Below are 144,179 nucleotides of genomic sequence, written 5' to 3' on the forward strand. Positions count from 1 at the left end.
TAATTTCTACAGTTTCATTGCACTGTGATCAGAGATAATGCTAGATATTACTTCAATTTCTTCGAATATTTTAAGACTTGTTTTGTAGCCTAACATATGATCTACTGTAGAGAAAGTGCCATGGACTGAGGAAAAAAATGTGTGTTCTTCAGCTGTTGGATAAAATGTTTCTGTAAATATCTGTTAACTCCTTTTAATCTAGTGTAGTTAACTCTGATGTTGTTGTTGTATACCCTCCCTTTCTCCTTTCTTTCTTCCCTCCCTCTTTCTTTCTTTCTTTCTCTCTTTCATTCATTCTTTCTTCTTTTTCTTTTCCTCTCTCTCTCTCTCTCTCTCTCTCTCTCTCTCTCTCTCTCTCTCTCTGTCCAGTGCTGGGGATCAAACCCAGAGATGTTCTATCCTCTCCCTTTTTAATTTTTTTAATTTTGAGATATAGTTTAATTAAGTTGCAAGGCTGATCTTGAACATGTGATTATCCTGCTTCAGCCTCCTTAGTAGGTGGGATTATAGAGAGGCACCACTATCACTGGTTTCTGATGTTTCTTTACTGATTTGGTGGAGGGGATTTGTTCTATATGATATATCCATTGATGAGAGTGTGGTATTAAAATTACTCTCTAATATTGTATCAGATTCTCTCTCTTTAACTCTAATAGTATTTGTTTTATAAAATGGATTGCTCTGGCATTCAATGGGTGTAGATTTATAATTATTACATATTCTTGATGAAGTTATCTCTTTATCATTATAGTAGCATTCTTTGTCTCTTGATAATATGTTTGTCTTAAAGTATATTTGTCACATAGGTATAGCTATTCTTGTCTGCTTTCAGATTCTAATACCTGGGAATATCTTTTTTATCACTTCACTTTCAACTCTATATGTGTCTTTGCTAAGGAGCTGAGTTTCTTATAAGCAGCATATTGCTAGTTTTTGTTTTAATCTGTTTAGCCAGTCAGTATCTTTTAACTGGAAAATAAGACCATTTACATTCAGAGTTATTATTGAAAAGTATGGACTTTTGCCTGTTATTATATTTATTTTTTCTAGTTGTTTTTAATATTCTATATTCATTTCTTCCTCTCATTTACCTTGTGATTTGAAGATTTATTGTATTAATAATATTTGATTCTCTTCCTTCATTTGTTTTGTTCTACTCTTCTAGTGGGATTTACTTTCACAAGGGTAGTTATCTTTCTTCCACTTCTGAGTGTACCACTCCTTTAAGCATCTTTTGTAACAATTGTCTGGTGGTCATTGATCTTTTAGTTAGAAAGTCTTCACTTCTCCTTCAATTCTTGTTAGTTGTAGTAAATTTGGTTGGCAGTTATTTTCAGGACATATGTTTTCATGCTCTCCTGGCCTGTAGTACTACTAAGAAATTTGTTATTAATGTAATAGAGTTGCCCTTAAATGTGATGACACTTTTTTTGCTCATATTTTAAATATTTATTTTTCTTGTAATTTTGACAGTTTATTATAATAGATCATGTTAAAGATCTTTTTGATCACTCAGTTTTTTTGCAGGCCACCTGTACTTGGATGTTTATGTCTTTCCAATGTCTAGGAAATTTTTTATCCTTTCTTTTCCCCTTTGTGGATGGTCCTGATGAAGATATTTTATGGTTAATAGTGTCTGAAGGATTTTGTATTTTGTCTTTATTCTTATTTTGTCTACATTTCTATCTGAATGTGCTACTGCAAAAAATTTATGGTAAGGCTCTAATGTGCTTTCTTTCACTTTATCCAGTCTATTTTTAAGTCTTTCAACAGATTTTATCTGATTTACAGACCTCTTTATTTCCAAGATTTCACATTGGTCTTTTCAAAATCTTTCCAGCTGAATTCCTCATTCATACCATGCTTTGCCTTCTCTTTTTATCCATTGAATTTATTGGTAAACTTTAGGTATAAACTACAGTTACATTCATCAGTGGGATCTTGTACCTTTACATGATACATCTTGGTTCTTATTTTTTTCCCCATTCCCCTCCCCTCCCTTCACCCCTTCCACCCTTCCCTATTTACAAAGACTTTGTTTCTATGTTATTCCTTTTTGCATATTTTAATTTCATTTAATTGTTTACCTATATTCTCTTGGGTCATTGAGCTTTCCTAAAAAATCACATTTTTTTGCTTAAATTCTTTTATTGGTACATTTTAGGTATACAATATGTTTACATTTATCAATGGGTGCTTGTACTTGTACATGATGTAGCTTGGTACTCATTTTTTCCCATTACCTGTGAACTCATCCCCCTTCCAACCTTCCCTGTATACAAAGACTTTGTTTCCATTTTACCTTTTCTCATAATTTTTCCATTCCCTTCTTTCCTTTTCCCTTCCGCTCCCACTTCCCCTACTCCTTTGGACCTTTTCTTCCTATTTCAAATTATCAATTATTCATTTCTATCATTTTAATCCTTATTTACACTTTCAGTTTCTCACACCAGAGAAACTATTCAGTATTTACACATGTGTGTCCTATTTATTTAACATGAGTATGTCCTCAATATGCATCCATTTAGCTAGAAATGACTCTACTTTCTCAATCTTTATGGCTGAGTAGTGCTCCATTTTATTAAAAAAAAACAACAACAAAAAAACCCCACATCTTTATCCAGTTTCCAGTCGATGAGCACTTGGACTGTTTCCAAGCTTTAGCTATTACAAACTGTGCTGTTATAAACATGGGAGCACATATATCATTATGGTGTGATTTTTAAAAATTCTTTTGTGAAGATACCCAGCAGGGGAATAACTGGGTCAAATGGGACCTCTAGTCCTAGTTCTTTGAGGTATCTCCATACTGATTTCCACAGTGGTTGCACCAGTCTGCACTCCCACCAACAAATGAGAGGGGTTCCTTTCTCTCCATACCCCTGCCAGCATTTGTTATTGGTTGATTTCTTGATAGCAGCCACTATTTCTGGGGTGAGGTGGAATCTCAGTGTTGTTTTCATCTGCATCTCTCAAATAACCAGTGATGTTGAACATTTTTTTCATATATTTATTTGCTGCTTTTACTTGCTTGTCTGAGAAATGTCTGTTGATTTCAGATGCCCATTTTTGAATTGGGTCTTTGAAATTGAAGGGTCTGATGTTTTTCAGTTCTTTATAAATTCTAGATAGTAGTCCTTTATCTAAGGTACAGCTGCTAAAATTTTTCCCCCACATTGTAGGTTGTCTCTTAGCTCTGTTGGTGGTTTCTCTTGCAGTGCAGAAGCTTTTTAATAAGATGAGATCCCACTTGTTGATTCTGTGTGCTAGTTCCAATGCTACTGAGATTTTGTTCATAAAGTCTTTTCCTATGCCAATGTCTTCAAGAGTTCTACCAAACTTATCTTCTAGCAAGTTTAGTGTTTCTGTCTTAATATTTAGATCTTTAATCCACTTAGATCTTAGCTTAGTGCATGGTGATAAGTATGGGTCTAATTTTAATCTTTGGGAGGTTGAAATCCAGTTTTTTCAACATCCATTTATTAAGTAAGCTATCTTTCTTCCAGTGAGGGTGGTGGGCTCCTTTTGCAAAAGATGAGGTGGCTGAATATGTCTAGAGTTATTTCTACATCTTCTAATCTATTCCAATGATCCTTGGGTCTGTTTCTTTGCCAGTACCATGCTGTTTTTATCATAGTAGGTTTGTAGTATTGTTTTAAGTTGGGGATTGTGATACCCTGTGTCAGGTCTCTGTTGCCTAGAATTCCATTTGCTATTCTAGTTCTGTTCTGGTTCCAAATGAATTTTTGGACAGTTTTATCTATTTCTGTAAAATATATTGTTGTAATTTCAATCAGCATTCCATTAAACCTATGTAATAGTTTTGGAAGTATGGCCATTTTCACTATACTGGTTCTTCCTACTCAGGAACAAGGGATGTCTTTCCATTTTCTTATATCCTCTTTGATCTTTTTCAGAGTGCTGTTGTTTTCAGTGTAGAGGTCTTTTACTTCCTTTGTTAGATTGATTCCTGGATATTTTTTTTTTCTGGATGCTATTGTGAAAGGAATTGTTACCCTAATTTTTCTTCAGCGAGTCTGTTATTTGTGTACTAGAAGGCTACTGTTTTTTGAGTGTTGATTTTGTATCCTGCTACTCTACTGAATCTGTCAATTAAGTCTAGAAGTCTTTTGGCAGAATTTTTTGGGTCTTCTATGTAAAGTATCATATCGTCAGCAAATAATGACAGCCAGCTTCTTCCTTTCCTATCTTTATTCCTTTTATTTCTTTCTCTTGTCTAATTGCTATGGCTAATGTTTCCAAAACTATATTGAACAGGAGTGAGGATAGTGGGCATCCTTGTTTTGTTCCTGATTTTAGCATGAAAGTTTTCAGTTTTTGACCATTTAGTATGATGATGGCTGTTAGTTTTTCATAGCCTTAATCAGATTGAGATAGAGAACTTCTATTCCAATTTTCTGTAGGGTTTTTTTTATCATAAATGGGTGTTGGATTTTGTCAAATGATTTTTCAGCATCTAATCAGATGATCATATGGTTTTAATCCTTGGCTCTGTTAATATAGTGTATTGCATTTATTGATTTATGTTGAACCATCCTTGCATCCCTGGGATAAATCCAACTTGGTCAGGGTGTATGATCTTCTTGGTGACCCTCTGTATGCTGTTTGCTAGTATCTTGTTGAGGTTTTTCTTTTTTGGTACTGGGGATTGAGCTTGGGTCCTTTTGCTTGCACAGCAGGCAGTGAAACCACTGAGCTAAATCCTTGGCCCCAGAGGATTTTTGTATCTATGTTCATTAGGGAGATTAGCCTGTAGTTGTCTTTTTGGGTTGGGTCTTCACCTGGTTTTGGAATAAAGTAACAGTTGCTTCCAGGAATGAATTTGGAAGTATTGCTTCCCTTTTGATTTCCTTGATGAGTTTACAGAGTAATGGTGATAGTTCTTCTTTAAGTGTCTTGTAGAATTTGTCAGTGAAGCCATCAGGACCTGGGCTTTTCTTTGTTTGTAAATTTTGTATTACATTTTCAATTTCACTCATTGTAATTGGGGTGTTTAGAATTTCTGTATCTTCTTCATTTAACTTTGGCAATTCATATGTATCTGGGAATCTGTCCATTTCTTCTGTGTTTTCCATTTTATTAGAGTACAGGTCCTCAAAGTAGGTACAGATGATCCTCTAGATTTCTGCTGGATCTGTTGTGATTTCATGTTTTTCATTCCTAATTGCATGGATTTGATCCTTTCCTTTTCTTTTTTTTTGATGAGGTTGGCTAAAGGTTTATCCATTTTATTTATTCTTTCAAAAAACACCTCTTTGATTCACTGATTTTTTTTGTATCATTCTCTTAGTCTCCATTGCATTAATTTCTGCTCTGATCTTTATAATTTCCTCTGTTGTATGAGCTTTGTGTTTGTCATGCTCTTCTTTTTCTAAGAGCTTGAGGTTTAGCATTAAGTTGTTTATTTGAGCACTCTGTTTTCCTAGTATGGGCATTTATTGCTATAAATGTCCCTAGTATAACTGCTTTCATTGTGTTCCATAGATTCCTGTATGTTGTATTAACATTATCATTTACTTGTACAAACTGTCTAATTTCTTCTTTAATTTCTTCTGTGACCCATTGGTTGTTCAGGAGAGTGTTATTCAATTTCCTTGTGTTTGTGAGGGTTTTGCGGTTTCTTACGCTATTGATCTCCAATTTTATTGTACCATGGTCTGATAATATACAGGGGGTAACTTGAATTCTTTTACATTTACTTAAACATCTATGAGCTAGCATGTGGTCTGTTTTGGAGAATGATCAATGTGCAGCTGAAAAGAATGTGTATTCTGGTTTTGTGGGGTGGAACACTCTGTAAACATCCATGAAGTCCATTTGCTTAATAGCTTCTTTCAGTTCTAGAATTTTGTTGTTGACTTTTTGTCTTGATGATCTATTTGTGATAGTGGGGTATTGAGGTCCCCAACTACAGTTGTATTAGTGTTTATTTGGTTTTTCATTCCCATTAATATTTATTTTGTATAGTTGGGGTATTTGTATTTGGTTCATATATATTTATGATTGTCATCTCTTCCTCTTGGATTGTTCACTTCACAAATATGTAGTGACCATCTTTGTCTCTCAATTTGTTTTGGTTTAAAATCTACTTTGTCTGCAAATAAGATTGCTACCTCTACTTTTTTCTGGGTTCCTGTCACACGGAGACCTGTTTTCCAACCTTTTACTTTCAGTCTATGAATTTCTATTTGAGTTAGGGGTTTTTTTGTATACAGCTTATTGTTGGATTTTGCTTCTTAATCCATTCTGCCAGTCTGTTTCTTTTGATTGATGAATTGAGGCCATAAGCATTGATAGTTATAATTGATAGATATTGACTCATCCTTGTCATGATGTTTTACTATTGTTGGCTCTTTTATTTTTTAATTTTCCCCCTTTCCCTTTAGTTTCTAGCCTTGCTTGGTGGTTTCCCTCTGTTGGGCCTCATGGAATTGTGACTTTACTGTCTTTTTTCTAGGATATTGTTTAGAATTGTTTGGAGTGCTGGTTTGGTTTTCATGAAATTTCTCAAGTGTTCTTTGTTGTGGAAGTATCTAATATCCCCATTGATTTTGGAAGATAATTTTGCCAGATACAACAGTCTAGGTTTGAAGTTATTTTCTTTTAGGGCTTGAAATACTTCACTCCAGGCTCTCCTTGACTTGAAGATTTGTATTGAGAAGTCTGCTGTGATTCTGATGGACTTTCCTTTGTAGGTGATTTGTTTCTTTTCTCTCACTGCTTGTAGGATGTTGTTCTTCTGTTGAGTTTCTGGGATCTTGACTATTATAAGCCTAGTTGTAGATTTTTTTTTTTTATTGTGGCTAGTTGGAGTTCCGTATGCCTCACTTCTCTGTACGTCCAATTCTCCACCTCTGTCTGGGACATTTTCCACTATTACTTCTGTGAACAGTTTTTTTAATGTCAATTGTATTATCTCCTGTTTTTTCATGGACTCCTATCAGTTTTGTTATTCTTCTTTGCATCATCTAGCAGCTGCTGGATTGATTTCTCATAGTCCCTTACTATTTTTAAGAAATCTGTTTTCATGGTCCTTAACTGCAATCCTGTCTTCTATATCTGATATTCTATCTTCACTTTCCCTTAATCTACTGTGAATACTTTCAATGCAGTTTTTAATCTCCTGAATATCTGTTTGAATCTGTTTCATGGATTCCATTTCTTTCTTATGTTGGGTGATCATGGTTTCTATTTCTTTCTTATGCTCTGCATTCATGGCTTCCAGCATGGTTCTGAGCTCATCTATTTTTTTTTATCTGTTTCTGTTCTAGAGCCTCTAATCACATCTTTCATTCTGCTCACCACTTCTGTAGTTATCTGGGAAATTATTTCTGTTTTGAATTTTTCTAGAGCCTCATTCACCTTTTTTGTTACTTCCTGTGACATCAGTTCAGGGTGTCCAAGTGGCTGATTACCATATTTGTCCACCTCAGTTCCCCCAGAATTTGCCTTTTGTGGGGTGGAATCTGAGTTTGTGCCTTGCTGAAATGTCTTCTTATCTTTGTTTTTGGTACTGTCCTTGGTTTAATTCCTGGGTTGATACTTCAAAATTGCTTATTGTAAGTATCTTTGTTGCTTATGTTTAGAACCCTTGTGGAATGATTGCTTTTAGGAAATGTCTTCCAGATATAGCTGGTCTTTAGGTTTTGAGTCTCTAATGTCTCTGAGGATATCTCATTTTCATTATACCAGGAAGGACAACTGATTAGATCAATCACAGCACCTTAGCCCAAGTGATACAATCAGCAACACTGTAGCATCAAGCACAGCTTAGAAAATGACAATTTGTGGTAGTTATTAATCTATCACCTTTGTGTAAATTATATCAAAATTGAGGACCAGCCCAACATATGTTTATAGTGAATAAACTCTTCAATATAGCAACTTTACCCTTCAGGATGGGGACTTAGAAGGCTTGGGGTGGGAGGTATAGATAGGTAGAAGGATAGGGAAAGGTTAGCAGTGAGGCCAGAGGACACAGGAAGATCACCCAAACTCTAAGAATCTGTTGAAGAGAAGAGTAAAAGGCAGAATGAAAGAACAAAGACATGAACAGAACAACCTAACAGCAATAGGGAGGCCAAATACTGTTTTTACTTTCCTTTAAAACTAATGATAATTGAGAGAAGGAAAAAGAGAAGAAAAAAAAATAAAGAAGAATTCCAAATTAGGTCCAGAACAGGAACAAAAAGGGAGATGAAGAACAATGTGGGACAGTGAGAGAATGAGAGAGAGAGAGAGAGAGAGAGAGAGAGAGAGAGAGAGAGAGAGAGAGAGAGAGAGAGAGAGAGAGAGAGAGAGAGAGAGAGAGAGAGAGAGAGAGAGAGAGAGAGAGAGAGAGAGAGAGAGAGAGAGAGAGAGAGAGAGAGAGAGAGAGAGAGAGAGAGAGAGAGAGAGAGAGAGAGAGAGAAAAGAGAAAAGAAGGGAAAAAAAGAGAAAAATAAAAAATTGCAAAGAGTAGAAAAAAAAAGTTAAAAATTAAAAATAAGTGAAAAAATTTTTTTTCAAATAACAAAAAATATAAATGAAGGGCCTCCTTCAGGGTGTGTCTCTGCTGTCTGCTGTCACAATAGACAACGTGGGCAGCTGTGTGCATATAAGTCAATGAGTCTCAGCAAGCCAGTAGCAGGCCTGTGAGATTCAGGCAGATTTCCGGCTGCTAGTCCCAAGTTGAGTTCCCTGTCCTAATGCAGGGTTGAACTCTGCAAGGTTCTACTGCAGATTCCAGCTGCCTTTTGCCTGAAGATAGTCCAGGTTCTGATGGGAGATGATGATGCCTCCAATTTAACAAGTTCAGCAGTCTGGTGTGCCTTTACTGAAGAGATTCCCTTCACTTTTCCAGTGGGCTTCAGTTTTCATCAAGGAGCCTGAGCGAGGCCCTCTTTCTCTTGTGCACTTCTGCTCTATCTTCTGGAGCTCAGGACAAGGGCCTTTATGACCCCCTGTGCCACTGTAGTGTGGAACCAGGTAGCAACACAGCCAGGAGGCCAGAGATGGGGGAGCTAAACTGGTTATAGTAGATGGAGTGCAGGGACAGAGCAGAGGTTCCATGCCACTGGGGTCCTCCCCTAAAATCATTTTTAAAATTCTTTATCAGGCATTTCAACCACTATGGTATCTTTGGAATCAACTTCTAGAGTTGTGATATTTAGAAGGTATCATATTATCTTGTTTTTTCATATTTCTTATGTTCCTATGTTAAAATTTGTCTATTTGGTGGAATATATACCTACCACTTTTATAACTTGGCCTTGTTAGTAAGCAGCTTTCTTCTGAAGATGTATCTTGTGGTATTGGTTTGTTATACAATTGAATTTCCATCTGGGCACTTAAACTTCCTGAGATTTCTTTGACTGATATTAGCAAGTTTGAGAATACTGTACCATACTGAATTTGGAAGGAGCATTTTAGCAGTTCAGGAAGGTACGGTGTAGACAGCAGAGTGTACAGGTGCATCCCATATAGTTACTCTTATAATGAGATTGGTGGTGCTTGCCAGATGACAAAGGTGTCCTCAGGCATTCCTGATATTGACAGTTATTTGAAAAGGTCTTTTGTACCAGCTGCTCCAGTATTGGTGAGGGTGCTAAAGAACTTGCCTTCTTATTAGACACTGGTGTAGACCAGGTACTCTGAAGGGTAGGGACTGAAGTCAGAGTACACCTCTTTGACACTTACACCTGTCTTATTAGGTGATCAGACAACATGGGAGGGTAAACAATAGAAGGGAAAATATAGGTAAAATGACAGCAAAAGTTGTGTTTTTCTCTCGGCATACTCCACTCAGCAGTGAGACCTTAGACACCCTCCTAGCTATGCATGTGTGGGGATGGGCAAATGGCTAAGGAATTTACTCAACTATTATTTTTTCTGTACTCATCACTTATCCAGGAGTAGTAGGAATGGATATACAGAAATGGCTGGGACACAAAGTTCCTCTCAGTTGAGATTCTTACAGAAATGATCAAGAACAGAATGTGGCCTACACTGGATGAAGTTTCTCACCGGACCTTCTTAAACTCTGCACCTCATGGGTAGGGCAGCAGTCATCTTTGCTCAAGATAACCTCAGCATGCTTCTGGGCTGGGAAGAAGTGGAACCGTGGAATTGTTATTCAGTCTTGTTAGTTACAGGTATTTTTTGGTAGCACTTGGGAGAAGGATGAAAATAATAGGACAGATAACCACCCTTAGTCCTATAACCCATGCAAACCTCTCTTCCTTAAAATTAGGGATATTGGGTATTGTGTTCCAGTGATGAGAAAAGTGACTAAAATTTGGTGTCATTAGTGGGTTCCTTTCTGTGATTATCTGTTCATGTGGTCTAGAGCCTGTTGTAACAGAATGCAGAAGGATACTGCATAGGTTTGGAAATGCCAGCTAAAGAAGTCCTGGGATGCTATAAACTGAGCTCGATGTGAGATTCTGGCCAGAATTCAGAAGACCAGAATGCTACTAGAAATGTGAGCAATAAAGGCTTGCCTCAGGAGGTTTCAGTTGGGAACAAAAACTCCATTGGCAGTTAGACTCAAGACCATGTGTGCTCTTCTCTGGCAAAAAAGTTGTCTACATTTTCCACATGTCCTGAAGCTTTGCAGAAGATTGAGATTAAAGTTGATGAATTAATTACTATGGTGGAGGAAATTTCATGGTAGTCCAATGTTCAGGCTGTAGTATTGCTGCTTTTACTGAATTCTATAGTGAGAAGCAGGACCAAAATCCAGAGCCAAATAATACGAAGCTTGGTCAAAAGAAAGTATCAGTAAAGTCAATACATTGGAGAACTTGGTTTCTTAAAAGATCAGCATTAGAAAGTCAATTACTTTAAATCAAGACAATAGTAAAGATGCATTGAGGGTATCTTGGTAATCAACAAGACTCCACTCTTCATTGACTCAAGTGTGTCAAAGGTTAAAGGTAAACTGCTTTGAAAAGAAAACCGAGGGTCCCCTGCTCCAGAAGAACCATCTAAGGAATTTGTTCCCTGAAATTTGATTGACAATGCTCAGCCATTCCGGTATTTGGAGGCCTCTGTGGCTATAATCCAAGAGGGACTGGCTACAGCTTGACCTGGAGGCAGAGGCATCATCCAAATGGTGCAAGTTTTACAGGCATGGAGAATGCAAGAGTTGTGGAGTCAGGAGAGCTTCCATTCAGATTTCAAAGAAAGGCCTGAGAGGGCAGACAATGTGCTCTTGAGAGTGCAGTGCACTAAGCTGTGACAGTAAAGCTGAAAGTGCTGTGGACACCCCCAGACAGTTGGATATGCTAAGAACATGGATGGTCTACTGAGGAAAGCTTGAGGCAGTGAACAAAGCTAGTCTAAGAGAGAGTCCATGAGGGTTACGACTAACAATGCTGTGGGGCAGGGCCACCCAAGCCCTTTGGAGTTCACATCTCACCATCACCTTCCTTGGGTGTTGGACATGGAAGTGTGGGAATTAATTTTAGCCTTGTTGTGCTTTAGTAATTCTTTCATCTCATTCCTTTCTATCCCTCTGTTCCTCCTTTTTGAATTGGGGGTGTGGTTATCATATTCCACTGTGTACTTGCAGTGTTTAACTTTCTTATAGGGGTTCACACCCAAGAGTTTGGTTAAGTTTCACAGGAGAGTTGACTTTGGACTTGGACTTTTTAGCAATGCTGGAACTGTTAAGACTTTTCTGACTCTTAGAGATGAACTAAATGGCTTTTGCATAAAGAGATACACCTGAGTTTTGGGTATCCAGGAATGAAATGTCATGGTTTAGACAAAGAATGTTCCCCAAAAGCTGTACACACTCATAGTTGGGGCTTCTGGATGGTGATTAAATCAAAGCTGTGATACAGTTGACTTGCTGTTAGGAGTAATATTTGCACAGAATAGGTGGTCACTGGTTGCATGACTTGGAAAGGCATGTCTTTTTCCCCAGATACTCCCTTCTCTCTCTCTGCTTCCTGGCTCTATGATTTCAGGAGCTTTCTTCTATGTCCTTCTGCCATGCCATATACACTTTCAGTCAGGTGACCATGCACTTTAATTATGAGTCAGAATAAACCTCTTTTCCTTTATGTTGTGAGTGTTAGATATTGCATCTCAGTGACAAGGAAAGTGCAAGGCACACTCCCAGCACTGTCAGAGTAATTCCACCAAGCCAAATCTAGCATGTAAAACAGCTACTCACTGAGATAATGTAGGGCAGTGTACTTGGGGTCCCATGATGAGAATTTTTAGGAGTTTCTGATTCCTGGAGCAGTACAAATTCAGACAATATTCTCTGATTAAGATGACTTCTGGTTAAAGTACCCTAGGGATTTGCTGAGAAATGAATTCTTTCTCTCAATCGAGGTCTTTTACCTGTCTAGATTGTATGCCTGAAAGAGTTACAAAATGCTCCAACAGCTAGGATTGTGAATATCTTTACTGACAGAGTTTGCTGAGATTCTGTCCTTCTTTCCTCCTGAGCAGGGGAGACTCCCTATCCCTGGTGGTGGTGCTGGGGTGGCAGGTGCCAGAATATTTTGTTTCTCTTATTATGCAGCCATCTCTAAATTTTAACGTTTCTATTTTCTGGTGTTAAATTTAAGGGTTCTCCTATGGGCACTCACCTCAAGGTATTCCATACATCTGTTATTTTGATTCTTCTGTGCTCAGGACAGGTGAGTTCTTGTTGATTCTATTCAGCTGTCTTGTTGACATCCCTCTATGTGCTTAAATATGGTGCGATAAATTTGAAACTATTTGTCCTTAAACTAATGCTCAATATTTTAGCATTATATGTCTACTAAGTGGTATTCTGAATGCTTAAAATAAATAGACCAGCAATTGAAAAAAGGCAAAATTTCCAATTATTTAAATATTGACTTCCTTTATATAGTCACTTGACAATCAAATAATTTAAATTATAAGTATACCATATCAGATTTAAGAGCTTCAGTCACTTTAAGAGCAATGAAAACATACATCAAATTATCTAAAAGTTTGAAATATTTCTACTTAGCCTCATTATAAAATTATCAATACAATGGATGCAGATTTGGTTTGCATATTTATTCTTATTCTCATTCCCATTCCTAGTCACATGCTCATTCTTCATTTGCTTATCAGGCCATCTTGGGTTTATAATAACCTCCTCAGGCATATTTCCATGTATTCATAAGGTTAGAGACACATTCCAAGACATCAATGGCAGACTAGTCCCCTATTTTATATTAGTCAGCTTCTCCATCACTTTGACCAAGTACCTGACATACAAAAATTTAAAAAGGAAAGGTTTATTTTGGATATGCTTTCAGAAGTTTCAGCCCATGGATGGCTGACCCCAAGGCAAAAATAACATGGGAGAAGGGCACAACAGAGGATAGTTGTGGTCTTCACAGTAGCCAGGAAGCAGAGAAACATGGCAAGAGCAAGAAAGGCAGTGGCTAAAAACCAGACACAGCCCACAAGGTCATGCTGCATCACTCATCCAGACACACAAGCATGCTTTGTTAATCTCCTCAGTGTTTATTAAGCCAATCTGGTTGGCAATCAAGCTGACCATCACACGTTCCTACTGAAGTTGCAAGTTCTGGATGATTAAGTGATCATTCATTGGCTTATAAGTCTAATTATACTTTCAAAACTTTATCAGGAATGTTTCATGCTGGCACTTTTAATTGTTCAACTTTATTTGTTACATTTGAGAGACTTTGTGAGCCCAAGTATTTCCACTAGGTTTTAGCTTTGTAGATCCTGTTTCCTTTCTTAAAATTGTTTTAGAAGTCTTGTTTGGCCTCTACTCACTATTCTTTCCTCTTCTATTAACCCAGACAGTTGGAATAATTGAAAACAGTGGCCTATTGACATCTCATTATCAATAATTTATCCAGGAGATAATGGGTGAGTCTGCATAATCAGTTCTCCCCTTGAGAGCATTTGCCTAAGCTGTAATTTTGGAACACATTTCTTATTCCTCATGTTATTTGGTCATTCTGTGTACAATGACATATTCTTGACACAGTTCCTTTCTCAGGAGCATTTGGCTTAAACCACACTCTTACCACTTTTTCAATTATAGAGAAAGCTTCTAACTTGATGAGTGAAAATACACTGAGTAGTGGAAACAGAATACTCAATTCCCATTCTTACTGCAATCATTTGAATGTTTCTCCCCAAAAACCACATGTTGAAAACTGGGTTCTCAACTCAGTGGTACTGAAGGTAAGACTGAGTGAAAGTTAGACCACTGAGGACATGCCCCTTTGAGGAGAAATTAAGACCATGACCCTTCACTTCTGGCCACCATGAAATGAGCAACTTCCTCCAGTTTGTATTCCAACTGTGTTCCACCACAGGCCCAAAGCAACTGGGCCAAGTGACCATGGACAAACACCTCTGAAAGCATAAGCCAAAACCTCTGAAAGCATAAGCCAAAACAAAACATTATCTCAGTTTTTTGTCACAGTAAAATAAATTAAAATCAATCAATATAATTACATATTACCAGAGTTGCCACTTTTCTACATTATAAATAATTACTTAAGTGTTTTATATTTATTTCCCTCTTTTGAGTATTATTTTGGACTTATAGAGTTTCATGCATTCAATTCATGAAACTGAGGCTGAATTTTGAAATTTGACATGGATCTTTTGTCTTCTCAATGTCTCTGAAAGGCATAAAAAGATTTTTGCTTTTTTTCAAGGTAGTTAGCCTATCTTGAGTTTTCCCTACTACGAGACAGCTTTTTTCCTTTGTTCTTTCTTTTTAGAGACAATTTATGGACTGTCTCAGTTGTACCATTGGTAGCCAATTTAAGGCTGTGCCAGAGTACTAATGTACAAAATGAATGAAACATGTACAAAATGAATGAAACATGTAAAAAAGAGACTTCTTTTTAAAATCTTGAGTGTACATTGTTTCCAGTGTCATAGTGAACCTTTCTGTATCTCTTTCTTTGTCCTAGTAGAAATATTTTGATTTAATTTTGTACAAAATACCTAAATGATTATCTCCTCTTCTAAGATTTAATTTTATTGTCTTTATTTTTTATAATCCCCAAAGTTTTCATTAACAATTATGTTTCAATTGTGTTTACTGCAGAAATTCTATCTTTTATAATATTGGCTTGCTTTTACTGAGTTTCATTTTTAGATACTCTGCTGAAATAATCAAGGTTTTAATGAGATTTTTAAAAATATAGAATTATATGGTTAATTTGTCCCAAGTTGCAATGTATACTATTGATTTCACGTTTTTTCAGCAAAAGGATTGAAATGTCTTATATACTACATACATATACTTTATAGATTAAAGGACTTTTGTTCTCTATAATATATTTGATTCAGTAACTATGTATTTTTCTAAACTGGATACCTTGTAGGATTAGCAACACATTCTACATCTGTGAGTGAATGAATAAAACTTGTACCTGCTCTACACTCTAATTTATCAGAAACTTGGAACAATTTGGGATGTAAATTGTGTAATTAGTTTGGCTTTCACACAAACACGTTTTAGAACAGAGCTCACCAAGAGTAATAACCAACCCATGACTGGCCTCTCCATGGGACAGATGACATAAATCCAGTTAAGTGTCTACTTCTTGGCTTCCTGGGTATATACTCAAAAGTAGACAGAAACACAAAATCTCAGAATTATGTGGATATTGAAAATAGTAGAATAAGAAATGAGAGTGATGTTAAATCTAATTTACAAATAATTTTAAAGTATTCTCAGTGGTGTTCGTTTTGTTTTCATATTTAGAAAAAAAGTGGTTACATCTGTGAATATAACTTCCTCCAGTTGTACTGTTTGCAGCCCTTTTATTTTCAGTGTACATGTCTTTTTGAATCTGAAAACTTAGAATAAGAAAATTCCAACTTGAACCTTACTTTTTTCACTGAGAAGTGTATTTAATTTGAATTTTATTTTGGTTTGAAGTAAGATCATTTTTATCACATTCTGTACCCAAAAAGGTGACATCATGTTTTCTGTTTCCTTCCTCTCTCTTCTTCTCTCTCTTTCCTTCACATAAGAAGACCTACAAGTTGGGAGAAGCACATTCCATGCTTCCTCATTTATGATACAGGGAACTGATGATAGCTCCACTGACAACTAAGTGGTGATAAAGAGAAATTTTGCAGCCTACCCCAGGCAACTTAGTAGGAACCTCTCTCAAAATTAAAAAAGAAATCATTTTACTTTATTTTTTTCAGTTCAGACATTTATTCTTCATATTATTAGAACTGATCTTATTGTGTGCCAGCTCCTTCTCTTCCCTACTCTCTTGTCTCTCTGTGGTACTGGGGATGGAACCCAGGGCCTCTGTACTGAGATACATTCCCCAGCTCTGTTTATAATTACAAAATAAAAAAATTTAAGGGCTTGTGCCATAACCTGCACAGCATAGGGTCCAAAGCCAGGAAGTGTGGTGGGAGATGAAGAAAATTGAAGAATAACAAGAAAGAAAGATACATACCAAGATTAAGGTTGAAAGCTGGGACCAGGTAGAACCATAGCCTGATGAGTTAATGGCCACTTGAAGTCCACCACAGTCTTTATTTATAGTCTAAGACAAACAAGAGGGAAGGTGGGGCAACTCATGCTAGGTGGCCCACATGGTCCAGGCTGAACACAATGTGTTGTCTTATGATTGGGGCATGCACAGAAAAGGAACAAGGAAGAAGGATACATAGTGTAACTATCTCCTGGGGCTGTGCCATCCAGGGTCTACAATCTTTAGTGTCTGTTTAACTATCTAGTCTATGGAGAAGAAAGGAATGGATTAGACAAAAGACCATCTTCAGGTTTGGCCCACGGCAGGCTTGAGATGTAGCTTAGTACAAAGGCCACAGTTCAATATTTAGCACAGAAAAATGTTCTAAAATTGAAAAAAAAAAAAAACCCCAAATCCCAGAACAACACAGCTTCACAGCTGGCTTGGCCATTAACAATGTAAAAACTATAGATATCTCCTTATAAGCTATGTAATAAATATTGTAGTTTGTTCTATGAACATTTTAATGATTTTTCTCTTAAGAGTTACTTATGGTCATAGCAATTATATTTTATCCTATTTTTTCTTTCTCATATCTATTCAGTAAGAGCTAACAAACTAGAAGGATAAGTGACTTGTTTCAAATCAATTCATCTACACCATATAAAGAGCCATATTTTTTCCTTAGGAATAGAAAGAATCTAGTTCTTTTGGTTAGAAGCTTTTAAAAACAGTATTTTTTCTTTCAGATGTCAGTATGTTGAGTCTAAATGGAGCTGTTCCCCTGTCCTGCATGGTGCCTCTCACAGCATGGTAACTGTTCACTTTGCAGAGCTACTTATGAAAGGAAATGTGTGCCCTTTCCCATAGACTCGGAGGAGAGACTATGTGCTCCTTCAGACTTTTCATCCAATATGCAACATCTATGTTCTTTCAAGAAGTCTTAGATAAGAAGAGAGAAAAAGGAACATGTTAAGTTGTAAGGGATTTCCAGTAAACTGGGGTGATGAAATTGGTTCAAATTAACATATTCATCTGCACAGGGAGTGAGGTCCTGGTTCTCAGACTTTGCAGTGCATCAAAATCAACCAGAAAGATGTTAAAACAGACTGCTGGACACACTTTGCTTCTTTTTTCAGTAGCTCTATAGTAAAACACAATAACTTAAGGTTCTAATACAAGGTGACTCTGATGTTCCTGGTCCACTGTCCACACTTTCAGAAACACTACATTAAAAATCAGATGCTGCACGAATCCACTAGATTTGGGGGCCCAAAAGAGCAGTAACTCTCTCTTATTTCTCATCTTACTAAGCACAGTGCATGGGACATAAATTTGCAATAAATCAATATTTATTAAACATTTACTCTAGGTGTTATATATGTACATTCCCTAGATTCTTATCAAATTTCAATTTCCTCCACTTTGCCTCTAATAATGATTTACTTTTTCTACAGCATCTATCAATATAAAAATTATCTTTATTATGTGTTTACCTTTTATTATTCATCCTTACTCCCATATTTATGATATTATTTAAAATTTGACCCTATCTTGTTTAATGTTATAGCTAGTAGCTGAAAACCTCAGAAATGAATGAATGAATGGATTATTGTAAAATTATCTTGACAAAAAATAACTAATCTAACAGGTGTTGCAGCTCATGTAGTTTTTGTTTTTGTTTTTATTTTTTTATTTTTTATACTAGGGATCGAGCTCAGGTCCTTGAGCTTGCGAGGCAGGCGGTGGAAACACTGAGCTAAATCCCAGGCCCTGGCTCATGTAGTTTTGACAAGCATAATCAAGTCAATATTAAGTGAAAAAGAAAAGTAGGTAAGTAGCTCCACTGTGTTAAAAATATGCAAACAGTAGTTGTTACAGTTCAATGGGCCAAAAGTAGTCCAGGTTCTTGTGTGCAGTGAGGAAAGAATCACCAAGAAAACACTCCATAGTAAATACTAAGTAGCTAAGTTTATTGAAGATCACCAGGAAGGTAGCAGCAGGAACGGGAAAGGTAAAAGGCAAAAGAGAATAATAAACCAGGCTTTCAAAATTTAAAGCCCAGACACCTCTGACTTCAGTGTCTCCTACTGTATCTCCTACTGGCAACAGTGTTCTGCTACCTAGGTCATGGAGATCTCTAAGGCCTTTGTTATTGTATTTTGTACCTCTTTTTAAAAAATGGAAGCACAAGTAAATATTAAGGTGGCGTTTATGGTTGAATGTAGGGAAGGGAGGGACTCATTTAGCTCCTTTGTTTCTAACTGTATCATATGGCCTCCAGGGGATAGGATTATGGTAAACATGCAAATACTTATTGTAACCCTTACCCACCACCTTCCCTACTTTATATACCAGAAGAAGCATCCTGGGGCTTACTGCCCTCTATTCCTTCCCCTTCCCCTCTGCATCTACTTCCACAATTCCTAATCCCACTCCAAGTCCCTTAATTCCCCTAGGATATAAAGTAGCTAAATAAAGATTGACAAGTTTTCCTGGGACACCTGAACTTTAAAATGAGGATTCATTCATTCCTATTATAAAGTAAACACATATTCATTAAAAAAACAAAGTGTGGGGAGTCTCCCCAGAGAGGAGCCTCACAGGCATATGAGCTCCCACCTGAGGCCTGCCATTCCATCCCTAAGGGAGGTACAGATCCCAGGGACTGTGTGGCCTGGACCACCTCAGCAGTGGGTAGATCCCAGCTGGGGCTCTGCCCCAACTCCAGAGGCTCTGGAACACCCGCCCAAGTCAATGGCCCACCCAGAAAGGGGCTACATGGGCACACTGGCTTTGCCACAGCCAGGGACCTGCCTGGAGAAGAGCTGCGCAGGCACATAAGCAAGACCCTGAGGCTCAACCTGATACCATTGATAAGAATGAGGAGACCCTAGCCAAAGCCTGTTGCAGACAACAGAAACTGCAGTGCACACCCCCCAACCAAAGGCCCTCCCAACAATACCTACATAGGGGCCCCAGGTAGAGGCACACCTAGATACCACCCCAAGTGTGCTCAGGCCCCAGCCAGAAGCCTGCCCAGACAACAGGTCAGCTCAGGGATGAAAAGGCCACTACTCTGAACCCAGGAACTTGTGTACAGATAAGCAGCAAAGTAAAGGCTGCTTGGTGGCTTGCTGAGAATTCAAGACCACTGGGTGAGCAAAAGGTCACCTCAATAAAGACCCAGCACACTGCAACTGTTGAAATGAGAAGACATGTAAATAAGTCCCCAAACCAGACTTCCAGGTCACCTAAAGGTACCCCAAAGGGCAACAAGATGGAACAATCTGATGCTCAACCACCCGGACTCCCTGAACTGGCAATGAAAGGGGACCTGGAAAAAAAATGAATCAGAAATAATTTCTCAGATAACAGCAGAGATTGCACCCATAGTACAAGACATGATTAATAAATCTAGAGAGGACACAGATTAAAAAAAAGAGAGAAGTTGAGGAATATGATAGAATTCCAACATAGAAAAATGGAATCCATAAAACAGGTGCAGACAGATTTCCAAGAAATTAAAAACTCCACTGAAAGTTTACGCAGCAAAATGAGCCAATGATAGGATAGAATTTCAGATATAGAAGATAAGATTACAATTAGTGACCAGGAAAAGAAAACTTGCTTCAAAATACTAAGGGACAGTAAGGAATCAATCCAGTAGCTTCTAGATAATGAAAAGAAGAATAACACCAGAGTGATTGGAGTCAAGGAAGAAACAGGAGAGAGTGCTGATGACATAAAAAAAACTGCTCACACAAGTAATGGCAGAAAACTTCCCAAGCAGGGTAGAAGAACTTGACATGCAGATAAGTGAGGCATATAAAAATCCAGCTAGCCTTGATCAAAAAAAAAAAATCTACACATAGGCATATAATAGTTAAGATTCCAGAAACCCAGCAGAAGAACAAATTCTACAAGCAGCTAGAGAAAAGAAACAAATCACATACAATGGAAAGCCCATCAGAATCACAGCAGACTTCTCAACACAAACTCACAGACAAGAAGAGTGTGGAGTGATGTATTTTAAGCCCTAAAGGAAAACAACCTCCAATCTAGATTGATGTACCCTGAAAAACTATTTTTCAAAATTGATGGAGAAATAAAATATTTTTATGACAAAGGGCACCTTACAAATTTTGGGAATACCAATCCAGCACTCCAAGAAATTTAAAAAAATATCCTAGGAAAATACAGTGAGGATCGCAACCTCAGGAAGCACAACACAATGAACCCATCAGACATGACAAGAAATTAAATGCAAAGAGGGAGAATCCAACGAAAAGAAAAGTCATGACAATGATAAGTCAATATGTTTCAGTTATAACCATCAATGGTAATGGTCTCAATTCACCAATCAAAAGAAATAGGTTGGCAGAATGGGTCAAGAAGCAAAATCCAACAATATGCTGCATATAAGAAACACACTTAATTCAAAATGAAACTCATAGACTGAAACTTAAAGGGTGGAAAACAATACTCCATGTGACAAGAACCTGAAAAAAAGCAGGAGTAGCTATCCTGTTTGCAGATCAAGTAGATTTCAAGCCAACACTGATTAAGAGAGACAAAGAAGTACACTACATCCTTGTAAAGGGAACAATCAAACAGGAAGAGATGACAATCATAAATATCTATGGACCAAACACTAGTGTGCCCAACTATATAAAACAAATACTAAAGGACATGAAAAGTCAAATATGCACTAATACAATTGTAGTGGGGGACCTCAACACCCCACTGTCACAAATAGATAGATAAACTAGACAAAAAATGAGTAATAAAATACTAGAACTCAATCGAACTATTGAACAAATGAACTTAACAGATATTTACAGAGTGTTCCACCCCACAAAATCAGAATATACATTCTTTTCAGCTACACATGGATTGTTCTCTAAAATAGACCACATACTCACTCATAGAACATGTTTAAGTAAGTGCAAAGAATTGAAGTTATCCCCTGTGTATTATCAGACCATAGTGCAATGAAATTGGAGATAAATAGCAAAAGAAACTGCAAAAATTTCATAAACACATGGAAATTGCACAACATACTTCTGAATAACAAATGGGTCACAGAGCAAATTAAAGAAATCACAGAGTTCCTACAATTAAATGAAAATGACAATACAACATGTCAGAATCTATGGGACACAATGAAAGCAGTCTCAAGAGGGAAATTTATACCAGTGAATACTCATATTAGAAACACAGAGTGAGATCAATTGCACAACGTGATGCTGGACCTCAAGCTTCTAGAAAAAGAAGAGCAGGACAAACCCAAAGCTCATACAATGGGGGAAATTATAAAGATCAGGGCAGAAACCAATGCAATGGAGACTAAGAGAATGATTCAGAAAATCAATGAAGCCAAGAGTTGGTTCTTCACAAGAATAAACAAAACTGACAAACCCTTAGCCAACTTTATCAGAAAAGGAAAGTAAAGGCCCAAGTCTATACAATTAGGAATGAAAAGGGTGAAATTACAACAGACCCAGCAGAAATCCAGATGATCATTAATAACTACTTTGAAAATCTATACACCAATAAGATGGAAAAATGAAGAAATGGACAGATTCCTAGATACATATGAATTACCAAAGCTGAACAGAGATGACCTAAATATTCTAAACAACTCCAAAACAATCACTGAAATTGAAAATGTATTTTAAAACATACCAACTAGGAAAATCCCGGGTCCTGGTAGCTTCACAGCTGAATTCTACAAGACATTTAGAGAGGAACTACTGTCACTACTGTTTAAACTCTTCAATGAAATTGAAAGGGAAGCAATACTCCTGAATTCATTCCTGCAAGTAAACATCACCTAGATTGCCAAAGCAGAGAAAGACCCAACCAAGAAAGAGAGCTATAGGCCAATCTCACTAATGAGCGTAGATGCAAAAATCCTCAATAACATACTGGCAAATTGAATTCAGAAGATCATCAAGAAGAGCATACACCCTGAATAAGTGGGATTTATCCCAGGGATGCAGCGATGGTTCAACATATGCAAATCAATAAGAGTAATAAACTATAGTAATAGAACCAAGGACAAAAACCATATGATCATTTCAATGGTTGCAGAAAAAGCATTTGACAATATCCAACATGCATTTATGATAACAACCCTACAGAAAATTGGAATAGATGGACTCTACCTCAATCTAATAAAAGCCATCTATGAAAGACCAATAGTCAATATCATACTAAATGGTCAAAAACTGCAATCCTTCATGCTAAAATTAGGAACAAGCCAAGGATGTCCACTATCACCACTCCTGTTCAATATAATCTTGGAAACAGTAGCCACAGCAATTAGACAAGAGAAAGAAATAAAAGTAATAAAGATAGGAAATGAAGAAGTCAAATTGTCATTATTTGCAGAAGACATGATATTTTATTTTGAAGACCCCAAGAACTCCACCAAAATCTTCTAGATGTAATAACTAAATTCAGTCAAGTAGCTGGATACAAGGTCAACACATAAAAATCAATAGCTTTTCTGTACACGAACAACAGACTTACAATAGCATTGATAATATTTATATACCTAGGAATCAACCTAACAAAAAAAATCAAAGGCTGCTACTATGAAAACTATAACATTCTGAAAAAAAAAGAGATGAAGAGAATATCAGAAAATGGAAAGACATCCCTTGTTCCTGGGTAGGAAGTATCAACATAGTGAAAATGGCCATACTTCCAAAACTGCTACATAGATTCAATGCAATCCCAATTGAAATCCCAGCATAATACTTAACAGACCTGGAGAAAACAATCCAAAAATTCATTTGGAACAAGAAGAGACCCAGAATAGCAAAAGCAATTCTAACCAACAAAGATATGGCAGGGGGTATCACAACCCCCAACTTGAAACTATACTACAAAGCTACTGTGATAAAAACAGCATGGTACTGGCAAAGAAACAGACCTGAGGACCAGTGGAACAGATTAGAAGATGCAGAAACAACTCAAGACACACTCAGCCACCTCATCTTCCACAAAAGAGACAAACACACTCACTGGAGGAAAGATAGCCTCTTTAATAAATGGTACTGGAAAAATTAGGTTTCAACTTGCCAAAAATTAAAACTAGACCTATATCTCTCACCATGCACTAAACTGAAATCAAAATGGATTAAAGATCTAAATGTTAAAAGATAAGCACTAAACTGGTTGGAATAGAGGTTAGGAAGAACTCTTGAAGACATCGGTAAGGAAAAGATTTTGTGAACAAAACCTCATTTACCCATGAAGTAACACAAACAATTAACATGTGAGATCTCTTCTTACTAAAAAGCTTCTGCACAGCAAGAGAAACCACCAGCAGTGTGAAGAGACAACCAACAATTTGGGAAAAAATTTTTACCAGCTGTCTCATAGACAAAGGTCTACTATCTAGAAACTATAAAGAACTTTAAAAAATTAGACCTCCCAAATATAAAGACCCAATCCAAAAGGGGCATCTGAAATTAAGAGACATTTCTCAGAAGAAGTAAAAGCAGCAAATAAGCACATGAAAAAATGTTCAATATCACTGGTCATTTGATCGATGTAAATGAAAACAACACTGCAATTCCACCTCACCCCAGAAAGAATGGCTGTCATCATAAAATCAATCAACAACAAATGCTGGCAGGGCTGTGGCAAAAGAGGAACCCTATTCCACTGCTCGTGGAAGTGTAGACTGGTGCAACCACCGTGGAAATCAGTATGGAGACACATCAAAGAACTAGGACTGGAAGTTCCATTTGACCCAGCTATTTCCCTGCTGGATATCTTCCCCAAAGAATTAAAAGAATCATACCACAGTGATATTTGTGCACTCATGTTCATACCAGCACAATTTGTGATAGCTAAATCTTGGAAGAAACCCAATTGCTCATCAACTGGAGACTGGATAAAGAAAATGTGTTTTTTTTAATAATATGGAGTACTACTCAGCCATAAAGAACTAGAAACTAGACACATTTATAGCTAAATGGATGCACATTGAGGCAATATTCTTAAATGAAATAAATAGGACATGTGTAAAATCAAATAGATTCTCTAGTGTGAGAAACTGAAAGTGTAAATAAAGACTAAATGGTATAATAGATAATGTGAAATAGCAAGAAAAGGTGCAAAGGGGAAGGGGAAATTGGAGGGGTAGGGGAAAAGAAAGAAGGGAATGGAATTAATGTAAGAAAAATAAAAAAATGGTAACACAGTGTTTATGTATAGGGAGGAGTGGAGGGGTTAAAGGGATGGCAGGGGAATGGGGAAAAATAAGAACCAAGATGGATTATGAAAAGATGCAAATTTCCAATGATGAATGTCATTATATTATATACCTTAAATGTGCCAATATAATTAATTTAAAAAAAGAAAACAAAATGTGAAAAAATAGATTAAAATGAAGAAAAAAGTACCTATTTAATCAAAGATAATTACCATTAGCATTTTGATTATCTGTCAATTCTCCTGTTATTCATTTTTCTTCATATATATATATATATATATGAAGAAAAATTTAGAATCTTTTTTAAACTTCAGGAGCCTTGTTGAAACAAATTTTATGTACATTTACATATATCTATATCTTTGTCTATTTATCCATATAGAGCATTATACCCTTTTGCCATGTTGAAAAAAATTTTAGGTACATTTACATATATTTTTTTACATATATACATTTATGTACATTTTATGTATTTCTTCATATACACATATTTACATATATACATTTATATATATATCCCTTATTAGACCTTCAAATGGACCATAAATTCAATGATATTAATAAAATTCTGTAAAAATTTAGAAAACTATAAAGAACAGAAACGTGAACAATTTTGTCATTTAGTGCTACTTCTTTTTTTTTCCCATTAAGTTTATTGGTACATTTTTGGTATAAAATACAGTTACATTCATCATTGGGATTTTGTACCTTTACATGAGTATCTTGATTCTTATTTTTTTCCCCTTCCCTTGCCCTCCCTTCACCCCCTCCACCCTTCGCTATTTGCAAAGACCTTGTTTCCATTTTTTTCCTCTTTTCATATTTTTTCCTTTTCCTTTTTTCCCTTCCCCTACCCCTCACAATTCCCCTGCTCTTTTAGACCTTTTCTTCCTATTACACAATATAAGTTATACATTTTTTATATTATAATATTAAGATCTAGGAGACATTACCACAGATTTTACAGAATTTAAAAGGATATAGAATGCATATCACAAAAATCTTTTTTGAAATAAATTTGACATCTTCTAAGAAGTACCTTGGAAGACAAACTAATGAAACTAACTCTGGAGGAAATATAAAATTTGAATAGCACCTATTAAAGAAAATATATTCCTAGCTTGAAAACCTACCTATATGACAACAGCAGGCTCATAAACATTTTAACTGATAAATTATATCAAACAATTAAAACAGAAAAAAGAAGGAACACTTCTCCCCTCATTTTAGGAACTCAACATTGTGCTAATCCTAAATCTGGATAAAGATAATAGAAGAAAAAAGTATGAACATAGATAGAAATTTGTTTAACAAAACAAACTATTGGAAGTCAGATCTGGCAGGACGTAGAAAGTGGTGTTGTTATAGGGATTCCAGTGTTGGTTCAGCATTAGAAGATCCACCCCCATAAGTTATCATTTTAACAGAGGAAAGGAAAAAGCCATATGATCCTGTCACTAGTTGGAGAAAATGTATTGGACTAAATTCTATAGCTGTTCAGGGTAAAAGCTATCAGGAGCCTAGAAGTAGAACAGAAACTTCTCAACAGATTAAAGACATGTACTCCATACTTCCAGCAAGAATGCCTTATATAAATGGAAAAGATACAATGCTTTCTCCTTAAGGTGGGTAATAAGGGCAGATATGCTTACTCTTTATCTGTCCATTAAACTTTGAAATCTAGGCCCCACCAAAATAGTCTGGCAATAAAATGACACAACTAGGATAGGATTGGCATGGCAGAAGCAAAATCTTTATATGTAGATGAAATGATTATCTACAGAGAAAATACTAAGAAATCTCTAGGAGCCCCTAGAACTTGTACTTGATTTAGCAGGATTAGAAAACACAAGGTATATATAAAAATTCAGGTCTGTGTATGCTTGCTATAAATGAAGAATTGGATATTGAAATTTAAAAGTTATGTAGGAGTACAAAGACCTAGAAAAGTTAAAACAAAAACAAAAACAGTGTTGTAAGACTTTTAGTACCTAATTTTAAGACTTCTTCTAAAGCTACAATAATCAAGGCAGTGTTGGTGTAAGGAATGACATAGATCATTTGAATAAAACAGAGAATCTAGAAATAGAACCACACATATATGGTCCACTGAGTTTTGAAAGATTATTTAACATTAGCATTTTATAGAATATAAACTCAATTCAAGAGCTGAGGAAGAGATAGTGCTTTCAGCAAACGGCACTAGAACACCTGGTATCCATATATAAAAAATTAACCTCAACCCTTTATTTCCATACATGAAAATAACTTGAAGGCATCTATTAACCTAAATAAGAAAGCATAAAAATATAAAACTTTAAGAAGAAATTATAAGGGAAAATATTTATGAATTCAGGGTAGGCAAGAACTACCTAGGATACAAAAAACATGATGTATAAAAGAAAAAAAATTGATAAATGGGATTCCATCAAAATTTAGAACTTTAAATGACATCATTAAAATGAAAAGTAGTCCTTAAACAGACCATATTTACAATACATATAACCTATGACCAGAATATATAAAGAACTCTTACAGCTCATTAATAGACAACCCAATTAATAAGTAGACATAAGAAGATGATAAATAGCCAGTATAGCACAAGGAATGGTGTGCAAGTCTAGAATCAGAAAAATACTAATCAGTACAATAATAAGATTGAATTATACACTCATTAGGGAGATGAAGTTAAAAGTTTTAAAAGCCTTGTCATGACTTTTTCTTTTTGTTGGATTCTCCCCCTTTGCATTTAACTTGTCATGCCCAATGGATTCATTCTGCTGGGTTTCCTGGGGTTGTGCTCCTCATTGTCTTTTCCTAGGGTATTGTCTAAAATTTTTTGGAGTGCTGATTTGATATTCATGAAGTTCCTGAGGTGCTCTTTATCATGAAAGTATCTTATTTCTCCATCAATTTTGAAAGCTATTTTTGTAGGGTACATCAATCTGGGTTGGAGGCTGTTTTCCTTCAGGGCTTGAAATACATCACTCCAAGCTCTTCTTGCCTTGAGGGTTTGCATTGAGAAGTCTGCTGTGATTCTGATGGGCTTCCCTTTGTATGTGATTTGTTTCTTTTCTCTCACTGCTTGTAGAATTTTGTTCTTCTGTTGGATTTCTGGAATCCTAAATATTATATGCCTATGTGTAGATTTTTTTTGATTAAGGCTAGCTGGAGTTCTATATGCCTCACTTATCTGTATGTCAAGTTCTTTCCCCCTCCTTGGGAAGTTTTCTGCCATGACTTCTGTGAACAGTTTTTTTATGTCATCTGCACTCTCTCCTCTTTCTTCATTGACTCCAATCAGTCTTATGTTATTCTTCTTCACATCGTCTAGTAGCTGCTGAATTGATTTCTAGTGTTCCCTTACAATTTTTCTTTTCCTGTTCACTAGTTGCAATCTTATCTTCTATATGTGAAATTGTGTCCTCACATTGGTTCATTCTGATGTGCAGAATTTTTATGGAGTTTTTAATCTCTTGGAAATCTGTTTGTATCTGTTTTATGGATTCCATTTGTTTCCTATGTTGGGATTCCACCATGTTCCTCAGATCCTCTATTTTTTTATCTGTGTCCTCTCTAGATTTCTTAATCATGTCTTGCACCATAAGCAAAATCTTTGCTGTTAACTGAGTAATTATTTCTGATTTCATTTTTCCCAGATCCTCTTTTGTTGCCAGTTCAGAGAGTCCAGGTGGTTGAGTATCAGATTGTTCCATCTCATTTCCCTTTGGGGTTGCTGTAGGTGATCCAGAAGTCTGTTTTTGAGACTTGTTTATGTGTCTTCTCATTTCCATGGGAGGTGGTGCTTCTGGTGCCCTCATGGCTCACCTTTTCTGCCCTAGGAGCTTGGCATGGCAGTGGGGGAGTTTCCTTCCAGGTGCTGGGACCTGCTGAGTTTCTCTGCCCTAGGATCCTGGGATGGAGGCAGGGAGCTTCCTTCCGGGTGCTGGGACTGGCTGAACTTCTCTGTCCTAAGAGCCTGGGATGGCAGTGGGGGAGCTTACTTCTGGGTGCTGGGACCGGCTGAGATTCTCTAGTGCTACTTCTAATATTTTGACCAACTTCCTTGCAGACTTTTTATCTTTGCAAATGTTTAATTTAGCTGAAATCATTTCCTTTCAGGATTGCTAATGAAACCATTCATAGTCAATGGCATAGCCTGAGCCATAGAGAAAGGCCTTTGATGACAGTATCTGCCACAAGGTGATTTATTGGTCTTCCTCAGTTGAAATGAAAATAACTTAGTGTTTGAGGTCATTCAAAGGTAATGAAGATTATTACTTAAGTTTTTAGCAATGAAAATGGCCATTATAGAGCTCTATGAATCTCTTCTTTTGTGGAAGAATAAAATAAGAAGTTTATTTTCCCAGCACAGTATTTCAATGGCAAAAAAATGTCAACAAGTAGGGAAGTAAATAGATATAATTGTTGTTTTAATTGTCTAAGTTTGGAAAGGCATTTCAATTGAAACATAAAGTATGTTTAATGAGAAAATTAATTCTTCCTTTGCAAAAAAATTGTAAAAAAAGATAAATTGCTGATATAGGCACTCAGACATAGTTTGTCTGACTATGTCAAATATAGCTAAAAATGTATTTGAACAAGGCACCTGAAGTTCAAGAAAGAAAGTATTCTGAATTTTTTATTCATTACTTTTACTATTTTATTTAAATGAGATTGTTGTACTTTCCTGAGGTGTTACATACCTGAGAGTGTTCCTAAGCAACCTTGCCATGTGAAAGGAATTTAAACCCATGGAGAATTCTCTGAAATTACAGCTATCCTTCCAAGGTCAGTAGATAGTGTTCACAGGTGTGAGCCTCCTCTTGTTGCTGATGGAAAATGTGAGGAGAGTGGTTTAGCAGCTGACTGTTGCCAACAAAAAGGCTCCAAAGCCTTGGCAGTATACCCTGTTTTAAACTCTTGCTTTTCTACATTCTGCTTATTGATGTAATTCTTTGTTACCACTCCTGTCTCTGGCCCTCCTTATACTGTCTTGCACAGCAAGTTTATCTTCATTCTTTGGTGGCAATCTTTTCAAAAGTCTGTTTGACTCTATGAAGCCATTTCTTCATACAACTAACACTTCAAAACTGAATACTCAGATTATTTTTCAACTTTGGAAAAATCTTGTCCAACTGTATTTTTACCTACAGTTCCTATTCTAATTGTTCTGGTCTCTCATTGAGCAGGTTTCTGCTTTTGGATATGCCACAGTGCCCAAGGGAGAAAGATCTTCACTTTTGAGAGTCTAGTAATATAGCAGGGAGAGATGGTCAATCAACAGGTGAAAAACCAAAACGTGGTAAGTTTATAGGAAGTGCTGGGGGGGGAAATGGGGAAGACTCACTGATTTTAAATACAGTGTCAAGAAAGGATCTTTCTGAGGAGGTAGAGGCCTGAGAAGTATAGACTGTTCAAATAAATGAAAAACAAAACAGAACAGAACAGAACAAAACCTCAGAATGTCTGAAGCAGAGTGAATGTGGCTTACAGGGTCAGAAGCTGAGATCAAACAGGTAAAACTGAATGGTTTTACAAAGTGCAACGTTATGATTCCATTTTCATTCAAAATATTTGCCTTTGTTATTATGTCTCTAATGATTATCAAGTGGCAAAGGTAAAATCATGAAACTTAGAAATACATTAACAAAGATGCATGCAGGCTGGGAAAGAGAGTAGTTTATTCCCAGGTCATTTAACAAAGCTATGCTAGTTTCATTCATCTTTGCAAGAAATCTTTATTTTTGAGGAGTCTAACTTGTCTACCTTCTTGGCTTTTCATTTTAAGGTTAGTGGACACACATAGTCTCTAATAATTGTATCCTCATTTAGGGTTATTAACACCACAGATGTCCTTCTGGGAAAGAGGGAGTGTGGTTTATAGTAAATTTTGTTAAAAACTGCAAACTGCAAATTGTGGCCCCCGTGATTCTTATTGCAGTACAGCTTAGCATAAAAGAAATTCTGAGAAGTTTTGTTAGGAAAAAGATTTCTTTAATTTTACTTTTTCAGTCACTTTAGCACAAGATCCTATATTATGTGTTTATTTCTGTGTATTACTTAATATGTATGATAGCCATTTAGAACACAAGTACTTGGAAAAATACTGATTCAGCCAATTTCCTGTGTCCAAGTGGATTTCTTCTTTAGCATTTATGTTGGATTGAAATTAACCTTCCCTTATCCTCATTTCCTGGAATCATGAAACACTACAATGAAAAGAATACAAGTAAGAGTAATTTCAATTCTCAAAAATGCCCTACATTTAGGAACTTTCTTCATGCTGCCAAGACCACCTTGCACTACAGGTGCTGTGAGTCACATGAAGCAATATGCTGATTCCAATCTACTTCCCACCAACTTTTGACAAAATTTGTTGTTGTTGTTTAAGCATTTCTTTCTCCCAGTAGTATAGAAGATTGATAGAAGTATAAAAAGGGGGAGTCCACTGTGCTCCTTATAACAAGCAGACTTGAAGTGAAAAAATGGCTGTTCTTTCTTCTGATTTATCCAAATAAGACTTTTCAAAAGAGAGAGAAGCACAGAAGATCTTTTCAAATATTTTGAAACAATAATAGACATACAGGAATCATATTACAGATTCTTCTTATTGGGCTTTACAATACAGTTCCACTGACTGATTTTAATTTAGTAGAAAAGTTGCCATGATTTTGTGACTGAATGCATTGTCAGTCCCATTTAATGTAGGGGTCTGCTTTTATGTGTGTGTGTGTTTGTGTGTGTGTGTAATGTTCTAAACATTTCAGGGAAACATTCACAGGATCTGTGTACAAACTGTGTGGTGTGGCAAACAAGTATCAAAATTCATTTCTCACCCTTGACCTGCTTCTCAATGAGTCAACATTTTAAATTACAAAATGAAGCTCAGTGGGTAATTTTACTTTTAAGAGAAATAGAGAGGAAGTTCTAATGAGATAGGGTGACCTCAAAAGACCTGAAAACATACCACATGTGGTCACACACACACACAAACACACACCCTCTATCACAAACATATACACAAAATTATGTGACTATGTACATAAAAGGCTGGGCATGTTTGAAAAATTATTCTTTCTTCTAAAATTTTTCCTGCATCCAGAACAAATCAAGAAATAATTAAAGCATATTATGTGCATGCACAAATCTACCAAAATGAAACTCATTAATCTGTATAGCCAATATGAACTAATAAAAAATGCGAGGAAAAATTCAAAACCAAACTGTGAATGGATACTATTAAAAACTTGGAATGATCAAAAAAGCAGAGATAAGATGGAAATAATAATATAAAAGTCATGAAAAGGAAAAAGTGACAAGAAATCAATAAAAAAATTCTTTTTCACTTCTGTTAACATAATTGTCCATTTTGCAATAGAAAGACTGAACTTATCAATGACAATTCTCCCTGGAATATGAACCTGATCAATTGATTTAGCAGTATGTTAAAATAACCTGAGTTATTCCTCAATTAATCATAGGCAAGGAAACTTGTAGGAAGGATGAAAGAGGAGTAAGAGATTACTTACACATCAAGTTTTTACAGTGTTGCATGTTTACCTGATAATACCTTCAAAATTACTGTAAAACATTTTGTAAATGTCAATGACATCAAAAAATCTTTCTAATTAAATTTTGGAGTCACTGACATTTTTACAATTTTTTAAAATAAATCAAATTTTATGATAAAACAAGATCAGTAAAATATGAGAGCACTCATCCAGGAATGAAAACATAAATTAAATTTCTTAGGGCAACTGTTTTCTGTTTTTAAACCTTTTTGAAACTAACAACAGAATTATCCTGTGAGGGCTGGGTGTATCTCAGGAATCAAATACAGTGAGTGGGCATAAGGCCCCAGGTTCAGTCTCCAGCACCAAAAAAGAAGGAGGAAGGAGAGGAAGAGAAAGGATTACGTGTTTCCACTGGGGTTTTCTGAGACTTAATGAGAAAAAGCTAAGGAATTCTTTTAGTGACTGTTGAAAGTGATAGAGACTGTGTGTTGGAGGTCTCAAGCTTCCTCTGAGACATCTAGGGAGTGAAAGGGAAAGCTGAGTAAAGTGGAAGGAAATAAATAATAGCTTGGTGTTCAGGCATGGTCAGGAATATTAAAATAATTATTTACTCTTAATTATGGTAATATCAGGATATCACCTCTCTCCTCATTTACCTTCAGCTCAGTCAAGTCTCAAAGCTCAAGTGAAGGAAAAATTCTTTGCTTTTTTCAAAGACCCCTCCCCCAAATAACACCACCATAGCAATAACTTGCTTCTTCTATTCCAGCAAAATCCAGCATTTTTGCAGTGATGAGATTTTTCCAGGGAATATGAAGGGTACAGAAAACATGATGATGATCAGAAATGCTGTTGTTGTTTTTTAATATGCTTTCTTTGGTTAATAAAACTGCTATTCATTTGCCAAAATGTTCTTTGCTTAGAAAAATTTTTGGCCCTACACAAAAAAATGAAAGGAATATAGATATAGAGACATATAAAAAGTCATAACAATCTAATACTTCTTAAATATTATATCTCTCAATATGCCATATAAAAATATTTAAATGTTTGAAATATGATAGACCATATGGCCACTGCAGTAGTTCTATGAAGATTTGACCTTTGGGCCCATTGCTGTGATATGCAAGCTAATGGAAAACATTTATCATCAAGATATAAACACTGTGCAATGAACCTCATGGAGCTCTCTTATAACCTACCAATTTCATGTCAGCTTATATTTGGCCCCAATAACACCACCATTTTATCTTCCAAACTTATATAAAAACAATTATCAAACTAAAAATAGGTAACAAGTAATATTTATTATGCATTATACATGATTCTAAAAATTTTATGTAAATAAACTTTTAAAATATCAACCCAAAGAAATATGCACTATTATTTCAATGTAATAGGTAGAATTCTAAGATGGCCCCTCCAATCCTTCTCTCTGGCATCCACATGTTGGTGTAATCCCATCTCATTGGGCACAAGTAATTCATGTGACTTCTAACCAGTATGGTAAAGGTGAAAAGATTTTCAGGATTCAGTTAAAATCTCTAATCAGCTGGCTCTAAAGTAAACAAAAGGATAATTATCCTGGGTGGTACTGACCTTATCAGCACAACCCTGTCTCCAGGAGAAGAAAGTGAAGGTAGAAGAGACATTCTCACTGCCCCAGAGCAGACAGCCACTATACCCTGCCTGAGGGGATAGGCAGACTCCAGGGGCTCAAGGCATCAATCCCACAACCTCCAAACTCCAGCCCTGCCAACAACTTCAGTGAGATTCACAGAGGACTCAGCCTCAGAAGATGCTGGGCCTGGTCAACACCTTGATTTTAGTCTAATGAAGCCCAGATAGAAGATCTAGGTAAGCCATGGCCAGACTACTGACCCATGGACAGTGAAAAATGTTGAGCCAGAGGCTCAACTGGATACCAGGTCCCACCAGGGCCCTGCCCAAACACCAGTGACTTGGGCCCAACTAGAAAACTGCTACACAGGCATTCAAGCAACTGCCAGAGGCCTGCCCAGATACTATGGATAAGTGCACACAGATCCCAGCAAGAAGTTCATGTGGACCAGAGCAGCCTAGGTGCACAGGGCCCAGTCAGGGCCCCACCCAAACACCAGCAGCTTAGGTCCACTGGCTCTAAAGTCCCACCTAGAAAACAGCTGTACAGGCTTGCAGACAACAGCCAGAGGCCTACCCAGATAACATCCATAAGTGCACAAAGACCCCAGGCAGAAGCCCACTTAGAAATAAGTGGCTGGGGTGCAGAGACCCCAGCCAAAGGACCTCCCAGACAACAGCTATGCAGGTGGGTAGGATACCATACTAAGTGTGCACAGGCCCCAGCCAGAACCCTGCCTGTACAACAGCACAGTGCAGGGATCCAGAAGGCCACCATTCTGCACCCAGGAATTGACTCAGTGGAGAGCAGCAGAGGCCTTCTATGAGGCTTGAGGAGAATTGAAGCCCACTGGGCAAGCAAAAAGTTGGCTCAACAAAGGCACAGCAGGATGCATATGTTGAAATGAGAAGACATGCAAACAAGTGTTAAAACCAGACTCTCAGATCACCTAAAGCAACCCAAAGGGGCATTGAGATGGAACAATCTGATACTAAACCACCAGGACTCCCTGAACTGGCAACAAAAGAGGATCTGGAAAAAATGAAATAAATAATTTCTCAGATAATAACAGAGATTGTGTCCATAGGGAAAGATATGATTAATAACTCTAGAGCAGACACAGATTAAAAAATAGATGAGCTCAGACATATAATGGAATCCCAACATAGGAAACAAATGGAATCCATAAAACAGATGCAAACAGATATCCAGGAGATTAAAAACTCCAATGGAAGTTTACACAGAAGAATAAGCCAATGTGAGGACAGAATATCAGATATAAAAGACAGGATTGTAATTAGTGACCAGGGAAGGAAAGTTTTCTTAAAAATAGCAAGGGAACATGAGAAATCAATCCAGCAGCTTCTAGATGATGCAAAGAAGAATAACAGACTGATCAGAGTCAATGAAGAAACAGGAGATAGTGCAAATGTTGTTAAAAAGACTGTTCACAGAAGTAAGGGCAGAAAAAATCCCAAGACATGGAAAAGAATTTGACATACAGATAAGTGAGGCATGTAGGACTCCAACTAGCCATGATCAAAAAAAAAAAAACCTACACCTAGGCATAAAATAGTTAAGATTCCAGAAATCCAACAGAAGAACAAAATCCTACAAGCAGTTAGAGAAAAGAAACAAATCACATACAAAGGAGAGCCCATCAGAATCACAGCAGACTTCTCAATACAAACACTCAAGGCAAGAAGAACCTGGAGTGAAGTATTTCAAGCACTAAAAGTAAGCAAAGTCCAACCAGAATTGATGTACTATGCAAAACTATCTTTCAAAATTGATGGAGAAATGGGGCCAGGGATTTAGCTCAGCAGTTTCACAGCCTGCAGTGCAAGTGCAAGGACCCAAGTTCAATCACCAGTACCAAAAAATAAAAAAATTGAAGGAGAAATGAAATACTTTCATGACAAAGCAAACCTGAGGAATTTCATGAATACAAAACCAACACTCCAAAATTTTTAAACAGTATCCTAGGAAAAGACAATGAGGATACAACCCCAGGAAGCCCAGCAGAATGAATCCATCAGAAAAGACAAGAAATTAAATGCAAAGAGGGAGAATCCAACAAAAAGAAAATGTTATGACAAGAATAAATCTATATATATCAGTTATAACCATCAATGTTAATGGTCTCAATTCACCAATCAAAAGAAATAGACTGGCAGAATGGGTCAAGAAAGATCCAACAATATGCTGCATAGAAGAAACACACTTAATTCTAAAAGAAACTCATAGATTGAAAGTTAAAGGATGGCAAACAATATTCCATGCAACAGGAAGCTGAAAAAAAGCAGCAGTAGTTATCCTATTTGCATATCAAATGTATTTCTAACCAACATTAATTAAGAGGGACAAAGAAGGACACTACATCCTTGTAAAGGGAACAATCCAAGAGGAAGAGATGACAATCATTAATATATATGAACCAAATAAAGGGCATCCAACTATATAAAACAAATACTAATGGACATGAAAAATCATATAAGCACTAATGTGATAGAAGTGGGGGACCTTAATATCCCACTATCACAAATAAATAGATCAACTAGACAAAAAATAAACAATGATACACTAGAATTCAATCAAACTCTTCAACAAATGAACTTAACAGATGTTTACAGAGTTTTCCACCCCACAAAACCAGAATACACAATCTTTTCAGCTGCACATGGGTCATTCTCCAAAATAGATCACATACTTGCTCATAGAACATGTTTAAATAAGTGCAAAGGAATTGAAGTTATCCCCTGTATAATATCAGATCATAGTGCAATGAAATTTGAGATCAATAGCAAGAGAAACCACAAGAATTTCATAGGCACGTGGAAATTGAACAACACACTTCTGAATAACCAATGGGTCACAGAGGAAATTAAAGAAGAAATTAGACAGTTTTTAATTTTAAGTGACAATGCCAATACAACATGTAGGAATCTATGGGTCACAATGAAAGCAGTTTTACGAGGGAAATTCATAGCAGTGAATACTCATATTAGGAGAACAGAAAGAACTCAAATAAACAACCTAATGCTCAACCTCCAGATTCTAGACAAAGTAGATCAAGACAAACCCAAAGCTCATACAAGGGAGGAAATTATAAAGATCAGAGGAGAAATCAATGCAATGGAGACTAAGAGAATGATGCAAAACATCAATGAAGCAAAGAGTTGGTTCTTCACAAGAATAAACAAAATTGACAAACCCTTAGCCAAACTTATCAGAAAAAAGAAAGAAAAAACCCAAATCCATGTAATTAGGAATGAAAAGGGTGAAATTACAATGGACCCAGCAGAAATCCAGAGGATCATCAGTACCTACTTCAAGAACCCATACACCAACAAGATGGAAAATAGAAGAAATGGACAGATTTTTAGATACATATGAATTACCAAAGTTGAACAAAGAAGACCTGAAAATTGTAAACAATCCAATATCAACAAATGAAATTGAAAATGTAATTAAAATCTTACTAACTAGAAAAGCCTGAAGGCTGGCTTCACTGCTGAAATCTACGAGGCATTTAGAGAAGAACTATTGCCACTAGTGTTTAAACTCTTCAATGAAATTGAAAGGGAAACAATACTTCCAAATTCATCCCTGGAAGCAAGCATTACCTTGATCCACAAAGCAGAGAAAGACACAACTGAAAAAAAGAACCATAGGCCATTCTCACTAATGAACATAGATGCAAAAGTCCTCAATAACATACTAGCAAATAGAATGCAGAAGATCATTGAAAAGATCATACACCCTGACTAAGTGGGATTTATCCCAGGAATGCAGGGATGGTTCAACATATGCAAATCAATAAATGTAATACACTGTATTAATAGAGCCAAGGACCAAAAACCATATGATCATCTCAATAGATGCAGAAAAAGTGTTTGGCAAAATCCAATATGTATTCATGATAAAAACTCTACAAAAAATTGAAATACATGGTGTTTATCTTAATTGATAATGGCCATCTATGAAAAACCAACAACTAGTATCATACTAAATGGTCAAAAACTGAAAATCCTTCACAGTAAAATCAGGAACAAGACAAGGATGTCCACTATCACCACTCCTGTTCAATATAGTTTTGGAAACATTAGCCAGAGCAATTAGACAAGAGAGAGAAATAAAAGGAATAAAGATCAGAAAAGAAGATGTTAAATTATCATTATTTGGAAATGACAAGGTTCTCTATATAGCAGACCCCAAGAAGGCCACAAAAAGTGTTCTAGACTTAATAAGCAAATTCATTAGAGTAGCTTGAAACAAGGTCAACACACAAAATTCAATAACTTTCCTGTACACAAACAACAGACTCACAGAGAGAATTGGAGAAACAACTCCTTTCACAATAGCATCCAAAATATATATATATATATATATATATATCTAGGAATTAACCTAACAAAAGAAATTAAAGACCTCTACTCTGAAAACTATAGCACTCTGAAAAAAATAGATTGAAGAAGATATCAGAAAATGCAAAGATATCCCTTGATCCCAGATAGGAAGAACTAATATAGTGAAAATGGCCATACATGCAAAACTGTCAAATAGATTCAATGCAATCTCAATTGAAATCCCAGCAGCATACTTCACAGACTGGAGAAAACAATCCAAAAACTCATTTGGAACAAAAAGAGACAGAATTCTAGGCAACAAAGACAAGGTATCACAATCCCAACTTGAAACTATACTACAAAGCTACTGTGATAAAAATAGTATGCTATTGGCAAAGAAACAGACTCAAGGATCAGTGGAACTGATTAGAAGCTGCAGAAACAACTGCAGACACACTCAGCCACCTCATCTCCCACAAAGGAGCCAAACACCCTCACTGGAGGACAGATAGCCTCTTTAATAAATGGTGCTAGAAAAATTGGGTTTCAAATTGGCAAAGATTAAAATTAGACCTGTATCTCTCACCATGCACTAAACTAAAATCAAAATGGATTAAAGATCTAAATGTTAAAACAGAAACACTCAACTAGCTGGAAGAGAGTTTAGGTAGAACTCTTTTAAGACATTGTCATAGGACACTATTTCCTGAATAAAACCTGAGTCATACATGAACTAGCACAAAGAATCAACAAGTGGGAAAAAATCAACAGCATGAAGAGACAATGCACAATGTGGGAAAACAATTTTACCAGGTGTTCCTCAGACAAAGGTCTACTATCTAGAATATATAAAGAACTTTAAAAAAATCGGACTTTCCAAATTTAAGACCCATTCCAAAAATGGGCATCTGAGATGAACAGACATTTCTCAGACAAAGAAGTAGAAATAGTAAAGAAACATATAAAAAATGTTCAATATCACTGGTCATTTGACAGATGCCAATGAAAACAATGCTTAGATTTTACCTCACCCCAGAAAGAATGTCTGCTATCATGAAATCAACTAACAACAAATGCTGGTGGGGGTGTGGGGGAAAAGGAACCCTTTTCCACTGCTGGTGGGAGTGTCAACTGGTGCTACCACTGTGGAAATCATTATGGAGATACCTCAAAGAACTAGGACTAGAGGTCCCATTTGACCCAGCTATTCCTCTGCTGAGTATCTTCCCAAAAGTATTAAAAGAATCATACCACAGAGATATATGTTATATGTGCACCTATGTTCATAGTGGCATAATTTGTAATAGCTAAAACTTGGAAAGAGCCCAATTGCCCATCAATTGGAGAATGGACAAAGAAAATGTGTATTTTTTTTATACAATGCAGTACTACTCAGCCATAAAGAATGAGAAACTAGAGATGTTTATAGCTAAATGAATGCACATACTCTTAAGTGAAATAAATAGGACACACAATGTGTAAATACCAAATAGTTTCTGTGGTGTGAGAAACTGAAAGTGTAAATAAGGATCAAAATTATAATAGATAATGTGAAATAGGAAAAAAAAATCCAAAGGAGAAGGGGAAGTAGGAGGGGTATGGGAAAAGGAAGAAGGGATAGGAATAAATATGAGAAAAGGAAAACATGGAAACAAAATCTTTGTAAATAGGGAGGAGTGGAGGGGTTGAATGGAGGGCAGGGGAATGGGGAAAAAATAAGAACCAAGATATATTATATAAAGGTACAAATCCCCAATAATGAATGTCAGCATATTGTATACCTAAAATGTAGTAATAAAATTAATGAAAAAAAAGAAAGTGTGAAATGTTAAATGTGGGCCATTTTAAGACACTAGGTTTTGGTAGCTTGTTATATAGCAACAGATAATTAACATGCCCCCATTTTGCTGATAATCTAAAGGAATAACTTGCTTTCCATTGCAGCTAGGTCATGGTGGAAGCCAAGGTTTCCTCTCAGGCATCCTGGGTACAAACCAGCTTGGACAATTGCTTTTCTATTACTTTTTGGAAAAATGATTTAGGACTCATAAGGCAATATCAGCAGTGATATTAAATATACAACATGGAATGTATAGTGCATATTTTAAAACTGCCTCTCAATTATTAAAGCTTCTATGAAAAATTATACTGAGGCATAGAAAATCATCTAAAAACTTGATATGAACAGTAGTTTTCCTGATTGCAATTTATTAAATAGAATCTTTTGCAAATTATCTATTGCTAAGTCCCATTCTTTAGACATTCTTCTCCTCAAAATGATTTTACTTTATATATATAACTCATTTTGACAATTTTAATAAAATAATGCATGTATTTCTTAAAGATATATTTTATATAATAGAGTGAAAGTTAATTTTTAAAATAAAAATATTGTGCTAGAACCCACAAGGCTAACAGGCAAAATAGTTTCTTTAAAAGGAAAAGTGTTAACTGTCATAGAAATATTTTTAAACAGGAAAATTTTCAAAAGGAACTTGTGTCATGAGGGATTGTTCATGACATTTAGGATTCTTTCATATTTAAAAAATGAAAGGCCTATTTTTATGTCCTTTGGTACATTGCTGAAAGTGTTAAGACTAAATGGTCCATTGTAAACTGATCAGCTGTGCGCAATTTTACTTCAACTATAAATTGTATTTTTGTGAGATTTAATATCTAAATAATGTTTTGTGTAAAGCTGTTAACTAAAACAAGCCATTTTGATTTATGTCTTACAATTATGGTTAGTAAATTTTTTGTTTTTGTTTTTTCTTTTCTTTTCTTTTTTTTTTTTGGTACCAAGGATTGAACCCTGGACCTTGCTACTTGTGAGGCAGGTGGTGGCACCACTGAGCTAAATCCCTGGCCCTGATTAGTGAATTTTATTTAAAAATCAAACTAATGTTTAGGGCTTGGTCTTTATATCTAGAATACTGAGGATTAACATGCAACATGACTCCAAAATTCTGGTGCAAGGACCTTAATGAAACGTGTTTAAAGTCATGATCTAGTTTTTATCATGATCTATTTTTTATTAACTACTAACTTAGTATTCTTTTGGTAATCTACTACCTTCAGTTCCACTTGCAATAAAATTCTAATTAAACACCTGTGAAATATCTCATTACCCACACAAATGAAGTGGTCATTATGAAAAGGTCACCAAAAGTATAACAATATTAAGTCAGTAACCCAACCGCTCAGGCAATTTAATTGCAATATCTTTTGCCAAAGTATAGGGACTCAATTATATCTTTCAGATACTTGTGGGAGGGAGTAATTTGATGATAAAGAGTGCTCATCTTGGCCACCATTTTATAAAATGAATTATTAGGGGTTTTTAATATCCTTTTTCTGTATAGCACTAACCTCAGGTTCTTCTTGCACTGCCTAATTAGGTGGGTGGAAACTATATAATCTATTCTTTCCAATAGTTTATGCAAAGAAAAGTCTATCATATGTACACAAAATAAATCATTTTCTGAATTTTAGAACATTAAGAATGCTTCACATCAAGAGTTCCACTCACTTTAACTCTCTTTCCCTCATTTTATTTTCCCATCATCACTCACACATTTATCCCATTAGTAATTCATGAAAGTCCTTTTGCTACCATGATTCTAAGTTAGGTACAAGTAATAAATCTTGGAAATGAATAAATGGTTAAGAGTTTTCTCTCATACATTATGGGAGGAATCCAATGAAGACTCTTGATATGCTGATCCTAAGAGGGCTTTCTGATGCATAACTCAATAGACAACTAAATGAGCAACGGATCATTCCCCTTCTACTTTCATCCAAAGCTGTGGCAAGCCACAGGCCACTGAAATCTCTGACACACTTCACCTCATCTGTGAAGCAAGTGTATTGGTTTGATTTTATTTAAAATTCATTTCTAATGCCTTGGAGACATTGCTAAGGATGATAAGTTGGACAGTAGCCAGGTCTCTCTCATTTATTGCTTCCAGTTAATATCAGCTCTCCAAAGAAAGACGACATAATCCATTTTAAAATAAATGGAATTACCTTTACAAAATGAAATGCAAAGATAAAGTAAGAACAAGTTATATTCTTGGTAATATTGAGTGACAATAGTCTGTTCCTAGTTTCTATATATTCCTCTTCAATTAAGAAAAGGTAAAAGGCACAAGATACTCTCATTTCTGAGAAAAGGCTGTGCCAATATTCTTGGCTTCCTGAGCTCCTCAGATGTGGCGATATTTGTGTGATCAAGACATTGGGGATTACCTGAAGCTGATACTACTAAAAATTGCAAGGAGAAGGTATTATTAGGTTTGCTTTCTATCACACTGCTTTAATATGAATTTGATTGTCATTTCTGCTGTATTTAAATCAAATTATTTGGTTGAAAATGCTTGGCCATTCAAATGAATGTGTGAACTCTAATGTCTTGGTTTTGGACCAATTTATTCAGACTATTTAAAACTCTCAGTGCTCATTAGGCTATTTAAAATTGGAAAGAAGTTCCCAGAGAAGGTACAAGTAGGTAATGAAATAGCAGAAAGGCAGTGATTTTTAAACATATTTTTATACTGGACTGGGTAGAAAGCAGAGAAGTAGCAATGTTTGTGAATAACAGTAGGAACCACTAATGACAGTACCAACTGAATACCTGGATACAGCATCGGCAGGAAAGTTTAAGGTAGCCTCTACTCAATGGACCATGGATTAAAGTATATGTTTTCTGCTTGAGTGTCTACTTGTTGCCAGATGCAGTTACACAGAGGACCTACCTCTCATATTTGTAATTGAGGACCTACTTCTCACACTTTCAGCCCTGGTTGACAGTATGACTGGATCCTCAGAATTCCTGAGCCAGAATCACATAACTAATGCATTCCAGAATTTTCTATATAGAAATAGTGGGATTATATATTTGTTGTTTTAAGATGTAGAGTTTTGAGGTAATTTGTTATAGCAACTATTTGTTGCTGTTGCATCTGTGCCTAGTGGTTTCCAGAATCCACAACTTAATTTTACAACTAGTTATCTTTCAGTGTTTAACATACTGTTTTTGACACATTTTCTTCTAACCCTTTATGTATATACATATATATGTATGTATATATATATACATATGAATAGAAAAATATAATTATATATATTTACTTCCCTCTGAATTTGATGGCATTTTTCACATACTTTTACCCTCATCTTTATTTTTAATGTCCTAAAATTTCTTGAAATAATTGGAATTTTATTTCAAATGGCTGTTGATTTCATGTTTTCTGTTTTATAATTTAAAAAATAATTTTATTTATTAATATATATTTTAACTTACCTATTTACTCATAGATTTTTAACTGACACCTTTTCTCAGTTTTTATTTTCTATTTAGTGGATATTTTGTTTTTTTTATATTGTTGTCCTGAAATCCTTTCAAATTTTTTTTTCGTAAAGAACATTTGAATGATACTCTGATTTTACCCTTCTTTAATAATTTAATTAATTGGTACTCATTCTTCAGTGGTTTAATTCAATTGTTTTAATATAACATTTTTGAATCATAGGTCTTGTCTCTCAATAACAGGTAGGAATTTTAATATTATTTGCTACTAATGGCTTATAGGTAATAATCTAATTTTAGTCTCTTGCTTGTTGTTAACTTGTTTATTCTCTACGGAAACTACAGAATATTTGTTATTTTCCCAAATTTAAGAAAATTTATCAGATTTTTCTTAAGAGCACATCTTCTTTCCTGAGTATATTTCTTTACTAATTTTGCCCTCTGACAATGTGAAAACTGGACCCATTCACTCTAAAGAAAATGCTTCTTTGTTTTCTTCTTTTTTTATGATTGCCTCTACTTCTTTTATATTTTCTTCTTTGGATTTGCAACTTTAAAATATTATGTCCCTTGGTTCATACCTGCATATCACATTTTCACCTACTGCACTTTATCATTTGCATTACATGCAGAAGGAATTCATTGATTTAGTCTTTGAGACATTAATTAGTTCAGCAGACTTTCTATTTTGATTTTGTCTATTAAGGATTAAATTTTGGCAAGCATAATAATTTGTAATATTTTTGTTCTTTGATCCTCTCTCTTCCCAACATATTTTGCTTATTTCATAAATGAAATTTCTTCTCCAATCTTCCTATGGGTATCAAATAGGAAAAATATAAGTAATCCTTTTCTCTGTTTTTTTCATTTTCTTGGATAGAAAGTATGTAAATACTTTTTTATTTTCTCAACATGTTGCTCTTCTTTTATGATGCTGACTTTCCTCATATGGCATTGTCTGTATTTTTCACCAACATGATTTAATATAGGAATAAAGTAATCAGTATTAATTATTGAAAATGGTTATGGGCATCCCAAAAAATTATGTGAGTAATTTTTAAATGACTTCCGGGTGGTGTACATACACTTTGAAATTTATGAAACAATAATTTAATATACTTGTCTACAAAACATAGTGCCTAGCAACACACTCAGTTATTGTGAGAGATGCAAACTTGGGAGTCTCATAATAGACCTGAATATGAATTCAGAAGCTTGGGTGGAGCCCAGTGATTCATGTTTTAATATACCCTCCTGGTGATTGTAAACCATCCACAAGTGTGAAAACCATCAAGCTAAAGGACTGTCTGGCGATTGGCTGTGAATTTTCTGGCACTATATTCAGCTGGGCAACAAGTCATCAGATTAGAGGATTTTAGACTATCTGTTCCCTCATCACTACTTTCATCTGTTGCCATGGAAATTAAACACAGATTTTTCTTCTAGGTCTGCTTGATTTTATCTTCATCCTTATAGTTATCCTGTGTTAGGTGGAGCCAAAGACCCCATTCCTTTTTTTCTGGCTTTGAACTGCACTTTTCAAAAGACATGTTCAAGTTCTATACACATAGTACCTGTGGAAAATTAGTTTATTTGGAAATAGTCTTTTAACATATGTTAAGAAGAAGTCAGATTGAGGTGGCCCCTAAATCCAGCAACTTGTGGGACCCACACAAAAGGAGACACATGAGGAAGAAAGCCAGTAACCACCAAGGGTGGAGATCAGAGTGTTGCAGCTACAAGCCAAGGAACAGGAAATGTTGCTAGAAGCCACCAGAAACTAGAAGAGTCATGTAAGAATTCTTCCTCAGAATATCAGTAGAAAGGCAGCCTTGCCAGTATTTTAATTCTTTTTCATTTTTAAATTTATAACCACTGGAAATGGGAATGAATAAACTCCATGTTTTATAAGCTTTGGAGTTGGTGATACTTTGTCATGGCAACCCTAGAAACCTGATACAGTTCATGATATCCATGTAAGGCCTGCCTGGCCACTTCCTCTTCACCCAAACATAGATAAATAGGATGGCGGTAGAAATTCTGGTGTAGTAGCTGAGGTCTAGTTAGTTCATCAAAAACAAAGCTTTTAGGGTATTTCTTGAAGCAATTTTTCAAATTGGCAGATATTGTATCCCCATTCCCTGTAAAAATAACTCTTCTTTTCTCAGTGCTCAGAACTTTTGATTCCTCCCATTTACTGGTCTCCCTTTTTCCACTACTCTCCTCCCATTTCTGGTGAAATTCCCCTGCTGGAGGTTTTCACCTCATATGCTCTTTAGAAGGACAAATCCTAAAGCTTCTGAAACAACCATGATTTTTTGGCTGTTCTGTGCAATGCAAGAAGAAGTGAAGTTCTTTAGAGTCTGGAGGGCAGATAGGATGAAGGCCAAAGAGTTCAGCTACTCTCTGGTGGATCCCTGACTTTGTTCCAGAAGTACACTGAATATTTTTATTTAAAAAGGTAAGACGTCCCACACTTTAGAGTTTACTATAAGGAAGTGTACTTTCTTCCTCCCAATGAGAGAGGGTATATTATAACGTCCATGGGTCACAGGTGAAGGGACATAGTCTTTAAAAATATTAATCTTCAATATGTGTGTGAATATGTTGGTCATGCTTCTATATTTTCTTTTTTTCTGGTGCTGGGGATCAAACCTAGGGCATCATGCATGCTAGGTAACTGTTCTACCACTGAGCTACACCTCCAATCCAGTCATGGAGCTCTTAATGTGGATTACAGCAGATGATAAGAGCCATCACTGACTAGAATGAGTAAGTGAATGCTATGGATGAATAATGGCTGAGTCTTACCAATCTACCTTATAATACCTGTCAATCTATCTGAAAACTAATCAACTATTGCTATATTGTTTTCATAGTCATTTGTTTTCCTTATTGATCAGATGCCAACTTTACATTTATTCCTACATATCCTAACAAATGGCTTTCTGAACTAATAAGATTGTAATTTTAAATAAGTAACTTACTAAGTTATTTACTTTTTTTGTCTTTAATATGTCATACGGGAGAATCTTCCCTTCAGGAACTGTGTAGTTTCTCTATTTTAACTCTTGTAAGTAAGAATTTTATATCATTGATTTCTTCATTACATCTTTGCATTCTTTTCCATAATTCCTTTTCCTTACTTTCCCTTTTCCTTTTGTACTGGGAATTGAACCCAGGGCCTTTGCACTGAGGCATGCTTTCCACCTTTTAAATATACTATACTGGCCCACATCCAGTGCTCTTCTCCACGGGTCAGCCAAGGAGCATGAAGCTCCTTGGCTGCATCTCGGTTCCTGCCCATGCCACAATGAGGTCCCAGGAGTGGCTTGGAGCCCTGCCCCCATCTGGTGCTCCTCTCCATGGGTCAGCCAAGCAGTATGAAGCTTCTTGGCTGCCTCCTGGTTCCTGCCCATGCCATGGTGAGGTTCCAGGAGTGGCTTGGAGGCCCGACATCATTCGGCACTCTGCTTAGCCACGCCGGTGCCTGCAAGGCCCAGTTCCACTCCCCCACCTGCCTTCCGGCTCTTCTGCTACATGGTCCCACACTACAGAGGCACAGGGGATTATACTTCACATAGTTAAATGTGATATATAAATAACTACCACAAATTGTCATTTTCTAAGTTGTGCTTGATGCTATGGTATTGCTGACTATATCATTTGGGCTAACATGTTGTGATTGATCTAATTAGTTTTCCTTCCTGGTATAAGGAAAATAAAATAGCCTCAGAGTCATTAAAGCCTCAAAATCTAAACACAAGCCATATCTGGAAGACACATCTGAAAAGCAATCATTGCATGAGGGTTTTAAACACAAGCAACAAAGGTACTTACACTAAGCAATTTTGAAATATCAACCCAGGAATTAAACCAAGGACAGTACCAAAAACAAAAATGAGAAGACATTTAATCAAGGCACATATGCAGGCTTCCATGCCACAAAGGGCAAATTCTGGGGGGAATGAGGTGGAAAAGTCTGATAAGCTACCACCTGGACACCCTGAACAGATAGCACAGGAAGTAACAAAGCAGATGCATGAGGCTCTAGAAAAATTCAAAGCAGAAATAATCTCCCAGATAAATACAGAGATGGTGAGTAGAGTGAAAGACATGATTAGAGGCTCTAGAGCAGAAACAGATAAGAAAATAGATGAGATCAGAAACATTCTGGAAGCCATGAATGACCAACATAAGAAAGAAATGGAATCCATGAAACAGATTCAAACAGATATTCAAGAGATTAAAAACTCCATTGAAAGCATGCAGAGAGGACTGAGAGAAGCTGAAGACAGAATGTCAGATATAGAAGACAGGATCATGGTTAAAGACCATGAAAACAGAGATTTTTTAAAGACAGTAAGGGACCAAGAGAAATCAATCCAACAGCTGCCAGACAATGCAAAGAAGAATAACATAAGACTGATAGGAGTCCACAAAAAAACAAGAGAAAGTACAATAGACATAAAAAACTATTCACAGAAGTAATAATAGAAAACTTCCCAGACAGAGGTAGAGAATTGGACACAGATAAGTGAGGCATATGGAAATCCACCCAGACACAATCAAAAAAAATCTACACTTAGACATATAATAGTCAAGATCCCAGAAAGCCAACAGAAGAACAAAATCCTACAGGCAGTTAGAGAAAAAAAACAAATCACTGACAAAGGAAAGCCCATCAGAATCACAGCAGATTTCTCAACACAAACCCTCAAATCAAGGAGAGCCTGGAGTGAAGTATTTCAAGCAATAAAAACAATAACTTCCAAGCTAGACTGTTGTATCCAGCAAAATTATCTTTCAAAATTGATGTGGAAATCGGATACTTTCAAGACAAAGAACACCTGAGAAATTTCATGAACACCAAACCAGCACTCCAAACAATTTTATGCAATATCCTAGAAAAAGACAATGAAGGTCACAACTCCATGAAGGCCAACAGAGAGAAGACACCATGCAAGGTAAGGCACTGAAGGGAAAGGGGGCAGAATAAGAATTAAAAGAGCCAACAGCAATAAAACATCATGGCAAGAATGAGTCAATATCTCTCAATTATAACTATCAATGTTAATGGCCTCAATTCACCAATCAAAAGAAATAGCCTGACAGAACGGATTAAGAAGCAAAACACAGCAATATCTGTATACAAGAAACACACCTAACTCAAAAAGAAACTCATAGACTGAAAGTAAAAGGATGGAAAACAGTTCTCCATGCAACAGGAACCCAGAAAAAAGCAGGAGTAGCAATCTTATTTGCTGACAAAGTGGATTTCAAACCAAAACTAATTAAGAGAGACAAAGATGGTCACTACATCCTTGTGAAGGGAACAATCCAAGAGGAAGAGATGACAGTCCTAAATATTTATGCACCAAATACAAATGCCCCCATCTCTACAAAGCAAATATTAATGGACACGAAAAGCCAAATAAACAATAACATAATTGTAGTGAGAGACCTCAACACCCCTCTATCACAAATAGATAGATCATCTAGGAAAAAAACCATGAAATTCTAGAAGTGAACCAAGCTATTGAACAAATGGACTTAATAGATGTTTACAGAGTGTTCTACCCCACAAAATCAGAATACACATTCTTTTGAGCCACACATATGTCATTCTCCAAAATAGACCACATTCTAGCCCATAGGGAAAATCTAAGTAAATGTAAAAGAATTGAAATTACACCCTGTATATTATCAGGCCATTGTGCAATAAAATTTGAGATCAATAACATAAGAAACTGCAAAAGTCCCACAAATATAAGGAAATTGAACAACACCCTCCTGAACAAGCAATGGGTGACAGAGGAAATTAAAGAAGAAATTAGACAATTTCTACAAGTAAATGATAATGCCAGTACAACATACAGGAATCTGTGGGACACAATGAAAACAGTTCTATGTGGGAAATTCATAGCAGTGAATGCCTATATTAGGACAACAGAGAGAACTCAGTTAAATAACCTAATGCAGAACCTCAAGCTCCAAGAAAAAGAAGAGTATAACAAACCCAAAGCTCATACAAGAAAGGGATTTATAAAGATCCAAGCAGAGATCAATGCAATGGAGACTAAGAGAATGATACAAAAAAATCAATGAAGTGAAGAGCTCATTTTATGAAAGAATAAATAAAATGGGTAAACCTTTAGCCAACCTTATCAAAAAAAGGAAAGAAAAGACTCAAATCCATGCAATTAAGAATGAAAAAGATGAAGCCACAACAGATCCAGCAGAAATTCAGAGGATCAACAATACCTACTTTGAGAATCTGTACTCTAATAAAATGAAAAACACAGAAGAAATGGACAGATTCCTAGATACATATGAATTGCCAAAATTAAATGAAGAAGATATAGAAATTTTAAACACCCCAATAACAATGAGTGAAATTGAAAATGTAATAAAATATTTACCAACAAAGAAAAGCCCAGGTCCTGATGGGTTCACTGCTGAATTCTACAAGACATTTAAAGAAGAACTATCACCATTACTCTTTAAACTCATCAAGGAAATTGAAAGGGAAGCAAGACTTCAAAATTCATTCCTGGAAGCAAGTGTTACTTTGATTCCAAAACCAGGGAAAGACCCAACCCAAAAAGTGAACTACACATCAATCTCCCTTATGAACACAGATGCAAAAATCCTCAACAAGACACTGGTAAACAGAATACAGAGTGTCATCAAGAAGATCATACACCCTGACCAAGTCGGATTTATCCCAGGGATGCAAGGATGGTTCAACATCCATAAATCAATAAATGTAATACACTATAGTAACAGAGTCAAGGACAAAAACCATAAGATCATCTCAATAGATGCAAAAAAGGCATTTGACAAAATCCAGCACCCATTCATGATAAAAACCCTCCAGAAAATTGGAATAGAAGGTCTTTACCTCAACCTGATTAAGGCTATCTATGAAAAACCAACAGCCAACATCATACTAAATGGTCAAAAACTGAAAACTTTCACACTAAAATCAGGAACAAAACAAGGATGCCCACTATCATCATTCCTGTTTAACATTGTTCTAGAAACATTAGCCATAGCAAGTAGAAAAGAGAAAGAAATAAAAGGAATAAAGATAAGAAAGGAAGAAGTGAAACTGTCCTTATTTGATGATGATATGATACTTTACATAGAAGACCCAAAAACCTTGGTCAAAAGTCTTCTAGACCTAATTGACAGATTCAGTAGAGTAGCTGGATATAAGGTCAACACTCAAAAAGCAACAACAACTACAAAAAAAAAAAAAACCAAACAAAAAAACTCAAAAAACAAAAACAAAACAACAACAATTAAAAAAAATCGCCTTCATATATGCAAATAGCAGACTCATTGAGAGAGAAATTCGGGAAATAATTCCTTCTAAAATAGCATCTAAAAAAATGAAATATCTAGGAATCAACCTAACAAAGGAAGCAAAAGACCTCTACAGTGAAAAGTACAGAACTCTGAAAAAGGAGATTGAAGAGGATATAAGAAAATGGAAAGATATCCCTTGTTCCTGGGTAGGAAGAATCAATATAGTGAAAATGGCCATACTTCCAAAACTAATGTATAGATTTAATGCAATCCCAATTGAAATTCCAACAATATACTTCAGAGAACTAGAGAAAACAATCCAAAAATTCATTGGGAAGCAGAAGAAACCTAGAATAGCTAAAGGAATTCTAGGCAACAGAGACATGGCTGGGAGTATCACAATCCCCAACTTGAAACTATACTATGAAGCTACTGTGATAAAAACAGCACAGTACTGGCAAAAAAAACAGACCCAAGGATCAGTGGAATAGATTAGAAGATGCAGAAACAACTCCAGATATACTCAGCCACCTTATCTTTGACAAAGGAGCCAACCACCCTCATTGGAGAAAAGATAGCCTGTTCAATAAATGGTGTTGGAAAAACTGGATTTCAACCTGCCAAAGATTAAAACTAGACCCATACCTATCACCATGCACTGAACTAAGATTGAAGTGGATTAAAGAGCTAAATATCAAGACAGAAACAGTAAACTTTCTGGAAGATAACTTAGGTAGAACTCTTGATGATATTGGCATAGGAAAAGACTTTATGAACAAATCTTCAGTAGCACGGGAGCTAACATAAAGAATCAACACCTGGGATCTCATCTTATTAAAAAGCTTCTGCACTGCAAGAGAAACTACCAACAGAGCTAAGAGACAACCTACAATTTGGGAAGAAATTTTTAGCAGCTGTACCTCAGACAAAGGTCTACTATCTAGAATATATAAAGAATTGAAAAAAATCAGACCCCCCAAATTCAAAGACCCAATTCAAAAATGGGCACCTGAAATGAACAGGCATTTCTCTGACAAAGAATTAAAAACAATTAAATATATGAAAAAATGTTCAACATCACTTGTCATTCGAGAGATGCAGATGAAGACAACACTGAGATTCCACCTCACCCCACAAAGAATAGCTGCTATCAAGAAACCAACCAATAACAAATGTTGGCGGGGGTGTGGAGAGAAAGGAACTCTTCTCCATTGTTGGTTGGAGTGCAGGCTGGTGCAACCACTGTGGAAATCCGTATGGAGACACCTCAAAGAACTAGGACTAGAGGTCCCATTTGACCCAGCTATTCCCCTACTGGGAATCTTCCCCAAAGAATTAAAAGAATCATACCACAGTGATATATGTGCACCTATGTTTATAGCGGCACAGTTTGTAATAGCTAAAGTTTGGAAACAGCCCAAATGCCCATCAACTGGAAACTGGATAAAGAAGATGTGGATTTTTTTAATAAATTGGAGTACTACTCAGCCATAAAGAATGAGAAACTAGAGTCATTTATAGCTAAATGGATGCATATTGAGGCCATACTCTCAAGTGAAATAAATAGAACACACATGTGTAAATACCAAATAGTTTCTCTAGTGTGAGAAACTGAAAGTATAAATAAGGATAAAAATGATTAAAATGAATAATTGATAATTTGAAATAGGAAAAGGTCCAAAGAGGCAGGGGTGGTTGGCCGGGAAGGGGAAAGGGAAGAAGGGAAAGGAAATATTATGAGAAAGAAAAACAAAATGGAAACAAAGTCTATGTAAACAGGGAAGGGTGGTGGGGGTGAAGGGTGCATAGGTAATGTGGGGAAAAATAAGAACTAAGATACATCATGTTCAGGTACAAACATCCAATGATAAATGTAAATGTATTGTATACCTAAAATGAACCAATTAATATATAATTTAAAAATATTTATATATACTATAGTGTATACTAATATATACTAGTGGTATATATAGCATATACTAGTATATACTATACTATGGTACTATACTATAGTACTATACTATATACTTGTATATACTACTAGTATAGCATTAGTATACTAGTATATACTACTATATTAATACTATACTACTATACTATATATGATACTAATACTATATACTAATTTACATATATATAATAACTATAATATATGTAATAACTAGCTGTAATCAAGGAAACAAAAGGACAGTAAATATTATATTGTAGGCCATAACTATTTTTTTTTTTTGATACTGGGTCTCACTATGTAGTCCAGGCTGGCCTTGAACTCACTATACAGCCTAAGCTGGCCTCTAACTTGTAACAGTCTTCCTGGTTCAGGATCCTGGTTGCTGGGATTACGGGCATGTGCCACCACACTTGACCTGACATAGCCATTTTTAAACCCTCCTAAGTTTTGAATATTTATTTTATTCCTAGTTACTTTGTTAACTACTTACCAACTCTAATAGTTTTTGTATTTCTTCTGTGACATTTTGTAGATATAAAATAACATGGACTACCTAATATCATTTCATTTTCTCTATTAATGTCATTTGTTTTTTAACCTTTATTGCACTGTCATCAAGAATGATAATAAACAGACATAATTCTCTGAGAAATGTCTGCATCAATGCTACACTCCTAAATTCAAAATTTAGATTTCTAAACTGTTTGTTTTGTAAATATATAGTGAATTTCTAAGTAGTTTTTTAATAAAATGTTTTTGACCTCTGTCAGCTCAAGCTTATATTTAACAATTTTACTCTATGATACTTTTGATAGTCAACAGTTTTCCCTTGAACTGGCTCATTATTTAGAAAGGAATGATTAAACATCTATGGCGATATTGCAGTAAGGATTAGTTTTAAATCCCCCTCTTAAGGCCTTGAAATTGTTAGAAACACAAATCCTACAATTATTTTGGCTCTTATTCTTTGGGTAACACCACATAGCTGTTGGATTTTCATGCTTTATATGATGTTCACTCACAATCATTCATAAAGTCATTCAACTCCAGTAAGCCAGGAATTATTCAAGGTACTGGAGGTAGAGCAGTGGATAAGAACACCCCCACAACTCGTAGTGCTTACATCCTAGTGGAGGGAAGCAGATCATGAATAAACTCACAAATAGAATTTTAGAATATCAAAAGGGCTAGAAAGAAGGACAACACACAAAAAGAAAAGAGAAGCGTTTGGGAGAGGACAAAGTGAGGATGACCATGTCATGTAGACTAAGGGAGTCCAGTCCAGCAAAGTGATATAGAACACAACTTCAATAATCTGAGAAACATGGTTGTGGAACTCTGAAAAAGAAACAATGTAGGTGTGGTCTTTATAATTCATTTTTCCAGAGGGAGCTTAGGCTGTAGACTGAAGAATAGAAGAAGGAAGATGCTTAAAATATAAATCATACAACAATCCTTTTATTTTTGTTTAGAAATAACTTAAAAATACCTCCATCTTGAATTTTATTTCAACATAGGCTACCCTTGCTCACCCCACACACCAGGTTTGCAGTTGTTACAGTTAAAAGGAACATCTTTGTTTGCAGTTTGGACTCCAGAAACAGCTTGTGCCAAGAAATTTCAGTTCCTTTGCCCCCAACCCCATCAGGCACTCTGCCAAGCAATCTTTCAGACCCCACCTCTCACACCACCTAGACAGCCAATCAAGATACACTGTAAACCTTCAACCCAGCCAGTGGAGAAAATTGTTAGCTGCTTCTCACCTATTAGGATGTAAAATGAGCCCATTGCTGTCTCCTTGTATGCTTGCTACCTTGTCTTCGAGGTGTAGCACACCATTTTGTAGAAGTAAATTTGCTGTGTTTAAATTTCTTAGTGTCTGAGTGCTTTATTTCTGCATGAAAAAATTGAGTCTGGGGCTTATTGCCAACCCATTAGGGCATAAGGACTCCCCACAACCCCAGGAAAAAAATGTGTCCCACAGCCTTGAATTGGTACCCTACACAATGAGAATCTGTGCCTGTGGGCCAAGGACAAAATAAATACTTCTCGATAGTGCAAAAAGGGGAAAAAAGTTCAGAGGGAGGCACAGAGAACATCAGCAACCAGGCACCTTTGTGCATGAACCAAAGTAAGAAAGGCTGAGCAGTGTGGCTGAGTACTGGCTTGGTGGTCTGGCTATGATCTCGGGTGAGGTTGGGACCGCCTTGAGTGAAATTGATGATTTTGGGTGAAATGGCAAGGCATTCCAGTGTGCACCTGAGACTGAGCCTTGAGTTTTAGCACAAACAGAATAGGAAACAAATGTGCCCTCCACTTAGAATGTGTTAAGGAATCACAGGGTTCAGGGAATGGATTATCCTCTGATAGTCCCCTTGGACTGATGTGAAGAACTTGGGGTAGGCTTCCTAGCCACAGTCTGTCCCACCACTCCCAGCTCAGAGGAAGAGGCTTCCCACCTGCTATCCTTCCCTCCACTCCTGGCCCAGAGGAAGGGGCTTCTGAGCTGCTGTCCCACCACTCCCAGCTCAGAGAAGATGAGCTGTGTGGATACCAAGAGCACCCCCACCTCGGGTCAAAATGAGAAGACAAGTCACAAAACCAGACTTCCAGATCACCTACAGCAACCCCAAAGGGAAATGAGATGGAACACTGATACTCAACCACCTGGACTCCCTGAACTGGCAACAAAAGAGGATCTGGAAAAAATGAAATGTAGCGTAAGACATGATTAATAAATCTAGAGAGGAAGTGAGGAATATGATGGAATCCCAACATAGGAAGCAAATGGAATCCATAATGCAGTTAGAGAAAAGAAACAAATCACAGACAAAGGAAAGCTCATCAGAATCACAGCAGACTTCTTTACACAAACCATCAAGGCAAGAAGAGCTTGGAGTGACATATTCCAAGCCCTAAAGAAAAACAGCCTCCAAAGCAGATTGATGTACCCTGCAAGATTATCTTTCAAAACTGATGCAGACAGAAGATACTTTCATGACAAAGAACACCTTAGGAACTTCATGACTACCAAACAAGCACTCCAAAAAATTTTAGACAGTATCTTAGAAACAGACAATGAGGATCACAACCCCATGAAGCACAGCACAATGAACCCATCAAGCATGACAAGAAATTAAATGTAAAGGGGGAGAATCCAACAAAAAGAAAAAGTCATGACAGTTATAAGTCAATATGTATCAGTTATAACCATCATTGTTAATGGTTTCAATTCACCAATCAAAAGAAATAGACTGGCAGAATGGGTCAAGATGCAAAATCCAACAATATGCTGCATACAAGAAACACACTTAATTCAAAAGGAAACTCATAGACTGAAAGTTAAAGGGTGGAAAACTATACTCCATGTGATGGGAACCAGAAAAAAAGCAGGAGTAGCTATCCTCTGGACAGATCAAGTAGATTTCAAACCAACACTGATTAAGAGAGACGAAGAACACCACATCCTTGTAAAGGGAACAATGCAACAGGAAGACATGACAATCATAAATATCTATGCACCAAACAGTAGTATGCCCAACTATATTAAACAAATAGTAACGGACATGAAAAGTCAAATATGCACTAATACAATTGTAGTGGGGGACCTCAACACCTCACTGTCACAAATAGATCAACTAGACTAAAAATAAGTAATGAAATACTAGAACTCAATCGAACTCTTGAACAAATGAACTTAACAGATGTTTACAGAGTCTTCCACCCCACAAAATCAGAATACACATTCTTCTCAGCTGCACATGGGTCATTCTCAAAAATAGACCACATACTGACACATAGAACATATTTAAGTAAGTGCAGTGGAATTGACGTTATCCCCTGTAAATTATCAGACCATAGTGCAATGAAAGTGGAGATCCATAGCAACAGAAACTGGACAAATTTCATCAACACATGGAAATTGAATAACACACTTCTGAATAACCAATGGGTCACTGAGGAAATTAAAGAAATCAGACAATTCCTTCAATTAAATGACAATGACAATACAACATATCGGAATATATGGGTCAAAATGAAAGCAGTCTTATGAGGGAAAATCATAGCAGTGAATACACATATTAGGAAAATAGAGCGAGCCCAATTAAACAACCTGATGCTGAACCTCAAGCTTCTAGAAAAAGAAGAGCAGGACAAACCCAAATCTCGTACAAGGGAGGAAATTATAAAGATCAGATCAGAAATCAATGCACTCGAGACTAAGAGAATGATACAAAAAAATCAATGAAGCCAAGAGTTGGTCCTTTGAAAAAATAAACAAATTTGACAAACCCTTAGCCAACCTTATCAGAAAGAGGAAAGAAAAGGCCCAAATCCATGTAATTAGGAACAAAAAGGTTGAAATTACAATAGACCCAGCAGAAATCCAGAGGATCATCAATACCTACTTCCAGAACCTATACGCCAATAAGTTAGAAAACATAGAAGAAATGGACAGTTTCCTAGATACATATGGATTACCCCAGTTGAAGGAAAAAGACCTAAAAATTCTAAACAACCCAATATCAATGAATAGAATTGAAAACGTAATTAAAAATTTGCCAACTAAGAAAAGCCCAGGTCCTGATGGCTTCACAGCTGAATTCTATAAGACATTTAGAGAGGAACTGCTTTCACTACTGTTTAAACTCTTCAATGAAATTGAAAGGGAAGCAATGCTCCCTAATTCATTTCTGCAAGCAAGCATAACCTTGATCCCCAAAGCACGGAAAGAACAAACCGAAAAAGCGAACTGTAGGCCAATCTCACTAATGAACATAGATGCAAAAATTCCTAATAAGATACTGGAAAATAGAATGCAGAAGATCATCAGGAAGATCATACACCCTGATCAAGTGGGATTCATCCCAGGGATGCAGGGATGGTTCAACATATGCAAATCAATCAATGAAATAAATACACTATATCAATAGAGACAAGGACAAAAACCATATGATCATCTCAACAGATGCAGAAAAGGCATTTGACAAAATCCATCATGCATTTATGATAAAAACCCTACCAACAATTGGAATAGATGGTCTCTACCTCAAACTGATAAATGCCATCTAGGAAAAACCAACAGCCAGTATCATACTAGATGGTCAAAAACTGAAATCCTTCACACTAAAATCAGGAATAAGACAGGGATGTCCACTATCACCACTCCTGTTCAATATAGTTTTGGAAACATTAGCCACGACAATTAGAAAAGAGAAAGAAATAAAAGGAATAAAGATAGGAAATGAAGAATTCAAATTGTCATTATTTGCTGATGACATGATACTCTATATAGAAGACCCCAAGAACTCCACCAAAAGTCTTCTAGACTTAATAACCAAATTCAGTAAAGTAGCTGGATACAAGGTCAGCACACAAAAATCAATAATTTTCCTCTACATGAGCAACAGACTGAGCCAGAAATAGGGCAAATAATTCCTTTCACAATAGCATCCAAACAACTGATATACCTAGGAATTGACCTAATGAAAGGAATCAAAGATCTCTTCTCTGAAAACTATAGCACTCTGAAAAGAGAGATTAAAGATGATATCAGAAAATGCACAGACATCCCGTGCTCCTGGGTAGAAAGGATCAATATAGTGAAAATGGGCATACTTCCAAAACTGTTGTATAGATTCAATGCAATTCCAATTGAGATCCCAGCCCATGCTTCACGGAGCTTGAGAAAACAACCCAAAAATTCATTTGGAACAAGAAGAGACCCAAAATATCAAAAGCAATTCTAGGTAACAAAGACATGGCAGGAGGTGTCACTATCCCCAAGTTGAAACTGTACTATAAAAGTATTGTGAGAAAAACAGCATGGTAATGGCAAAGAAACAGACCTGAGGACCAGCGGAACAGATTAGAAGATGCAGAAACAATGCCAGACACACTCAGCCATCTCATCTTTGATAAAGGAGCCAAACACCCTCACTGGAGGAAAGATAGCCTCTTTAATAAATGGTGCTGGAAAAATTGAACTTCAACTTGCCAAACATTAAAACTAGACCTGTATCTCTCACCATGCACTAAACTAAAATCAAAATGGATTAAAGATCTAAATATTAAAATAGAAACTCTGAACCAGTTGGAACAGAGGTTAGGTAGAACCCTTGAAGACATCGGTGTAGCAAAAGATTTTATGAACAAAACCTCAGTTGCCCGTGAACTAGCACAAACAATCAACAAGTGGGATCTCTTCTTATTAAAAGACTTCTGCACAGCAAGAGAAACCACCAGCAGTGTGAAGAGACAACTCACAATGTGGGAAAAAATCTTCACCTGCTCTTCCTCAGACAAAGGTCTACTATCTCGAGTCTATAAAGAACTTAAAAAGATCAGACCTCCCAAATTTAAAGACCCAATTCTAAAATGGGTCTCTGAAATGAACAGACATTTCTCAGACAAAGAAGTAGAAATAACAAATAAATACATGAAAAAATGTTCAATATCACTGGTCATTCAGCAGATGCAAATGAAAACAACACTCAGATTCCACTTCACTCCAGAAAGAATGGCCGCTATCATGAAATCTACCAATAACAAATGCTGGCGGGGCTGTGGGGAAAGAGGAACCCTGCTCCACTGCTGGTGGGAGTGTAGACTGGTGCAACCACTGTGGAAATCAGGATGGAGATACCTCAAAGAACTAGGACTGGAAGTCCCATTTGACCCTGCTATTTCACTGCTGGGGATCTTCCCCAAAGAATTAAAAGAATCACACCACAGTGATATATGTGCACCCCTGTTCATAGCAGCACAGATTGTGATAGCTAAAACTTGGAAACAGCCCAAATGCCCATCAACTGGAGACTGGATAAAGAAAATGTGGTTTTTTTATAAAATGGAGTGCTACTCAGCCATAAAAAATGAGAAATTAGAGACATTTATAGCTAAATGGATGCACATTGAGGCAATACTCTTAAGTGAAATAAATAGGACACACATGTGTAAATATTGAATAGTTTCTCTGGTGTGAGAAACTGAAAGTGTAAATACGGACTAAATGTATAATAGGTAAATATGAAATAGGAAGAAAAGTGACAAAGGGGAAGGAAATGGGAGGGCTAGGGGAAAAGATAGAAGGGAATGGAATTAATATGAGAAAATGGAAAAATAGGAACAAAATCTTTGTAAATAGGGAGGAATGGAGGGGTTGAAGGGAAGGCTGAGCAAGGGTGAAAAATAAAAACCAAGAGAGACTATGTAAAGGTACAAATTTCCAATGATGAATGTCATTATACTGTATACCTAAAATGTACCAATTATTAGAATGAATAATTGATAATGTAAAATGGGAAGAAAAGGTCCAAAGGAGTAGGGGTAGTGGGAGGGGCAGGAGAAAGGAAAGAAGGGAAAGGAAAATTGATGAGAAATGGAAAAAATGGAAATAAAGTCTTTGTAAACAGGGAAGGTTGGAGGGCGTGAAGGGAGGGCTAGGAATGGGGAAAAATAAGAACCAAGATGCATCATGTAAAGGTACAATTCCCAATGAGAAATGTAATTGTGTTGTATACCTACAATGTACCAATAAAAGAATTTAATTTTAAAAAATAAAAAATAAAAAATAAAAAAATAATAAGCTTCTGCACAGCAAGAGAAACCATCAGAAATGTGAAGAGACAACCTACAATGTGGGAAAAAAAATCTTCACCTGCTGTTCCTCAACAAAGACCTGTTATCTTGAATCTATAAAGAACTTAAGAAGATCAGACCTCCCAAATTTAAAGACCCAGTCCAAAAATGGGCATCTGAAATGAACAGACATTTCTCACACAAAGAAGGAGAAATAGCAAATAAATACATGAAAAAATGTTCAACATCACTGGTCATTCGAGAGATGCAAATGAAAACAATGCTGAGATTCCACCTCACTCCAGAAAGAATGGCTGTTGTCATGAAATCAACCAACAACAAATGCTGGCGAGGCTGTGGGGAAAGAGGAACACTGCTCCACTGCTGGTGGGAGTGTAGACTGGTGCACCTACTGTGGAAATTAGTATGGAGATACCTTAAAGATCTGGGACTAGAAGTCTCATTTGACACAGCTATTCCCCTGCTGGGTATCTCCCTTAAAGAATTAAAAGAATCATACCACAGTGATATATGTGGACCCATGTTTATAGCAACACAATTTGTAATAGCTAAAACTTGAAAACAGCCCAAATGGAGACTGGATAAAGAAAATGTGGGGTTTTTTAATAAAATGGAGTACTACTCAGCCATAAAAAATGAGAAATTAGAGACATTTATAGCTAAATGGAAGCACATTGAGGCGATACTCTTAAGTGGAATAAACAGGACACACATGTATAAATACCGAATAGTTTCTCTAGTGTGACAAACTGAAAGTGTAAATAAGGACTAAACGGTATAACAGATAATGTGAAATAGGAAGAAAAGGGGGAAGGGGAAGTGGGAGGGGCAGAGGAAATGAAATAAGAGAATGGGAATTAATGTGAGAAAATGGAAAAATGGAAACAAAGTCTTTGCAAATAGCCAAGGGTGGAAGCAGTAAAGGAAGGCCTGGGAATGGGGAAAAAATAAGAACCAAGATACGTCTTGTAAATGTCCAAGTTCCTAATGAGAAATGTAAATGTATTGGTTATCTAAAATGCACCAATAAAAGAATTTAAAAAAACTACATCCTACCATTTATTTCTAAGCCACTTCCTGTGAACAATTTAGTGTCATTATAATTAACAAAGGAATGAGTGAGTAATTGCTGAAAACTTTGTTTTCAGAGGTCATCTGAATCCATAATCTCCAAATGTAAATTTCCAATTAGACTAATATGTGAAAAACATTAAATATATGCAGGAACTTATATATTGATATACATCTATAATGGTACATACATTAAGTTTTATTATATGTAGTATAATATATAGCTAGATTCATCATGGATATATAGATAGACATGGTAGGAACTTTAAATCCTCATTCTTCCCTCCAGCTGGCCCCTTGTGACAACTTTACACACCCAGAATTGGCATAATTTTAAAAAAAGCATCCTTCCCTAAACTTGAACTAGTTTTATATTCCATGGCTTAATAAAATTGAAATGTCATTACTAAAGCAATGTTTATCAGGATATAAAGTATGTAGAATCATAAGTAGAGGACTGGAAGCTCTTTCATTTTTATTGTTTTTGTAATACCTTAAATTTAAAAATTTACTTTCAAGGCTAGGCAAATATTGATGACCAATGTATCAGATAGGCAATGTTCTTGACACTTTACATTTTGATAATATGGCATCAACTTTTATGTTTCACTTAATTTGCTGAAAGTATAGCATATTTTAATATGAGGTATGATCTAACAACACAGAGAATGTTTCAAAATTTTTAAATTATGGTAAATGACATATTACCATTAATCTCCTTCAACATACTCCCTCTTGCTTCAAACACATATATCCCTTCATTCTTGCTATTTTCTAAAGCAGTTGTGGAAGTGTTCTTTCTTCTGTGTCTTTATTTGCATTGTCATGGCTGCCTTGATGTCCTGGATTGATTCAAAATGTTTACTTCACATGGCCATTTTGGTTTTGGTAAAAAGCTATAAGTTGCACTGTGCCAGTTGGTGAATAGGGTGGATGGGGACACAGTGTAATGTTTTATGACCTTGCTTTTCCATCAGATGACACTCAGCAACATTACCATATTTTTTTTAATCACATTTCATAAAGACATTCATGAATGAGAACTTCCAAAACTGCTTTGGAATGTGGCAGGAAGGATAGATTCAAAATGAGGGAGGGTGTTTTGATGGGATTAATGGCAATGTGTTTTACTGTAATAATTTAATTTTTTAAATTTGTATACCATAGTTTTGATCAGAGTATGTAAGAAGCCAAATATCTTTGTCAATTTTTCATAATTCCTGCCTCGGGCTTTCTTATTTGTGGACAATGAACAGTGAAGAAGCGCTATTTCAGATGCTACATAGTTATCAAGGAAGGAGAGATAAACTAGAATGAACAAATTAAGAGACTCATGAACTCCATTTAGAACTGATTTACCAAAGGGTGGAGACAGAGTGTGGAGGCAAGATATTCATCAACTGAAATTAATGTCTTACTTTACAAGAGGGGGTACTCTGTTTTATGTCAAATACTCTGACATGGCTCATAAAGTGAATACACAATTTTGATTCTGTTTACAATTTTTCCTATTCTTTATATTGAGTGTGCTTGTAAACCATTAAAAAGTGATATTTCAAGGCATATTAAAAACTGTAATTCTGGAATTTAATACTACATGTTTTAGCTGAAGTGTCACATTTCTCATTTGTCTCTCAGTAAACTGTGAACATAACTATTGAGCACTTCTGCTTTGCTGGATGCTGTGCCTTGCACTTCCCTTATGCTGCTGCTCCACAGGGGAGCAAAAGACTCCTACAATTACAAATGAGGAACCAAACATCCAAGTGGGTGAAAGTTCAAAATAACAATAGCACCAATAACAACAGCAACATACATTCAGAGAGCACATTTGGGAAGGCCTTATTTTAGAGGTTTTATCAGAAAAATGCATTTGGGAGATAAAACTTAATTAATATTCAAAACACTTCATTAATAAGTAACAATACAAAAGATAGAAATATAGTTCATAAAACTATGTAAAGGGAGGGAGAATTTGTTAGTGGACATGCAAGAAGAAACCATGGAGTCAGGGTGATTTGTATGCAATCTAACAATGGAACAGTTACAGATGTCATAATTGTAGTCCCCAGGCAGCCATAATAAAGTTGAACAAAAGAGTTATGGGATAAAAAGTCAAAGGAATAAATCATGTATTCAAATCTTGTGTAAGAAAAACATTTTCAGTGCACCTACTGGTACCAGAACAGACTGAAAGCAAGTAGAACAAAAGGGTACCAAATTTCTTACAGAATCAGTTTGCTAAAGAAATTCTAAGCCCAGTATAAAAGACAACTAAAACACTTAAACTGTTTAGCATTAAAACAACTCTGAAACTCCTAGATATGCACAGGCAAATATGCTGTGAAAGTTTCATAAGTGTTGAAATATTTACTCAACCATGGCCCCAATCATAGTCACAGAAGACAGGCAAGAAACATCCCTCAGAAGGTGGAGCTAAGAGCCACAGAAAAAAGAGTAAAGTTTTCTGACTGGACCTCACTAGGCCATGTGCAGTTGGTTAAGGATTGCTGTTTCTTTTATTCCAGTGTGAACTTTCATTAAAAATAATTTGTGCTGGCCATTTCATGATATATGATATTTACTCTGATGTAAAGCAGACAGGACTTGATAATTTTAGTCTCTTTAATACCACCCATTAATCCCAAGATTTGAGCTGAGTGAAGAACTTCATGAAACTAAGGTTTTATTTCCTGGGAGGAGGATTCCATGGATTTGAAGACAAGCACATTTTGTGATCACATGTATAACCATTAGTTTACTCATGGATAAGCTTGATCTTTTTGGACATTATTTGAAATTTTGTTAGGGTGGATCTAAAGCCCCAATTAGTTACAGTTCCTCTACCCTTGAGGCATAGGGTTGTTCATTCAAATGCCCAGCATGCTCTGGGAGAGATTACTCCATGGCTGGTCAGAATTTCTCTGCCTGCAGCATGGTGTGATGCTGGAATTTCTTTTTATCTCACAGCTTTCCAGTAAGTATTTTTACCATAGATTTCAGAGGAGTCTGAAATGCACCTGAGTACACATATTGGGTAAGGAGAGTAAATCTGAGAACCTCCAAGCCACCTAAAAATATGTAAATGTAAAAGAACAATTAAATATCCTCCAGGCCCATATGTTCCTCAAAACCTGGAGATGGAAGACATTCAAACCCTCAAATTGCTTGCTGTAGAATAAAAACCTCAGTTAGCCATTATCTATGCTGCCAGAGTAAGCCTGCTCAGTCAAGGAAAAACATAAGAGGAAAAACTAGAGAGCTAGTTTTGGGCCTGAGATGGTCACAATAGAACAACACAAAGCCAATGTCCACTCTAAGCGTTCATATTTGAAAAAGCATCATGGTAGATCAGAGCACTAATATAGGAAAGAGTTAAAAGCATGCACTTGACAGAGGAGGCACTCTTGGAGCAGTAAAAATAGAGGAAAATAAGAAGTTTAAAAAAAGAACTGTATTTTGAGACTTATAATGAGGGGTAAAATAAATTAGAAAAGGGAATTTAGAATCCTATTAAAGAAAAAAATTACACAACAGAAATTCTTCCTCCAATTATCCCCCTCCAAAATAAAGCCACTGGTAAAGAAACAAAATGTTACATTGACAAAAGAACATTTTCAAATTAATAATCTTACAAATTACATTAAACACTTAATCCTGGACACAACTTTTAGGCCAATGTAGCTACCTGAATGAAAAAACAAAACAAGAACACAAACAATCTTGCTGATGTGAACTCTACTAAAAAAGAACGGTGTAGCAGAAAACAACTGTAACATGTTTTTATGCTGATAAATAACATGAAATATCCATTGGAAATGTATATCTTAAAACATTTTGAACCAAAAATTCAAAAACTAGATAAGAAATGGATGGAAACAGAAATATATAAACAGGGAGAAATTGAAGAGAAAATATAATAAGGACTATAGTACTGGGTACCAAAGAAAGAATAGATTCAAATATCTCCTTATAAAAAATTACTAACCTTTAAGATAATTCAATGAGGAGAGAAAAAAACTTCATAACAAATGGTGTTGAAATTTGGATATCCTTGGACAAAAGAATGAATTGGATGCCTATTTGCCCACCCCTCAATTTGCACTTTATAAGCTGTAACTCAAAATAAAGCTGGGCATGGTGAAGCATATCTGTATTCCCAGATATTTGGGAGGCTGAGAGGGGGAGATCATTTGAGGTCTCAAGTTTGAGACCAGCCTTTTGCCATCTGATGCTGTGCCTTACCTTAGGACTGTTCAGGGAGAAGGCCATCACCAGATAAGGCCCCTCAGCTCTGCACCTTCAGAACCATGATCCAGAATAAACTTTCTTTATGACCACCCAATTGTGGCACTGTCTTATTAGCAACAGAACATGGACTATTATAGGGTGTTACTCAGAAATAAATAAGAATGAAGTACTGGCACATCCTACAGCATAGAAGAGCCTTGAAAACATGCCAAATGAAGTGAACTGGTCATAAGACCCTGATATCATGTGATTGCTTTTATATTACATGTCCTGACTTGATGAAACTGTGAAAAACAGTAGAGGTTGCAAAGGCTGGAAAGTCAGTGTAATGATGGGTAAACTGTGTAGGACTTTGCTTGGGGTGGTTTAAAGGTGTGTTTAATATGTTCTAAATGTATTATCCAGATAATGGGATTACATTAAAGGATATATATAAAATATACTTATCAGATAACAGGGTTTCAAAATATATTTATTATGGCTTGTGTCTAGATGTCCCCCCCAAATCCCCATGTAGTCATAGGTGGGACTTTTTCAGAAATGGCTTGATCTAGAATGTGTGACTCTGAGATTAATTCATGATTCAATGCTAGGATCAAGGGGACTAGGGCTAAGGGTGTGAGAGCTATCCACCCTAAGTAGGTTGGATAAGATATAAAGAGTAGAAAGAGCTGTCTGTGGTAGTCCCTTGTTGCTTTGCTACTTTCTGCCCACTGTGAACTATTTTCCTCTGGAATGCCTATCTACCATGCCATCCTGACATGGAGCCAGCTGATTATGGACTGAAACCTCTACAAAATGTGAACTAAATAAATATTTCCTCCTTTAACTTCAGGTGTCAGGTATTTTGTCCTAGCGATGAGAAAAGTAATTAAGACAATATTCTTCATTTGTTGGGTTGTCTTCTTATACTCTTACTACTGTCCTTTAGTAAGCAGGCATGTTTGAGTTGCATAGTACTCAGTTTGGTTTTGCTTTTGTTACCTAGCTGCCTAATCCAAGGTCACAAATTTTACATCTAAGTTTTCTTGTAAGGCTTGTTTAGTTTAGCTCTTACATTTTGGTCTTTTGTCTACTTTGATTTCTTTTCTTTATTAATTGAATTTACTTTTTGATAGTATCTAACTCTGTTGGTTTTTAATTGTTATGGTGGAGGCACAATTCCACATATAATAAAAAACCACTCAATTGTATACTTTCAGTGATTGAACTATATTATATATGAAATCGATTTCAACATGGTTGACAAAATTTATAGGAGAAAGCAGGAAGTAAGCCAGAGAATCAGATTAGAAAATATGTAAAAGTATTTGAGAAAAAGTGAATGAAATAGAAGTTAAAAAAGAAAATCTAATTCACATATATTTGCTGTCTTTTAAGAAGAATAACAGAATAGTAGGACACAACTAACTTTTTTAAAAAATTCAAAAATTCAGGAAAAATTCCTGAATTTATACTGAGAGAACTGACTTATATTGATCTACTCTGAGACATATACTAAAAAATCAATTTCTTATTAAATATTTAAAATAAATTCAGCTCTATTTGACTTGATCTTTCACAACAGTATTTCTGAAAATTAATAGTTTCAAATATGTACTAAGTAAAATCCTTTTTTCATCATTCATACTTTTGTGTCTTATGTTAGAAGTCTTTGCCTAGTCTAAATTTAGAGTTTTCCCCATGGTTTCTTTTAGATATAAAGATTTAACTTATACTTCTAGTTTTATGCATTACTGTCCTCAGTTACTTTTTGTATGTGATGCAAAATTGGGGGTGAATTTCATGGTTTTGTACATTAATATTCAATTTTCTTAATCCCATTAGTTGAAAAGTTATTTTTTCACCATTCAATTTCCTGGACACATTTGTTGAAAATCAGTTCATTGTATAGGCTGTGTGATCACAAAACATGGTTAATGTTTAAATTTTTAAGAATTTATTATAATAAAAAACCCATCACCATTAATCCTACTCTAAGTACTCCCCCTCTCTTCAAACATACTTATCCCTCTCTTCAAATACACTTAACACATTGATTCTTGCCACTTTGTGAAGCAGTGCTGAAAGTCTTCTTATATAAATGTCTTTGGTTGCTTTGTTGTGACTGCCTCAATGTCTTGAATAGATTCAAAATATTTAATTTGTGTCTTAGTAATTTTTCTTGTTGTTGAGACAAAAATACTTGACACCTGAAGTTAGAAGAAAGGTCTATTTGGCTCACAGTTTATAGAGGTTTCCTTTCACAGTTGTGTGGCCCCAAGTCAAGGTGGCATGGCAGAGGGTCATTGAAGAGGAGAAACAGTTCATGGCAGGCAGAATGCAACAAGGCATCAAGCAACAAGTGACAGCAGCAGCCCATTTTCTGTCCCTTGTATCCAGCTAGGTAGCATACACACCTAGGGTGGGACACCCTTAATCCTACCCAGAACAAAGCCAAAACAATCAGTGGATCAAACCCTCTTAATCCCAGCATCATATAATTAATGCTAGGATCACATGTCCTAGATCCAACTACCTCTGAAAAGCCCCAACTACGACTACCTGAGGCTTTGGGAGGATACTTAGACACAAGCCATAACAGTTTTCATAGTCATTTTGATTTTGAGGAAAAGCCAAAAACTACATAGTGTCAGAAGTGGTAAATAAGATGGGTGAAGATACAGCATAATATTTTCACAAGTCTCCTTTCCTCTGGATGACGCTAGGCAACACTCATTGTATTTTTTTAAAATCACACCAAGTAGTAAAGACTCTCCTGAAAGGAGGACTACCTAGCTGGGTTATAGGGAATTTCTAATTTTAGTTCTTTGGGGAATCTCCATGCTGATTTCTGTAATGACTGAATTAGTTTACATTTCCAATAATAATAAAAGTAAGTTCTTTTTTTGCCATAAACATGCCAGCATTTGTTATGGTTTGATTTCCTAATGATCCCTATTTTTTCCAGAGTAAGATAGAATCTTAGAGTTGTTTGAATTTGTATTTCTCTAATGGCCAGAGATCTTGAACTTTTTTTCATATATTTGTTGGCCATTTGTATTTCTTCCCATGTGAAATGCCTGGTCATTTGTTTTGCCCATTTTTCACTGGTTCTTTAATTTTGTGAGGTTTAATTTTTTTGAGTTTGTTTTATATATTCAAGATATTTGCCCTCCATCTGATGAGTAACTGGCAAAAAAATTTCCATTCTCTAGCATGTCTCTTTATTCTACTGATTAAATCTTTTGCTGTACAGAAGATTTTTAGTCTGATATAATCCCATTTGTTGATTCTTGCTGATTCAACTGAGAACCTTCAGTAGAGTTTCTGTTTAGAAAATCCTCTCCTACTCCTATGTCTTCAAGATTTTTATCCGTTTTGTCTTCCAGAAGGTTTAATGTTTCTGTTTTAATGTTTAGATCTTTGATCAATTTGATTTTAATTTAGTATATGGTAAGAGATAAAGGTCCAGCTTCACTCTTCTACAAACAGATTTTTGACCTTGCTCCTTTTTACATGATATGTTACATTTATAGGCTTCCATATGTTGACCATCCTTACATCTCTGGGAACCTACTTGATTATGGTGTATCAGCTTTTTAAAAAAATACTGCATTTCATTTGCTAATATCTTGTTGAAGATTTTTACATTTATGTTCATTGAAGAGATTGGCCTATAGTTCTCTGTTTTAATTGGGTATTTATGTGGTTTGGGGATCAAGGTAATATTTGGTGCTATTTTATTTTAATTAACATTTATTATTTATCTATATGAAAGTAGTTAAGTATGATATTTCAGAATATTCATACAATAGGAACTTATAAGATCCAGCTTCATTTTATCCACCCCACATACATATCCTTCCCAAGCTCAGGTAATCATTATTCTACATTTGGGTCGACCTTTTTAGATTTCACTCATGAGGTAATATTTGGTACTTGGCATTCCATATCTTGTTATTTCCCTTAATAATAAATCCTCCAGGTTCATCACTTTGTTAAAATAATAATGTTACATAACCATGTTAATCTTAATTTTTAAAAATTTAATCCTATAGTCAGCAACTTAATGTAGAAATACTAATTAAATTACTAAGAAAATGCCATGGGCTGGTTCCACACTAGTTTATATTACACTGACGATATTAGTTAATTAATTAGAAGAGATGTATCAATGGTAGAATGGCTAAAAAATCTAACTATATCCTTTTGCAGATGATATGACTGTGCATCTCCACAATTCAATAATCAAAACTAACCCAGAATATAAAGAATTCAGCAAATTAGGATATAAAATTATAGCAAAATCTGTAGCCTTCATGTTCAAAAGGTAAAAAGAAAGAAGTATTTTATAAAGGACAGGATAGAGGTGATTCTTTAAAAAAACTTGATCATATATATCTTGACCTTTGAGGACCCTGAATTCTATGTTGCAATTATTAAACTCTGGTGTGATAGGATGAAGGTAGCCATAAAATAATACATAAATGAATATGGCTATGATCCAATAAAATTTCATTTTAGAAAGGGAACATTGAGCTAGACTTGTCCTACTGGCCAGTATGCCAACCACTGTGATAGATAATCAGGAAAGAATTAGCATAATAGAATAGAGCATAAATATAAATAATGTATTTATAAATAAGAAATAATACATTTTTGCCTATTAACTAATTTGTTCCAAATAAAGGATATGAAGAATAAACCACAGACTAATGATACTGATCACCTATAAAAGGTGAGACAGAACAACTACAACAAAAACTAAAGGAAAAAAGGGAAGAGAGACACATCTCATGAAGGTAACTTTTATAGTTTTGATCTTTAGAATATTACTAATGTTTTGTATAATAAACAACAAGAACAGAGAGAAACACTAAATAAAAAAGAAAAATGAATGAGCTGTGTTAGTAAATGGACATTATAGCCACACTGAAAGAGGAAAAATAACTAATCTTTAGGAACACTTAGACATAACATTTGGATTATAATCTCTTAGGTTAAAGATAGAAAAGAATTACAGACAAACCTTGAACTGCATTTGGTGTACTTCAGCTTAGCAGAGATGTGAATTATCGATGTTGACGTTATTTTCTGCACATTTTGTGAGTCCACATCACTGGATATCTTGTGGACAGTAGCAGATTGGATTTCCGTTGTTGTCAAAAAAACATACAAATACAGGAAGAAGATAGAACAGAACTAATGATGAAGGATTTAAGTTGAACATATCAGAATTCACTCATGATTTTTAATATGTGGACACATAATGTGTGTTTATCTAATAGATGTGTGTGTGGGTCCTGTTTAAGTGTGTATTTCTAGATGCTCTATTGAGAGAACCTAGACAGAAAAACACTGGAGTAGATATAATCACCTTTTACCTAGATCCCAGTCCGTGTTTTTCAACCCCCCTTTTTTGTTAGTATGTGTTTGTAATGTATAATAAATACATTCATTACAGGGAATTTGAAGTAAAAAGAATCAAGACTTATTTTTTTAAACAGAATTTTCCATTAAACAAAACTAGATCTCTCTGGGGACAAGGTAATGCCAGTGTTGGATATGGGAAGTTCATGACTAGCATAGAATATTTTTTCTTTTCTTTTCTTATTTTTCTTCCTTCTTTCCTCCCTTCCTTCTTTCCTCCATTCTGTCCTTCTTTCCTCTCTCCCTTCCTTCCTTTCATTTTGTGGTACTGCGGAGCCTAGGTCCTTCCCATTGAGCTACATCTTTAGTCTATTTTTTATTTTGAGACAAGGTCTTGCTTAGTCATCAAGTTTCCCTGGCTGGATTTGAATTTGTAATCCTCTTGCCTCAGCATCCCAGAATGCTGGGATTACAGGTGTTGCCACTGCATCCAGCTTGTATGGCATCCTTTAATTTAAAATGTTTAGAGAATGATAAGGAGATGTCAGAAAGATTTAACACCCAGTTTCAGAAGATTCCTACTGGTCAAATCTGGGATACACTGAACACCGAAATAAGTAATAATACTAAAGAAATATAATTCACCAAATAAAATAAGAATTCATGCTTCCTCATAGATAAAAAAGAAGGCAGCCAGGCAAGAATGAAAGATGGGGAAAACTCTTACAGAACAGCAAATAAATAAATGTAGAAGATATTGTGTAACTGAAAATCACCCTTTAACAAATATGATAGCCTCTTAAAGCAGTGGGGGATAAAATTAGATTGAAAGTTTGAGAGGTAACTGGTACCTAGGTTCACAAATTTAATTTATTCTACAATTTTGGAAAAGATGGCCATGTTTGTGTTTGTGTGGGAAAAATGGCCATGGTAAAGTTTGTCACCTGATGTAGAGCTTGTGAACAAGTACAAAATTTTACCAAAAGCTTCTGTTTGAGAACCAAATTGTTTGTAAACAAAAGTTTTTATGAACCAAGGCACCACTGTATTTCCATAATCTCAGTAAAATTTATTTAGTTGCCAAAGCAAGAGTAATATCATCACAGTGGAGAAAAGTGGCAAACAGCATAGTAACCAAGAAATCAAATGTAAACACGATGTAGGGACCCATTAGCACCATGGCCCCGTTGACTAGATATCCTGAGAGCATAAGATCACTCAGGTGACCTAAATTTAAAGACTCAATCCAAAAATAGTCATTTGAAATATATAGACATTTCTCAGATGAAGAAGTAGAAATAGAAAATAAACATATGAAAAAATGTTCAACATAACTAGTCATTGGAGAGAGGCAAATGAAAACAATGCTGAGATTCCATCCCAGTCCAGAAAAAAATGGCTGCTATCATGAAATCAACCAATAACAAATGCTGGAGGGGATGTGGGGAAAAAGGAATAATTCTCCATTGTTGGTGGGAGTGGTTGGACAGTGCACTGTGGAAATCAGTGTGGAGATACCTCAAAAAACTAAGACTAGAGATCCAATTTGACCCAGCTATTCCCCTGCTAGTTATCTTTCCAAAAGAATTAAAACTATCATACCACAATGATATATGTGGACCCGTGTTTATAGTGGCACAGTTTGTAATAGCTAAATCTTGGAAACAGCCCAAATGCCTATCAACTGGTGATTGGATAAAGAAGATGTGGGTTTTTTGATATATATAATGTAGTACTACTCAGCTATAAAGAAAGATAAACTAGAGAAATTTATAGCTAAGTGGATGGACCTTTAGGCCATACTCTAGTGAAATAAATAGGACACTCATGTAAATACCAAATTCTTCTCTCATGTGAGAAACTGAAAGTGTAAATGAGGACCAAAATGCATAATAGATATTGTGAAATAGAAAATATTCAAAGGAAAAGAGGAATGGGGGGGGCAGGCGAGAAGGGAAAAAAAACAAATGAAAAAAGAAGAAAAAATGGAAACAAATCTTATGTAAATAGGGAGGGGTTGAGTGGTTGAAAGGAGGGAAGAGGAATGGAAAAAAAATAACCAAGATATATTGCATACAGGTGCAAATTCTCAATGATGAATGTGATCATAATGTATACCTAAAATGTACCAATAAACTCAATAAATAAATAAAAATGATCATGCAGGAGAAACATCTGCAATATGCCTGACTCTGTTCCCCAGAAAACAAACATCAGATAAAGTGAAATGAATGTACAGTCTATAAAATTACTGATCCATGTCTTGAAACACACTAATGTCAATAAAGCTGTTCATGATTAATTGAGAAGATTAAGAAGACATGACAAGTGTGTGTAATGTGTGCCTTGCTCCTGTTTTGCGCTGCAGAGAATGTTACTGAGATAATTAGAGGAAAACCCCTAGATAAAGTCTGGAGACAAGGTAATATTATTAGATAATATCTTTGAACAAATAATATTATCCTGATCTTCAAAGTAATTCTGTAGTTATGTAAGGGAAGAACCTTGTTTTTAATTAAAGTACACTGAGGTCTATAATAGTGATGAGGCATTATGACAGTAAGTAAGTTACTCTTAACTACTTCAAGGAGAAACCACATATGTGTGTGATGCATATAATTTAAAAGTATAATAAATGCTTAAATTAAAAAGGTTATTACACTAGAAGACCATTGCCATTAATCTTCCTCAAAAAGCTCCATTACTTCAAACACACTTATCCCATTGTTCTTGCCATTTTCTGAAGCAATTCTGGAAGTCCTCCTCTGTGTCTTTACTTGCACTGTCCAGGCTGCCTTGGTATCCTGAATTAATTCAAGATATTTACATTTCATGGTCATTTTGATTATGAGGAAGGGCAAGAAACCTCCTGGTGCCAGATCCGGTGAATACAGTGGATGAGGACACAGTTATGTTTTTATGAGCCTGCCCTTTCTATTCAATAGCACAGAGAATCAGCATTAACTGTACTTTTTAATATTTTTAAGATATTAGTACATGTTAGTAGTACGTAATGTTTACATTCCTTGTGGAGAGTTGGTACATGTACATAACACATCTTAATTCATTTTTTCACTGTGTTTTTGTTGTCTTTTTTTTTTTTTTGGTACCAGGGATTGAATTTGGGACCTTGCCCTTGTGAGGGAGTGGTGGAACCACTGAGCTAAATCTCCAGCCCTCACTGTGGTTTTATCACACCTCATAAAATGCTTACGAAAGAAGACTTCTAAAGCTGCTTCAATCCCTGGTACCTATATATATATTATATATTATATATATTTATATATAATATATAATATATATTTTAAATGCAATTTTTGATATAATGGTTATGGCATCTTGAACAGCTAACTTGTCCTAGTTGTCATTATTATTCTGTTAGTAAAAGCATGATTTGTTTTATAGTTAAGTGTCCAGGACAAGGCACTGGTCACCTAAATCCTGCCAGTTAGCAGCACAGTCCATCAAAATAGTTCTGCGAAAAATACATCCTCAGCTGTCGAAAATAAAGACAAAGAATCATTTTATTACCAATGGATGTCCTACCCTTCATGCTAGCAGTAAATCTCTAATGAGCTAGAATGGACTCTAAGGAAAACCTGGCTATTTAGCTTCTGCTTACTCTCCAAGTTGAAATCACACCTGCACTCAGGGCAATTGCTCTGGCTTTTTCCTCCCTTTGCAGTGCTGTGCAGTGACTCTTCCCTGGCCACACAATGCCATCTTCCTGGCTCTTTCCCAGCCATCTTTCCTGGCTCTTCCTTCTCTATCTAACTTCTCAATGTTCAAGTTTTCCACTTTGGGAGATGGAAACTGTGTAAACAATATCTTTTCATTTAAATTCCTGTGTCCTTCTTACATTGCCCCTTACCCAGTCTGTGATATTCAACCACACCTCCATGCATATGACTTGCACATGCTTGTCTTCCGTGGGGACTCTCTGGCATAGGCCTTCCTAATCAAGTGGGGCATCAAAGAAACTGAACTCAGTATGTCAAAAGAGAACTCTAGATAATTTCCTCTTTCATATCACTCTCCACCATCCTTATGTTTCTCTGTGACTTTATATGATTTCATGATCCATCCAAAAGCCCAAGCACAAAAGCACAGCAGTCTACCTTTCTTATTCTTAATTCTTATCTCCTAGTAGCAGTCTTTCAAAGTCCTCCCATTCTACCACTAATGGTCCTACTGCTCTCTGCTTACACCATGCTTGTCCAAGTCATCTCTCTTCTAGAGGGCTTTCATTTGCTTCCTAGTTCTTCCTCTTACCTGCGTTTGGGATCCTGGTACAAAACAGATGGGACACACCAAGGAATAGACATAACTAGGAATGGAAAGCAGGTTTGGGTTGGCCAGAAGCCGTGAGGATCACAGTGAGGGAGTGGCTGTGAGACAATAGGAGGTTTTGCTAATCCTTCCCACCCAGACATCATTGTAGGCCTAGGGTAGAAGAATATGGGCTTTATCAAGCCACATCTTGAAGGAATGTTGTTGAGGGGGAAAGTTCCCCTGATTTCTTTTCCCTTTCACACTCTGAATTTTTCCAAGTCAAATCCAGTGGAAAATCTGAAGGCTGGAATCCATAAGGGTCAGTCTCCCAAAATAGACAGAGGGGAAAATGGATTGCCAGGGCAAGGGAATATTCTGTGCTCTCCACCAAAATACTTTTTCTCCACACTAAAAATGGTCATTTTTTTTTCAAAAACACCACTTGTGAAGTAAATACCTAAAACACCATTGCAATTCAAATGACACTAAAGCATTTCACCATCCTTCTTTCTGCCTGTCTTTCTATTTATATCCCTCCACCCCATCACACACACACACACACACACACACACACACACACACACACTACATTCCAGCTCCACTGACCCAGCACAAACACAAGCTCTGTGCTAAGCCTTTGCACTGCTCTTTCTTGTGTTCAGAATGCTCTTTGCTTATCTTTTCGTGAACTACAAAGAAGTAGTACCTACCAAGGCAATGGGGATTGACCTCTGTGAAGGTCAACAAATGTGCAAGGTTGAAGGAGCAGGGATGTATTACTATTTTTCTATAATGATCAGTGAGGAAGTCTGTAAGAAGCTGATATTTGAGTAGTGAGCTGGAAAGAAGAGAAGAAGAAACACTCAGCACCATTCCTTGAATAACATTCAAGGCAGAGAAGAAGCAGAATCTTCTTCATTGAGAGTATGTTTGTCACACTTGAAAAACAGCAGAGACCAGAGTGCTGGACCTAAAGTGGGAAGGAGAAGTATGAAAGATAAGTTGGAGAAGTGGCCAGTGCTGATTCCATTCATTGGCCATTTTAAAGATGTTGCCTGTTAGTTTGAATGAAATAGGAAACTTCTGAAGGATGTGGAGCAGGCAAGCTGTATGGCCCAACTTAAACTTTAATCAGATCCCTCTGACAGCTGAGTTGAAAGAGGCTAGGATGGCACTGAGTGACTAGCAGGTGCCTGCTGCTGGATGTAGGTGGGTAAGGATGGTGACTTAGGAGAAATCAGGAGAGGTCTGTGGGTCTGGTTCCTGTGTGTGCTTGGAAGAAGCAGAATGTGAGAAAAACAGGCTGGGGATTGTTCTAACATTTTGACATGGGAAGACACATTCTAACATTGCTTCAGTAGTTGGTTATATAACCTCTTTTATAGTCTTCAGATTGTTTCAACTAGACTTCCACCTCCAATATCATAGCCACAGCATGGAATATAGGACTCTGAGATTGGTCTCAATTGTCTAACAAAGTATACAGTGCCTCACAGACATTCAGTCATTATTTGTCAAGTGGATGAATGTGTTTGTACATGAATTTTGGATGTCAACCTTGATGATGCACTAGTCCTGACATATCAGTAAGGCTCTCAGATTGTAAATGAAATAGAAACAAGCACAAATTTCCAGAGTTGATACTGTGATTAGCAGCTCTTTCAGGCTAGAGGAATTTTCTTGTAGGGGAAACTGAAAGCTCTAAAAGTGAACCTGACTTCTATTTCCCCTCAAATATCCAGGCTGGAGAAAGGTATCAATGATTATTTGGGTGTATTTAAATGAAATGATAGCTGAGCATGTTAACACAAGTGTGTAATCCCAGGACTCTGGGAGGCTGAGTCAGGAGGATTACAAGTTTGAACCCAGATTGGAAATTTAGTGACTTACTGTCTCAAAATAAAAAGATTTTTTTTGTTTGTTGGTTTTTTGTGGTGCCAGGGATTGAACTCAGGACCTTGCACTTGTGAGGCAGGTACTGCACCACTGAGCTAAATCCCTGGCCCTATAAATATATTTTTAAAAGGACCTGGGGTATAGGTCAGTGTGAAGTCCCTGGTCTCAAATCCCAGGATAGGTAGATAGATAGATAGATGATAGATAGATAGATAGATATTGATAGAGTTGTTAGTATTTAACAAAGTGCTCTTGACACATATTCAAGTGAGTTTATTTGAAATATATTTTCTGGCTTCTCTCTGAATTTCTATTTGTGAATCATGCTTGATGTTTAAGTGCTTAAGGGACAGAGAAACATAGATAATTCTTTTCTATTTGTATACATTTGATACTATGTAGATAAAATGTAATAGATTCTATAAATGTATTTTTAAAAACCTTGGATATTCTTTGGAGAGCAAAAATTCTAAACTTTTTATCTGAGTAAATGCTCATATAGCCATTCAAAATTATGTAACTAAAATTATTTAGAAATTTTCCATGAGTAGTTTGGGTTCTTAAAAATACCTACTTTATGCTTGGTGTTATTAAACGTAGAGAACTTTTTAACACTTTAAAATCTCTTTCTTATCCTTAAAAAACTATAGTTGTAAAACTCCATATATATATATATATATATATGGTTTTAAAACTATGTAGCATACTATAGTATATATATTTATACAGATATACACATTTATATAATAAAATGTAGAAATATTATGTATATTATATTGGCTTACTTTTGATACATTAATTAATTGAGAAATATGTAGATGACATTTCAATATTAGTTATATTGAGGTCTTTAAACGAAAAACACTACTGTGTAACTGAATTTGAATTTAGTCTTATTGAATATAAATTAATAATTTTTAATGTATTATTGTTATTCAAAATAATCTCAATAGTTTAATATGATATGAAAAATCGCAAAATATTATTGTGATTGGCACTGCATGTAGAACCATTAGTTATATTGAAAATGAATGGTAAATACTTTTAGTTCTATTTACTGTTCACTAACTTTTCTGATATTATTATCTATTAATCTGTTTTTATATTTTCAATATGAAATAAAATAATTTTCCTTATTAATAATGTTTTTCTTTTATTATTCATCTGACTCAGTGTCGTACAAGTGTGAGGTATATTTAAGTCAACTCAGTTTGCTGCTGATCTAAAGCCACAAACTTAGTGGAATTGAGCATTAACTTCATGATTTTTATCTCATAGAGATAATTTCTATCAAGTAGAACAAATTAGGAAAAAGTTAGATAGTCTATGCCCCTTTGAAATTTATCCTGTTTATTTTTTTCTTTCAGGTACCCAGGACTTTGCATTTGCCAGGCAGGCACAGGGCCACTGAGCTACATCCACGGCTGAAATTTATCCTCTTTAGCTGGGCCGTTTTATCACATTACTTATTAACACTGAGCTCACAAATACTCTGTGAACTAGATATGCGTGCACGTGTGCATGAACGCACATGAGCGAGTGTGTTCCAATAAAACTTTATTTCTGAAGTCAGGCAGCTGGCCTCACTCGGCTCATGGTCTGTTTGCCAGCTCTGCTCCACAGAATTCCCCAGTAGCACAGTGTTTAGCAACCCTCTGAAAATACTCGGCTCCCTTCCTCACACGGCCTCTACCTCACTGGCAGCAGGGACAGTAGCATTGGTTTCTGAAACACTCAGGAGTTCAGAGCTACCTCTTCGGAAAAGGCAGAGGCTGGATCTGTGTCTTTGGGAACTTTCAGTCTTCAAGTCTTCCAAGTGTCTTGGCATTGACATCTGCATCTATTCCTTCCCTATTCACCGATACTGAAGGCAGTAACACAATCCTGCAGTTTGGAAATGTCTTTGAATCACTTTTAATATATTATTTCAATAAAATATTTGATGTGTTTATTTTGCCTTTGCAGAAGACTCATAATCTTATATACTTAAAATTATTCTGTAATAACATAAATAAAACTGTAATTCTGAATTTATATTATGAGGAATGCCCAACCATCTGACTGGGGGTGGGGGTACAGTGGAGGATGAAAGAATAATACAGAAAGAACAAGGAATAAAGAACAAATGATTGTTTTTTACTGGGGGGCCACGACTTGATCTTAGCTCTTCCTGGGTAAGACCACAAGCCTCAGACTTGTCAGTATTTATTGATTACGCAGCATAGCAGGGAGTGTAAAGGCAGATATAAGGAACAGCAGGACTAAGGCACTAAAGAGCAAGGCTTGTAAAAGTGAGGAAGGATGCATCCTTGCAGAGAACAGGTCATAGTGAACAAGTTACCTGTGTTATCTTCAGCTAATGTTTGATCTTGGAGAATGGCTGCACATAGTCCTAAGTCCTCAGCTACAGTGTTTTCTTGCTATTAGAGACTTCACAGTATCATCATTCATTGAGATCTCAGCTGTGATTGCCATAGGGAATTCTGTCTCCATAAGCCAGCTGGAGGCTCCTTGGATTCTCTCCAAATTTTAATCAATAGCTGAATTATAAACCAATTCAATAATATTTTAAAGCCTGCCCAGTGAGGTTTCAAGCTGGTCTCCTGCATTATTATAAAGAATCTGTGTGGAGTATGCCATGCAAAATCTCATACATAATAAACTCATCACAGTGAATATTTTTTTCATTGCTTTTGTTTTGTTCTATTTTTCTTTCTCTAAGGGTTGGATTGTGTTCTCCCAAGTTCATGGCCCACTGAAACCTGAGAATGGGACACTTTTTGGAAACAGGGTCTTTGTAGATATAATTGGTAATGGATCTTAAGACAAAATATCTCAGATTTAGGATGGGCCCTTAATCCATTGAATGGTTTCCTTCTATGAAGAGAAGAAAACAGAGACACCAAAAACAAGGACACCCAAACATAAGAGATTGGAACTTTGCCACCACAAGCCAAAGAAAGCCAGGAGCAACCAGATCCTTGACAGAGAGAAACATGGTCCTGCTGGAACCTTGATCTCAGAATTCTGTCCTTTAGAACTGTGAGAAAATTTCTGTTGTTTGAAACTGTAGTACTTGGCTTATGACACTTTATTATAATAGTTCTAGAAAACTAATACACTTTCCAATTTGATTCTTTTTCTGTTTATATAATCTCTTTTCTACATATGTCATAGAGTAGCCTGAGACTTATCTTTAAAATACTCTTAGGTATGTCAAGACAGCCAATTTTCATATATAAAAATGACTTCCACCTTTTTCTTCAGTAAAATTTTACAATTTTGCTTAAAATTGTGCATTCATGTGTAATTAGAAGGTTTTCTTTTTCTAATTAAGTGTTTTCCCCCAGTAGTAGTAAAACCAGTTTTGTTTAATCACATTTTCATTATCTAAAAGTAGTGCTTTTTAAAACACACTTTGGTTTCTTTGAATGCCTTACTTTAAGAAATTTGAGTGAGTATTTTTTTAGTTATTTGTTATTATTATTTTCAGAGTATTTAAAGTAATGGAAAATATCTAGTCAAAATGTTTGAATATTTTGTGTCTTGACTCATACTGCAAAATGTTATTCTCTCATATATGCCCAAGAGCATGCAGTATTAGCATTTTAATTGCCAATTTGCTGTCTGAAAAGAAAATTGTTCTACTTAAATATGCATTTTAAATGATCAGCTAATTTTAAGCATTTACAGACATACATTAACTATTTGCACAAATTATTTTAAAAATTTATTTGCTGTTTCCTCTGGCCACTTATGATTAGGGATCTATATTCATTTACTTAGGTGCCCTAAAATCTCACACAGTCAGGGTGGCTTAAACAGGAGAACTTTTTACTTCACAGTTCTGGGTGCTAAAAGTCTGAAGTCAAGTTGTAGGCAAGAAGGATTCCTCTGAGGGGTGTGAAGAAATGGGTTTTATACTCTCTTCTAGCTCTGTGATTGGCTGGTAATCTTTGGTTTCCCCTGGTTTACCCATGTACACCACCTTCCCCCATCTACACTAACTTGTTCATAGCTATGTCCTCTCTGTGTATGTCGGTTCTGGGTCCACATTTTCTTTTTTCATAACTACACCAGTGCTACTGGATTGGGCATGCCCTAATGATCTCATTGTAACGTTCCTCTTGTAAAGACCCTAACTCCAAACAAGGTCACATTCTGAGTGATGGGGTTAGAGCTTCAGTTTATCTTTGGAAGTGGGGAAACAAATTTCAACCCAACCAGAATTTGAGTGGTTTTTTCCCCTTTATAAATGCTAAATTTTTAAAATTTATCTGTGATTGTTTTTGTAAACATATTTTTCAGGATTGTTACTTGACTTTTAACTGTTTTGTGATAAGAAATTATTTTGTTTTCTTTTTATTACTGCTTGTCTTTTGTTTGTATTTTATTCAAAGATGCCTTACTTTCATGTGGTCAAATTAATTTTTTCTATTGTTTTAGCAAGTGGTCCTATAGTTAGAAAGTCCTACCCTATGCAGAGATTTAAAGATTATTAATTTCAATTTCCCTTCCCCTTTAATAAAAATTTAATGTTTTTCACATTTAAATTTAAATGTTTGTCCATCAGAATTTTATTTGGGGTCCTTTTTAAAATACAATATTCTTGAACATGTTTTAATATAGCTATGTGCCACATAATGACATTTTAACCAACAATGGAGCACATACATGATTATGATTTCATAAGATTATATCTCCCAGGGATTTTGAAATGATCTTAGTTTGTGTAACTATACTATAAAATGTTTGCACAATGATGAAAAAAGTTAAAAGTTTTCAACATGAATAAAACCTAAATGTTTGAAGAGATAAATATGTTTAAGTTTACAGTGTTATTTAAGGGTTGAGTATATTGTTAATTAGTATTATACTTTCTATAGACTGTAATTTTTCTCAAAATTATATTTCTTTTACTGTTTGATACACCTGGCTAAATGTAAGAAAGAATAAATAAAACCCAATAGCCTGATTATTCTATAGCTATTTAAAAGGGTATGCAAAATTATGAATTAAAAATTCATAATGAATAGGTTTCCTTTAGTTATTCAAGGGAAAAGACACAAATTCAAATACAATGAGTTTTATAAATAGATGTTAATTCTATTTTTGTTTCTTGCCTCATCCTCATTAAAAACTGCATCCCCAGTTTAGTGTCTTGGCACACCACTTTCATCTCAGCTGCTTGAGAGGATACAGTGGAGATCACTTAAGTCCAGGAGTTTAAGACTGACCTGGGGGATATAATGAGACTCCACTTCAAAAAATGTAACTCAAAAGCCCTTAAAATAGTGTCAAGATGATAAAACAGAATAAATTTTGGTGCTGATAATTTACTAGTTTTCTCCTTTCCCATTTTTTTCTAGTTTGTTCTGACATATTACTTCTAAATTATTTTCCTTATTGTTCATTTACCTATGTCTAAAAGGGAGAAGATAAGACTGGACAATCAAGTATATCTGTGTCATTTTCCCTTTTGTTTTCCTATGTACATGACCTTCTCTTTAATCAGCATGAGATCATAATATTTTACGGTTGGTGAATTGGTGGTAGAAATTATGATTTATTGCAGCAAAAATAAAAGAGAAGGAAATAATTTATTGTTAGTTCCAGACACCCAAAAGAATATCTTCAAAACTTCAGCAAAGAAGTTGGCTTGGATTCCATGGTTGTATGAGTGTAAGTGCTCATCTATCATATCAAGAAATAGACTTGGAATATAGAAATTTATATCAGGGAAGTTATGGTCAAAGAGAAGTAAAATAAAACCACACTCCCAAAGATTTGAGGAAATAGAAAACTAGGCTAAATGTTTGGATCATTACCTTATGGACTAAATTCTGAAATGGCTAGCAACCTGTAGATTGTCAAGAATGACTTAAGGCCCCCACTCGTGCCTCCCACCCAGGAGTGGTCTGGTGAGGAGCAGAGCCGCATGGGTGCCTGCAGTACCACCCCCACCCTACCATCCCCCAACCCCCACCTCAGGCCTGGAAACTGCACCTGCATCTGGATCCACACTGCAGAGGCACAGGGGCTCAAAAAGGCCATTGTCCTGAGCTCCAGAAGATACAGCACAAGTGAATAACAGAAAGAGGGCTTCTCTCAGGCTCCCTGATGATAACTGAAGCCCACTGGAAAAGTGAAGAGAATATCTGCAATAAAGGCACACCAGACCACAGTAGTTGGTAAGTTGGAAGAATCACCACCTTCCATAAGAACCTGGTCTATCTTCAGGGGTAAGGCAGCTAGAACCTGCAGTAGAACCTTGCAGAGTTCAACCCTGCTCAGGAGGTCAGGGAGCTCAATTTGGGCCTTGCAACCAGAAATCAGCCTGGATCTCAAGGGTCTGCTACTGGTTTGCTGAGACTAATTTACTTTGACTGCACACTGTGGCCCATGTTGTCTATTGTGACAGCAGAGATGTACCCTAAAGGAGGCCCTTCATTTTTATTTCTTTATTTTCAAAATTATTTTTTTCTTTTATTTTTAATTTTTATTTTCATTTTTTTCTCTACTCTTTTTAATTTTTTTCTTTCTTCTTTTTCTTTTTTTAAACTTTTTACTCTCTCTTCCTTTCACTCTTGCTCTCCCACATTGTTCTTCATCTCCTTTTTTGTTACAGTTTCTAGCTTCCCTATTGGTGTTAGGTTGTTCTGTTCTTGTCTTTGTTCTTTCATTCTGTCTTTTCCTCATCTTCAACAGTTCCCTGGAGTTTGCATGATCTTTCTGTATCCTCTGGCCTCACATCTAACCTTGCCCTATCCTTCTGCCTCTCTATCCTTTCCTTCCCAACTCCTCTTAAGTCCCCATCCAAAGGGTAAAGTTGCTATATGGAAGAATTTATTCACTATAAACATATTTTAGGCTGCTCATCGATTTTGATTTAATTCACATGGTTAATAATGATAGATTAATAACTACCACAAATTGTCATTTTTCTAAATTGTGCTTGATACTATTGTTGTTGGTAATTATATCATGTGGGCTAAGCTGCTGTGATTGATCTAATCAGTTATCCTTCTGGGTATAATGAAAATGAGATTGCGTCAGAATCATTAAAGACTCAAAACCTAAAGACCAGCTATACCTGGAAGACACCTCTGAAAAGCAATCATATGATAAGGGTTCTAAATACAAGCAACAAAGATACTTAAAATAAGCATTATTGAAGAATCAACCCAGGAATTTAACCGAGGACAGTACCAACAACAAAAATAGAAATGAGAAGACATCTAAACAAGGTATAATCCCAGACTTCCAGCTCACCAAAAGCAAATTCTGGGGGAAATGAGGTGGAAAAGTCTGATAATCAACCACCTGGACACCCTGAACTGTACAGGAAGTAACAAAACAGATAAATGAGGCTCTAGAAAAATTCAAAACAGAAATAATTTCCCAGATAACTACAGAGATGGTGAGAAAAATGAAAGAAATAGTTAGAGACTCTAGAACAGAAAAGATAAAAAATAGATGAGTTCAGGACCATGATGGAAGCCATGAATGCTCAGCATAGGAAAGAAATGGATACCATGAATGACCAATATAGGAAAAAATTGGAATCCATGAAACAGATTCAAACAGATATCCAGGAGATTAAAAACTCTATGGAAAGTATACACAGCAGGCTGAGCCAATCTGAAGATAGGATATCAGATATAGAAGACAGGATGGCAGTCAGTGACCATGAAAAGAGAGATCTCTTAAAAATAGTAAGGGAACATGAGAAATCAATCCAACAGCTCCTAGATGATATAAAGAAGAGTAATATAAGATGGATAGGAGTCCACAAAAAAGCATGAGAAAGTACAAATGACATAAAAAACTTTTCACAGAATTAATGACAAAAAACTTCCCAAACAGAGCAAAAGAATTTGACCTACAGATAAGTGGGGCATATAGAACTCCAACCAGCCATGATCAAAAAAAGTCTACACCTACACATATAATAATCAAGATTCCAGAAACCCAACAAAAGAACAAAATACTACAAGCAGTTAGAGAAAAGAAACAAATCACATGCAAAGGAAAGCCCATCAGAATCACAGCAGACTTAGCAACACAAACCCTCAAGTCAAGGAGAGCCTGTGTTTCAAGCCATAGAGAAAACAACCTCCAACCTAGATGGATGTATCCTACAAAACTACCTTTCAAAATTGATGGGGAAATAAGATACTGCCATGACCAAGAACACCTGAGAAACTTCATGAATACCAAACCAGGACTCCAAAATTTCTAAAATATATCTTAGAAAAGACAATAAGGGTTACTACTCTGTTAGACCCAACAGAGCAAATTCATTAGTCAAGGCAAGAAATTAAAGGGAAAAGTGGAAAAATAAAAGAGTCAACAACACAAAAATAACATGACAATGACAAGTCAATGCATATCAGTTATAACCATCGATGTTAATGGCCTCAATTCACAAATCAAAAGAAACAGACTGGTTAGCTGCACCATGCTCTGTCCAGCTTGCTCTGACCACTTGCATCCAGGAGACCTTGAGGACAACCCCCACCCCCGCCCCCAGGAAGGAACACCAGCTGCCAGTTTGGCCTTGCGGTCAGACACAGGTAGCTGTGCTCTGCTCTGTCCAGCTTGCCCCACCCACTTGCATATAGGAGTCTGTGAGGACACCCCCCTGCAGGCACACAGGCCACCAGCTTGGCTGTGCGGGTGCCTGTAACAATAGCCCCCCTACTCTGGCCTCTTGGCTGTGCAGCAACCTGGTTTCACACTACAGAGGCACAGGGGCATATAAAGGCCATTGTCCTGAATTGCAGAGGTGAACAGCAGAGAGAAAGCCTCTTCCAGTCTCCCTGATGAAAACTGAAGCCCACTGGAAAAATGAAGATAATCTCTGCAATGTAGGCACACCAGACTGCCGCATTTGGTAAGTTGGAGGGATCAGCACCTCCCATTTGATCCTGGACTATGTTCAGGGGAAAGACAGCTGGAATCCGTAGTAGAGTCTTGTGGAGTTGTGCCCTGTGGGAGGGCAGGGAGCTCAATTTGTGACTTGCAGCCTGAAGTCTGTCTGAATCTCATGGGTCTGTGACTGGATTACTAGGACTCATTGACATAACTGACAGTACCAAAAACAAAAATGAAAAGACATTTAAGCAAGGCACAAACCCAGGCTCCCACCCACAGAAGGTAATTTCTGGGGAAAATGAGGTGGAAAAGTCTGATAATCAACCACCTGGACATCCTGAACTGGTAGCACAGAAAGTAACAAAAGAAGTAACAAAACAGATGAATGAGGCTCTAGAAAAATTCAAAGCAGAAATAGTCTCCCAGATAACTACAGAGATGGAGAGCAGAGTGAAAAATGTAATTAGATTCTCTAGAACAGAAACAGATAAAAAAATAGATGAGCTCAGAAATATGCTGGAAGCCATGAATGCCCAACATAAGAAATAGAAACCATGATCACTCAACATAAGAAATAAATAGAATCTATGAAACAGATTCAAACATATTCAGGAGATTAAAAACTCCATTGAAAGCATGCAGGGCAGATTAAGGGAATCTGAAGATAGAATATCAGATATAGAAGACAGGATCACGGTTAGAGACCATGAAAATAGAGATTTCTTAAAAATAGTAAGGGACTATGAGAAATCAATCCAACAACTACTAGACGATGCAAAGAAGAATAACATAAGACTGATAGGAATCTAAAAAAAAAAACAGGAGAAAACACAATTGACATAAAAAAAACTGTTCACAGAAGTAATAGTGGAAAACTTCCCAGAAAGAAGTAGAGAATTGGACATACAGATAAGTGAGGTATATAGAACTTCCTCTAGCTATGATAAAAAAAAAATCTACACCTAGATATACAATAGTCAAGATCCCAGAAACCCAACAGAACAAAATCCTACATGCAGTTAGAGAAAAGAAACAAATCACCTACAAAGGAAAGCCTATCAGAATCACAGCAGACTTCTCAATACAAACCCTCAAGTCAAGGAGAGCCTGGAGTGAAGTATTTCAAGCCCTAACAGAAAATAACTTCCAACCTAGACTGTTGTATCCTGCAAAATTATCTTTCAAAATCGATGGGGAAATTAGATACTTCCATGACAATGAACAAATGAGAAATTTCATGAACATCAAACCAGCACTACAAGCAATTTTAAACAATATCCTAGAAAAGAACAATGAAGGTCACAACTCCATGAGGCTCAAGAGACAAAGCCACCAGGCAAGGTAAGAAACTAAATGGAAAGGGAGAAAAATAAATGAAAGAGCCAACAAAAGTAAAACATCATGACAAGGATGCCAATATCTATCAATTATAACTATCAATGTTAATGGGCTCAATTCACCAACCAAAAGAAATAGACTGACAGAATGGATTAAGAAGCAAAATCCAACAATATGCTGTATAGAAGAAACACACCTAACTCAAAAAGAAATTCATAGGCTGAAATAAAGGGATTAAAAACAGTTCACCCCACATCAGGAACCCAGAAAAAAGAGGAGTAGCAATCTTATTTGCAGACAAAGTAGATTTCAAACCAAAAGTAATTAAGAGAGACAAAGATGATCACTACATCCCTTTGAAGGGAAAAATTCAAGATGAAGATGACAATCATAAATATATATGCACCAAATATAAATGCCCCAACTATACAACTATGAAAAACCAAATAAGCAATAACACAATTGTAGTGGAGGACCTCAATACCTCACTATTACAAATAGACAGATAATCTACATAAAAAATTAACAATGAAATCCTAGAACTCAACCAAGCTCTTGAACAAATGGACTTAATAGATGTTTACAGAGTGTTCCACCCCACAAAATCAGAATACACATTCTTTTCAGCTTCACATGGGTAATTCTCCAGAATAGACCACTTGTTAGCTCATAGGACATGTCTAAGTAAATGTAAAAGAACTGAAGTTATCCCTTGCATATTTTCAGATCATAGTGCAATAAAATTGGAGATCAATAACATAAACTACAAAACCCCCACAAACACATGGAAACTGAATAATACTCTCCTGAACAACCAATGGGTCACAGAGGAAATTAAAGAAGAAACTAGTTTCTACAAGTAAATGATAATGCCAGTACAATATACATGAATCTATGGAACACAATGAAAGCAGTTCTATATGGGAAATTCATAGCAGTCAATGCCCATATTAGGAAAACAGAGAACTCAAATAACCTAATGCAGAACCTTAAGCTCCTAGAAAAAGAAGAGCATAACAAATTCAAAGATCCTACAAGAGAAGAAATTATAAAGATTAAAGCAGAAATCAATGCAGTGGAGAATAAAAGAATGATACAAAAAAATGAGTGAGTCAAAGAGTTGGTTTTTTGAAAGAATAAAAAAATTGATAAAACTTTACCAACCTTAAAAAAAAAAAAAAAGGAATGAAAAGGTGCAAATCCATGTGATTAAGAATGAAAAAGGTGAAGCCACAACAAATCCAACAGAAATCCAGAGGATCATCAATAGCTGCTTCAAGAACCTGTACTCTAATAAATTGGAAAACACAGAAGAAATGGACAGATTCCTAGATACATATGAATTGCCAAAGTTGAATAAAGAAGATGTAGAAGTTCTAAACACCTCAATTACAATGAGTAAAATTGAAAATGTAATAAAAAATTTACCAACAAGGAAAAGCCCAGGTAGTGATGGCTTCATTGCTGAATTCTACAAGATATTTAAAGAAGAACTATCATCATTACTCTTTAAACTCATCAAGGAAATTGAAAGGGAAGCAAGGCTTCCAAATTCATTCCTAGAAGCAAGTATTACTTTGATTCCAAAACCAGGGAAAGACACAGCCAAAAAAGAAAACTACAGGCCAATCTCCCTAATGAATATTGATGCAAAAATTCTCAACAAGATACTGGCAAACAGAATACAGAGGGTCATCAAGAAGATCATACACCATGACAAAGTCGGATTTATCACAGGGATGCAAGGATGGTTCAACCTTCATAAATCAATGAATGTAATACACTATATTAACAGAGTCAAGGACAAAAAATATATGATCATCTCACTAGATGTAGAAAAGGTATTTGACAATATTCAACACCCATTCATAATAAAAAGCCCTACAGAAAATTGGAATAGAATGCCTTTATCTCAACCTGATTAAGTCTATTTATGAAAAACCAACAACCAACATCATATTAAATGGTCAAAAACTGAAAACTTTCACACTAAAATCAGGAACAAGACAAGGATTCCCACTATCACCACTCCTGTTCAATATAGTTCTGGAAACATTAGCCACAACAATTAGAAAAGAGAAAGAAATAAAAGGAATAAAGATAGGAAAGGAAGAAGTTAAACTGTCATTATTTGCTGATGATATGATTCTTTACATAGAAGACCCAAAAAACTCTGCCAAAGGACTTCTAGACTTAATTGACAGATTCAGCAGAGTAGCTGGATACAAGGTCAACACTCAAAAAACAATAGCCTTCTTGTACACAAATAACAGACTCACTGAGAGAGAAATTAAGGAAGCAATTCCTTTTACAATTACAGCCAAAAAATTGAAATATTTAGAATCAATCTAACAAAGGAAGCAAAGGACCTCTGCACTGAAAACTACAGGGCTCTGGCAAAAGAGATCTAAGAAGATATAAGAAAGTGGAAAGATATTACTTGCTCCTGGTTAGGAAGAATCAACATAGTGAAAATGGCCATACTTCCAATACTACTATATAGATTTAATGCCATGCCAATTGAAATTCCAACATTATACTTCACAGAACTAGAGAAAACAATCCAAAAATTCATTTGGAACTAAAAGAGACCTAAAATAGCTAAAGCAATTCTAGGCAATAGAGACATGGCAGAGGGTATCACAAAACCAAACTTGAAACTATACTACAAAGCCACTGTGATAAAATCAGCATGATACTGGCAAAGAAACAGACCTGAGGATCAGTGGAATAGATTAGAAGGTGCAAAAACAACTCCAGACATGCTCAGCCACCTCATCTTTGACAAAGGAGCCAACCACCATCATAGGAGGAAAGATATCCTATTTAATAAATGGTGTTGGAAAAACTGGATTTCAACCTGCCAAAGATTGAAACTAGACCCATACCTATCACCATGCACTGAACTAAGATCGAAGTGGATTAAAGATTTAAATATTAAGACAGAAACACTAAACTTGCTGGAAGATAAGTTAGGTAGAACTCTTGAAGACATTGGCATAGGAAAAGACTTCATGAACAAAACCTCAGCAGCATGGGAACTAGCAGAAAGAATCAAAAACTGGGATCTCATCATATTAAAAAGCTTCTGCGCTGCAAAAGAAACCACCAACAGAGCTAATAGACAACCTACAATATGGGAAAAAATTTTTAGCAGCTGAACCCCAGACAAAGGACTACTATCTAGAATATATAACGAATTGAAAAAAATCAGACCCCCCAAATTCAAAAACCCAATTCAAAAATGGGCATCTGAAATGAACAGACATTTCTTAAAACAAGAAGTAAAAGCAGCAAATAAATATATGAAAAAATGTTCAACATCACTCGTCATTTGAGCTATGCAGATGAAAACAACCCTGAGATTCCACCTCACCCCAGAAAGAATGGCTGCTTCAAGAAATCAACCAATAACAATTGCTGGTGGGAATGTGGGAAGAAAGGAACCCTTCTCCATTGCTGGTGGGAGTACAGGCTGGTGTGACCACTGTGGAAATCAGTATGGAGATACCTCAAAGAACTAGGAAAAGAGGTCCCATTTTACCCAGCTATTCCCCTGCTGCATGTCTTCCCTAAAGATTTTAGAATCATACCAAAGCGATATATGTGCACCCATGTGTATAGCAGCACAGTTTGTAATAGCAAAAGCTTGGAAACAGCCCAAGTACCCATCAACTGGAAACTGGATAAAGAAGGTGTGGTTTTTTAATGAAATGGAGTACTACTCAGCCATAAAGAATGAGAAACTAGAGTCATTTATAGCTAAGTGGTTGCATATTGAGGCCATACTCTTAAGTGAAATAAATAGGACACACATGTGTAAATACTGAATAGTTTCTCTGTTGTAAGAAACTGAAAGTGTAAATAAGGGTGAAAATGATTAAAATGAATAATTGATAATTTGAAATAGGAAGAAAATCCAAAGGGTCAGGAGTGATGGGGAGGGAAGGGGAAAGGAAAGAAGGGAAAGGAAAAATTATGAGAAAAGAAAAACAAATGGAAATGAAGTCTATGTAAATAGGGAAGAGTGGAGGGGGTGAAGGGCACACAGGTAATCGGGAAAAAATAAGAGCCAAAATACATCATGTACAGGTATAAGCATCCAATGACAAATGTGAATGTATTGTATACCTAAAATGTACCAGTAAAAGAACTTAAGAAAAAAACAGAAAGAAATCAACCAACCAGTGTGTGATTCACTCCCAGTGCACAAGTGGAGCATTCTGGGCCACTGTACCACCCCCTGCCAACACACAGGAGGTGAGCCACGGGGGAGCCAGCAGCAACCCCCGCCCTGTTGAAATGAGAAGACACACACAAAAGTCTCAAAACCAGACTTCCAGATTACCTACAGCAACCCCAAAGGGAAATGAGATGGAACAATCTGATACTCAACCACCTGGACTCTCCGAACTAGCTACAAAAGAGGACCTGGAAAAAAATGAAATCAGAAATAATTTCTCAGATAACACCAGAGATTGTGCTCATAGTACAAGACATGATTAATAAATCTAGAGATGAGCTTAGGAACACAAAGTAATCAGAACGTAAGAAACAAATGGAATCTATAAAATACATGCAAACAGATTTCCAGGAGACTAAACCTCCATTGAATGTCTATACAGCAGAATGAGCCAATGTGAGGACAGAATTTCAAATATAGAAGATAAGATTGCAATTAGTGACCAGGAAAAGAAAAATTGCTTTAAAATTGTAAGGGACAATGAAAAATCAATCCAGCAGTTGCTAGATTATGCAAAGAAGAATAACATAAGACTGATTGGAGTCAACGAAGAAACAGCAGAGAGTGCAAATGACATAAAAAACTGTTCACAGAAGTGATGGCAGAAAACTTCCCAAGGAGGGGAAAAGAACTTGACATACACATAAGTGAGGCATATAAGACTCCAAATAGCCTTGATCAAAAAAAAAAAAATCTACACATAGGCATATAATAGTTAAGATTCCAGAAACCCAACAGAAGAACACAGTTCTACAAGCAGTTAGAGAAAAGAAACAAATCACATACAAAGGAAAGCCCATCAGAATCACAGCAGACTTCTCAGTGCAAACCCTCAAGCTAAGAAGAGCTTGGAGTGATGTATTACAAGCCGTAAAAGAAAACAGCCTCCAACCCAGATTGATGTACCCTGCAAAATTATCTTTCAGAATTGATGGAGAAATAAAATACTTCCATGACAAAGAGTACCTTAGAAACTTTGTGACTACCAAACCAGCACTCCAAAATTTTTAGACAATATGAAAGACAATGAGGATCACAACCCCAGGAAGCCCAGCAGAATGAATCCATAGGGCATGACAAGAAATTGAACACAAAGGGGGAGAATCCAACAAAAAGAAAAAGTCATGACAATGATAAGTCAATATGTATGAGTTATAAACATCAATGTTAATAGTCTTAATTCACCAATCAAAAGAAATAGACTCCAGAATGGGTCAAGAAGCAAGATCCAACAGTATGCTGCATACAAGAAACACATTTATTTCAAAAATAAACTCATAGTCTAAAAGTTAAAGGGTGGAAAACAATATTCCATGTGACAAGAACCCCCTGTCCCCCCCCCCAAAAAAAGCAGGATTAGCTATCCTCTTTACAGATCAGGTGGATTTCAAACAAAAATCTGAAACACTCTGGTCCCAATAATTTCAGATAAGGGATACTCAACTTGTATGTACAAATCTATTGTGAACATGTGTTTTCATTCCTCTCAGGTAAAAACTTAGGAATAGGACTGTTGATTCTTAACAGTAATATAAGAAATTTCTATATTGTTTTCCTAAATGGTTTTATCATTTTTCATTCACATTAGCAGTATTAGAAAGTTCTAACTGGTTCACACCTAAGCTGACATTTTTTCTTTCAAAACTCTTAACTTCATCTCCCTAATGAGTGTATAATTCAATATTGTAATTGTACTGATTAGTATTTTTCTAATTCAAGTGTTGCACACCTTTCCTTGTGCTGTACTTTCTATTTATCATCTTCTTGTGTCTACTCTTTAATTGGGTTGTCTATTAATGACCTGTTCTTTATATATTCTGGTCATTGGTTATATGCATTATAAATATGGTCTGTTTAAGGACTACTTTTCCTTTTCTTAACGAGGTCATTTAAAGTTCTAAATTTTGATGGAATCTCATTTATCAATTATTTTTCTTTTTACATCATGTTTTTTGTATCCTAAGAAATTCTTGGCTACCCTAAATTCATGAACATTTTCCCTTATAATTTCTTAAAGTTTTATAGTTCTAGTCTTTCATATTTAGGTGCATAGATCCTTTGAAGTGATTTTTATGTATGGAAATAAAAAGTTGAAGTTGATTTTGTATATACAGATACCAGGAGTTGTAGTGCCATTTATTGAAAACAGTATCTTTTCCTCTGCTCTTGAATTGAGTTTATGTTCTATAAAATGTTAATGTTAAATAATCTTTCAAAACTCAGTGGACCATGTATATGTGGTTCTATTTCTAGATAATGTTTTATTCCAATGATCTATATGTCTTTCCTTACACCAACACTGCCTTGATTACTGTAGCTTTAGAGGAAGTCTTAAAATTAGGTACTAAATGTCTTCCAACACTGTTTTTTTTTTTCTTTTTACTTTTCTAGGTCCTTTGTACTCCTAGATAACTTTTAAATTTCAATATCCAATTCTTCATTTATAGCAAGTATACACAGACCTGAATTTTTATATACACCTTGTGTTTTCTAATTCTGCTAAATTCAAATACAAGTTCTAGGGGCTCCTAGAGATTTCTTATTGTTTTCTCTGTAGATGATCATTTCATCTACATATGAAGATTTTGCTTCTACCTTGCCAATCCTATGCTATTTGTTTATTTTTATTGCCACACTATTTTGGTTTGGGCCTATGTTTCAAAGCTTAATGGACTGGTGAAGAGTAGGCATATCTCCCCTTGTTCCCCACCTTAGGGAGAAAGCATTGTATCTTCTCCATTCATATAAGGCATTTTTGCTGGAAGTATGGAGTACATGTCTTTGATCTGTTATGAAGGTTCTGTTCTACTTCTAGTCTCCCAATAGCTTTTACCATGAACAGCTGTAGAATTTAGTCCAATACTTTTTCTCCAACTACTGACAGGATCACATGGCTTTTTCCTTTCCTGTGTTAGAATGATGACTTTTGGGGGTGGATTTTCCAAGGCTGAACCAATACTGCCATCCCTATAATAAAACCACTTTCTATATACTGCTAAATCTGACTTCTTTTTTTGTTTTATTAAACAAATTTCTATCTATGTTCATACTTTTTTCTTCTATTATCTTTATCCTGTTTTAGTATTACCACAATGTTCATTTCCTAAAATGAGGGGAGAAGTGTTGCTTCTTTTTTCTGCTTTGGATGTTTGATATAATTCATCAGTTAAAATGTATATGAGCCTGTTGTTGTCATATAGGTAAGTTTTCAATCTAGGAATATACTTTCTTAGTTTTTGTTTTTTGTTTTGTTTTGTTTTTGGTACCAGGGATCGAACTCAGGACCTTGTGCTTGAGAGGCAGGTGTGGTGCCACTAAGCTAAATCCCCAGCTGGGGAATATACTTTCTTTAACAGGTGCTATTCATATTTTATATTTCCTCCAGAGTTAGTTTTATTAATTTGTCTTCCAAGTTACTTCTTAGAAGTTGTCAGATTTTTTTCAAAAAAGATTTTTGTAATATGGTTTCTGTATTCTTTTAGATTCTGCAAAATCTGTGGTAATGTCTCCTAGATCTTGATATTGCCATTTTAAAAATATATAATTGATATTGTGTAATAAGAAGAAAAGGTCTAAAGGAGCAGAGGAAGTGGGAGGGGTAGGGGAAAGCAAAGAAGGGAAAACAAAAAATATGAGAAAAGGAAAAAAAATGGAAACAAAGTCTTTGCAAATAAGGAAGGGTAGAGAGGTGAAGGGAGGGCAGGAGAAGGGGAAAAAAATAAGAACCAAGATACTCATGTAATGGTACAATATCCCAATGATGAATGTAACTGTATTTTATACCTAAAATGTACCAATAAACAATGGGAAAAAATTTTAAAAAGAAAAAAGAAATCAACCAACAGCAAATAATGGCGGAGTTGTGGAGAGAAAAGAACTCTTCTCCATGGTTGGTGGGAGTGCAGACTGGTGCAACCACTGTGGAAATCAATATGGAGATACCTCAAAAAACTAGGATTGGAAGTCCCATTTGACTCAGCAATTCCTCTGCTCAGTATCTTCCCAAAAGAATTCAAAGAATCATACTACAGCCATATATGCTCACCGATGTTTATAGCGGCACAGTCCATAATAGCTAAAACTTGGAAACAGCCCAAGTGCCCATCAACTGGAGACTGGATAAAGATAATGTGGTTTGTTTTAAATAAAATGGAGTACTACTCAGCTGTAAAGAACAAGAAACTAGAGACATTTCTAGATAAATGGTGGACATACTCTTAAGTGAAATAAATAGGACACACGTGTAAATAGTTTCTCTAGTGTGAGAAAGTGAAAGTGTAAATAAAGATTAAAATGAATAATTGATCATTTGAAATAGGAAGAAAAGGTTCAAAGGGGTAGGGAAAGTGTGAGGGGAAGGGGAGAGGAAAAAAGGGAAATGAAAAATTATGAGAAAAGAAAAAAAATGGAAACAAAGTCTATGTAAATAGGGAAGGGTGGAGGAGGTGAAGGATGCACAGGTAATGGGGAAAAAATAAGAACCAAGATACATCATGTACAGGTACAAGCACCCAATGATAAATATAAATGTATTGTATACCTCAAATGCACCAATAAAAGAATTTAAGAAAAAAAAAATAGGACACATATGTGTAAATACTGAATAGTTTCTCTTTTGTGAAAAACTAAAAGTATAAATAATGATCAAAATGTATAATTGATGTTGTGAAACAGGAAGAAAAGGCCTGAAGGTATAGGGGAAATGGGAGGGATCAGGAAAAGGAGAGAAGGGAACAGAAAAAATATGAGAAAAGGAAAAAATGGAAACAAAGTCATTGTAAATAGGGAGGAGTGGAAGGGTTGAAAGGAGGGCAGAGGAATGGGGAAAAAATAAGAGCCAAGATATGTAAGGTAAAGATACAAAATCCCAATGATGAATATAATGATATTGTATAACTAAAATGTACCAATAAAGAAATTTAATTTTTAAAAAATGACTTAAAACACACATGTATGTGCTTTCTATGGAGCCCCACAGGTTCCAGGTGAAGAGAGGGCAGAGTCCCTATCTTCTCTGTGTATGGGCACAATGATGTTAGAAAAAAGTGGCTGCACATGTGCAGTTTTTGCTCCCCGTGGTGGTGTGAGACGTGGAAAGGGGACTCTCAAGCATCTTTATACCTCAGAGATAGGAGTGGAGAGACAGAAATGGCCCCTGGAGCCTCAGAGGACTGAGGTTGCAGCAAAGAGCAAATCAGCCTCCATTTGAGGGATAAAATACTCTTGGCAGCTGAACAGGTTGCCCTAATGGTCAAGTGGGAATATTCAAACTAATTCACTCCACAGTCCAAGCATTTGAGGATTCTGCTCTACCTGTAGTTTCAAATTTGTATTAATAACATCTCCAGAGAATTTAAACTTGGTGATGCTTTAAGCTTAAATAACTGTTGTAGCTTTTTTAGGAAAATACTGCAAATGAAAAATTAGGAATGAAAACGAACATATACACTCACAATGGAAAATGAATTTGCAAAAAATTAATTTTCAAAAGCTGTCAAGTACCTCCAAAAATACAAGGGGAAAAAGATACAACTAATTGCTATAATTAGCTGCCTGACTCACCCCTGTATGTTTTCTTTCTACATTGTTGACTATGTAGCTTGTCTTTCATACGGTGATTTGGGGATATCTTTCTATAGAGAGATTAGAAAACTGTCTTTCTTCTGGCATTCCTAATAGAAACTTGCTTTCAAAAATTCTGAGTTTCAAATTAATTTCTTAAAAATAGTATCAGTTTATTCAAAGGTGTACGATTTGGGCTTACTCAACTGCTGGGTTTATATTTCCAGTCCTGGGCCAAGAATTGCCTCAGTGATGCCGTGGCCTGCCTTGCAAGCACAAGGTCCTGAGTTTGATCCCCATTAACAAAAACAAAACAAACTAATATATTACCAGTACTCCCCTTACTTCCCCCAAATTTGAAATTCTTTCTTTGAGCTCTTAAGAATGCATAACTTATAACTGATTTTAAAAGAGAAATTTCTCTTGTGGTTTTAGTTTAGGAGTAATCATTCAGTAAAATGTGTGTTCTATGTAAACAAAGCAGCCTGGCATTATAATAGTCCCTCCTTGAGGTGGGGGCCAGCCTGGCACTGTGGCCAGGGATGGCCATGTAAGTCCCATCAGGATAGTCATGTTCTCCCGCATTTCACCACCCGAGTTTAGTAACAGTGCAGATTCCATGTTCCTGTTCCGATACTCTCTGAGAAGTGCCTGATGATGCTGGTGTACTTACAGATACAAGAACAATCTTTGCTATAATTGTATAAAGCCATAAATGTACATAAATTATTTTTTAAAAATAGTATCAGTTGAAGAAGTTTCTCTTGGTTTCATAATGTCTAATTAGGAATGCCATGCACACTTTCACCATGGTTATCAAATCCGGAAAGCCCTCTGTGAAGCTTCTCTCATACATAAACTCTAAAGTCTTGGGACATTTCAAGCCTCTTTAAATACTCTTTAAACTGACCACATTATTCTTAGAAGACTTTCAAGACTGCCAGTAATCATTTATCTTACACAGCAGTGAGTGCATACCACACAAATACATCACTCCTAACTCATTCTCATGTCCTTGCACTTTGCTAAGTGTCCCCACAGGCTGATTCTGCAACTTCATGGTTGCTCCAATACTGCCAAACCAAAGGCAGCAACTGAGAGAAAGCAGAGCTGAAATGGACGATGCTTTCCAGTTGCACATAAGTTCATCATGTGTGCGTAGATTCCAAAGCCACAGCAGGGACCTGTTTGTGGAGGACTCTGGCATGCAGTCACCCAGGGGCTCGCTTGGAGAGGAGCATCAGAACTAGAAAATAGCAAGAGGGCAGGAAGATTGGAGAGAAATGGATAATCTGAAAGAGAATGTGTCTTTACAATATTTCCAATTTATTCTAGTGGACCAATGTTGTCATATTGGAATAAATGTACTCTTCTCCATTTGTCTTCATGGCAGTCTACCTCTCACTCACCCAAGGTGGGAGCCTAGCTTAACATTATGTGTGTAATGTAAAATAAAAAGCTGCATTTGCTTTGTGTTTCAGAAATATGAGTACAGGTGGAATACCACGACATATATTTCACAAGTTGATTCGGTCATATGTCACATGCTGCTTATAGTGAACTTTAATCTGTAGGTAGGAGTACACCCTAAAATAATGATTACAAGTATAGGATAGTAAATCCACAAGCCAGAAATATGGTTGCTTATTAGTCTTATTGAACATCACGCACTGTACACAACTATGTGTTATATGTGTATATGGCTGTCTGTGAAGTGGGTTTGTTTGTACCAGATCGCCACCATCATGTGGGAAATGGTGCAGTGTGACATGGCCATACTTATGATGTCACTAGGAGATAGAGATTCTGGGGCTTTATTCTTATGGGTCCACTATTGTATAAGGGGTGAATGAAAGATATGGTGAATGTTTAACTTGTAAAAAACTTAACTGCAGTAAATGACACCTTGACAAGAATGATGGTATAAGTGTGTTTGAAGTGAGGGGGAGGATTTTGAGACCAGTTATGACAATGTGTCTTTTATTGTAATAATTTGTAATTTAAACATACAATATATTTCTATGAACATCCCATATTGATCAAATGTTTATGGAAATTTCTGTCAAATTAAAACATTACAGTGTGCTCTCATCAACCTTGTTCAATGGATTGGGCATTGTGTGACCTCTGGGTCTTCCCCAGGGTAAAAATGACCATGAAAGGTAAACGTTCTGAATCCATTCAAGTATCAAAGTAGCCACAACATCACAAATACCTCACCAAAGAGGACTTCTGGAACTGCACCAGAAAGGGTCTACAATGATGGGATAAAGTATGTTCAAAGCAAGGGGGCTGTTTTCAGGGAGATTCATGGCAATGTGCTTTTTACTGTAGTAAATTTTTAAAAAAAGAATTTTAAATATTCATCATATTTTAACACACTTTGTACATATAGTTTAACTAAAATGTTATGTGATGCATGACTATTTTCTTTTGATGTGATCTTAATACATAATTACATTATCCTATTTTTTTAAAGGTGGGCTCTTCCATTGTATTTATTTCAAATGATTAAACCAGGAAGATAAAGGCTTGTAATTGTTCAGAGTCCTTAATATCATTCTAATATGGTTGCCAAGGGCTGGTACCTACTAGTACATCAGCAGTATCATGGGAACTGGACTACAACATTCCAGGTACAGGAACTTTAATAGTTCATTGCCCTTTAAAATGATTGTCTATTTTTCATCAGGCCATGGTAAATTAATAATGTGGATCAAGTTGTTTATCCAGCTTCATTTTTTGACACTCTGATCTTATTTTTGTCTGTGGAATTGACAAGAATGTTAGGCTCCCAAATGCAAAGACGAGCTAGTGAACTTACATTGGTCATTCTTCAAATCCTCAAATGGGGTTGCTGACTTGGGACACTGCCTTAATTACTAGTAAAAGACCAGAGAGCAAGGTTATAGTGTTGTACAGATGGATTTCACCAACCAGCACTGAGTATCTCATCTGAATGCCTGGATCCTCCTTTCCCAATGAGAGGAGAGTGGAGGCTAGAATTGTTTAAAACAAGACATGATGTTTAGGTAAACAAAGCCTTTGAGAGGGAATACTTTCTATGCTGAGATGTGAGGTAGAAGAATTAGGAAATAGAATAGGTGATTCAAGGAAAAGGGAATAGCGTTTCAAAAGTGGGATGGGGACATGCCACATGTGTTATTGAGAAGGTGTGGGCTCCAAGGCAGACCTTGGAATGGAGGCAATGATGGGGGGGGCGGGTGAGTGTGCATGACTGTGCAGGGGAGGGGAGCTGTCCCAAGTCGCTTCTGGAAAGGCTAGTCCATCTTGGTCCTTGGGGACCTGAATGCTTGGTTATCTCATTAAGGAAAGAGTGAGAATGGTGGACAGGGTGCAAGGTCAAGTTGGTTGGCTTTGGGATTTGCCCCAGGACTGGTGGTGTACACCTCTGGGTGAGTTTGATTGGGTCATAGAGGCAGGAACTTGGGGTCTATGTCTTGTCCCTCTACCTTTCTTCTCTGATGCTGTTTACCTGGTCTGCTTCCTGGCCACCATGAACCAACTATCTTTTCTTCCCTGTGCTCTTCTGCTGTGATGTTTCTGCCTCACAGCCAGCTGTCCAGAAGAGCCCAGCTAACCCTCTCCTTTACATGTTGGGCAGTGGGTGCTTTGCTTCAGCAATAGGATGCTAATACAGAGGGATAATAGTTATAGCTTGGTCACAAAATTCCCATTTAAATTCAAAATTCACCAGTTCAGCATAGTCAGAGTGAAAAAATGATTATTTGTTCATGAAGTCTAATTTCCCTTCATCTTATGTAGCATGTAAAACACATTGAACCTTCAGATATGTTATCTAATATACTCCTTAAAAATTTACTTTGAATGATTAAAAATATTTTCTAGATTAGAAAAGAAACTTAAGGAGTTTGATCTTGAGCTTAAAGTAGCGCATACAAGTCAGTCAAAATTTGAGCCTGGGTCATCCATATTTACCTGCCTAAAAGAAAATAAATAAATTTGAAACAAAATTTAATTTAGAGTAACACTCTAATCATATTCCTAATACTTGACTTTTGTGTATGAACTTCAGAGTGTCTGGAATAAATTGCCAGTTTAATAATGTTCACAATGGTTGCATTTTCACTGCACAACCTCAAATCCAAAAGAAATCTTAACTAGGGAAAACACATTATGTATACAAAGCTGTGTTCCAAATTTCCAATTATTTTCATGTGGTATGCACTCTGTCTTCGGAATCAATTAGGCTCTTGCCTCCCAACGTGAATATCTGAATACAAATTTAAAATGAGAGGCATGTATACAACATCAGAATATAGATCAAAATCATTGCCCAAGTTTAGTTTGTAATTCTATTTAAGCATGGTTATAATCAGGTGGAAAATTATATATACTCACTAAAACAATGACAAATACTTGTGCAGCTTTGAAAAATTAAAATCTATCAATTAGAAGATATTTCATAAGATGGTTTAATGTTCTCAGCTAACTAATATAATGTAATATTTAAATGTATGCATTAAGGAAGTATCAGAAAATGTGTGCTATTGTAGTCTTCTTTAATCAGCCAAAAAGCACACTTTTCAAATAAAGGAAACAGTGATACAGTGGGCATACAATGTCCAGCCTCATTACTGAAGTGCAGCAGCCACAGTAGAATTTGATTCCTTCTAGCATTACAGATGGAAATAGCAGCATTAAAAAAAATCACTGGAAACAAAAGCAAACATGGAATGTGTTTAAGATGCTGAGGATTAAGTGGAATTCTATTGGAATGAAGATTGTTACTTAAAGTTCTGGCATATCTTATACCCACTATTCATTTAATATTCAAAAACTACTTGAAACAATATTAACCATGAACAAAAGACCTGACTAATGCTTTTCCTTCTACTTATGTTTGTTTTTATATGATTCTGCTTTGAAGTGTGCCTGAATATAAATGGCTTTAGTTTTTCACTGTCTTCTCTCAAGCCATTTGAAATCAAAGAATTCTGTGAGTATATATAGGCTTATGTTCTGCCTGTTACTGGGGAAGTCACTTCCCTTGATTTTGTTTATTCAACTGTATATTGCAGGTATTACTACCTCTATGTTAATTAACTATGCAGTAAGCTTAGCATTTACTTGTGTGAGACAACCATTCTCTAAGTGGCTGCTGTTAGTGTCTTAGATTGATCCAGAAATAAAGTCTAAAGTACACCTGAAATTCACTGTATCTTTCTAAAGAATATTGCTATAACAATAAACTGCTGAGATTATGCCACCTGTGTAGAATGAAACTAACACTGTGGGCCTCCCCACAACTGATGAGATCAAGGATTGTGACAGATGACTCACAGTTGGCCACATCCATCTTCTCTTGTAAGAGGCCAGTCCCAAATGAAGTGGCCTGTATGAAATTTTGCCTAGTAGCACTCCATACTTAATGATGAGAAAACAATCATTCTTGGGCTGTGTAACTATTAAGCACACAAAGGGAAGACAAGCCATTTGATCTTATCTTCAATAATCTGGTGTATACCTTACACATGTGAAAACTGAGACCAGCCCAGAATGACAGCAGGGATAAAAGGAGACATCAAGCAGATGTCCTGTTCCAACTGTCTGATGTCACCTCTCCCTTACAGCTTTTACAACATGTTGCTAGCTGGTCATCATGTGTTACAGAACATACTTTAGACTTTAAATGGAGTTGGGTGGAACAAAATGCAGAGCATGAGAAATCCCCCTTCAATAAAGGTAAATAATTTGAGCTTTAGCAGTAAGTCATAAAGTAATATACCACTCCGTTATACTGTTGTTTCAGGGTGGTTTACTCAGAACAGTCAAAGTTTTAAGCCACACAGTAGACATCTGAATACAGTGGTCTGGAGACGTGATGATGTGGAAGAACAACAGATTGAACTAGAAGTTGATGGGAAATCTATGTGTTCTACATGAATATATTCTGATTATATACAATTTAGAAAATGGAGGGCCACGTATGTGTCAAATATGCATGACATCTTTTACAGTCAACACCTATCCATTTTATCCATTTTTACATTTTATGGGCATTTTTTAGCCAAAGATTAAAATGCAAGATACAAGTGTTTCTTGCTTTACCTGTGCCTAGGCCATGCCAATTATCTCAGTCCTCTATACTAGAGTAGGATTTAGGTGCTAAAGAGTAGACTGCTTGGCTTGTGGGAAAGATTTTCATCCATTATGATAGGAATGTTGGATAAACAGCCCTTTATTTGACATGATGCATATTGATGATTATGATGTTTGGAACAGCAGAAGCAAACTTCTACCTGCAAGGGGCTAGGATAAGGCTGAGTCAATATGCTGAGTACATAGAAAAGAAAAAGAAAACAAAAATAGAAAAGAAAAACAGAAAGAATCTTGGTCTTTGGTGGCATTTTTGAGCTCTTACAGAAACATAGGAACTCCCTTTCCTCATACTGCATAAAAAACAAAGTCCCATTACTGAGGCTGTTTGGTAGCTTTCAGTCTCTTGCACTTAAGTATCCTAACTGGTTTAACCTTGTGTCTCTCTGGAAACTGGCTTGAATTCAGTGTCAGGCTGAGAGAAGGGCTGTGACTGTGAATATTAGCATTTTGTTTACTGAAATATAGACTTATGGAAGGGTGAAAGGACACCTGATATACCTGGATGTTTCTCATTATTTCTCTGCCACTGTTTCTGTTGTTGTAGCTAAGATGATCTTTTTAATTATAAGATATAGCCAGTAACTACTGTTGGAACTCATTGCTGACCTTATATCACTATGCAAAGCCATACTCAGAGGAGAGAAAATATCTAGGAGGAGTACAGACTCTATTAACCTGTATAATCACAGAAATTTCATTGCACCAATGGAAGCGGGAGCTGTCCTTTCATATCACCAAGCCATTACATCAACAAAATGGTACAAATAGCTAGCTTCAAATTCTGGCTCTGCTGTCTTCTTGTGTGATTTGGGGTATCAGGTCTTCAGTTGTAAAGTAGGCGTGAGTGCCACTTGAGAAACTGGGCAGGAGGGAAGCACTCTAGGAAGCAAAAGTAGGAGAATCATGGGCTGGAGCCCAGGCTGGACAACTTAGAGGTTTAGGAAAACTGTGTCTCAAAACAAAAAATCAAAAGGACTATGAATGCAGACTCATAAAGGTTGTTGTAAGAATTAAGATAATGTACATAGGAAAGTTCTGGATTTAGTAAGTATTACATTTTGTTACTCAGACAAAGATACATGCTCTCTTTAGTTATAATGAGACTGAAGGCAATCAGAAAACCAGAAAATAAACTCTAGTAAAAGTTGTTATAATTGCTTACAATTTGCCCTGCCTTTTTCAAGAAGTCAAAAAATTATAAAGGTACATAATTACAGTTTATGGAAGGAATACTTTTAAAGTTTTGAGACATTGACCCAATAGCCAGTAGATAATTGACCCAACAGTAGATAAAGCAAATGGTTTATATTTTATCCAAATCACTGTGTCATCACTTTAGATAGATATATTTAGAAATCATCCTTAGCAACTGAAAATAAAATCATGCTGTAGGTTCCCTAACCTACAGAATTCCTGGTGCTGGATGGAGCTGTTATGTTGCTGGCCAGGAGGAAACTATTGGTGCTCCTATCTGTTAAATTTATAAACCAGAATGCTTGGCTGCTTCTGTTCATTGAACTCATCTCACAGGAATAGAAAGGCAATGAGCTGAAGTCTGTGAAGGGAACTACTGTCATTTTCACATCATAGATAAGTAGTGGCCTGATGTAATGATAATCTGACCTATTGAAAACATTCACACCAGCTCTTAACTGAGCATAGCAGGCTGGAGGTCAGCTTTGTCCTGTGTCATATGTTAAGTTGTAAGACAATAATTTATATATAGTGCTGCCTCTGCCACAGCAAAATACATAGGTCTAGAAATTGAGAGGGAGTTTGAGTAATGCCTTTTAAAGTCTAGCCTGATATCTTTCCTTAAAAATAATGTTCTAATCTGCATTCTGAGAGGGGTAGGAAAGGATTATCACACAAGGAAGACAGACTTATATTTTACAGAAAGTATAAAAATGATTCTACTACAATTTTAAACTCTTTTTGACAACTGATAATCTTAGATTTGTTATAAAAACAGTAAAAAGGATCATTATCATGTTGATGGGTAATAGCATTAATACCCAAAAAATGGAGCCTGGAAAAGTTATAGATGATGAGGGAACTTTGGGGACTTGCTTTTGTGTCCTCCTGTGAGTCAGTGAGAACATGTGAAATCTTTAGGTCTCTTAGGAATTGTGTTTATACCACTGCATGAAGCAAGGTCCCAGATCAAAGAGGGACCAACTAAGGGGAAAAAGGAGAAAAGAAAAATCTAATACTAGAAATGGTCCTGTGGTAAGTTGCATATATAAGGTATTATTTTAAATATTAAAAGGAAATAGATAGCACTAGAGACAGTAGATTTTATTGTTTTATAAATTGGCAAATTATAGTTGCATATATTTGAGAGTAGGTTTGTAAGATTATAAATTTTCTTCAAAATTATTTGAAGATATCATTTTTGATGCAGAAATTGATCATAATGTGGTTGTTTCTCAGCTGGGAAGAAATGGATGTCATTTTGGTTGGAAATGAGTTACCTATACTATAGTGACGTTATTTCTGGAAGTGCAGACCTAGAATTAAAAGTTCTAAATCTTTAATAAAAGCTGTACTGTAGAAGAAAAGGGAAATACTGACCAATCTCACTTCTAGTGTTATGTTTAAACAACTGCAATTCGTAACGCTTGAGAGTGGATTGATTCCAAATCCACTGACCTAGCCAAAAGACATTTAGAGGGTATCAATGTGTGGATAAAGGCAAAAAAAATTATTCAACATTATTTTTCTGCATGGCTTGGCTTCAATATTATACAGGTATCATTGCACAGCAATGAAATGATGAAAGTGGCACAAATCTTCTATATAACATTGCACTTTTCTCATTTGTCTCCTAGCTCACTAGTTGTTCTTATCCTTTTCACTTGTTCTTCCAAGTCTTCACAGCATCTTATTGTTGAGATAATAAAGCATAGCTTTCCTCCTTTCTGTCCCTTTCATCATATCATTTAGTATACAGCTTTAAAGACCAAGTTTAATCTGATAACTTCCAGATTCATATGTACCACCACTAACTGCAAACTTGTATTTCCAGCTGCCTACTTGACCACTCCACTTGGATGTGGAATGGAAATCTGAAACTCAACATGCCCCAAACATGATTCCCTCGTCACTTCACAGCTGCTGACCACATAGCCTTTCCCACATCATTCAATGGTTATCCTCTTTTTCCAGATGCTCAAGTCAATATATATATAGTTTTCCTTGAATAATTTTTCACAAGTATCTCTTTCAATACATCAGAAAATCTTATCGGCTCTATCTTCAAAACTACCCTGTATTTTTCAGTTGTGAACCTCTATCCCTACTACACTACACTGAGCCACAATTTTCTCTTCTGTTGTACAATTTTTGTCAATATAGAAGTCAGGGTAATTCTTCTAAAGTGTGCATCAGATCATATCCTTCTTTCTGGTCACTTCCCGCAGTGCTTCCCATTATATACATGCCGGGATCCAGTCTTTACAGGGACTTGAAGACAACACTTAATATTTCTCCATTGGCTCACAGACCTTACTTCTGTCTTCTTCATCTACTAGGTGTTTTGTAAAATCTACATCTTCTTCTTTACCATTCTCTGAGCAATGATGCAGTCTCGGGAATTTCACAGTGGCTGATCCTTCTGCATACAATACTTCATCCAATTGAATGCATGGCTAACTCCTTCTCTTTCAAATCATGGTTTAAATATCATCTTCATAATTGGATATATCCTGTCCACTCTATTTATTACTGTATTCTATGAGCCATATTACCTTCTAGTTGTGCTTACCTTGATTTATTTTTTCATTTAATTCATGGCTTTTCATCCCTTTCAAGACATAAAATATTATTTATACATTTTATTTACTTTTTCCTGAGACTCACAATCTAGCTAGGGGTTCTCTATCATTAAGTTACATCCCTAAACTCTTCTGATTTTTAAATTTATTTTCATACAATCTTACTAAGGTGCCAGACTGGTCTTGGACTTGAGATTTTCCTGCCTCCTGAGTAGCTATAATTACAGGTGTGTGTATTTATTGCCCTCCCTCATTAGAATGTGAACTCCATAGGGCATCAGTGTGTTCCTGTTTTGGTCAGTGATTTAATTCAGCAGAATAGACCTGACCCCAGCACGTAAAAACAGTCACAAAAAATATATTGAAAGAAAGGACTGAATTAATGAATGAATGAATAACATTAAGCCAAAGAGAAAACAGCATGCCTTTTCTGATGACAAAGCACATGGTCATTTCTACACTGAGTGAAAGGTCACTGGATAGGCCTTGTTCACATGGGCACTTCCTTGTGGGTTTAGCAGGATCAGTTGTACTCAAACCAACTACCTGAAATTTTATTACTATGGAAAAGGGGGAGAATCATGTCTCAAACTAACGAATCTGAGTAACCAATGAACTGTGTAATCTGTACAGGTCAACTACCTCTAAAATGGATTGCATGAAACTTCATCAAAAAGGGTTGGGCCATGTTTGCTGATACAAACTTATCTAACTAAATTAGTTTCTTTCAAAATACAAATTGTAGCTGAACCAAGAAATGAATATCTCTGGTGGCAACCTAAATAGCTAGTTATTTTTACTGTTTTAATTTTCCACAGAACTTGTATTTCACATGAGTACTGAGCCTAGTATAACAAGATGGCCAGATAAAACCAAAACCTGTACTTCACTATCTGTGTTTTTAAAATAAATACACAATAGTGAAGAAAATGGCCATCTCCTTCAAAACTTATAGGAAGATATTCTCAAGAATATCTGGATTATGGTAAATCCAGTGTGAAGTGACTGATTATTTTTATTCATTTCTTCCTATTTCAATAAAATCTCCCATAAGTTTTATAAGTTTAAAAGAAAGGTATTAAAATTCTGTTGACAATGTTCTTAGGAGATGAATAAATGTGAAAATTAAGTTTGTTTACATATCACAAGGATTGGGTGAATAAAGCCAACGTCATTGGTGAAATAATATCTGACAATAATTAGAGCTTCTAAACCTTATTTTATTTACTAAGATAAACCAGTGCTTTATCTAGTGCAATAAAGAATTGCTCCTATTCTAAAATGATTTTATCTTAAAAATAAATAGGCCAATGAAAAGAAGATTTTCAAAAAGTTACATTTCCATGATTATCTTACCTTGGGTTAAAGAGATAATAGAAAAATGCAAGAAGCGTACAGCTGGAGTGTATTATTTTGAAAAAAGTGAGTAGATAAAATTACTCATAGCAGATGTTGCCCCACTTCTTTTACTTAGAATCAATTTTTCTTAATTTTTCACAAGACACAGGCCAGAAAAATTAAAGAATATGCTTTCTCTTAAAAAAGCAGTTTTAAGTTGAATGACTCAAACAAAATTTAACCTCCTATTCTACAATATTAACCAGGAGGATGAGCCCTTGATATTGATGTCAGAGCTGGGTAAAAAGACTAAATTGGAGGCAAGTAACCTCCTTTTGTAAAGAGCCAGATAGTGAATATTTAGATTCCTATCTCAGCTACTTAATCATTTTGAAGCATGAATGAAGCCACAGATGTTAAATATATAGTCTTAACTGTTTCAATAAAACTTTGTGACACTGAAATTTGAATTTCTGATAGTTTTTGTGTTACAAAATATTCCTTTGATTTTTTTTCTAACCCCTTAGAAATCTATAGGCTATTGTAACATAGAGGCCATAAGGAAAAGGGCTGAATTAGCCTCAAACTAAGAATGAGTAAAAAGTCTGCTTCTTTGGATAATTTTTCTAACCTGAAATAATTAGGAGTTTCAGACATGCATAAGAAATGGTGCCAGATAAGTCCCTATTTTTTCATCCAGATCTAGTTGCATCTTTTCAAAGAGAAGTGCTGTGGAGGAAAGATAGGAGGTGGACAGAAATGAGGACGAGTCCTGGCTGCTCATCCTTCCTCCTGTGTGCAGGTCTGTGCTGGGCCAGGGACTGAGTGCAAGTTCTGATCAGGCAGGTGAGGAGTTTTGACAAGCCATCACTTTAAGGCTCACATTGAGCATTTTAGGAAAAATAGTTCCATTTCTGATGATTTTTATAATAAAACCATCCAATGTCTTGTTTTTAAGTATGATAAACATTTTACACATAAAAATCTAAAATAAAAATGATGACTATCTTTGACTGTTGGGATTATAGTCCTAAATTTTTTTCTTGATTTCTTTGCATTTGCCCTGCATTTCTATTTTTTTTTTAATGTAGTATGCTGTCTGGTAGCAAATAATACAATTTTTAAAATTTTAAGATACACAGAAAAATGAAAGTTGTACATATTAATAGGGTACCATGTAACATTTGATACATGTGCATGTGCATGTTGCATAATGTTTACATTAGATCAAATGTGTTTATTTCATTTATCATTCTTTGTAGCAAAACTTTCTGAATTCTTTTTTTTTTAGCTTTTCAAAATGCACAGTATATGTGTGCTATCTACAGTAGTCACCATACTGTGCACTAGTACTCCAGAGCTTCTTGAACCTGTCTAGTTGTAACTTACTACCCACTGGTCAACCTTTCCCCATTCCCTCCAATTCAAGATTTTAATTGACTGAATTGGCTGCACTCCATATACATCCTTTTGATATTTTCAAGGCTAGATATCTTTCACACATTACTAATGAAATTGTGTGTTTTTATCTATTTTGCTTGAGTGAAAGAGCAGCATTCATATCCAGAGGAAAGCAAAGCAAACTAAACCTTTCTCACTTTCAATGTCATCTGCACACTAAATTGCTTTTTTTCATATCTTAGTCTGAATTAATATCAATGAAGGAAAAATCCCTACTTGAATATAAAAATATTCTATTTCTTCTGAGATATTTCTCAGGTATTTAATATCCTTTCGTTAAGAGCCAATATGTGGAAGTACTTATCAAGGAACCATGAAAGAGATAATGAATACAGCACGGCCACTGCCTTGAAAAGATTTTTCAGTGTTGTGAATGATGATTGATTAATTATCTCATGAGAGCTTCTCAAGTATTATTGTTTCTGAGCTGTGGAAAAACAAACCACAGATAATTTCTTCCTAGAGAAGTGACTAATGACTAACACTTTTGTTTTCTTCACTGTATGGATGTGTTGGTTTGTAATTTTGTTTACTTAATTAGTAACTTTTAAAAATAGTTGTCTAATGAGTACAGAATTTCAGTTTTATAAGATGAAAAGAAATCTGCAGATTTGTTTCACAGCATAGTTACTTAAAACTATTACTACTTTTCTCATTAATGAGATTTGTGTGATGTGTATTTTTTCTATATCTTAAACAACAGATTTAAGATACAACTAATATAATGGCAAATATATTTGCAAACTATTCATCAAACAAGCCAATATATGTAAGAAACTCAATAGTGTAAAAAACAAATAATCCAATTAGAAATGGACAAATGAAGGCTAGACATTATGGCACATGCCTATAATTTCAGAACTCTTGGAAGCTGAAGCAAGAGGATTGAAAGTTCAAGCCCAGCTTGGGCAATTTGGTGACTTATTGAGACCCTGTCTCAAAATAGAACACATATTTTAAAAAGCTGGGAATGCAGTACAGTGTAAGGCCTCTGGATAGAATTTCCAGTAAGAAAGAGAAAGAAAGAAAGAAAGAAAGAAAGAAAGAAAGAAAGAAAGAAAGAAAGAAAGAAAGAAAGAGAGAGAGAGAGAAAGAGAGAGAGGCAGAGAGAGGAAAGCAAAGAGAAGAGAGAAGAGGAGAGGAGGGAAGGAGAGGGGAGGAGAGGGGAGGGGAAGGAAGGGAAGGGAAGAGAAGATGAAAAAAACCAGACAAATGACCTGAATAGGTCATTCTTTCTCAGAAGAAGATATATGAAGGACCAAGAATGTGAAACAGTCCTCAACATCACTAATCATCAGGGAAATGTAAATCAAAACTGTGAAATGTCATCTTACTCTAGTAAGAATGGCCATTACCAAAAAGACAAAACTAACAAATGCTAGTGAGGATTCAAGGAAAGGCAATTCTCATGCACTCTTGGTGGGAGTGTAAATTAATACAGCTCTTATGGGCCATAACATTGTGCTCCCTCAGAAATCTAGAAATATTACTATCATATCCCATTTCTTGCTATATAGACAAAGGAAATGAAATGAGTACATCAGAAAGGTATCTCCATTCACATATTTATTTCAGCCCTTTTGACAGTATTCAAGATATGGAATCAACTGGTGTCCACTGACAAATGAATGGGTAAGGAAAATGTGCTGCATATAAACACAATGCAATATTATTAATCCATGAAAAAGAATGAAACCTTGTCACTTGTAGCAACATGAATAGAAGTGGAGAAAACCTTGTTAATCTGGGTCAGAAAGACAAATATTGGATGCTCTCATTTATACAGAGAAATTTAAAATTTTGTCTCATGGAAATAGAATAGAATAGTAGTTGCCAGAGGCTGAAAAGGATGTGGGGAGGGAAGAATGGAAACAGGACGATTAATGGCTACAGCAAGAGCAATGTCCTCTAATGTTTTGTGTACCATATGGTAACTATGGTTGACAATTAGTTGTATGTTTCCAAATAGTTAATAAGATTTTGAATGTTTCTAATACAAATAAATATTTGAGGTAATGAATATGTCAATTCTCCTGATCTCATCAGTACACATTGTGTATATGTTTTGAAATATCATACTCTACCCCATACATAATGTGCCATTATGTATTAATTTAAAACAAACAAAATATATATGCTCTATTACACACATTATGTATCTTTACACATACATTCATAAAATTTAGAAGTATATTTACTAAAATATTTCCAAATATTTTATGTGACATTAAGACCATAGATTATGCTTATGTTCTTGAGTTTGATTTTCTACATTTTATACATCTACTAATTTTGTTAATAAAACAACCATAGAAATCTCTTAGAAAATAAAGTCCATATGAAGAAATATATTCTCTATTTGAAAGCTCTGATTTGTTCTGTTTAACCCTCCTCTTGTTTGATGATATTCTTGGATCTTCTGTAATTCTCAACATTATTCCTCTCTAGATCAAGTGACATTTCTTTTCCTTGATCTTGCATCTTTCAAATTTTCTTTTGTCTTTGTTTTTGAATAGTTTAAATAGGATATGAGTAGATACAGATTTTTTGGTATATTCATTTCTAAGTGTTCTCCAAGCTTCCTGGATCTGTGGAAAATTCTTGGTCACTACTGCTTCAAATATTTTAAAATCCTTTCTCTCTTCATTTTTCTTTTGCAATTCCCACTATGCATATGTTATACTTTTATAGTATTATCTTCACTTTTGAATGAGCTGTTTGGTTTTCTATTTGCACTTCAGTTATTGAAGTTTCTACAGCCATGTCTTTAAGCTCACTGATTCTTTCTGTATCTGTATCCAGTTTACTGAAAAGCATTTCAAAAACATTCTTCAATTTTCATAGTGATTCAATTTCTAGTATTTCCTTCTGGCTTACTTTTTACTTTCCATCTCTCTGGTAACATTACCCATCTGTTCATGTATGTTGTCTATGTTTTCAATAATTACTCTTAAAGTATTCATAGTTATTTTGAAATTCCCTGTTCAATGATTTCAAAATCTACCAGTATTGTTATAAGGCTTGTTTTGTCTTCTCAAATTATAGGGTTTTTTTGCTTTTTAGCAAGTATTGAAATTTTTCATTGGTAACCAGACATGATGCATTTAGAAACAGAAACTGTGGTAAATAGTGTAAAAGTTTAAGTTGATCTATCACAAAATCAGACTATTTTCAATGTTAGCTGTTGCTCTAAGTGGCAGGGAACTCAAATTATTCTAGTGTCCTTGTTTTGTGTTTGTTGTTGTCATTGTTCCTCTTTTCTCGATATCAGGATTTTCTAAAACCTTTCCTTAGAGTCCGTGTTTTGCAGTCTTTCACATGCTGCCCACTATAAATATTCTGGGGCTCCTTCTAGGCCGTGGTGAGGGGGAAGCATTCTTAATAGAATCTCTGTTCGTTGCTGGGCATGTGTCCATAGGGTATGACCTTTAAAGGGTGTAAATAAACATTTATAAAGAGGAGAGTAGGGAGAGAAGAAATTCTTTTCCCCAGAGGACAAGGTGCTGATTGTCTTTTTGCCTGCAGAATACTCCTTTGTCATGGTCAATTCTCTGAGTGTACTTCACAAAGGATATTCTTCCTTTCTTCCTGCCAAAGCTATGGGAAATCTGTCTTGGCTCTTGCTCTGAGCACTTGGTAGGTTTTATGGAGGTAAGTAAAATACTTGAAAGCATGGGAACCTCTTTAAAACCAGCCCCAGAAGTTTCTCACTATCATGCTCCACCACACTCAGCCACCAGCAATTCATCAAAATTATTATTTAAGCTTTCCTAGTGGTTAAGATGTCCTGCTGCTTCTGCTCCTATCAAGCAGGTACCTGTTCTATGTCCCTGGGTGCACTTTTCTCTCTGATTTTGTGCTGTTTGTCCTGCAACATTAGCATCTTGGTGAGTCTAAGAAAAGTCATTGATTTTTTTAGACTTTAGCTTGTAACTTAAGAATCAGGCCTGAAATCCAGAGATTCCCTTTAGATTTTCTATAGATCATTTGCTTTTTCCAAATTCTAACTGATTTTGCCTGTATTTGGCTTTTCATATTTCAAAAAAAATTATCCTTGGCCATGAAGTTATACAATAGGAGTCTAATACTCTTTCCCATTTGATGTTCTAGACAGTGTAGTATCCAATTCTTGGTAAGTATCTTTCTAGAGATCTTCAGAGGTATGGTGAGCCAATCTCATGCCACAACTTTTATGCCAATACTAATTATTCCACAGTTATCATATAATAAAATCAGATATACATTATACCAGATAAATCTAATTTTTATTCTTCTAGAAATGTGGCATAGTGTTGTAGCCTATGGTAAATACACAATTGGCCATCCATATCTACAGGCTTCTCATCTGCAAATTCAACTAACTGTGAATGAAAAATTTTTAAAAAAACAATATTTCTGAACCAAACATGTATAGATTTTGTTCCTTGATATTATCCCTTAAATAATACAGTAAAACACCATTTATATTGTATTAGGTACTATAAGTCATTTAAGAATAATTTAAAGAATATTAAAGGTTGTAGATGAGTTATATGCTAATACTACACCATTTGAGATAAAAGATTTGAAAATTTTGTCGATTTTTTTGTATCCATGGGGGCCCTGAAATCAGTTTTCACAGATACCAAGCAGACTAGTATATGAACATGCAGCTTGACTTCAGGTCTGTGGAATAAGAGTAATTACCCACTTAAACTCAGCTCTGGGCAATTTCCTCTAGTTTCTTCCATTACTGGGGCAAACTAGACATATCTCCAGTAGTGGACCACAAATGTACAGAGCAAAATTTACCTTTATAGTTTGTGTCCCTTTGCCTTAAGTATGAAAGTGAAAGGATATTTTGAAATATTCAGGTCTTTAAAGTTTGGTGAAATAGATTCAGAAGATTCTAAGGATTTTGAACTTTACCCACATAGTCTCAACAGTGGTTGTAATCAGCCTGGTTGGTTTCCCAAGCTCAGTGCCTTTTGCCCTCATATTATGTACATATGTTAAAAGGCCATTTTTGTGAAATTTGACATTGAAATCATATTATTATTTTTTTGAGTGGCAACATTTGGCTCACTTGGCTCATTCTATCCTATTCAGTCATATGTATCCTTTAAGAGTCCCACATCTGGCTTCTGGGCTGCTGGCACCTGTCTCCTGTGATGGTCCAGCCATCACCAGTCGAAAGGTTCCTGAATGGGGGAAAGGAGGACTGAGAAAATAAGACAAAGAGACAGAGTTGGGAGGGCTCCCAAGACCGAGCGAGCAAGTTTATTTACACCTCTCTTTTATACACTCAGTGAGTTAGGTCATTAATCATGACCTTTATACAAAAAACACCCGCTTCCTTGTTTACTAGTTTTTTGAACGTTCCCCACCCTCAAGGGCTACTTTGTTTCTTGAGGTTACAGAACATTTATCTGGTTTCTAAGGCAACCTCTGAAGGTAAGCATCGGAGTTGGCAAGGACACGGTTCCCTATAACATAATCTCCTAACTATTTACAACGGAAGGTAAACTTAAAATGGAGCTTCTTTGACTGACAACGCTCCCCACAGTCTCCCCACTCCCAGCACAGAGGTAGGGGCTTCTGGGCTGCTGTCTGTCCTGCCACTCGCGGCCCAGAGCTAGGGGCTTCCAGGCCAGCATCCATCCCACAGCTCCCGGCCCAGAGGAAGGGGCTTCTGGGCTGTGGTTCCATCACTCATAGCTCAGAGCAGTTGAGCCCAGCGGGAGTCAACAGCATCCCCCCACCCACCGGATCAAAATGAGAGGACACATAAATAAGTCTCAAAACCAGACTTCCAGATCACCTATAGCAACCCCAAAGGGAAATGAGATGGAACACTCTGATACTCAACAACCTGGACTCCCTGAACTGCCAACAAAAGAGGATCTGGAAAAAATGAAATCAGAAATAATTTCTCAGATAATGGAAGAGATTGTGCTCATAGTGCAAGACATGATTAATAAATATAGAGAGGAGCTGAGGAACATGATGGAATCCCAACATAGGAAACAAATGGAATCCATAAAACAGAGGCAAACAGATTTCCAGGAGATCAAAAACTCCACTGAAAGTCTACACAGCAGAATGAGCCAATGTGAGGACAGAAGTTCAGATATAGAAGATAAGATTGCAATTGGTGACCAGGAAAAGAAAAATTGTTTCAAAATTGTAAGGGACCATGAGAAATCAATCCAGCAGCTATTAGATGATGCAAAGAAGAATAACATAAGACTGATTGGAGTTCAAGAAGAAATAGGAGAGAGTGCAGATGACATAAAAAAAACTTTTCACAGAAGTAATGGCAGAAAACTTCCCAAGCAGGGGGGAAGAAATTGACATACAGATAATTGAGGCATATAGGACTCCAAATAGCCTTGACTAAAAAAATCTACACACAGGCATACAATTGTTAAGATTCCAGAAACTCAATAAAAGAACAAAGTTCTATAAGCAGTTAGAGAAAAGAAACAAATCACATACAAATGAAAGGCCATTAGAATCAGAGAGGACTTCTCAATGCAAACCCTCACAGCAAGAAGAGCTTGGAGTGATGTATTCCAAACCCTAAAGGAAAACAGCCGCCAAGCCAGATTGATGTACCCTGCAAAACAATCTTTCAAAATTGGTGGAGAAATAAGATACTTTCATGACAAAGAGCACCTTAGGAACTTCATGACTACCAAACCAGTACTCTAAAAAATTTTAGAAAATATCTTAGGAAAAGACAATGAGGATTACAACCCCAGGAAGCACAGCAGAAGGAATCCACTGGGTGTGACAAAAATTAAATGTAAAGGGGGAGAATCCAACAAAAAGAAAAAGTCATGACAATGATAAATCAATACATATCAGTTATAACGATCAATGTTAATGGTCTCAATTCACCAATCAAAAGAAATAGACTGGCAGAATGGGTCAAGAAGCAAAATCCAACAATATGCTGCATACAAGAAACACAATTCAAAATGAAACTCATAGAGTGAAAGTGAAAGGGTAGAAAACAATACTCCATGTGACGGGAACCCAAAAAAAGCAGGAGTAGCAATCTTCTTGGCAAATCAAGTAGATTTCAAACCAATAATTATTAAGAGAGACAAAGAAGGACACCACATCCTTGTAAAGGGAACAATCCAAGAAGACGAGATGACAGTCATAAATATCTATGCACCAAACACTAGTGTCCCCAGCTATATAAAACAAATACTAACAGACATGAAAAGACATATATGCACTATTACAATAGTAGTGGGGGACATCTATATCCCACTGTCACAAATAGATAGATCAACTAAGCAAAAAAAAAAACAAAAACTAATGAAATAGTACAACTCAATCAAACTCTTGAAAAAATGAACTTAACAGATATTTACAGAGTCTTCCACCCCATAAAATCAGCATACACATTCTTCTCACTTGCACATGGTTCGTTCTCCAAAATAGACCACATACTCATTCACAAAACATGTTTAAGTAAGTGCAAAGGAATTGAAGTTATCCCCTGTATATTATCAGACCATAGTGTGATAAAATTGGAGAACCATTGCAAAACAAACCACAAAACTTCATAAACACATGGAAATTGAACAACACACTTCTGAATAACCAATGAGTCACAGGGGAAATTAAAGAAGAAATCAGACAGTTCCTTAAATTAAATGACAATGACAATACAACATATCAGAATCTATGGGACACAATGAAAGCAGTTTTACAAGGGAAATTCATAGGAGTGAATAAACACAATTAAACAACCTGATGCTGAACCTCAAGCTTCTAGAAAAAGAAGAGCAGGACAACCCCAAAGCTCATACAAGGGAGGAAATTATAAAGATCAGAGCAGAAATCAATGCAATGGGGACTAAGAGAATGATACACAAAATCAATGAAGCCAAGAGTTGGTTCTTCAAAAGAAAAAACAAAATTGACAAACTCTTAGCAAACCTTATCAGAAAAAAAAGAAAGAAAAGGCCCAAATCTGTGCAATTGGGAATGAAAAGGATGAAATTACAACAGATCCAGCAGAAATCCAGAAGATCATCAATATCAACATCCAGAACCTATATGCCAATAAGATGGAAAACACAGAAGTAATGGACAGATTCCTAAACATTTATGAATTACCAAAGTTGAATGAAGAAGACATAAAAACTCTAAACAACCCAATATCAACCAATGAAATTGAAAATGTAATTAAAAATTTACTAACTAAGAAAAGCCCAGGTCCTGATAGTTTCACTGATGAATTCTACAAGACATTTAGAGAGGAACTACTGCCACTACTGTTTAAACTCTTCAATGAAATTGAAAGGGAAGCAATACTCCCAAATTCATTCCTGCAAGAAAGCATCACCTTGATCCCCAGAGCAGAGAAGGACCAAACTGAAAAAGAGTACTAAGGGCAATCTCACTAATGAACATAGATGCAAAAATCCCTCATAAGATACTGGCAAATAGAATGCAGAAGATCATCAAGAAGATCATACACCCTGATCAAGTGGGATTCATCCCAGGGATGCAGGGATGGTTCAACATATGCAAATCAATCAATGTAATACACTATATCAATAGAGCCAAGGACAAAAACCATATGATCATCTCCATAGATGCAGAAAAAGCATTGACAAAATCCAACATGTATTTATGATAAAAGCACTACAAAAAATTGGAATAGATGGTCTCTACCTCAATCTGATAAAAGCCATCTATGAAAAACCAACAGCCAATATCATACTAAATAGTCAAAAACTGAAATCTTTCACATTAAAATAAGGAACAAGACAAGGATGTCCACTAGCATGACTCTTGTTCAATATAGTTTTGGAAGCATTAGCCATGGCAATTAGACAAGAGAAAGATATAAAAGAAATAAAGTTATAAAATGAAGAAATCAAATTGTCATTATTTACAGATGACATGATACTCTACATAGAAGACCCCAAGAACTCAACCAAAAGTCTTCTAGACTTGATAACCAAATACAGTAGAGGAGCTGGATACAAGGTCAACACAGAAAAATAAATAGCTTTCCTCTACACGAACAACAGACTCACTGAGAGAGAAATAGGGCAAATAATTCCTTTCACAATAGCATCCAAAAAACTGAAATACCTAGGAATGAACCTAACAAAAGAAATCAAAGACCTATTTCCTGAAAACTATAACACTCTGAAAAGAGAGATTGAAGATGCTATAAGAAAATGGAAAGATATCCCTTACTCCTGGGTAGGAAGGATCAAAATAGTGAAAATGGTCATTCTTCCAAAACTTCTATATAGATTCAATGCAATCCCAATTGAAATCCCAGCAGCATACTTCATGGACCTTGAGAAAACAATCCAAAAATTCATTTGGAACAAGAAGAGACCCAGAGTAGCAAAAGCAATTCTAAGTAACAGAGACATATCGGGGGTATCACAATCTCCAACTTGAAACTATACTACAAAGCTACTGTGATAAAAACAGCATGGTCTGGCAAAGAAACAGACTTGAGGACCAGTGGAACAGATTAGAAGATGCAGAAACAATGCCAGACACACTCAGCCATCTCATCTTTGACAAAGGAGCCAAACACCCTCAGTGGAGGAAAGATAGCCTCTTTAATAAATGGTGCTAGAAAAATTGGGCTTCAACTTGCCAAACATTAAAACTAGACCTATATCTCTCACCATGCGCTAAACTAAAATCAAAATGGATTAAAGATCTAAATAGTAAAATAGAAACTCTGAACCAGTTGGAACAGAGGTTAGGTAGAACCCTTGAAGACATCAGTGTAGGAAAAGATTTTATGAACAAAACCTCAGTTGCCCATGAACTAGCACAAACAATCAACAAATGGGATCTCTTCTTATTAAAAGGATTCTGCACAGCAAGAGAAACCACCAGCAGTGTGAAAAGACAACCCACAATATGAGCAAAAATCTTCACCTGCTGTTCCTCAGAAAGAGGCCAACTACCTCAAATCTATAAAGAACTTAAAAACATCAGACCTCCCAAATTTAAAGACCCAGTCTGAAAATGGGTATCTGAAATGAAGAGACATTTCTCAGACAAAGAAGTAGAAATAGCAAATAAACATATGAAAAAGTGTTCAACATCACTGGTCATTGGAGAGATGCAAATGAAAACAATGCTGAGATTCCACCTCACTCCAGAAAGAATAACTGCTATCACAAAATCAACCAATAACAAACTGCAGCAGGGCTGTGGAGAAAGAGGAACCCTGCTCCACTGGTGGTGGGAGTGTAGACTGGTGCAACCACTGTGGAAATCAGTATGGAGATACCTCAAAGAACTAGGACTGGAAGTCCCATTTGAGCCAGCTATTCCCCTGCTGGGTAGCTTCCCCAAAGAATTAAAAGAATCATACCGCAGTGATGTATGTCCACCCATGTTCATAGCAGCACAATTTGTAATAGCTAAAACTTGGAAGCAACCCAATTGCTCATCAACTGGAGACTGGATAAAGAAAATGTGTTTGTTTTTTATAAAATGGGAGTACTACTCATCCATAAAAAAATGAGAAATTAGAGACATTTATAGGCAAATGGTTGCACATTGAGGCAATACTTTTAAGTGAAATAAATGGGACACACATGTATAAATACCAAATAGCTTCTCTCGTGTGAGAAACTGAAAGTGTAAATGGGGACTGAAAGGCATAATAGATAATGTGAAATAGGAAGAAAAGGGCAAAGGGGAAGAGGAAGTGGGAGGGGTAAGGGAAAGAAAAGAAGGGAATGGAATTACTTTTAGAAAATGGAAAAATGGAATCAAAGTCTTTGTAAATAGGGAGACATGGTGGGGTTGAAATGAGGGTAGGGGAGATCCGACACTCTCCAAGCCGTGACCAGCCAGGTGAGACAAGCAGCTTGAAGCTCGGAAAAGTAAAGAGAATCTCTACAATAAAAGCACATCAGACCACTGTACTTGGTCTGCTGCTGGCTTGCTGAGACTCATTGATTCGTATATGCACATGGATTCCTACTTTGCCTACTGTGACAGCAGAGACATACCCTGAAGGAGGCCCATAATTTTTATTGCTATTTGCAAAAAAGAAAAAAAATTTTTTCTCTCATTTTTAATTCTTAATTTTTACATTTTTTACTCTTCAAATTTTTATTTTCTTTCTTTTATCTTTTCTTTTTCTCTCTCGCTCATTCTCTTGCTGTCCCACATTGCTCCTCATCTCCCCATTTGTTCCTTTTTGCCCTGAATTCAGATTTCTCCCTTATTGTTCTTTTCTTCTCTTTTTCCTTCTCTTATCATTAGGTTTAAAGGAAAGTAAATTCGGTATCTAGCCTCCCTGTTGCTGCTAGGTGATTCTATTCACATCTTTGTTCTTTCATTCTGCCTTTTTCTCTTGCCTTTAATAACTTCTTAGAGTTTGTGTGATCTTTCTGTGTCTTCTGGCCTCACTGCTAATCTTACCTGTTCTTTCTACCTGTACCTCCCTCCTCAGCTCCATTTAACTCCCCACCCTGAAGGGGAAAGATGCTAAATTAAAGAGTTTGTTCATTATAAACTTATGTTGGGTTGGTCCTTGGTTGTAATTTAACTCACATGGTTAAATGTGATAGATTAACAACTACTACAAATTGTCATTTTCTAAGCTGTGCTTGATGCTATGGTATTGCTGACTATGTCATTAGGGCTAACGTGTTGTGATTGATTTAATTAGTTTTCCTTCCTGGTATAAGGAAAATAAAATAGCCTCAGAGTCATTAGAGTCTCAAAACCCAAACACAAGCTATAACTAGAAGACACCTCTGAAAAGCAATCATTCCACAAGGGTTTTAAACACAAGCAACAAAGATACCTACATTAAGCAATTTTGAAATATCAACCTAGGAATTAAACCAAAGAGAGTACCAAAAAGAAAAATGAGAAGACACTTAAGCAAGGCACAAACACAGGCTTCCATACCACAAAAAGGAAATTCAGGGGGGAAATGAGGTGGGAAAGTCTGATAAGCAACCACTTGGACACTCTGAACTGATAGCACAAGAAGTAATAAAGCAGATGCATGAGACTCTAGAAAAATTCAAAACAGAAATAATCTTCCAGATAAATACAGACATGGTGAGCAGAGTGAAAGACATGATTAGAAGCTCTAGAGCAGAAACAGATAAGAAAATCGATGAGATCAGAAACATGCTGGAAGCCATGAATGCCCAGCATAAGAAAGAAATGGAAACCATGATCGCCCAACATAAGAAAGAAATAGAATCCATGAAACAGTTTCAAACAGATATTCAGGAGATTAAAAACTGCATTGAAAGCATGCAGAGTAGATTAAGGGAATCTGAAGATAGAATATCAGATATAGAAGACAAGATTGTGGTTAAGGACCATGAAAACAGAGATTTCTTAAAAATAGTAAGGGACCACAAGAAATCAAACAAGCAGCTGCTAGATGATGCAAAGAAGAAAAACATAAGACTGATAGGAGTCCACGATAAAACAGGAGAAAGCACAATTGACATAAAAAAAAAACTGTTCACAGAAGTAATAGTAGAAAACTTCCCAGACAGAGGTAGAGAATTGGACATACAGATAAGTGAGGTATATAGAACTCCAACCAGCCATGACCCAAAAAAATCTACACCTAGTCATATAATAGTCAAGATCCCAGAAACTCAACCGAAGAACAAAATTCTACAGGAAGTTAGAGAAAAGAAACAAATCACCTACGAATGAAAGCCCATCAGAATCATGGCAGATTTCTCAACACAAACCCTCAAACCAAGGAGAGCCTGGAGTGAAGTATCTCAAGCCCTATAAGAAAATAACTTCCAACATAGACTGCTATATCCTGTAAAATTATCTTTCAAAATCAATGGGAAAATTAGATACTTTCACGACAAAGAACACCTGAGAAATTTCGTGAACACCAAAAGAGCACTCCAAACAATTTTAAGCAATATACAAGAAAAAGACAATTAAGGTCACAACTCCATGAGCCCCAGCAGAGAGAAGGCATCACGCAACGTAAGACACTAAAGCAAAAGGGGAGAAAATAAGAAATAAAAGAGCCAACAAAAGTAAAATATCATGACAAGGATGAGTCAATATCTCTCAATTATAACTATCAATGTTAATGGCCTCGATTCACCAATCAAAAGAAATAGACTGACAGAATGGATTAAGAAGCAAAACCCAGCAATATGTTGTATACAAGAAACACCTAACTCAAAAGGAAATTCATAGACTGAAAGTAAAAGGATGGAAAACAGTTCTCCATGCGTCAGGAATCCAGAAAAAAGCAGGGGTAGCAATCTTACTTGCAGACAAAGTAGATTTCAAACCAAAACTAATTAAGAAAGACAAAGATGGTCACTACATCCTTGTGAAGGGAACAATCTGAGAGGAAGAGATGACAGTCCTACATATATATGCACCAAATATGAATGCCCCCAACTATACAAAACAAATATTAATGGACATGAAAAACCAAATAAACACTAATACAATTGTAGTGGGGGACCTCAACACCCCTCTATCACAAATAGATCAACTAGAAAAAAAATTAACAATGAAATTCTAGAACTGAAGCAAGCTATTGAACAAATGGATTTAATAGATGTTTACAGTGTTCCACACCACAAAATCAGAATACACATTCTTTTCAGCTGCACAAGGGTCATTCTCCAAAATAGACCACATGCTAGTTCATAGGATATATCTAAGTAAATGTAAAAGAATTGAAGTTACCCCCTGTATATTATCAGACCACAGTGCAATAAAATTGGAGATCAATAACACACAAAACTGCAAAACTCCCACAAGGACATGGAAATTGAATAACACCCTCCTGAACAACCAATGGGTGACAGCGGAAATTAAAGAAGAAATTAGACAATTTCTACAAGTAAATGATAATGCCAGTACAACATACAGGAATCTATGGGACACAATGAAAGCAGTTCTACACAGGAAATTCATAGCAGTGAATGCCTATATTAGGACAACAGAGAGAACTCAGTTAAATAACCTAATGCAGAACCTCAAGCTCCCAGAAAAAGAAGAGCATAACAAACCCAAAGCTTGTACAAGAAAAGAAATTATAAAGATCTGAGCAGAAATCAATACAATGTAGACTAAGAGAATGATACAAAAAAAAATCAATGAATTGAAGAGCTCATTTTTTGAAAGAATAAATAAAATCGATAAACCTTTAGCCAACCTTATCAAAAAAAGGAAAGACAAAGCTCAAATCCATGCAATTAAGAATGAAAAAGGTGAAGCCACAACAAATCCAGCAGAAATCCAGAGAATCATCAATACCTACTTTGAAAACCTGTACTCTAATAAAATGGAAAACACAGAAGAAATGGACACATTCCTAGATACATATGAATTGCCAAAATTAAATGAAGAAGATATAGACATTCTAAACACCCCAATAACAATGAGTGAAATTGAAAATGTAATAAAAAACTTACCAACAAAGAAAAGCCCAGGTCCTGATGACTTCACTGCTGAATTCTACAAGACATTTAAAGAAGAACTATCGCCATTACTCTTTAAACTCATCAAGGAAATTGAAAGGGAAGCAAGGCTTCCAAATTCATTCCTGGGAGCAAGTGTTACTTTGATCTCAAAATCAGGGAAAGACTCAACCCAAAAAAAGAACTACACACCAATTTCCCTAATGATCATGGATGCAAAAATCCTCAACAAGATACTGGCAAACAGAATACAAAGTGTCATCAAGAAGATCATACACCCTGACCAAGTTGGATTTATCCCAGGGATGCAAGGATGGTTCAGCATGTGTAAATCAATAAATGTAATACACTATATTAAGAGAGTCAAGGACAAAAACCACATGATCAGCTCAATAGATGCAGAAAAAGCATTTGAAAAAATCCAACACCCATTCATGATAAAAACGCTACAGAAAATTGGAATGGAAGGTCTTTATCTCAACCTGATTGAGGCTATCTATGAAAAACCAACAGCCAACATCATACTAAATGGTCTGGTCAAAAACTGAAAACTTTCATGCTAAAATCAGGAACAATACAAGAATGCCCACTATCACCACTACTGTTCAATATTGCTCTGGAAACATTAGCCACAGCAATGAGAAAAGAGAAAGAAATAAAAGGAATAAAGATAGGAAAGGAAGAAGTTAAACTGTCACTGTTTGCTGATGATATAATACTTTACATAGAAGATCCAAAAAAATTCAGTTAAAAGTCTTCTAGACCTAATTGACAGATTCAGTAGAGTGGCTGGATACAAGGTCAAGACTCAAAAAACAATAGCCTTCTTATACCCAAATAGCAGACCTATTGAGAGAGAAATTCAGGAAATAATTCCTTTTACAATAGCATCTAAAAAAATGAAATATCTAGGAATCAACCTAACAAAGGAAGCAAAAGACCCCTACACTGAAAACTACAACTTTCTGAAAAAGGAGATCGAAGAAGATAAAAGAAAATGGAAAGATATCCCTTGTTCCTGGGTAGGAAGAATCAATATAGTGAAAATGGCCATACTTCCAAAACTACTATATAGATTTAATGCAATCCCAATTGAAATTCCAAAAATATACTTCACAGAACTAGAGAAAACAATCCAAAAATTCACTGGGAAGCAGAAGAAACGTAGACTAGGAAAAGCAATTCTAGGCAACAGAGACATGGCTGGGGGTATCACAATCCCCAATTTGAAATGATACTACAAAGTTACTGTGATAAAAACAGCATGGAACTTCCAAAGTAACAGACCCAAAGATCAGTGGAATAGATTAGAAGATGTGGAAACAATTCCAGACATACTCAGCCACCTCATTTTGACAAAGGAGCCAATCACCCTCATTGGAGGAAAGATAGCCTATTTAATAAATGGTGTTGGAAAAACTGGATTTCAACCTGCCAAAGATTAAAACTAGACCCATACCTATCACCATGCACTACACTAAGATTGAAGTGGATTAAAGATCTAAATATTAAGACAGAAACACTAAACTTGCTGGAAGGTAACTTAGCTAGAACTCTTGATGACATTGGCATAGGAAAAGACTTTATGAACAAATCTTCAGTAGCACGGGAGCTAGCACAAAGAATCAACAACTGGGATCTCATATTAAAAAGCTTCTGGACTGAAAGAGAAACTACCAAGAGAGCTAAGAGACAACCTACAATGTGGGAAGAAATTTTTAGCATCTGTACCTTAGACAAAGGTCTACTATTGAGAATATATAAAGTGCATGCCCTACTGAGGTCCTGAGTAGCACGGAACATGCCAAATCAGCCTTCTGCAGACAGGCAGGTCTGCGCATGCCCTACCGAGGTCCCAAGTCACACAGAACAAGCCAAATCAGCCTGCGTCCTGGCAACAATCCACTGGACCCCCCCCCGCCCCCGTACAGCCACCTGGTTCCACACTACAAAGACGCAGAGGACACAGGACCACCAGAACACAGTACTGAGTCCCGCTGCTCCTGGCCCAGAGGTAGGGCCTTCTGAGCTGCCGTCCCACTGCTCCTGGTCCAGAGGAAGGGGCTTCCCAGCCACCATCCCTCCAGCTGCTCCTAGCCCAGAGGAAAGGGCTTTTGGGCCACCTTCTATTCCCCTGCTCCTGGCCCAGAGGAAGCGGCTTCCAGGCTGCCATCCCTCCCATCTCTCCCGACCCAGAGGTAGGGGCTTCTGAGCTGCCATCCCACTGCTCCTGGTCCAGAGGAAAGGGCTTCCTGGACACCATCCTTCCCGCTGCTCCCAGCCCAGAGGAAAGGGCTTTTGGGCCACCATCCCTACCGCTGGTCCTGGCCCCTGTCCCACCTCTCCCAGCTCAGAGGAGGTAATCCGTGCAGGTGCCAACAACCCCCCGCCCCCCAAGTCGAAATGAGAAAACACATAAATAAATCTCAAAACCAGACTTCCAGATCACCTACAGCAACCCCAAAGGGAAATGAGATGGAACACTCTGATACTCAACCACCTGGACCCACTCAACCACCTGGACCCACTCAACTGGCAACAAAAGGGGATCTGGAAAAAATGAAATCAGAAATATTTTCTCAGATAACAGGAGAAATTGTGCCCCTAGTGCAAGACATGATTAATAAACCTAGAGAGGAGCTGAGGAACATGATGGAATCCCAACATAGGAAACAAATGGAATCCATAAAACAGATGTAAATAGATTTCCAGGAGATGAAAACTCCATTGAAAGTCTACACAGCAGAATGAGCCAATGTGAGGACAGAATTTCAGATATAGAAGAAAAGATTGGAATTAGTGACCAGGAAAAGAAAAATTGCTTCAAAATTATAAGGGACCATGAGAAATCAATCCAGCAGCTGTTAGATGATGCAAAGAAGAATAACATAAGACTGATTGGGCTCAATGAAGAAACAGGAGAGAGTGCAGATGACATAAAAAAACTCTTCACAGAAGTAGTGGCAGAGAACTTTCTAAGCAGGGGAAAAGAAGTTGACATACAGATAAGTGAGGCATATAGGATTCCAAATAGCCTTGATCAAAAAAAATCTACACATAGGCATATAATTGTTAAGATTCAAGAAATTCAACAGAAGAACAAAGTTCTATAAGCAGTTAGGGAAAAGAAACAAATCACATTCAAAGAAAACCCATCAGAATCACAGCAGACTTCTCAACACAAATCTTCAAGGCAAGAAGAGCTTGGAGTGACATATTCCAAGGCCTAAAAGAATATATAAAGAACTGAAAAAAATCAGACCCTCCCAAATTCAAAGACCCAGTTCAAAAATAGGCATCCAAAATGAACAGACATTTCTCAGACAAAGAAGTAAAAACAACAAATAACTGGTCATTCGAGAGATGCAGATGAATACAACACTGAGATTCCACCTCACCCCACAAAGAATGGCTGCTTCAAGAAATCAACCAATAACAAATTCTGGCAGGGATGTGGAGAAAAAGGAACACTTCTTCATTGTTGGTGGGAGTATAGATTGGTGCCACCACTGTGGAAATCAGTATGGAGATACCTCAAAGAACTATGACTACAGGTCCCATTTTACCCAGCTATTCCCCTACTGGGAATCTTCCCCAAAGAATTAAAAGAATCATACCACGGCGATATATGTGCACCTATGTTTATAGCGACACAGTTTGTAATAGCTAAAGCTTGGAAACAGCCCAAATGCCCATCGACTGGAAACTGGATAAAGAAGATGTGTTTTTTTTATAAAATGGAGTACTACTCAGCCATAAAGAATGAGAAACTAGAGTCATTTATAGCTAAATGGATGCATATTGAGGCCATACTCTTAAGTGAAATAAATAGGGCACACATGTGTAAATACTGAATAGTTTCTCTATTGTGAGAAATTGAAAGTGTAAATAAGGATGAAAATGATTAAAATGAATAATTGATATTTTGAAATAAGAAAAGGTCCAAGTGTTTGTGGATTGCAGGAAGGGAAAGGGAAAGGGAAGAAGGGAAAGGAAAAACTATGAGAAAAAAATGGAATCAAAGTCTGTGTAAATAGGGAAGGGTGGAGGGGGTGAAGTGTGCACAGGTAATGGGAGAAAAAATAAGAACTAAGATACAGCATGTTCTGGTACAAACACCCAATGATATATGTAAATGTATTTTATACCTAAAATGTACCAATAAATATATATATATATATATATATATATATATATAAATAAAAAATAAAAATAAAAAAAGAAAGGAGGGCAGGGGAATGGGGAAAAATAATCAAGAGAGATTATTTAAATGTGTAAATTTCCAATGATGAATGTCATTATATTACATACCTAAAATGTACCAATGATTAAAATGAATAATTGATAATGCAAAATAGGAAGAAAAGGTCCAAAGGGGTAGGGAAATTGGTAGGTGTAGGGGAAAGTAAAGAAGAGAAAGGAAAAATTATGAGGAATGGAAAAAAGGAAACAAAGTCTTTATAAATAGGGAAGGGTGGAGGGGGTGAAGGGAGGGCAGGGAATTGGGAAAAAATAAGAACCAAGATACATCATGTAAAGGTACAAGTTCCCAATGATAAAGGTAAATGTACTGTATACCTAAAATGAACCAATAAAAGAATTTAAGGAAAAAGAAAAAAAGAATCCCACATCTCTCACATCATATATTGCTAGTTGTCTTTTTTATTTTTTTTAAGACAGGGCCTTGCTATGTAGTTCCAGCTGCCCTTGAACTCATTATGTAGGCAAGGCTGATCTCAAATTACCAGTGATGTTCCTGTCTCAGCCTCCTGAGTGCTGTGATTACAGAGATGAGCCACCACGCCCTGGTCCTAGTTGTCTTTTGAGTATTTATCCCAAAGTTTCTCTGATTTTTTTTTAACTGAATTCCACTTGCTGCTACTTCTCCTTCTCCTCTTTCTTTATTCATGGACAGATTCTTAATTTTCTTGAATTATTTTCCTTTTGGAACCTCAGGGCATGAGCTTAGATATATTTTCCCAGTCATTAAAAATGTATATCTAAAGTCAGGTATAAAATTAGAATTAAAACAATCTTCTGTACAAAATAAATAGACACAGGCTGTTTGCAAGGAAGGGGCAAGAACAAGCTGAAGTAACTGGTATAACTGCCTACCATAATATTTTTGGATCAGTTCAGCACGAGTATAATTGTTTTCTCTGATCTTCTATTCTATTTATGAAACACATCAATTATTAACAAGGAAATAGTGACAGAATGACCCTCAACACGGAAAAGAACCAGAGACTTAAGGCTTCAGGGGGGAGGAAGAAATTCCAATAGTGAAAGTTTACAGTATAATAATTACATAATAACCAGGAGAAAACCCACCTTAGAGATTTTTGGTAGTTGAACCAGGTGAAGGGTTGAATGAGGAGCTTCTGGAATGGAAAAGCTGGAGGCACTGGTAGAGTTCACATGAGAACAAAATCTACAGAGGAACAAAACAGTTGCAAAAAATGTAAAATTCTAGGCAGTCTGTAGCAAGATGTTTATACCTTTCAATCTCTAATTTTATTTAATTTTTATAAAATGTAATGGTTATTAAACAATTTGTGCAATTAATCTGATTTAAGTATGACTTCCAACTCACCAAAATAGCTCTTAGTTCAGCAAAGCTGAGTTTCTGTTGTCATGGGGTGGACACTACCTTGACAGAGCTCAGCAGTTTCACAGAAGTGGTGCAGTGGCTGTGGTCAGGAGGAATCTTTACAGCACATTAAGGCCTGGGCTCAGAAATGTAAAGGTCAGTTTGCAGAGCAAGAGCTATCGGGGTTTAGCAGATGTCTATCACATACTAGTTTCAGAATAGTGAGCAAGCTCAGTGAGAAAGGCCCTTAAAGTTAGTTTTGGTGAGTAAGTTGTTAGTCTTGATAAGAAAGCAGTTTTTTGTTGGCTCATAGGTTTATCCTCCAAAAGCAAATGCTCCTAGAGCAACTACCTAAATTATTTTTTGCTTAATCTTGGTATTCTTTAGTAAAGAAATAAGAAAGCATATCTAGTTTTAATATAATTTAGCATAAGGGGAGTCAGCTATATTGATTTGAGTTCCCACTTGGTTTCTTGAGAATTGATCTACGCCAGTAGACCTAAATGCACAACACACACAGTGTTCAATCTGTTCTGCACAGCAGAATGATCTAAACATGTACAGGTGTGAACCACGGCCCCCACTGAAGAATCCAACTCAATAAGAAAGATTTCTATATGCTTAAAATTCTCCATATTTAATTCTGATGACAACAAGAATTGAGAACATACAGATACTTTGTTTATGGCTTAGTTAACACAACACAAAAATGGGAAGGCAAAGCAGCCTTCTCAGTGGTGAAGCATGTAAGGTTAAAGAAAGATACATTTGAGAACAATAAAACAAGTACCCAACATTCAGACCAGAAGGTATTTCAGTTCCAGTAATGAATGTCCTTACTGGAATTATTTTATTTGTTTGTTTGTGGGGTTTTTTTGGTACCGGGGATCGAACTAGGGACCTTGCACTTTCAAGGCAGGTGCCGGAACCACTGAGCTAAATCCCCAGCCCTGGAATTATTTTAATAAAAACAAAACTATTTTCAGTAAGAATGGTGATGCATGATAGGTCAGTGCTTCCTATCATTTCTTTTTAAGTATCAGAGTTGATATTAATCCAAACATTTCTCATCAACTGTCAACCTCCCCTTAGAAACACTTAGGCACTCCTAACATTTTTATCAGCTCCTGAAAAGATGATTTAGTTTTTCTTTATTCAGAATCTGACTTTTCATATTTGAAAATCAACAGAATAAATATTAACAGAAAATAATTACCACAGCTTTTCAAAAAAATGAATATATTTTGGTCAAAAATGCATAAACTGTGCTTCATTCTTTGTGTCATTACTCCTAATAGTTACTCAAGAATCTATTAAATTAAAGCTAAGTAATGCCTGAAATTCTCTATCAACTAATTTTCCCTATCCTTTTCTTTGGGATACGTTCCAAAATAGCTAGGCTTCACTTGCTATACATAGAAACTACTTTATTTCTGCTCCCAAATGTTATTCAGGTGGTAGACAATTTGTCGGAAGGTACAGTTCTTTCAAATGTACAGAAGACTTTGATTTCATTCTGTGAATGAGAGTCGCTGAGGGCCCATTCAGATGAAATTAATGAGCAAGCGTGCAGCATGTCTTCTGGGAGGGGGGCTGAGGGCAATTTAGCCACTGTCTGCTAGAGAGCTCCTGGGGTAGAAAAGACAATTACAGAGTTTTCATTCAGCCCAGAGGCTTCATGCTGGTGCATAATGTGCCTCTTTCTGTTTTGCCAAGAGGACCTGGAAGAAGCAGCTGTCAGAGAAAAGGCAGCAGGAATGCTTGGTACTCAGCAGCCTGACAATGTAACGCCTCCTCTTTGACATGGAAAGACCTATAGAATGGAGAGTAAAGCACAAGGGGAGCTACCTGAAAAAGACAGACAGAAAACATCAAGAGATAACGATAACGATGCAGTTTGAAACAATGCATTTAAACATGAAAAGAAATAAAATTGTGCAAAAATAAATTAAATAAATAAAACTTAGAGAATAGTTTCAATGTATATTTTTGCAGAACATACTCAATTTGCTTTACTGTCTGTTTAAAATGAGTAATTCTTACAGTTTAAAATGTCTATTGTAATAATAATAATGATGATAATACTAAAGCTTGCTAAAGGCAAAACAGTAACTTACTAAAGCTTTTGACAGCTTGGCTATGTACGTATTACAGGCAACTCACTGTTTTTTGACTCCCCACAAAACCTGGCCTAAGGCTTTGCACTTATTACAGAGTAGATATACATCCTTTCTTATCTGTGTGAATACATGAATACGTATACATTGTACACTCTATGAAATATGTAGGTCTCCCTTGTACAGTTTGATGTATACAACTGTAAAACCAACACTACCATCAAGATGTAGCCCAAATCCATGACCAACAAGCTTCTTCCCATCCCCATCTAGCTGGTCTTCCCTATGCATGGTCAACAACAAACGATGACTTCTATGGCCCCAGGGTAATCTTGCCTGCTTGTGAATGTCATCTCAATAAAGCACAGTATTCTGTAAAGTATGTTTGGCTTTTTTTTCATTCAACAAGTTTTGGAGATATAGTCATGTTGTTGCTTTTACTAGTTTCATTATTGTCATTGCTGAATAATACTTGGTGGTATGAACATGCCACAGTTTGTTTTTCAATACTCTGTTGATGCACATCAGTTCATTGTGTGGTTTCCAATTTGGAGCTATTTTACACAAACCTGCTTTAGATATTTTTCTATTATTCTTCATGTGATCACAGACTTCCACATCAGTTGGGTAAATGTGTGAGAGGGATTTGTGTTTAATTTCATAAGAAATCTTCAAGAAATTTTCCAAAACAGTAATAACATTTTACATTCCCACTAGTAAGGCCTAAGTTGTTTCTGATTCTCCACATCTTTGCCAACATTTGGTGGTGTTAGCTTCTTAAATCTTGTTTCTCTAGTGGTGTGAAACAGTGTCTCATTGTGGTTTTTGTTTTATTTGGATGGCCATGGTGACCATAGATGTTACACGTTTTTGTATGCTTAGTGGCGATTTGGAAAACACTGTTTTGTGAGTTGTCTTTTTAAATTGTTGGCTTCCTTTAATTAGTTTATCCTAATTCTAACTTTAAAAAAAAATCTCCTTGTACATTCAGCAAGTTCTTTGGCAAATATATGTTATTAGAATATATTTCCTAATCTTAGGTTTGCCTATTTTCTACATAGTTTTGGTATACAGAGGTTTTTAATTTTGATGAAATCTAACAAATATTTTTATTTCACTGTAATTCTTTTTATATCCTAAAAACACTTCATCCAACCCAGAGTCATATTCTTCCAAGGTTTGTGCTAGAATTATAGCTTCCACCTTAGCTTTATAGATGCTTCATACCAAATTAAACTTGTGAGTAGTATGAGTTAGATCTACAGTACTTTCTTATCTGCACTTTTATTTTCTGTAGTTTCATTTACCTACAGTCCATGCCAGTCTGAAAATGTTAAACAGAAAATTCCAGGAGTGAATTTTTCATATATTTTCAACTAGAAACCATTCTGAAGAACTTGGTGAAATCTCTCTCCACCTCACTCCTTTGGCCAGAACCCAAATCCTGCTGTGTTCTCCACACCCATGCTCCATATGCTCCTCTCCTGTGAATCACCCAGGGGCCATCAGTGATTGGGTTGTCCAGTACCCTAGTGCTGTGATCAAGTCACTTTCATTTTACTTAACCATGGCCCCAGAGCCCACGCCTAGAGCTGCTGCCAGTTTTCTTACAGCATATTGTTGTAGTTCTCTTATTTGACAATTAGCTGATTTTGTTAGTCTTTAGCTATGCCTAATTTCTACAGAAAGCTGTCACAGGCATCAGTCTGTGTGTGTGTATGGGAAAAGCACAGTGAATAGGGCTTTAAAGTACCACTTGAGGTCTTGGAGGGTGTCTCTCACAGAAGGGCGGGGTGGCTACTATCCTTGTTTCAGTACCATTTGTTGAAGATTTATTTCTCCTCTAAATTTGAGTCAATAACTTTGTTAATAATATCCTATTTTTCTCCTCCTTAATCTGTACACCTATTATTTTGCCAACACTACACTGTCTTCATTACTAGAGCTGTACAGTAAACCTTGAAACCAGAAAATGTGAGTCTTCCAACCCTTCCTTTTTAAGTTTAGTTAGTTTGGTTAGTCTTTTTAAAAGTTTCTTTCTCTGATAAAATTCTTCATCTATTCATTTATTATGCTCTATTTGACTATCCTGGAACATACTTATAACAGCATTTTCAAAATACTTGTTTGTCAATTCTAGTATGCAAGTCATTTCAGTATCTCTGTTGACAACTCCTGATTTTAATATGAGTTATTTTTTCCCATTTCCGTGTTTGACTGGTGATCTTTATTGTAGACCAAACATTGTGGTTGATTCACTGAAGCAAGTTTGGATTATACTGTCTTTCTTTAAATAGTGTTTTATTTTGCTCTGACAAGCAGTTAAATTTCTAGAAAATGACTCATCCTCTAGTTTGTTTTGTGGTATTAGGTAAGTCCATTTCAGTTCCTACTCTTGAGGTCTTGCCCCTATTTTAGGAAGTGATTTTTTTCTTCTTAAGGCATCATCTTCCAGGTTTTTCAACACAATGCCCATGGTACTCAGTGAGTCCTTTGCCTCTGCCTGAGTCAGGACTCTGATGTCTCCTAGGCTAGGCAGTCTGGCATCAGGCTCAGCTGTCAGACTCTCTGCAGCCCTGCTGGGATAAATGGTGGAGAGTTTTGCCCTGAATACGTGCAGTCTAGGCCTCACCAAGGACCATGGGATGTACATGTGGACATCTAGGCCATCCACTGTGAGGACCGAAACTCACTGGTTTATATCCCAATTAATTTTAGATATTTCCTTACCCTGAACTCTGATTTGTGCCTTCTTAGCATGAAGCCTCCATTTGCTGCTTGGGTATCACTTCCCAGTGTTCAGGAAACTACACCAGGTAGGAAATGTGCAGGCTTAAGTTCAGGCCTTAAATCTTTTCTCTTTTCTTTCTTTTCTTTCCTTTTTTTTTCTTTTCTTTCCTTTTCTTTTCTCTTCTCTTCTTTTCTCCTCTTCCCTCTCTTCTTCCTTCCCTCCTACATAATCTCCTTTCTTTCTTTTTCCATTACTGGAAACTGAAACCAGGGCCTTTGCACTGAGCTACATCCCCACTCCTTTATTAGTCTTTTATTTAGTTAGTTAATTAGTTAGTTGGAAAGTTTTTGCAGACAGGGTCTCACTAAGTAGCCTAGATGGGATATAAACTTGTGCTCCTCCTGCTCCAGCCCCCCAAAGTGCTAGGATTAAGGGGTGCATCATATGCCTGGTCCTCTGATGGGCTGGCCGTGTTCTTGACATACCTGCCATCAAGTTTAATCATGTGTTTCCCATCACAGTGCACTGTGTATTCTGGGAGTCTACTATCAATTAATTTGCTGATTTTCCTCCTTTTGTGAGCTACTAACCAGACATCTTCCCACTCCATCAGCCTTGCTAAACTGCTCAGCTTGATGATACAAATTCTTTGAAAGTTTTGCCATTGTACTTAACTTTTGCTGTTTTCCTATGCCAAGAAGCTTTTCCTTTCATGTGCACCTCAACTGAAACACCGTAGCATTTTTAAATGTAACTTGTTTATGACTATCCCTATTTTCCTTTATAAATCATCACATTTATTGAGCTTCACTTCAATGTGTGCCAGACAGTATGCTAAATGTATTGCATATCTTTATGATTCCATTAAGTTTTCAAAAGAATACAAAGTAGTCTCATTTTTTACATTACATTTTAGTTACTTAAGTAAACTTCCCACATTTACTTCTAGATTATTATAAATTCCTTAAGAGCAGGATGTAGATCAAGTTCATTACAAATTCTGAACTGAATATAACTTGGCTCTCTTTTTTCCTGTCTCTCTTTTTGCTGTTTTTGTCTCCCTGTTATTTTTACATTTATCTCTAGTACATTATTTTATAAAGTTTCAGGATAATCTTAGCTAAACTTTTCTGGAATTTCATTAGCTTATGAATACAACCTTAGAGACAAGTTAATAATCATCTTTTACTTGCTCATCACCATCCGACTGAAGTCATTGATTTTCAGGAGTGCTGGAGGTGACTGGAGTTATTTAATAGTCCTGTTATGTTCCCATTTGTTATTTTCTGAAGATTTTTAAGGGTCACTTTCCCAGTATTAATACTTCTAGAATATTTCAATTCCTGATGTTACTCAAAGCACATACCTCTGTTTTGAAGACCAGTGGAGAAAGCAGTCTGCCTAGGACAGCCCACCTTGTTACTTTTGATTCCAAAGCAGCACTGCTCTCATTTCTGAAAAGAATGTCCTATTTGAGCAGCTACTTTACATTTTGCTTATTACTTCTTTCCCATAAGGTAATATTCATAGATATTTGTTACTTGCTTCCCCATTCTTCATTCTACTATTTTTTGGCAATAGTCTTACGTTCCCAATGAGGATCGACTCTGTAAAATTCTTCAGCATTTTCTGCGTGAGCTCCACACCTCTGCTTTGTGACTGAGTACTTGACTTAAAGCCAATGGCAACTACACCATCACATTGCCCTTGCCACACTGTCTATTTCATGCACATAAATGTGGCCCAGCTCAGACTAATCTGAAAGAAAGGTTAGATCTCCATGAGGGCTGTTAACAAATGGGTTTATCATTCCAGTGGACTGCAACCTGAAGTGAGGAAACTTTTGCTGCCATCTTGGCATGAAGATGGAGGTTTTAATTAAGAACAACTAAGCCCAAGAACAAGTGAAAGCAAGAGAATGAGGAGAGAAACTGAGCACTGATGAAATCCCATTCACAGCTTTGTGTAGCTCAGCCAGCAGCCTGACAATTGCTGGACTTCTCAGTTATATTGGGTGATAAATGTCCCCTCTTTTTTTCCCCTGAGACAAAGCCTTACTAAGTTGCCCCCTATGGCCTTGAATGCATGATCCTCCTGTCCTGCCTCTCAAGCAACTGGGATTATGAACTTCTGCCCCTGAGCCTGGCTTAATATCTTTTTGCCTAAATCTGTTGCTTTTGGATTTCTTTCACTTGCAGCAAAGGCATCTAATTGAATTTTGTCATGAATTCTCCCTGCCATTCTCCAATACTGAAATTACTGCAGTGATGTGGTACAAATTGTAAAGGCCATGTTCACATAAATACTGTGCCCTGACATCTGACCATTTATCCCAGTCACTGTTATATCTAAGATCAGAACTTGACTTAATGTCAGAAGTTATAAGCCCTTCCCCAAGATTTAAAATTGAAGATGAGAGATAATGAGGCAAATTCACCTATAGTAGCAAAGCTTTCCCTGACAGCCCAAACAGGTCTAATTGAACAAAACTCATATGGAAGAGAAGCAGAGCTTTAGAAGCATTTGAAATTTTCAACAAATATCTCTCTCTCTTTTTTTTTTTTTTTTGGTACCAGGGATTGAACTTGGGTCCTTGTACTTTGTGCAGCAGGTGGCAAAACCACTGAGCTAAATCCCCGGCCCTTATATGTCTTTTTTTTAAAGCTAGCTTGTGAATAGACTAATGAGGACATGGAAGTGATCAGTCAAGACTTACATCTGCTTGGGCTCCAAAATGAATTCACAAAACTACTATAAAGCACTGTTGATTTTCTTATGTTCATTTAATGTCCAAGATAATGGTTGGCAAAGTGAATCATTTTTCTTGGTTAGGTGTGATAAATAATTTTCAAAAAGACATTTAAAGGGTGTAGGAAACCCTTGAGTCAATACTACTTCAGTTATCTTTCCTGTACTTTTACCTGTATTTTGTTAAAGCTCGGCTACGAGCCTTGTGTATGTCTGTGCTCACCTGGGAATGCACTGTTGGGCTGCTTTGTTCTCCAGGCCCTGCAGAATAAGAGCTGGCTCTCAGGTGCATCACTATCTGCTGAATATGGAACCAAGTACATCTCTACTGAGAAGCAAATACGTAATAATGAGGTGGAGAAATTCTAGAACAGGAGAGCACTCTCCCCTCTTGCTAAAAGGCCATAATTTTAAATAAAGCAACATTTTTTCATAAATATTTTTTTCTTCTTGATAAATAATGTAAAAGGTATTTTTGTCTGATCTTCCAATGGTGGTGGACTCTATGATATACATCCCTGTTGTGGCAGCTCTGCATCTAGTGATAAAGTGCAATATAATTTCAGAAAGTTATTTATTTTGCTATTTCAATCTATGATGACATGGTGAAGAAAATTAAAAAGTCCATTGACTTTAAATTTCTAAACTATGCCCCCTATTTAAGATTTTTGGAGAAAGGAAGACAATCTTTGAAAGTGCAAATGCTTAATGCTTCCCAGAAAGGCAAACTGAGGGGTCAGCTGAGAAAGATTTTTATAGAAATGTTGCAAAATAAATTTCAGATTTTCCCCCTGCTTTGGTTTCAGTCATGAGTACATACACATGGTACTTAGTCCAAAGGTTTAGACCTAGTCTCTCATTTGTTGTGGTAAGTTATAAAGGACTTTGTAAATGAACAATTCTATATCTTCTGACATTTTGATAAGTAGTCCTTACCCTGTTTTATCTAAGAGGCAGGTTTTCTCGAAGGAAGTCCCATTCCCCTTTTCCTCTGTAAGAAGATTAGCATTCAGAGACTGGGGATTTTGGAGACAGCTGGTTAAAAAGGCAAAGCTAGTGGGAATCTTCAGGAGGGGTCTCATTCTCAGTGAGTTTATCAAGCAATAAATATGTTTTGGTTGATAATTTGTATATAGTGTTTGATCGAGAGAGGAATTTGTCAGGGGAACATTCTCTAATGAATTTCAAAAGATAAGACCTTGATTTTTCTATCCTACTTTTTTCCTGCCAAATTAACTTTCAGTAGGAATGGTGCAAGATAGATAAGAACAAAAGAACTGCTGACTTTATTTAACAGAGAACTGGGACATATGATTTTAGAATGTTTCTATTTTTCATTTCTGACTAATCTATGTACTTTACATCCACTTTTTTGATCCATGAAATATTTCTATTAGAAGTAAAAACTTAGAGGAATGTCTGAGGAAAGGCATGGTGGAAGAGCTTTTGGACATATTGCAGAAGTCAACCTCATTATTCTCATGTTTTCAAGAGAATTAAAAATAACAATGAGGGAAGCATCTCTTTCTGCATTCTCAATATCTGAATCTCAAAGTAATTTTTTTTACATAGTTTCAGTTAATTATGGTCAATTGAAGAGGCTGAAATAATAACTGTACATCTGTAAAAGAGAGGTTAGTGTAAGTCTCTTAAAATAGTCCATATTGCAGTTCTGGTTCAATCTTAACCTCTGTTATTATAATATAAGATGAAAATATAGACAGCAGAAAATTAAGATGGCACATAAAAATAAGCCTTGGATTCTTCTTTTGCTTCTTTCACTTTCCATTGTCTCATCTCATTGACTAAATTAAAGCTATATTTTTTTTTTTATGAGTGACAATACGAAAGTCTGGCTTATTTGGTGATAACAGAATAGAGACAGGGAGCAAAATACAGCCTCTCCTGGACTTGAAACTGAGACTAGAAAACAGCAGTTTGGTGAAGAGAGAAAAATAAGTAGATTCATGAGAACGTGGGTGGAAGCTAACAGAAAAACTAGAAACTACAGAAAAACTGGAAAAAAAGAACACAACACAGAGTAATGCATGAAGCAGTCTGGAGTGTGTCAGCACTAGCTCCAAGAAAAACCCACAGCTAATGTAAACTGCAAAACAGCATGGGTTTTACTCTGAAAATGACTCCTTCCATAATGCACAGTAAAGTTGGAAAAAAATCTAATGCATCCTATTATATTTGAGAAAGTTTAATCAGGAGCCATCCTGGGAACGGATTAATTGTTCAAGACTGAGTCAATGAAGAACTACTAAACAACTATACTTCACAATTTCTGGGGCCACCCTACTTTGATGACTAGGTGTGACATGGACATGGCCATCGGAGATAGTCACACGGGGGAAGCTGGATATAGACCCCTGAGAAGTTTAAGCTCAAAACAGGAAGGATGTGGGGACCCTGCCCTTTGTGATGAGAAGCCAGGAAAGTTCTGTGTGGCTTGGCTTTATTTTCCTTTACTTCGCTAGGATCATTCATATCAATTTTTTTGTCCTCTTTCTTATCTTTTCTTTATTTTCAAATTTTACTTCTTTCATTTTCCTGTTCCCCAACCACTCATCTTTACTAGTATTACTATTAAGCTTAACTAATCATTAGATATTTAATTAATGAAATTGAAACTAAAAAACTACAGAGAACCAAGGAATCAAAGACCTGGTTCTTTGAAAAGATAAACAAAATAGATAAGCTCTTGGCCAATCTTAATGAAAAAGGAAAGAAAGAACAAAATCAATGGGATTGGAAGTGCAAAAAGTGAAATTGCAAAGGACACCACTGAAATCCAGAACAGTATTAGTAACTACTTTAAAAACTTATACTCTAATCAACTGAAAAAGAAATGGATAGATTCCTACATACATAAAATTTACGATCCAAGAAGATATGAAAACACTGAATAATTCAATGACAATGAAACTGAAGCAGTAATAAAAAACCTACAGGGGCCGGGGATTTAGCTCAATGGTTTTGCTGCCCACTGAGCAAGCACAAGGACCCGAGTTTGATCCCTGGTACCAAAAAAAACCAAAACGTACAAACCAAGAAGATTCTAGAATGTGATAGATTTACCACTGAATTCTATAGGAACATTAGGTAAGGTGTATCACCAATCCTCCTCAAAATTTTTATAGAAATTGAAAGGGAAGGAGTATTCCCAAAATAATTTCTGGAAGTTAGCTAATTTCAAAACCAGACAAGAACCTAACTGAAAAAGAAAACTACAGGCCAGTTTTAAAATGAACATAGATGCAAAAATCCTCAACATGGTACCAGCAAACAGAATGCAAAACATCACTGAAAAGATCATATATCATGACAAGGGGTACAAAGATAGTTGAACATAAACAAATCAATAAATGAAATGCAATACATAAGCAGAATCAAGGTCAAAATCATATGATCATCTTAATAGATGCAGGAAAAGCCTTTGACAAAATCCAACGTCCATTCTTAATAAAGCTCTAAATAAACTAGCTATATAAGCATCTTAACTCAGTCTGATGAAATCCATTTGTGACAAACCTACTACTACCAACATCATAGTAAATGGGGAAAGGCTGAAATCTTTCCCTTTAAACTCAGAAAGATTACAAGGATATCCACTATCACAACTACTCTTCAATACACTACTCATACTCTTACCCAGAGCAATCAGACAAGAGAAAAAAATAAAAAGTACATACACAGGAAGGAAGAAGCCAATTATCCCTATTTGTAAATGACATGATCCTTTCTATAAAAACCCAAAAAATTTCACCAAAAGACTTCCAGAACTAATAAATTCATCAGTGTAGCAGGATACAAAATTAACAGGCAAAAATCAATAGTATTCCTGTGCACTAATAACTTCCAAGATAGAAATTAGAAAAACCATATCATCAAGAAAAATTAAATTCTTAGGAATTAATCTAAGAAAATGAGTAAAAACATCCATAATGAAAAATATAGCACTCTAAAAAAGGAGATCAAAGAAGACATCAGAAAATGGAAAGATATCCCCTGTTTCTGGATAGGCAAAACTAATATTGTCAAAATGACTATCTTTCCAAAACTGACACATAAACTTAATGTAATTTCAGTGAAATACCAACAGCATTTCTCACAGAACTAACAAAAAGAATCCCAAAATGAAGAGACATAGGATAGCAAAAGCAACCCTGTGCAACAAGAGCAAAGCAGGAGACATCACAATCCTGGATTTCAAGTTATATTACAAAGCTACTGTGATAAAAGTGTCATGCCATTGGCAAAAAAACCCCCAAAAACAACAACAACAAAAAAAACAAAAAGCAAGGATGAGAATCAATGGGACTGAATAGAAGATGCAGAGACAAGCTCAGGCACATTCAGCTACCTGATCTTTGATAAAGGGACCAGAAACACAAGGAGGAAAGTGGAAGAGAGTTATCCTCTTTAGTAAGTGCTGCTGGGAAAATTGGATATCCACATGCAGAAGATTGAGCATAGGAAAATACCTCTCAACATGCACTAAATTGAAATCAACATTGTTCAGAAATCTAAATATTAAAACAGAGACACTTAGTCTTCTGAAAAATAAGGTAGGTAAAACTCTTGAAGACTTAGGTATATGCAAGAACTTTCTGAACAGATCCCCAATTGCATAGGAAATAACACAAATGGGATCATTTGTGTAAATTAAAATTAAAATTAAAAAGCTTCTGTGCAGCAAAGGAGACAACCAATACAGTAAAGAGACAGAATGGAAAAAAATTTGCCAGCTACTCCTTAGACAGAGGACTAATATAAAGGATATATAAAGAACTCAAATATATTACACTTTCCCAAAATAAAGCACCTAATCAAAAAGTTAGCAACTGAAAGAAATAGACATTCCTCAGAAAAAAAAATACAGAGCAATGGCAGCAGGCAACGGCTGAAGATTAGGTCAGCCATGCTCAGCCCAGAGATGTTCACGGAGAGCCCTTTGAAGCTCTTCTTCTTAGCAAAGGCTAAGAAAGACACTGCTTTGTGCTCAAAAATCATCTGGAAAAGCACTGTTTAACCTGAGTTGTAGCCATCTAAATCTTGCTGAAAAGGAATAATTTGGATTAGAATTCTGCAGCCATTCTGGAAATAATGTTTGGTTGGAACTTCTGAAGCCCATAACAAAGAAAGTAAAAAATCCTAAAGAGGTTGTTTTCAAATTTATTGTGAAATTTTTCCCGGTGGACCCTGGGCATCTTTGGGAAGAACTTACAAGGTATCTTTTTACTCTTCAGATAAAGAAGGATTTGGCTATAGGAAGGCTTCCATGCAGTGACAAATGCACAGGGTAAGTGGTTTCTCATATCTTACAATCAGAACTGGGAGACTTTCATGAAGAAACAGGAAACATCTGGCACAAACCTGATACTTACCAAACCAAGACTGTTTAGAGAGTAAGATTGTGTACTTTCATCAGAAGCACAATGAGAGGAGCCCAACTGAATCTGACATTCTGCTACTGGATATCTCAAAGAAGCTGGATATGTATGGCATCAGGCCTCACCCTGCCAGTGATGGTGAAGGGATGCAGATTCACCTGGCTGTTGCCCACATGGGAGAGCTGGTGTTTCAGGGAAATACAAAGATTAATAGTTTCAACTGGGCTAAAATCCACAAGTTGAGTTTTAAAAGAAAGCATTTTCTCACCAAACCTCATGCCAACATCTTGGTGTTGTGCAAGGACAATTTGGAATTCACAATGGCCAGCCAAGATGCTTGCAAGGTTTTCTGGAGGACTTGTGTAGAATACTATGCTTTCTTCAGGCTTTTTGAAGAGCCCAAATCAAAGCCCAAAACCCTGCTTTGCAGCAAGGGTTCCAGCTTCCATTATAGTGGAAGAACCCAAAGGCAACTTTTGGAATATGAGAAAAGGGAAGGTTGAAGAGCATACCACATGAAAGGAAACATTACCCATCTCAGTACCACGAACGACAGTGCAGGTCCTCACCAGACATACTCTCTGATGTACCAAAATAAGTGGAAGATTTGAGACTAGTATATGGTGATGGGTACTACCGAAATGTGAATGGAGCACACACCTCTGAACCTGTGCTGGACAGCAGGAGGAGGAACTCTGCAGTAGGTGTAACATTTGCAGTTGAGCTGGAGCATTCTAAACCAGAGGCAGATCCAATATTGTTACATCAGTCCCAAAGCAGTTTCTCCTTCCCTTTTACTTATTCAGATTATGTTTTTAACACTAACCCTGATACAGAACCCAGAGACTTCTTTGATGAAATGAGTCCTCTAAGCTCTTTCCAAACAAGCTCTAAATTTGCTGACAATCGCTTAAGCACATCTTCTGGCCTCACAAGTAAAGTAAGTCCAGCAAGGCAGCTATTTTAGACAGATGTGCCCTATATTCCTTGTACTATCCAGCAGGTTTGATATCATGCCTCTCCAAGTCTTCTTTTATGTGGACAAGCCACCCCAGATACCCAGACAGTCTCCACTGATGGCAGAGGAAAAGGTAAGACCAGACAGCTATTTAGAGCCTACTGCATGCAATAAAGACAACCAAAAGAAGCCTACAGAATATCAAACTGAAAAGCTTTCAGCAAGACCTTCAAGAACT

At 36.2% G+C, this 144,179-nt stretch overlaps 1 pseudogene; it reads left to right on the forward strand.

The window, feature by feature from the left end:
- The first annotated feature begins 139,908 nt into the window (after positions 1 to 139,908).
- LOC101705526 (FERM domain-containing protein 7 pseudogene) overlaps positions 139,909 to 144,179 on the forward strand; it is a 4,755-nt pseudogene continuing 484 nt past the window's right edge.

Source organism: Heterocephalus glaber, unplaced genomic scaffold, assembly GCF_053883595.1.
Source record: "Heterocephalus glaber isolate CG9 unplaced genomic scaffold, H.glaber_assembly_v1.0 deba00001610, whole genome shotgun sequence".
Classification (NCBI taxonomy): domain Eukaryota; kingdom Metazoa; phylum Chordata; class Mammalia; order Rodentia; family Bathyergidae; genus Heterocephalus; species Heterocephalus glaber.